The following is a 133,055-nucleotide window of genomic DNA, read 5'->3' on the forward strand; positions in this document are numbered from 1 at the left end:
CACAGACCTGCATGATATGACTGACAGACAAGAACGGTTTGACCTAAAAATATCAAAATTGAAACTTCTGCGGAAAAAAAGACACCTACATCTTGGATGCCCTTGAGGTAAGCTAAAACATACCAAAATTTTATTTCAAAGTGAACTATCCCTTTAACTCACAGCGCTTGCATTCTCGGCGTTCATTAGTTTACGACCTGTCTAACGCGATATTAGATCAAATTGTTATACCTGGAAAGTAGACAGTATATGAAAAGGTATTAGCGTATGCCGTGTGTTTGATGTCCAGTGTTGCTAGCTGAACAGAAATGCAAAATCGTGTTTCGCTTGGTCCCCTCAAAGTTGCGTTGGATTTTCTCCTTAGCGTAAAGGTTGAGATCTATCACTGTTTTCCATGTTCGTAGAGTTAGTTTCTGGGGTAAATATGTAGGCTATACTCCATTTGTTCAAAATGGCGGGTGCTGGTGTTTCGCGTACGTTCGGCCAATCAGCGAACACTAATGTCACTGGTAGTTCCTATAGTGCTGGTTTAGACCCTACTCTGAAGTAGGAGCTAAATTAGTTCCTCCAAAAGGCGTTCCCAGAACTAAAATCATTCCTAGTTCCTGTGGAACGAATACGCCAAAAAACGGGTACTTCCGCCATTAGTCCTGGGAACTATGAAAAGGTTCCTCCGGTGCGAAAGCCCCTAAGCATTGACTAGAGTGACTGCGATCAGCTCTGGGGGCCGTGTCGGAGCCGTAATGCGCCGCAGATGTAATAAGGGGTAAAGTACAGTATATTTGAGACTATAGACTATATAGTTCTGCCTATGTGAGACTATTGTTTGATTAATTATTTTCTTTGCATTACAGTACAGAATGGCTCTTTTGTCATTATCCTGAACATTGTATAAGCATTCATTTCATGTGTCATAGAACATAAGACAGGGGAGCGCGCTTAAAAGTCACATCCTTTTGATTTTCCCCGCAAAAATGTCCTGAGTCCTTCACATAGAAATCAGTGGACAGGCTTTCAGAGATAATCTGCGAAGTCGTGGAAGGGGAAGGTCGGGGAAGGTATCGTTTTTTAAAGTTTCGTTTCAAGCTGTTCACACTTTGGCAATTAAAAAAAGCGATTAATACATGAAAAATCTTACATATAGCCCCGTTAAACATTTAAAATTTGTATCTCATGGCTTATGGATAAATATTCTGTAAAATGTTAGTTAAAAACATTTTTGTAAGTTTGAGTTGGAGTGGATAGTAAAGGAGATTCAGAATATAGACAAGGAAGCACAAATCTAAATTTGGGTTAGGAAATAATTCAAATTATATTTGGTCAGTACATAATTCCATTTGTTATTTCATAGTGGTAATGATTATTATCATCCACATTTTAGAATAATTGAAAAGAACAGGTGTGTCCAAACTTTTCACCGGTAGTGTCCACATACACTGTACATTAAAACACTGACTCTTTGTCCCTCTGCATGTATACCTCTGTAAATACTGTGAAAAGAAAATATCATTCTCATTTCAAGCGTCTGACCTTGTGTATTCAACTAGCTCATCTAAGTCTTATTTGTATATGATCATAGGACTATGAAAAGACATTTTCTACCTGTGTTCAGGTGTCTCTGGACTTTCAGCTCAGGGTTGAGTCATATTAATCGATGGGTTCATGAAATAGACCATAATATAAATACAACATTAATGCTTTGTTCTGATGCTGCTGTGAAAGTTGTAGTTCTCATTGTAATAAAAAACATACAGTATGTGGAATATGTACATAATAGATAGTCATGCTTTGTGCTTTAATGCAGTGGTTTTCAAACTGTGGGTCGCGACCCACTTGTGGGTCACGCAGTGAGAGAAGGTGGGTCGCGCAAAGGCACTTAGCTGCAGCTAAATTTGTTACGATGAGTGGAACAAAACCAGTCCGATTAATGACCAAACGACTTTTATGTGAGTTTTAGCGCCCGCCAAAGTGAATTTTTGTCCCGCCAAAGTCTTATTTGATCGGTGAGTAGCCTAGATGAACTGCTGCGCGTGTGACAGAGTCACACAGTGCATGTTTAACTGAAAGAACGAGCAGAGAGAGAGAGGTCGCGCGCGCTCTCTCTCTCGGAGCCAGGCGAAAAAGTAAACAAGACTTCACCATCTCCAAACTAGGCGCTGTCTTCCTCTCTCTCCCTCGCACATATTAATCAAAATAAATTGACACGGTGGTAAAAAGTCGGAAATGTTTTCTGTGTTGACACAAATCTTGGATGTCCATGTCCTAACTGCTGGGATAATCACACAACGCGCACACGTCCAATTCGCGAACTAATGACTCCTTTGAACGATTCATTTTAATGAATGGTTAAAACAACTGATCTTTCCAACAGTGAACTCAGGAGACGTCTGAATCGGTGTATAACTAATCAGTAACACTTTACAATAAGGCTCTATTTATTACATAAATTACATAAAAGTACAGTTTGCTTACTCAAGCTTTAAAATATTATTATTTTTTTTATTTTTTTTGAAAAGCATATGACCACATTTTTCCACACAGTGCTATTAAGAATCGATAAGAGAATCGTTAAAGAATCGGATCGATAAGCAGAATCGTCAGTGGCATTTTTATTATTGATAAAATCTTATCATTTCCCATCCCTATGTGAAGACGGTAAAATTATAATCAAACATTAAAGAACATACATGTTTTTTTTTTTTTTTAAGAGTTAACAGTTAAAAATATTTTGCTAACATGAAGTCTTGTCACTGTCAGTCTTTTTACATCAGTGAAAAACTAGGGTATGCAGATTAAGACCATCAGCATGCATTGATTAATCCCATGGCATGTAGCAAAAAAAAAAAAAAAAGGTGCGACCAAATCATGCTGGTGCGACCAACTGAGAAAGTTGGTAGCACCAGTGCAAGTGGGTCTTGAGATTGATTATACTTGTCTAGGTGGGTCCTAGAATGAAAAAGTTTGGGAACCCCTGCTTTAATGTGTGTTATCATGACCAGAGAACCAGTGGCCACGTTCAGTCAAACTGCTAGACAAAGCCAGTGATCACCAACTCCATTAGTTTTAAGGCAGGCAATAGCAGGTTGACTGAATTTGCCTATTATCCTGAACATCTCCTATCGTATATTGTAGTGTGGCAAAATATGGATGTCCAAACTCATTTTAATTGGCCAGAGGGTTGAACCTACTCAATACAGCATTCAGAAATGTCATGCACTGGAATTTGCTGTTTATCGTTTTTGTAGCCTTGCTATTCTGTTGCATGATGGGACACCAAGATTTCAAGGGAACCCTTCGTTTCGTCATGTTTGATGATAGTGACTTTATTTGCCAGTGGACAATACTGTCCACAACACTGAACATTGATAGGAATGGAAATTCAAAATGCAAAATATCGCAATTTCCATGTTTTCAAATATTCAGCTTAGTTAATTGCGTTTGTTAAATGTTATGTTTTTGGATCATTTTTACAAAGCCTGTCAATAACATCATATCAGGGTCATAATTTACCCCCAAATCAAAAGATTTAAAAAATATATATATATATTAAGAAAGTATTAAGAAAATTACGTGTATTAAACATTGTGAAAAGAAAAATGAAATTGTATAGTATTTCTACATCATGGCAGTGTTTGATCAAACAACAAAAATATTGTCTTTCATTGCTCTCATTACAGTAATGAGAATCATCATTGAGAATAATGAGGATCACAAACAATCTCAAATTAAATCATCCGGATGCATTACCGTAATGAGGATTTGGAAGGGAAATGTCCTTAATTATGAGCATAATGTCACAATGCGAAACATCTTAATGGTCCTTTAAATAGACTATGTAAAATATATATCTTTTTCATATGTTTTTAGGATGAAATATGATCTGAAAAAAGTGAAATTCACCCCTTTGGATGACAGTATAGAGTTGACTGGCCTGGTTATTTCTTTACACTGATTTAAAAAAAAAAAAAAAAACCCAGATGATTCTTACTGTACATAACATGGCTTGACATAAAACCAACCCATTGCCCTTTAAAAAAAACAAACATGATAATTATACATCAAAACAAGAAAATATGCAAATGACCTGAACATCTGGAAAACGCGTGTTCAACTTTTTTCTTTAGAGGTTTGAAATCTTTTCAGTGTTTGGTGATTTCATAGCGTATGTGAAATGTGTTTTGTTTGCATGTTTAGCAGCATTATTATAAATGTTTCAGTTTAAAACAGTCTGTCACTTAATTCCAAAAATACAACTCTGGGAGTATATATAAAAAAAAGAAGAAATCAGTTCCCAGATTCACTGGGAATCGCCTTATTAAATTTGTAAAGTGATTTTTGATTGTTTATATGTTCAAAAAAATTGAATTGTTTTATATGTTAGTACTGCCACAATAAAACTGGAGTGAAAACATTGTAGTCTTTATTTTTGCTTATTAAGATTTCAAATTTAAACCAACATTCACTCAATTATAAATGCAAATTGAAATAAGCATGAAATAAGAATTACAGATAAAACATTAGCATGTCATTCATATAATTGTGAATACATTTAACATATAATAAATGTTTTCCTGCAAGAAAATGTTTTTTTTTTTTTTTTAAGTGTGCACTGTTTATTACACAATATAATGTTACATATATGAGAAATTCATAAAGCAATGATAGTATAAAGATAAAAGCTTTCACAAAAGCTTGTCAATCTGTTCAGCAAAGTAAGTAAAGGAAGAAAAAATTTTTTTTTTTATAATTTAAAGCTACAAGCCAAAAATGAAGGCTTTGGATCAGGCATCAACTTCCAGTTCTGTTAAAAAAACTTCTGTCATTTTTCATACACTTCTTAGAACTTAAACAGAACTTTTCACATTATTTCAACTTTCACATATTACCACACACACACTTACAGATCTATTATGATATAATCCTTCTCTCTTAGCTAAAGGAAGTTTCCATGAAATAAATAAAGGCAAAGTGCAGCGTACTAAACTCCTGACTGAGTGTATGTTAACTTCATAAGCTACTAATAATCGTCTGTAATATAAAAGCTGTGAAACGCAGGGCTGTTAAAGGCAACCCATGACTCAAAGCTATGAGACAGACTGAGGACAATACTTGAACACATTTAGCACAGTGAAAACAACTTGGACAATCGCAAACCGGCATCTCCCATGTAATGTGATTTGAATAAATAGTTGAATGATTAAATATTTGATTAGCTCTATGTCGAAGCCTCGCGTCGTACCTGCACACGGGCTGTCGCCGGGTCATGTGACGCGCATCAGCCCATGCAGCAGTTCGGGCTTGGCATCTTTTTGTTATGGTTTCCAGACAGTTTGGCCACTGACACCGGCTTCTTGAACTCATCAGCATGCTTGGTCACCTCTCTAAAGTGCAGGAAAGAGAAAACATTTAGCCTTTTAAGACTTGACTTTTAAATGTAATATTAGGCTAATATGCAAGTATAATGCTGGGAAGTGAATTTGGTAACAGTAGAGCTGGGCGATTAGTCAAATATGATTTTGGCTTCCAATGATTATGAAAGCAAAGCAATGGCGTTAAAAAAATTATATATATATAGGCCTACATATACATACAGTATATACAGGCACACACACACACATTATAGCATTTTTTTTTTACTTGTTTTCATTTCAATTCTTTTTAAAGTTCAATGAAATCCACTGTTCAGTAAATGCATGATGCTTGCAAAGTCTATGAGTAACTGTGTTAAATAATCATGATTTCAAGAATGAGCAAAACAATCATGTTTATGATTTCTGCCATAATCGGGCAGCCCTAGATTCTCATTTTCGGATGTGAACTGAATACTGAAATTTGCTGCAAAACATTACGCAAGAAGGCTTGACTGTCAGAATAATGCGTTTTTATTCACTTCACAAGGGTTCATCAATGCTTTATGCTCAGATTATTAAACTCAAAAAAACCTCAATCTGCTGCCCTCTTGTGTTTTGTGTTAATATTACAAATGTTACTGTATGCAATGTACACGTTTTTCCTGCATTTTATTATATGAATTGTATTACTGCTTTACACATTTATTTTTTCAGTTGAATAAAATTAAATTACTGTCATGAAAATACAAAAACTAATAATCAGTTTAAAAAATAAACTTTTTTTATCTTTGGGGGAAAATATGTATGTATTTGTATTTTGGTCTTTTGAATTCAGGGAGAAATGTGATTTGGACATGTTTTTGTAAAAATGGACCTTTCAACTTTTTCTATTTAGACAGACATTTCAGACAGAAGTATTGTATTTACATTTGAATCGTGGACTGGGCTTACCGGGCTAAATGAAGAACAGCCTCAATGATGTTGGATCCATCCTTTGCACTCGTCTCGCAGAATAAGGCACTGTATGTCTGAACGGAGAGAGCAGCCACAGTTACACTTACAGTAATAAAAACTGCACAGAAGGCCAAGGTCAGGATTTACGTTAAATTAAACATAAAATTTCAGTGTTTATTTTTTCCCCCCAAACCCTATTGTTTACCCCCAGAACACTTGGAATATATGATACGTCACATTGGATAATTCTGTGATACTTTTGTCTTTTTGATGCTGGTCGGCATTCACTGCCATTATATGGACGAGTTTGAGTGGGACTTTTTTTTTTTTTATTCACCTTTTATGGTCCATTAAAGAAATAAGGGTACACGGCATTAGAACAACACCAGGGTGAGTAAATGACAACTTCATTTTCATTTTAGGGTGAACTATCCCTTTAAGTCCAGTCTTTTGAAGCCTATGATAGTTTATTGCCTATGATAGACTATGTTTATGGTGTGTTCATGGTGTTTTGTGTCCATTTTGCCACTTGAAAAGAGCAGCCAGCTGTGTGTTTTTCTTTTGTGTTTCAGGGGAGAATCAAAGTCAAACGGTTTGTATGAGGGTGAGTAAATAATGATCATTTTCATTTTTGGGTGAACAATCCCTGTAAAAAAACAGAAAGCAATGGTAAATCATAGTGAATAATGTCCGGGTACGAACCATGGCCAGTTTCTCTCCGTAGCTGGTTGGAATACAGGTGACTCCATCCAGAAGAGCATCGTTTCTCAGGTCTGTCTTATTCCCAACAAGCATGATGGGAATGTCATCCTGGGACACATCCTGCATCAGAAATGAATATCAATCAGTATCTTATTCAATCTAACCCAGCAACATTCCATATATCAGTATCTTTTAACTTGGTGTATATTTAAAATGTCAAATCATCGAAAACTTCAGGGTACATTCAACTTTAGAACCAAAAGATCAAGAAAAATCGATTTAGACATGTTCAGAAGATTCCTCTTAAGTTCACCAAGAACATTTATGGAAACAAAGCTATAAAAACGCTTCATTCAGAAATCACATGAATGCATTACTATCATGTAATATCATTACAACATATACTATCATGTAATTCTAAAACCATAAGACTTTTGTTCATATTCAGAACAGCATGATGAGGCTCATTCTCTTGTGTTACGCAGCATTCTGTGCTTCGGCAAGAACCAATGAGGTTTGTTTTCATATAAAGTAATCGAGTCTCTTCAGAAGACTTGGATTAAACTGCTTGATTCATAAGATAAGATTTCATTTAAAATATCTTTGTGTTTTGAAGATAAATGAAAGTCTTATGGGTTTGGAACAGAGAGAATACAAATTTTACAGTCGCGCCATGTACAAACAGTGCATTTAATTCCTAGAGAGTTTGGAAAGTGGTCAAGTCAACTAAATTATGACTGTTTTGTATGAAACCTTAACTAACATTATAAGTTTACAATTACTGTAGTAAAAAAAAAGATGCAAAACAGGACAGCGTCGAGAAAATACCTCAATGATGTCGACCCATTCGCGCACATTTAGAAAGCTCTTCTCGCAAGTGACGTCATACAGTAGAAGGACCCCATCGGCTCTCCTGAAGTAAGACTTAGCAATGCTCCGAAACCTGTGAAAGGGACACCAGAATAATTCACCTTTAGCCCAAATTATATTTCAGTTTTTACATGTACGTGAAACCGGTCCTACTCGACCTGTTCTGAGTGGGATTCGAACCGGGGTCTCAGGCGTGGGGGACGGGTGTGCTAACAAGGACGCTAAAGACCACAGTCTCTAGCATTAGTCGCTAACACGCCTCTTGAGGCCAGGGGAGTGAGGCTTACATGCACAGCTCTTACTGGCCTACGTCCATTACATATGCTAGGGTATGCATATCGTAATATCATATATTACAGTTTTTCTCGATTGTTTACACACATTTTCTGGTACTTGAGACACAATGACCACAACATGTAACTCATTCACCAACCCCCTGAACCAATTCTGCTAAACTACAAGCACAATTCCTGCTTTACACTCAAATTGCAGTTCTAAAACACACTTTTTTCAAAACACTACACACAATTCTCTGCTTTTGGCACAATTTTCATGCAGAAAATCTCTTGTTTTCACAAGGAACACACTGCCATTCAAATATGCACACTGACTCATCACATGGGCAAACACCCGTCACACAGTTTTACAATTAGCAATCAGAGCTTTAGCATAAAAGAGCAACAGGTGAGCTCTTCAATGGAGCAATGGATGCCAACATTGGATTTTTTATTTTTTACTGTAACTGTATACAGTAAATTCTTCTGTTGTTTTGTATGTAGACCACTGTATATGTACAACTTTGTGTTGGTTGGGATGTACACTGTGTACATTGTTTTTGTGGGAAAAATAAAATATATTTGTTACCGTGTATTTGTGTGTTCTGAGTATAAAAACAATATTCTCAAATATTTTACAACACACTTATGTATGTACTGTCTGTAGTAAGTGTAACACTGAACAAAAAAAGGCCTAAGTCATTATGATGAATGGAGAAGAAGTGTTTTCCATTCATCATAGTGTTTTACATTGAGCACATCAGTGTTCAACTGGTTCTTATAAATGTCTATTCATATGATGGTTTGTGTGTGTCATTTGAAAACAAAATACCATTTTGAGAAGAAATAACATTGTTTTGAACGTAAAGTTTCATTTTGCAGGAGAATTGAAGGGTTTTGCCCATTGTGTGTGTGTTTTTGGATTTGTGTGTAGAGTTCTGAGAATATGAGGCATGCTTTCAGAAAATGTGTGTAAACAATCGAGAAAAACTGTAATAAATGTATTTATTGAAAAACTAGAAATCTCAGGAGGTTATTCAAGTAAGAAGAATCCTGGGTCTAGAAGAACAGGTCGATTAGTTTAGAGTTTAAACATAGACAGTAAAAGAAATGGACACAGCGACCCCATTGGATTCAACGGAGAAAAGTGAAGTCAATTAGAAGCTCTCACTTCCTGATGGCTGAGCGTACTGCGCAGACTCAAACTGAGCTTGACGACGTAGATGTGACGTGAGCAACCCGTCTGTCTTCTAGTAGCTGTGCCAAGAGAAATCTGAATCATTCCCTTCCGAAACTTGCAGAGACGGAGAGTGTGAGTAGGAGGTGTCCATGAGCTAGGAGCAGGAGCAACTTTTGCTACGTATTCTGATTAATTACTTTGTCATTTTGCCTCCACGTCCCCCCGATTGCCCGCGAGCTTCTCCTCCTGTCCATACGGTAATCTCTCTACTGTGCGACAGAGAGTCGCGTGGTTATGACGCAATCGTTAGCCTAATTTTACAAAAACTGCTTCTACGGGGCCATAACGTAAGCTACAAGGTAATGGAGCCTTTTATACATTTTCGTGTTTCTTTAGAAATAAATAATGGACAAATGGAGTCTTTAAACGCCTCAGATGTAAAGTTATTCGCTGTCAAAGTGACGCCAAAATGAATGGGAGTCAATGGGATGCTAATCTGCTAATCAATGGCGGCCCCCGGGGAAGCTTCAGTTTCCGGCTGAAAGATTACCCCCTTGGTTTAAAGCCGTGACACACCAAGTCAACTGTCGGTTTTTGTGATGTGTCCCACACCCTTGCAACAAGCTTATTGAGTATATTGAATTGCCAATGGGCAGTCGGTGAGAAAGATCACTCTGATTGGCAGTTCAGCTTAGATGTGCACAAAAAGAATAACCAGTGGATGAAAAAAAAGGAACAGTCAAGAGTGCAGACAGAGTCTATTCATCATCTTACCTGAGCATTCCAATAACCAAAAATTTCTTCATAACAACATGGTCATCTGGAATGAAGAAAGTGAAGGCCAGCTGACAACATGATTCATATTCAAAATGGTAAGCAAGCACTGCCTTGTTTACGGTTTGTATATCTGCAGTCCTTGTTTTGGTTACCCATTTTGAATCACAGACAGGGCTTGACATTAACTTTTTTTTCTCATCTGCCACTGTGGCTTGTGGTTTTCCAAAGTTACTAGCCACAATTCTGACATCGATACCATGGGCAAAAACTGCCATATAGATATTTTCAATATTATCTCATAATTTGGCAGATGGAATATTAGGCTGCTGTCACTTTAAGACCTGACGCATTATGGGTTTTCTTAACTGTTTTTTCACTGAAAACATAACTGACTGTGTTTACGTGAATACTCACCGGCATTTTTAATTATTTTGTGTGTATTTGACTTTTTAAGCGCAATAAGCGATAAAAAACCAACTTTGGGTGTGGGCACAAAATCTGTGGAAATGAGTACAATTATGTGCAATCTCATGCTGAAATTCAAGCCCTGTAACACCAACAATATTCATCCAAAGCAAATGAAACAAGTGAACGAGGAGAGACGGGTTTGTGTGTCACTTGCTGTCGGAGAGATGAGAGAGCAAGAACGTGCAGCTGATATAGTCTATCTATTCTGTGGAAAATTAATGTTGGAAGCGCTCCAGATATTTCAGTATCAAAAATATTTTTGACGACACTACATTGCACTTAGTTTAATATTTCAGATCCCACTGCTGAAATACACCTGCATTTGGCGAGTTGGCGGGTGTTAATGTCAAACCCTGGTCACGAATTACTACTGCCACCTGCTGGTATAGATAGTTATTTCCTCTCACACAGGTGAAGAATGTGCGTTCTAGTTGGCTGTAGTCTTTGCAGTGTGTTCAAGCACAGAACCAGACACAGGTGACGCGAAATGGCATCACAGTCGGCTTGTGTCACCGCTAGCTCTATGATGTCGGTTTGGTGTGTCACAACCTTTAGAGTTTATACGAAGGGGTATAGATATGTTTTGAGCCTCAACTTGATTTTGGGCACTGGGATCTCACCTTTCCTGTCCAGCTGTGTCCCATAACTGCAGCACTGTTGGAACACCGTCCACCACCAAAGTTTTCATCTGGAAATCAACCCCTGCAGGAAAAAGACACATCGTTTCACAATATTTGTGACAGTTAAAGATTAAATTTAAGTGCAGTTAAGCGTTAGAAAGCCTTACCCAGTGTGGCACTAGTGTTGCCTCTGAACTCGTTCTTACAGAGACGAAGGAGGAAACTAGACTTTCCCACAGCGGCGTCTCCTGCCAGCACAATCCTGTAAGCCTTCTCGGATGGAGGCTGAGTCACTGCCAAATCATCCTGCTCTCTCTGCACAGATGCACACACATTTGGGCTTTAGACTTTGAGTCTCAGGACTGGGATTTGTTTGAGTTCAGGATTTAGAATGCCGTGGGTCAAATTTAAGCCTTTATGATACTTCTGGCAGGTGAATCCAGTACCTCGGTGAAGATGGCAGAGAGGCATTTCTTCCCTGAAGCAGTAACTTCATCTTTCTGAGCAGGCTTTGACAGAGTCCAGCTCAGAACGGATTCGCTGTCCGACCCAATCGCAGCCTCTTCTTGCACTTCCACAACCTGAGCGAACAGCATATTTTAAAACAGGAATCTGACTGATCCAGAAATGAAATTAAGAACACACAGGGAGAAGCCTTTGATTTATTCATTATCTGTTCATACTTAGTATGCTTGGTTGACATTTTTATTCTCAAAAAGTTTGTATTATTTTAATTATATAAAAAAAAAAAAAAAAAAAGTATTACGTAAAAATTGGATCATATAATCAGAATCCTACAGAACAATTACCTGAAGAATGAATCTGACTGTTGAAAAATGAAGATTTATAGCCACAACAGCGTGTGGGAGTGTTTCTATTTATTTCATCAGATTAAGAATAAAAACCATTATAACAACAGCTGCCTGAGCAGATTTTGCAAATAAACAAGCAAATATTGCTTGTCAGGGATCATTTTTGAGTTGATTGGACTGTGGTTTTGTATGAATATGCACCAGTGAATCAGTCACAATAAGACCTGGAACGTCTATTAGAGAATAGAAAGTCTCTAGCTTTTTGAGTGGTCTTAAAATACTATTATTCTCCTTCACTACGACATTCATGACATTCTGCACTTGTAAAAAAGAAGCGTGCTTAATAATATTCACTATTTATTAACATGCCACTGATGTAATTTTCCGGCTTTCCGTGTTTTCAATGTTATGGGGCGGTCTCTTCTGAAAGAGTACTGAATCTCCTGATCAAAACACAGGAGGAAAAAAGCATACAAGCGATCGCATATGTAAGCAGACGCATATGTAAAATAACGCGATCATCAACATTAAACAGCATATAAATCAAAACTGCCTAATGTTAATGAATGAAATGTCGTCCCAGGACGAGCTATAGGACTGTGAAGCTTTGGGGGGTGTTGATGGACTAGATCTACTCCATCTATGTTTTGATCATCATTCTGAATCCCATCCAGACGTAGTCTATGACAAAAACTTTTAGCTCAAAATGTTGCTTTTTTTAAATGTGCACTTTATTGTACTTCAAATCTTAAAAGAATTTTTTCAAAAAACAACTTGCAAATATTATATTAAAGTTACAAAAAAACTAAATTTTCACCGCTAGAAGTCGCTAACCTCTTATAAAGGCGTAGATTGATGACGCAGTGAATAAGCGGAATCATGGAACTTGTCGTCATGCCGATGGATCTAATCATGTTTATGGGAAATAATGGTTATGGATGAGTGAATACATTCATGTTTTTTAACATGACTGTGGTAAAAAGCAGAGTGCGATTGCTAATGAGAGACAGATATCAGTGTCACACGCGAGTACCGGGGGATATAAAGGAATGAGGACATTTCATTCTACCGAACTAATAATTCGTAGTAATTATAATAATAATAATAATAATAATAGCCGAATTAATACTCAAACTGGTCAGTTTATGTAACAAATTAAACTTGTGAGGTAACGCAGCGCTGGTTCACCTGGTCTACACTATCACACTAAACTGCATTTGAGTGTGTTGAAAGTTATAATGCTATTCTATGTGTTTGTTTGTCTGTATGAGATTAGCAGTAAGCTAGATCAACATTAGAATAACATACTGATCATATTCTAACATTTCATCAAGTTGAGCTATATAACATTAGTTTTATGTACATTTGCTCACCTGTCTAATAAAGTACATGCAAGAGCGGCGTCTCTGTCAAGTCCATTTTTGTCGCGGACGCAGAGATCTCGGCATCTTGAACACGCCACGCCGTTATTGATCCTCGTTTTAGTTCTCCTTTTGTCCCAAAGTCTGCTTGCCATGGTCCATAATGTACAACATAACAACAGCGTGGCACTAGACGTTACGCAGTTGTCGACGTCTGTAACCATGGTTACTATGGCAGTACTAGCAGAAGTCAGGGATAACGCGGATATTACGTCATTGACAGGCGACAAGTGCACTATTTTTATTAAATTGTGAATTTTACTTAATTTGCAAATTCTTGGAAACATTTAGGATAATGTAAGTACACAATTGAAAGAAATATAGGTAACACTTTATTTTACAGTGTCCTTGTTACATATTTAACATGTACTTACCATAGTAATAACAGTAAATGATGCATAATTACATGCAACTAACCCTAAATCCTAATCCTACCCTAACCCTATAGTAGGTACATGTAGTTGCTTAATATTACTCAGTACTTAAATATATTACACTGTAACAATGACACAAAATAAAGTGTAACCGAAATAGATAACACAGTGCAAGTGGTTTTTGGATATTTTGATACAAAATTCGTACATATTGTACCTTAAATGAAATAAAAGGCCACTTAAGTGTACTTAAAGAGAGTACATATTCATGACTGTTTCTTAACGCATTTAAGTACACTTAAATTGAAAGTTTTACATTTATCTACATTTTAAAAGCCTAAATTCAATCTGTTCATCATATAAAGCGATCAAATCTCTTCAGAAAATTTGGACTAAGTCCACTCAATTCATATAGAACTTTTTGAAGCGTCAAAGTGGTAGTTGCGTAGCTGTCAATGGAGGGACAGAAATCTCTCAGATTTCATTAAAAAGATTTTCATTTGTGTTCTGAAGATGAATGAAAGTCTTACAGATTTGGAATGACATAGGGGGAGTCCATTTTTTTGGTGAACTAACCCGCTAAAGTGAAGGCCAGATTGTTTCAGGGACTCTTTTTGAGTTTTTTTTTTTACTTTTGCTATATTTCCACACTTAAAACATTGCTTTAGTAATCCTCTTGTGCCATTGTCGTCTTTTGTGCAAAGAAATAAGTCTCCTGACAATTCTCTCCCAAGTGCTTCCACTGCTGTCAGTATTAAGTCTGAGAATGATTCAAGGGCATACTGTATATACAGTAACGCTTGTAATGGTCAAGAAATTACACCTCTTAAAATGTTTTGGTTCAGCCTACTTATCTATTGTAAAAAAATAATAATATATATATATCTTTTAAAAGTGCTAAATTGCAAATTCATCATTACAGATATGTAATTATAAATAAATACATTTAAATACATGACATACAAATGTCAATAGACATCAAAGTATATTTTAGTTTACCATAAATTCTTGTCATTACATTTAGCAGTACACTTTAACTATGTCAGAGACAACAGTATTATAAAGTACATTATAAAATTACATCAAAATATGTATTTAAGCAAAAATCAATGTACAGCTAATTGCATTTAATATAAGTTAATATGTATATGCAGTTAACATGTAACTAAGTATCTGAAACCATTACATTCAGTTCATACTTAAGTATATTCTTTTAAAGTATATTATTTCCGTAATCTCTTTTTAAAAGTATGTACTTCTAATAGTGCATGATGGAGAACATAGTGTTTGAATGGTTGGTTGATACCACCATACCTCTGTATCTGATGTGTCTCCAGACACAGTGGTGAGACATTCCAAGGAAGATCTCTCATGCTCATAATCGTAGCCCATATTTGAGCGCAGGGTAGACATGCCGCTGTCCACACAGCTGTCGGGGAGGCTGTCTTCCTCAAAGCTGCGTCTGCGCATGGGGTCGCACAGCGCCAGGGCCAGAGACTCACAGCTCAGCCTGCGACCCTCCATCAGCCGAAAATGAGGACTATAGTCCTCGTCCGCACATGTGTTACAGCATCTAAGCAAGTTTTCATTGTGACAACATCACAGTTATAAGAATGTATATTTGCATTTCCTAAATGCACAAAACAAAGTATGTTTGTGCTGAATTAATGCAGTGGTTTAATACTAAGGTTTAGGGTTTAGATTGTGTGATCAATATCAATACATTGCACTAGAGTTCCACATATTACAGCATGTAGTAAAAAACTCTAATGTTATCTGCAAATATCTATGCAAATATCTTACCGATCAAAATGAGAGGAATTCTTTCTGTAAACTCCAGGTGAGAGTCCACTAACACGCTGTAAGAGAAAAAAAAAAATCCTTCTGTCCTAGTAGATAAGCAGAAATGTAAATACAGTTGACTTGAACCCTAATCCATGCCTCTTAACAAAACACACACAGCCATCAAAGCATTACCCTGTTCAGCAAGCATTGTTCTCAAATAGCTTAATCCATTTTACAACATCATTTACATTAAAGAAAGGCTCTGGAAACAAGGGGTTTAGGAGACTTTCTTACCTGAGTCTTGCTCTTACTCTGACTGTTCTCCAAGGTCGTACGTAAACTGTCATTACTGTCATGGAGCTTTCTGTTTGCAGCCCTGGATATGGAAAACAATAACAACAAAAACAATAAAGCAACAAACCAAAACTAAACAAAATATACTCGACCAAGAACTAACTTCACTTAAATCAAGTCCCGCCCCACATTTTTTCTCGTTCAAGAAGCTGTTTCACTCGAATATACATCACAATAGGGAAGAAAAGACTATCACAAATACATAGTTCTGTCATGAAACTCTAGATGGTGCAGATGATAGGTCCTTAACACATCATTCTCTATAGGGCACAGCTGATTGGTTGGAGTGGAGCCAATGAGCTCACATGCCCAACCTTCATATATTTAGTCAGCATTTGCCTTAGAGTTGTAATGACAGACCTTCCGTTTCATGCAGACTTTAAAGATGTTTGGGAGAGCAATTAAAAGATTAAAGGCACGTAAATATTACATTCATTTGACTAATTTAACTTTTTTACTAGCTGAACTGCATCTCCACTTTGAATTTACAGTGTTTGGGCTTGTTTTCTATTGTCACAAAGAACCTGCAAGTGAATCCCAAAAGTGGCTTAGAAACAGCTTTCAATTTTTACCAGCTTCTGCTGTTAGCCTGACATGTTTCTAGCTGTGCTGCAGTGTCATTGATAGCAGTTTCATGTAGTGCTGTGTGTGTTCAACTCACTGAAGCACCTCGATCTGTCTCTCCAGGTTATCTCTCTCCTCAGAAAAGCACTTCATAAGAGCCTCATCTCTGCACACAAATCAACAAACTTTAATACTTATTACATAGAGACGTTGGAACATTTCTTTTATTTATGCAAATTCTCAAAAGAATTCTGGGATGACCTTGATGTTTGGTTAAGTTTGAAATATGTAATACCTGACTTTGATTTTAAAACTATAAATGATAATATTATGATCATGAATTTTTGGTGAACAATATTGTGCTGTTGGCCAATTACTTCATACACAAATGCAGATTAGTTAAGAACCCTCCCACTTTCTTACTTTTCCATAAAGATTTAATGATCTTCTTCAAATCTTTAAGACTCGTGTGTAACAAAAAAGCCCTTAAATGATATAATCTTCTGAATGTATTTTTTGATGATAACCCCCTTGTGTAATATTTTATTTATTATTTAATTTCCGTTTTGTTCTTTACGTTTCTTTAGGTTTATGGTGTTTATCTATACTGTTTGCTGCTATTTGGACTTTTTTGAGGTTTGTTTGGTATTTTGTATGTTTCTTTAAGTAATAAAAAAAAAGAAGAAACTTTAATACTTATGAGGTTATTTATGTTACTTATTTGAGGTTTGTTCAAATTCATGTGTACACAGTAAGCACAAACAAAAGAAATGGAAATGGCTGCCTTAGCAAACACCTCTTCTTAATTTTATACTGTAAAACAAATTGCAACTGTTATCTTAAGGAGCTTTTTCGTTGGTTTAACCTAATGTAGTCAGGTTGATTCAGTCATTCAATATTTGGGTTACCTGACAAAGTTTTTTACACTGTAATACTCCTTATACTAATGCTGGGACACTCACACACAAGTAAACTGCGCTCTGTTTTGTCGTTACTAGGTGACAAGGTTCAGACATTCCTGTGCAGTGTAATGTGTGACACCAGGATATCCTGCTCTGACGATTTCAGCACTGCAAACAGTCACAAAACCAGTTTACAGCTGCTCATGCGGGGGAATGATTATGTTCTTTCATTATTGACACTGACGTATCCAATAGGGAGAGTCTGATAGTCTGGGTTACTTCAGAATACATATTTGATGGGGTTCTTAAAAATTCCTGGTCTGAAGTTCAGAATCCAAAGGGTTCAATGCATATACATCAATAACTAAGTCAAATGTGAATGCTGAGATGCCGCCACCACACACACAGAGAGAGAGAGAGAGAGAGAGAGAGAGAGAGAGAGAGAGAGAGAGAGAGAGAGAGAGAGAGAGAGAGAGAGAGAGAGAGAGAGAGAGATGCTCAGTACCGTTCAAAGTTGATGCTTTGGTCTGTGAGATCACTCTTCAGAGAGTCCAGCTCACTCTGCAAGAATGCAACATTAGTGTGGGACTCCAAAAGCTCCTGTTTCAACTTCTGGTTTTGCTGAAAAACAGAAACAAGACAAAAACACATTATATAATATCATACATCATTTTTATTAAGATTCGAATAAGTAGGAAAGCTGAATGTCTGTAATGTCTGAAAAAAGTCTGAAATGCGAGATATAAACCAGCAATTGTGAGAAATAAAGTCTGAATTATGAGATTTTTTCTCGCAATTGCCATATCTCGCAATTCTGACTTAAAGTCCAATTCTGAGGAAAACTTGCAATTGCGACTTTATATCACGCAATTCTGACTTTATAACTCCCAATTGTGAGTTTATATCACGCAATTCTGACTTTATAACTCGCAATTGCAAGTTTATATCACGCAATTCTGAATTGTGAGATGTAATCTCGCAATTGCAAGAAAGTAAGTCAGAATTGTGAGACAAAAAGTCGCAATTTCCTTTTTTATGTTTTATTCTGTGGTGGAAACAAGCTTTGATCAATAGGAGCCATACCAGAATTAGCTCATTGTTCTGTCGTTTCAGTGCTGAGGTTTCCTCTTTGAGGCTGGTACTCCTGTTCTGGTTTTCGATCTAAAAAAATCAAAAATCAAAAATAAATCTTGTCTACAGATTGTTTCAAAGCAACATCACAGTAATTAACAGGAAAATAACAGTGTTAATGCTGCAATTTCATCAAATTCATTTTCAGCTATAAGCAGCTCTACAGAAGACAATGGAGTCATTTCCCAGCTTTCCTCAGTCTTCAGTTCTCATCTGATAGTGTCAGTGCAGTTAAATCGATAATATAACTCAATATTAATTGTCTATTAAACCCCAACTTTTTTGAAACCAACTTTTATACAGCTAAAACTATATAAGCCTGTTGTTAGTAGGAGTCAGTCACCATCTGCAGAGTCTGTATCTTCTGCTGGAGTTCACATATCTGAGACTCGTACTGGTGTTTCATGCTGCTCAGAGTCGTCTCTGCTTTTCTAGACTCCTGAGGGAAAATGACAGAAACCATATGCTGGGGTTAAAAATAATACAATGTTATAACATTATAAGGACAAAAAAAATATACACAGAGTAAAATGTGTTGGATTGAAAAAAAACTAAAGACATTACTAAAGTAAAACATTAAATCAAGACAATTAAGGGAACAAAAGGCTGCAGAATGCATTCATAGGTACAAATGCTTGTCTCTTTTTACAGGAACTTGAACAGGTGCAGTTGAACAAACAGTCAGTTCATTTTACATTACATAACGTGAGAAGTCGCGGAATACGGCTCTAAGATAAGGAACAAGAACAAACACGGGACTGTCGAAGATTGTCTGCACTAAAATGTGACGTTGTGGATAAATTAAGCCTTGAAAGTGATCCAAGACACTCACATGATTTGGCTGGAACCCAGATCACAGCAAACACCTGTACCAATTCCTTTTGAGTTGTGTATGTCAACTCCTAACTCACAATAAACAGAGTGCTGTATCCATAGAAATAATACAAATACCAACACTAAAATTGTAATTGATTACATATTACTTCAATGCTTGATTACAGCGACGATGGAAAAGAAAATGCAGAATATTTCTGGACTATAGATAAGGGTTGCTTGCAAAAAACATTCAAATGTTTGGTAACATACCAGCCTAATCAGTTCCTATAAGATAAGCGATCATTACAAATCAACATTTAAAAATGAAAAGGAAACATTATTTTGATCATTTTAAGTTATATATTATATTATAATTACTGCTGTCAATTAGTGCATCTAACATAAAAGTTTGTGTTTATATAATAAATGTGTGTGTATATATATATATATATATATATATATAATGTATCTGTGTGTGTGTGTGTGTGTGTGTGTGTGTGTATTTATATATACATACACACTTCAATATATCCTTATTTTCATATATCAAATATCAATATTTCTTTTCTCAGGCGGTCTGTTCTGGGTTTGTTGGGGTGGGATTGAAAATGTAAAAAGAGAAAAGGCCGGTGGCGCCAACGGAGGAGCTTCGGGAGCATAAAAGGAGGAGCGACGACAGAGAAGGACGAGAGAGGACCAGGCCTGGATTTTACATTGCGTTTTGTTTATGTGTGTGCGGCAGTCGTCCGTGCGGGGCTGCCTCTTTACTTTCATTTTGTGGTTGTTTATTTATCAAAGTGTAATTGAAACGTTTGCCGGTTCCCACCTTCTTCTTCCCTGATCCCTTAACTTCTCAACAATCACAGTTGCTCTTGAAAATAAAACTAATTACGGCAAAAATTTCACTGATTAAATTAAGAATTTTGAATTTTGATATGGCCGACACACGAGCAAAGAGACAACGTTCCGATGAACAAATGACAAAGAAGAGGGAAAAGTAGAAGGAACGCGCTAAGTCCCGAGTTTACATCGGAAAAGCGTTCAAAAGGTGGAGAGAACTCCGCCGGCAGAGGGCTTCCAATCCGAAATTCAGGTGGCTCTGTTTTTGCTGGACAGGTGGGTAAATCTAGTTTGGGTTTTTCTAAATAGTTCATGACTGTTTCAGGAAGCACGGAGGGGAGGGGGAGGGGACGGGACGGGATGAGGAGGAGGGAGGGTCGAGCTAGCCTCCGTTTGTTTGACAATACTTTGAACGTCAACAAGAAGTGACTTCACCCAACATCGCTTAGAGCACCTTTAATGTTCTATATAGAACCTTTTCCTTTAAAAGTATATATTACTCCTGAGGTTGGATCAGCCAGGTCTTGTGTTTGTCTCCTCACCTGTAGACGTGTGTTTCTCTCTGCAGTTTGGATGCGGTGATCCATCTCTTCCTCCATCTCACTCAACTGTATAGCCGACTGATCCTGAGCTCTGAACAAACACCCACATAACAAACATTAGTCATCACATATGTAACAATATACAATACTCTTAATAAAATAGTTCACCCAAACTTTCTTTCTTCTGTGGAACACATAAGAAGATTATTTTTTTGAAGAATGTTGTTAACCAAAAAGGTTTGGTTATCACAGACCTCCATTGTATGGACAAAACAATTGCTCCACAGAGCACAGAAGAAATACAGTTACACAGTTTTGGAATGACATGAGGGTCAGCAAATGATGACAGAATAGTAACTACATGTAACGTGTAACAAGGACACTTTAAAATAGAGTGTTATTAAATTTTCTTTTTTTAAAGTGCCCCTATTATCATGCCATATTGAAGGCTCCTAATATTGTTTTAGAGGTTTACATGCATCAAAGGTCAAAAAAATGTTTATTTTACACCACATTTTTTCAATGATTCTCAAATAACTCGACAGATGAATCAGTCTCTCTAAATCCCTCTTTCTGCCAGTCTACTCTGCTCTGATTGGCCAGATGGCCCAGTCTGTTGTGATTGGTCTACCGTTTACATTATCATGATTTTGCCATATCAGTCCGAGCGCAAGTCCGATGATGAAACATTGGAAGAACTAGTTATTGAACCCGAACCTCACAAGGACGACTTGAGCAGGACGTTTCTCAGTGGTACGCTACTCAGTTTGACGTTCATCATGAGATGTTGCACCTGTAATTCCTCTAAATCAGCATTAACAAGCGTATGTCCATCAACAAACTGTATATTTCTAATTTATTGTGGTACACATGTGGGAACTGTATCAATAACAGCATTTGTTGGCCGAGCACTAACGTGAATAACTGATGTAACAAACGTTTCTAAAACAAATCTTGCTCCATCCTTTATCTTTACTCAAAGCTGATTAGCTGTGCTGATTAGAAGAAGTATTTCAGTAAGTGTTAGATAAAATTGGATATCAGAACTGCAATGATCAATGCAGAGCAGAGTAGAACACCAGATCTGGGGATCAAGAATGACACAACACAGAAGTGCAGGTCACTCAAAGTCAGCTTTATTGTGCTCATGCCATAGTTTAGGCTATATAGCAAGTCTGGGGTATAGGGTGAAACCAACAAATAGAAAAACAAGTCCATACAGAAAAGAAAGGAGACTGTCAGCTTCGCTGACAAACAACTTCATGATTATACCATATGCAAAATTGATCCTTATGAATAATAACTAGCACATGCCTTACGAGCGTGTGACTAAACAAGTAATGTACACAGTAATAACGTGAGTTAGCTGGTTAGCCGGAAACTTACACAATATAAAACACAAAACTACTTATTTTGAACACCCGGTAGAAAATATATAATTAAACATATAATATAATCAATAATGAACCATACTTACAGGTTGTGATTCTGAGGAGCAAGTTGGTCCAAATAAACTGAGTACTGACCCATCTTTCAAGAGAAAGCCTTTCGACTTTATAACTTTGCAGAATGTTTACATTCACAAACAACTATATTAAACACAGGATGAAAGGGAATATTCGAAAAACCATAATTAGGGGCACTTCTGGGTACCTCTTCTAAATTTACACATGATAGTCACTCCCAAAACTCTGGGGCCAGCTGTTTGCCAGTGCGTCTTAGCCGGGGGTCCCCTTGGTCAGGGAGTAAACAGCTGGCAGTGCGACGTGTCCGGGGTGGCAAACAGATCTACCTGTGCAGTCCCGAAGTGCCTCCAAATCAGCTGGACCACCTGGGGGTGGAGTCGCCATTCTCCCGGCAGCACTTCTGCGTCTAAGCGAGCTCACACTGTTCAACACTGACTGGACACGCTGTCATGTTGATCGAGTCCAACTCCATACCGAGAAAAGAGATCCTTTGCCCGGGGGTGAGTTTGCTCTTTTCCCAGTTGACCCGAAGCCCTAGGTGGCTGAGGTGACTTCCGTGGTTGACTTCCTGCGGCTTGCTCCACGCTAAGGCCTGGATGATGGCTGCTGCTGAGGCTTCGCGGGAGTGGAGGACGTCGCAAGAGGACGACCTCGGCGACGAGCGGACGGAGGGTCTGCAGCCAGCGGACGGGTAGAGGCCGGATGGCCGGATGGCCTCCGTCTGCTTCTGGGCGGCCGAGAACTGCTGGGCAAAGCACTCGACAGCATCGCCGAATAACCCAACCTGGGTAAGAGGGGCATCCAGGAACCGATATTGGACGAAAATTTACAAGCCTTGGATGGGAGGCGTGGATTACCCCGCCAGAAAGAAGTGGACGCTGGACACAGTTGCATCGCAACGGGACATCAACATACCCCTTAGCTGCTCCGCCATCGAGGGTGGTGAGGAGGAAGGAGCTAATAGGACGGCTTCTGGCACTATACGGCGCCGTCCACGTCCTAGTGAGCTCCTCATGCACTTCTGGAAAGAAAGGTACGCGCTGAGAACCAGCACAGCCCGCCCCGAGAAACCAATCGTCCAACTGAGAAGGTTCAGGACGTGGTGGAGGGTTCCACACAAGCCCGACGGCTCGGGAAAGCATAGTCGCCCATTCTGGATCGGACTCGGGCAAAGCTACACTCCCCGAAGGTGGTAACGTAGCCGAATACTCATCTCCAGAGGACTGAAGCTACCCCTCCGATGCTGCAAATGACATCTGTTCGTCAGGTGGAGCTCCAAAGGACACGACTGGTCGTCTATGAGAAGGACCAGTACGCTCCTTTGGAGGCTCCAACGGCGGCAGCATTTGTGAGGCGTGAGGGACCCACGGAGATTGCCTCGGCGGGGAAGCCCTCACGGTAATCCTCAGATCACCCTGGCTAAGCGCCGAAGTAGGCCTATTCTGAGGTCCAGAATAGGCACTAGATCGGGGCATAGGCTAGGGGACTGCACCTCCCTTGAGTTAAGCGAGTCTCGATCTCAACGCTGCCATAGTCATATTCCCGCAATGGGAACATGAACTATTCACAATGGCTGCCTCAACGTGCTGAATGCCCAAACACGAGAGGCAGCAATTGTGGCCGTCTGCTGGTGCCAGGGAACGACCGCATCCAGAAACGCACAGGCGGAATGACATCCTGAAAAGGACGCAGTGTCATGCCAGTGTTGCTCTTTATAAGAAGAAAGTACTCTTTTAATCTCTCTCAGCAGTGCTGAGGCACCCAAGGAATGGCCACGATACACAGCAGAGAGATCTGCTGTGCACTCTCAGGGAATGCCCACCGAAATCGACACAGAAATTTGTGCTGTGAAAACAGCAGTTTGTTTGAGGTGTAATTCAGCCCGCGGCCACTCGCTGAACGCACCGTCACACCAACACTGTAGGGAGAGGAGAGAACAAAGAGATCTTCAACATGCAGAGTCTTGTTGCTGGAGACAAACAGGAAGCTTGGCTCCGAAGTGAAAGACAATATGTGTGTGCGCCCGTTTCCTGTTTATACCCGCGCTGTGGAGCGGGGCGCGTGACGCAATTCACGCACGCCAACGTTCATTGGCTCATTCTGTAGACACTCGAAGATGATAGGGCTCCCTGAAGTGATCCCAATTACGTTGTCACGTCGAACGTGAGCGACTGATAGGGAACACTGATCTTAAGAAAAAGGGTGTTTTCACACTTGACAGGTTTGGATTTGATTGAACGAACTCTGGTACGATTGCTCTGTTAGTGCGGTTCATTTGAATAAGTGTAAACGCTGCCACCCGAACCCTGGTGAGCACCAAACACTGAAAAAGTGGGTCTCGATCTGCTTTCAAACGAACTCTGGTGCGGTTCGACCGAAATATCAATGCAGCACGGACCAAAGACATCCAAACAAACCAAAAACAGGATGTAATGTCACAAGATGCCACCCTAAAAAGGACAGAATTATACCTCTAGAAGTTACGTAGCCCATTACAGTTTGGTACAGGTGTTGGAAACGTTGTCTTCCTGCAGCAGATCTTGGTTTGTGTGTGACAGAGGAATTTTTGGCATTGTTTGGCTTTTTGTGAGTTCTCAGCTGGTAAAAATACCACCTATTGAACCCAGCACACAACATTGTGTTTGGGATGTTTGGTAAGTTCCGTCACAAAATATATGCCATAAAAACCTTTTTTCGTTGTTTTTGTCTTCAGGGTTGGTCATACAAATGACAGTGTGCACACTAAGTGAAACAGGACTAAATGTATCATTTTCTTTTTTGGTCCGGACCAAAAGAACCAGGCGAACCAAAGTACAAGTCTGAACAAACCCTAAAAGTAACATCACATTTAGGGCCAGATTTACTAAACAGGGCAAATTAGCGTGAGAGCGCAATCCCATAACAGCGCCGATGGGAGTGGAAGGTTCAGCGCATGATTTACTGACGTTGCGCAGATTAAAGAACACAGACGCAGCCGGATCATTTGGATAATGACCAACTCAATCTACCAAGAGCAGTGCAAATTAGTGTCTGGTTAAAGATATGCTTTTTTTGGGAGTTAAATAATGACGCAAATACCAGTAACTTGACTAGAGCAACCCTTAGTAAATAACCTTGTATGATTCATTTGAATACGCTCCGCCCATAAATTTTGCATCTGAAAGGGAAACTCCTACAAATGCATATGCAATAAGGTCAGCCACAAGAATTACTTTCCATGCCTTTTCAGCTCAAATTTTTCACTGCGTGTTTTTAGTAAACCCTGACAGTAGATTTTTAACGCCAAAAGAGGGTTTGCATTGGCGCAAGCTGTTAGTAAATGTGGCCCTTGATCTGCATGGAACTATTAAGCAACTCAAGAACCATAAACATGCAAAAATGCTGCAAAGAATTTCTGAAGAGCTCTGAAGGTTTCAACTGCACCCAGTTTCTATTAAAAACAAGGTGAAGAAAACTGGCCACAAGAGTATGTAGCCTATGTGCATGAGAGTGTGTACCTCTTTACAGCAAGTGCCAGATGTTCCATTTCAGTGTTCAGTATTCGGATCTCTTTGATAAAACTGAGGAGAACTCTTTCATACTGAGGGACCATTCTGGGCTCCGTCATACTGATGTTCTGGAACAGAGTTGATACCGGCTCAATCCTACACACATAAAAACAACACCAAGCCATTAAAACTTACATAAATGTAAATTGGAAAAGAAAGAATCATCTGTAGTATTTATTCACAGAATGTAAAACTCCTTGTTGGGGATTACCCAACGAAATATGACAAGCATTAAAACTATTGTGACATAATGAAAGATCTCTGCAAGCACATTTATGGAAAACATCTATGCATCTTGTTGAGTTATTGAGGTTAAAGCTAAAGGTTAAACTTAAGGACAATCATGTGTTTTTCAGGCAATATTCAACCCAATGAAGTCTAATAAATTGGTGCCAGGTTGTTCATAACTGCATGTTTTTGAGCCTCATGACTTTGCTGTTCTCTTTTATGAAGTAGCACTTGTAGTGTCAGATGCTATGGCTGATGAGTGAAATAAGAGAGGTATTGATAGTCCACAACTAATCGATGTTCTGTCGACATTAGCGTGGCATGACGGTGATGTGTCTCATGTCAAGCCTCTGGCTTCAACTCCACCGTCCTGACATGAACCGACATCAACCAAACAAAAGCTCAAATTCTCATGGCTTGAACAATTAAAGTGGTGCAATTAATAGACTTGGAAAGATTTAATGATTTAGAACAGCTTTCACCACAAATATGAAACAAATAAAATCTCCCTCAAAAAGTTAGAATAAAACAAGGATGTTTTCAACATTTTATCAGGGGAATTTTTAATATAGGGGAATAATTTCACATATTTCTACATACATATGGAGACCTGTACATTGTGGTAAATGGGTGGCAGTGTACCTGTTTGGATATTTGCACAGGCTGATAACCAAAACTAGGTCAGATATATTTAGTTATTGTAGTGTATATTGTGTAATTGTCCCTTTCATTTTGATATGTGATACTTTTAAAATTTTAACATTTCAGCCCAGAATAAAGATAAAGATAAATTTAACAGTGTTTGGCAAAAGCAGTGTAGCTGCATCGCCGATTACAAACTTTTAAAAATTAAGGTTATTTATTGGCATATGGTTCTATGAAGAAACTTTAACATCAAAACTCTTAAACATATATATATATATATATATTTTTTTTTTTTTTTTTTTGGGGGGGGGCATTGATGGTTCAGTGAAGAACCTTTAACATCCATGAAACCTTTCCATTGCACAAAAAATTCTTTATAGTAGAACAAATGTTCTTTGTGTTATTAAAATGTTCATTACACTACATAAAAAAAGATTATTTTAGGTCTTTTAGGTTCTTTTAGGATCTTATGTCATCGCAGCGAAAACCCCCTTTTGGAACCTTTGGAACCAGGTAGAATACAAACCAAACAGAGCTCTCAGATCGGAAAGATCAAGCCAGTTTCACCTAGGGTAAATTTAAAACATGCTGAGATGGCGTTTAGCTATTATACCACCCGCAGCTGGAACCAGCTTCTAGAGGATGTCAGATATGTCCCATCAGTAGCTTCCTTTAAGTCCAGATTAAAACACATCTGTTAAAACACATCACACTGTTTCTGCGCTGTACTGATCGCACTGAACAGTTCTTTTATTTTTTTAATCCTCTTTTCCTTTAATGTCCCTCATATTCCTTTCAATATAATCTTACTTCATTTTAAATGATTTATTTTCTTTTTACTTTAATTGTAGCCTAATATTTTATATTTTTTAAGAAAGTTTTTATGATTGCTATTTTTTTTAAATAATAATCTTTCTGTAAAGCACTTTGAATTACACTTTGTATGAAATGTGAAAAACGTAAGGATTTCCTTTAAGAAAATTTCCATTAGGATATTTTAAGACTCCAATTACAAAATCCTTTAGCAAGCAAGCAATAGCCGTCATTTCACTGTCTAGGTTACCTACCCAATATAGTCCGGCTATGAGTAATCCACTTCTAGCCAAAATCACCTTGAATTTGGTTACATGTTGTTTTTGCCTAAATAACTTTTCCCATTGATATCCCATTGAGTAAGCATAGTCAGCAGTGATTACAAGGTGTTTGGTTTAATTTCTTCACTCATTTCTATCTTTGTTATCTAATTGATGACTAGTCTATTCTTGGGCTATGGTAAACATCTATTCAATTTTCACTGACAGCCCAAATTTTGCCTTGTTTTAGCCTAGACGTCTGGGTTGTGTTTGGACGGCTATTAGACGTCTTTTAAACGCAAAATTGCTTGCAGGGAGGAATCCCACTGAAATGTCTTATTCCTTTATACTAATATCATTAAAAGGAAGGAAGAAAAGAAGAAAAAACACAGCTGAAGGCAATAATAACCCTAAATATGTTCTTTAAACTTCTTTTGTTAAACTCATATGGGAAAATAATCAGAAATATTATGGAAAGTCATATTACCATAAGAAAAACATTTAGCTTTGTTAACTTGGTTTTGTGTTATGTTGTAGTCCTATTAAATGATGTCCATATAGGATCAATTTTAATTATAGACTTTTTTATAGGCCTATATGAATAGCCTACTGTATAATTTTTTTTAACGCATTCTTTAGTATTTTGGTTGACTGAGGTAATTTGACAGCTTTATGGCACAGCCTGCCAGGTGTTTTACCTGGGGATGAATTTGAGCTGATCCCCCAGACGGGATTTAAAATCCTCCAAGGCGGCAGAGGAACTTTCCCCAGCGGGTTCGCTGCTCATCTTCTCGTCTTTCAACAAGTGTGACTCTAGAAACCCGTCCATAAATTCCTCCAGATTGATCGTGCCGTCTTTGTCGGTGTCAAGTCTGGAGAAAATGTCATCTGTCTCGGTGGGTCGAACCTTCAGCTCGGAACATATTTTCACAAACTCCCATTTCTCAATGCGTCCGGAGTGATCCACATCACATGCGTGGAAGAGCTCGAGGAGTCTCTCCTTTTGCGCGTCAGACCCCATGGCTGCTCTAGAGAGATGTTATTTAGCAAACATTATGAGTGACTTTTCAAAGTGAGTAGACCTTGTGGTATCGTGCTTGTACATTGGCAATTTCTTGAGTTTGGTAAGTGGTGTAAACGCCCCTTACACAAACTGCGCTGAGTAAACAAACTCTCTCAACTTTGAGGCGTTTAGTTTGCCGCGGCTCGTCACGAGGAATTTATAAAACAGGCTTACTTAACAAATACCAGATAATAGAATATTGTTTACAGTACTTGACACTCACGTTTAGCATTTTACTCCTGGATGTCACACTAATTGCCCGATGTATTCCACAACAACGGAATATAGTAGGCCTACCTGTCCCTTTTTTACACTTTACACGAAAAGGGTTGGAAACAAAAAAACAATCACGAAAACTTGAAGAATTAAGTATTTTTCCCCCTCTGTTTGAACGAAGTATAAGTAAAATTAGGTTAACATAACAGTTAACTTTAGGCCTAACCCTGTTACCAATATTTTCGACATGTAGAAACTAGAAATAACCTACAGTTTAAAAAATGTTTTAGTTTTATTATTTTATTATGGCAATAAGCAAAACATTATATAAGTCTATTATAATCATTGTAGTCTTTTTAATTGATGCTTTTGTCTCAGAATAAGGATTTAAAGATGACAGAAACATCATGTGCAGCTGCTTAAATGAAGAAGTGCTCAGAGAGATTCTTAAGGTTAGTTCACCCAAAAATTTTTAAATTATCCCATAATTTACTCACCTTATATAAGACTTTCTTCTTTCAGCCAAACACAATCAGAGTTATAATATAAAAAAATATATCCTGGCTCTTCCAAGCTTTATAATGGGAGTGATTAGTAACTATTCAGAGATTTTGAAGCCCAAAAAAGCACATCCATCCATCATAAAAGTAATCCATATAGCTCCAGGGGATCAATAAAGGCCTTCTGAAGCGATGTGTTTTTGTAAGAAAAATATCCAAAATTATAACTTTATAAACTATAATCACTGGCTTCCAGTAACGGCCGTACGCCAGTCTAGTTCCCGTGGAAGAGTGACCTCTGACCCGGTGCATGATGTAGGAGTAGTGTAAGCTTAGGTGAGAGAGTAGACACTTCTCACGGCTCAAACAAATAGAGCTGAGAAACAAACTCAAGCTCCTCCATCATTTCTCTTTTTAGGCTTCTAATTCGTGACTGGTGTTTTGTTTTGCTCTATCCTCTGCACTTCCGCATTCATCAATAATATGTTATACGTCGGGTCAGAGGTCACTCTTCTGCCGGAACAAGACTCGGGTACGGCCGTTTCTGGAAGCCAGTTATCATAGTTTATAAACTTATAAATGCTATTTTTCTTACAAAAACGCATGGCTTCATCTCAGAAGGCCTTTAGGAGTAATATGGATTATTTTTATGATGGATGGATGCACTTTTTTGGGGTTAAAAAAAAATGGTACCATTATAAAGCTGGGAAGAGCTAGGATTTATATATATATATATATATATATCCTGGCTCTTCTTATATATATATATATATATATACACTACCGGTGAAAAGTTTTAGATCGGTAAGATTTTTAATGTTTTTAAAATAAGTATCTTCTGCTCACCAAGGCTGCATTTATTTGATTAAAAATACAATCAAAAACAGTCATATTGTGAAATATTATTACAATTTAAAACAGCTGTTTTCTATGTGAATATATAAAGTGTAATTTATTCCTGTGATCAAAGCTAAATTTTCAGCATCATTACTCCAGTCTTCAGTGTCACATGATCCTTCAGAAATCATTCTAATATGATGATTTGATGCTCAAGAAACATTTATGATTATTATCAATGTTGAAAACAGTTTTTTACATTTTTATTTCATGATGCTATGATGAATAGAAAGTTCAAAAGAACAGCATGTGTCAACAGGTGCAGTTAATACAGGTAATGAGTGGAGAACAGGAGGGCTTCTTAAAGAAAAACTAACAGGTCTGTGAGAGCCGGAATTCTTACTGGTTGGTAGGTGATCAAATACTTATGTCATGCAATAAAATGCAAATTAATTATTTAAAAATCATACAATGTGATTTTCTGGATTTTTGTTTTAGATTCCGTCTCTCACAGTTGAAGTGTACCTATGATAAAAATTACAGACCTCTATATGCTTTGTAAGTAGGAAAACCTATATAATATAAGATTCAGATTGTGTTTGGCTGAAATAAGAAAGTAATTTAGTTTCATTAAAAAGTTTCTTATTTCAGCTAAACACAATCTGAATTATATATATATATATATATATATATATATATATATATATATATATATATATATATATTTATATATAAATAAATAAATCCTATGATGGCTTCAGGGTTGAGTACATTATGGGAACATTTTAATTTTTGGGTGAACTAACTCTTTAAATTCATCTCTGTTTTCAGCAATAACATGTAACATCTTCACAGTGTTCGCAGAACTACACCAGCCAGCTCTTTATGCAAGGTAAAACCCTAGCAATGTACTGTGAAAACTGCCTATTCAGTTTAAAGCCTGAAACACTAGATGGAGACAAAATATTTAGGACAAACAACAGCCATCAACGTTGCTGCCTGCCAAACTTAGCTACATGTAAGAATTGATTAAGCACATGTATGTGGGTATCTGGTCAAATCATTCTACAAAATAATAACAATATGAGTGCACAGTTGATGGCAAGAATAAAATGGACAGCTTAGATCTGACAGTGTTCTGATGTAGGAAAATGAAGCTGTCTTATTTAATGCATCATTCCTGCAGAAATGCATATTGAATGCAGTATCATTGAGGGTTATAAATTAGAGCATGTCATTGGTCATGTGAAACATGTCTGGTTCTGTCCACCTTTGCACATTTTAATGCTTATATTGATATTTTAAGATTTATACTAATAAATCATCCTAATATTTTGACCATTATCTAAGAGCATTCTGGGATGAAGTTGAAGCCAGGGCATCATGTTCAGTTTAGCATTACATCAGAGATGGGTGAATCTCACCAAAACGGTCAAAAACATGTCCGCATTATATTGGAAAATCCTAAAAGTCAAAAGAATTAATAGTAGTCTGCAGTAATGCAAAAAAAAAAAAAAAAAAAAAAAAATTGAATTACTCTATTGTAAATAAAACAATTATATATTATTTAAATTATAAATCAATTTGTAAAATTGTAGTAATGATGGTATCTGGTTAATTTATGCTAATTTTATTTGCAAAAATTATTGTGGTTAATTGTCATTAAATGTCACAAAATAAAAGATTAAAATTAATATATTGATATATACATAAAAGTGTGGGGTCAGTACCAATTTCTTTTTTGACACTGAAGACTGGATAATGATATTGAAAATACAGTAATAATAATTTAATAATTTTTCTCAATATTTTGCTGTATTTTTGATCAAGTAAATGCAGACTTGGTGAGACTTTTAAAACATTTAAAAATCTTAACAACCCCCAACTTTTAAGTGGGAGTGTACTGCACTTTATTTTGTGATCTTTCTTTTTTTATTATTATTATAGAATAGATTTTATTGTCCCATTTGTGGGAAATTTGTCTTGGACAACCATGACACGGCCAGTGCACAACATTGGACTTGTATAACATGACATATAATACATACAATAACACACAATAACTGAAGAAAATACTGCAACAATCCAATCCAGTTTTGGAATTGTCTATTTAATAATTTAACTGCAGTTGGCACCAAATAATTTTTATAGTGATCTGATTTACACATCAACAACATGTTTATATATGGAATATGTTCATATGTTTAGATCCCATACTCATGTTAAACATAGTGTGGCAGCAAAGATTGTCAAAAAGAATTGTGCTAAGTTCAGGGAAAGTGTCTCTAAACCCAGTAGAAAGAGAGCGAATCAGAGAGACAGGAGGCAAAGGAAAGACATATAAAAGCAGAACGGTAGGAAAAAAAAAGGGGAGGACCCGGTGGAGAGACATGTATATATCTAGGGTGAACAGATACCGAGGGGGAGGGAAATAAGTGAGCGAGAGAGTAAGATTGAAAGTGAGAGACACCATGCTGTTTAGGTATACAACCTCAGTCTCAGTGTCTTTCTTGCCATGCTTGGACTGTCAGCGTTCTGGACTGAGCCACTCTTCATACCATACGGGGAAAACATTTGAGAGAGAGAGTGTTTGTGTGTGCAGCCTGAATAAGTGAGTCAAGCCCAATTCTCATCACATCTCTGCAACTGTCTGTCCGAACTGTCCTTACTCCTGTGTGGATGTGTGTGTGAGTGAGTGTGGACCCACATTTCTCCATCAGTGTGTCTGTATGCGTGTCAGACGCTGGCTTGCTCTGCGCAGTCTCTCCGAGCTCCAGTCTTGCGCTCTTTCTGCCTCAGTCTGAGGACCGACACATCCTCTCACCTCTCGCTGCTGCTTTGCCCTGGATCACCTTTGGCCTCCATGAGTGCAACTGAGGGAATCCAGCCTCTCCCTGGAAGGTAAGCCAAACCTGGAGTGTCAGAAGAGCTGGCATGTGGGAATGTTTTATTGTAGCTTGTTTTATTGGAATCAGAGGCTTTTCAACTCAGAGTTCCTCTGGGACCAATTTTGGGATGCATTGGAGGGCCGGACACTTCAACGACCTTCCAGAGTTGCCCTGATACAATTTGTCTGCTTTATTTGTTTTATGTGCAAAGCAAAAATAACCCAACATGTAAGAGCTTGAATTATTGCATTGAAAATACATCAAAAATACAATAAAACAGTAATATTATTACAATTTAAAATAAGAAAAATATTTTTAAAAATGTTAAAATGCCATTATTCCTGTTATGGCAAGGCTGAATGTTCAGTGTTTTCAGTGTTATTCTAGTGTGTGCAAGTGATTTATAACATACATGAATAATTCTAAATGAATTGCTACTGTGTGAAGCCTAATCATTATGGCGTTGTTCGGAGCTTTAAAAATCCACTAAAAAATAATTTTAGTGTGGAAAGTTGTTGATAAAAAGGCATCACAAAACATCTAGATTGTGCTGAATTCCCTAGACAAATGTTGCAGCTTGTCTCGCCATTTTAATTTCTTTTTTTTTTTTTGTGCAATGACTTCCACATGACATGCTCCTTCAGATGAATGGACATTTTGGCATCTAGCCTGGACGTTGTGACAAACAATGATAGCAAACTGCTTCTTGACTGCTGACGTGTGTGCATCACCATCTCCTATCCCAATATACTTTCAGGGATTTATATTTAGCCAACAGTTGTTCAGAGCTCAAAACCCTACTTATATCCTGATCTAAATGTTATTGAGTGTGAAGATGGCGGTTATAGGCAAAGCAAATCTCTCTTGTCAAAAGACAGAAGAGAGTAATTAGCTCTTCCATTCAGTAATAGATAGGCAATGTTGCAACAGACTTGTTTTGAAATGCAAGCAACATGTGAATGTTCATACGAGTATACAAGTAATATAAGCTTTTAAATAATAAAATTTTACTTAAATACATATACTACATTTAAAATGTAATCTGTTATAGATACAAATTTTTAAAGCACCTAATCTCCAAATTAATTACTGTAATATGATATGTTGTTACAAAATATTTTAACAACTATTTTCAAAATGTATAAATATGCAGTTTGAAAAAGCTAAAGTAATTATTTTTACATTAATTATCAAACGTAGCGTCAGGTCTGGCAGTGGCGTGGCGTTAGTCAAGCTCACATCAGCTGACTCAGCTGATACACGTCTACCTATAGGAATACGACGCCTATCACTGTATACGTATATAAGCTCCTTCAGTATTATCAGCAGCTATCGCGTTTCTAAGGAGCTAATTCCCTCCTCCATTCCCAGCTCCTCCTCTCGCCCAGTCAGGTTTTGACGTTCTGATTCCCCTTGAATCAGAATAAATTCTCGAATTATGTTGTACTTAAAATCTCGAATTAATGATATCAGCAATACATTCATGTTTGTTCAGAAATGTAAATATGCTGTTTGCTTTTGTGATACATTTGTGGGTAACTGACAAGTAAAATAGACACTAACAGAAAATGCTTTTCAGCATCAAGACTGTGAATGAATATTCATGTATTTTAGGTGCTATACAGTCTTAGAAGAAAAGGTTCTATATAGAACCTTAAAAGGTTCTATCAGGCGCTATGTATTTGGAACCCCTAAAAGGTTCTATACAGAACCCTTTTTAAGGGTTCAATCAAAAGAACCCTTTAGGGTTCTTTGTAACCAGGAAAAAGGTTCTATATGGAACCTTTTAGGGGTTCATTCATTATCATTTGTTTTGTCCTTTCCGGATTAAATATTTCATATTATTGACAATCATCAAGACCCTAAAATGTAATTCACATAAAAAAAGTCACCCATGAATACTGAAAAAAAGCACACCCAAAGTGCATAGAACTACTAATTTATTTATATTAACAAAAATAATTACTATTACTGAAAGAATGCTACTGTAATTTCAAGTATTCAAGGCTTTAAATGTACAAATCACCATTAAAACATCAACCATTTAAAAAATACCTCATAAATAATGAAAATAGAGTTTCACCTACATCTACATATTAGAAAATAAGTCCATAAAATGTACAAAATTACATTAATCTATCACTAATAAATAATGCAAATATACAGATTTATCTAAATTCCCATCAGTGTTAGAACAACATCAAGTCCCTCAAAACTACAAATCCATATTAATATAACTCACAATGGAAATATACAGATGTAGAAGTACTTAAAATCTACAAATTCATATTAATATCACTCATAAAGAATGTGAATCCACAGATTAAAATTCAGATCAGCATTTCAGAACATCAAGTACTTCAAATCTACAAATTTACATTAATATCACTCATAAAGAGTTGTAATTACAGATTCAAATTCAGATCAGCATTTCAGAATAACATCAATCGCCTCATATTTACAAATTTACATTAGCACTATTCATGACATATGATAATTGATTATACATTTTGAGCACTGGGACAGACCGTTTTTTTTTTTGGCTGCTGGAGAGTTTAAACAGGTAGTGCTCAACAAAAGTCATCGTGTGAGTGATGTGCTTGGGGTATTCCACACTGAATACGAAATAAGTAACAAAGAGGCACTCCATTGCCTCCATCACATCCATTTCTGCGCTCACAATGTTGACACCCTCCATATTGATGCTGGCTCTTTCTGCATGGAGGGGGTTTGAAGCTTCATGAAAAACTATAGTCGGAGTTGGCTTTACTGATTCCTGCAAGTTTATTATTTGACATTAGACATTATTTGTGAAATAACTTAGAATACAGTAGTCCCAAAAGTTAAAATTCCATCAAAAATGATCATTTAGTCAACCCCATTTTGCCCAAAATTTGAATGACTTTTCTGTGGTGAAAAACAAAATGCAGAATGATAGCCTTAGTCATGTTTAACTGCCTTTGCATACTTTCTTCCAAACAATTAGGGATGTGACTGACCATTTTTTACCACAGTGGTAAGGGCCAATTCACTGGCTAGGTTGCACACGCAACTCACAAACAATCATGAGCACAGAAACTTCTTTTCAAGATCAATGCAATATTCATTAATAAAATAGCTTGGATAGCATACTGAAAAACTAAAAAGCAACAATGTATCTGTTTTTGATTTAACTAAACTTGCAGCTTGATTATTGAAGAGACACTACACAAACATTATTCACACATGCAGTTTCTCACTTTCTCTCTGTTGTTAATTTAAATAAATGCAATCCGTTCAAGCTACATCATTTCTGTATCTGATTTAAAGCATGCAGAATGCTAGATCTAAAGGCCTGTTGCCAAAAAAAAATGCATCAGTGTTTTTTTGCCTCCACGTCTAAATTGTATTCATTTAAATTGTGCAAATGTTTTTGTGAGAAACTGAGCAGCCCTCTCTCATTTTTAACATCTTTGTATTTCTCCTGATATTACAAAGCAACTGTCAATAAGAGTAAAACATTCTTTATTAGAACAAACTGTTCAGCACATCCCTCTGACTTCCATGTCTAGCCACATTTAGGATGTTTGGGGCCAGAACTTGAAGAGCAGTCTCTAGATTAAGATGAAGGTCCTTCCCAACCCGCATCTTCACTTCATGCAGCAGCTACTAAAAAAAGAAAGAAAGAAAAATTCATTAAAACAATTTTGACTGTTTTTATTCATACAAAAAAAATTGAAAATGCAGTGGAAATACTAAACTCAAAGGAAACAACACTAAAAGCAAATACTCACAAGTTGTGGAACCCGAAGAAATGGGAACATGTCCATGACCTCTCGTGTTGATTTTGTCATTAAATCGACTCTTTTAAAAAGAGTGCATCTCATTCGATTTTTTTATGTTGGTGTAGTTGGGTTGTCTTTTACGTAGTTCAGCATTTATCACGGTAATGTGCTCCTGAAAACTTAATTGATCTTCTCCAAAAATTTTCCAGGTTTAATATAATCTGAAAAAAGTAGTAAATAACAAAATTCCTATTGTATATCTACCATCTCCTAGCATTACTGGTCAATAACCAAGCAATTTTAAGACATTTTAGTGAAGAAAGATGAAACAGACAAACCTCCTGGGACTGGGTGGAAACCGGATTATCAGTACACTGGAGTACTGGAAAGTTTGCAGTCTTGCATCTTTTTGCATCTTTTTGTTTGCTGAAATGAGCAAAAGACCTTATTATATAAGGAAAAATATTTAGAAGTGACATAGCACAAATAACTGAAGATCAATAATCAGTAGAATTAAAGCAGAAAAAATTCTGTCACCCATTTGCCTTTGTTGTTCCAAACCCACATGACTTTTATTCAAGGATGTCAAGAATAAAAAAAACTTGATTTGGCCGTATGTCTCATACTGCAGATTGTATGGCTTGGAATATAATGCAAGAGTTGTGTGGACTACTTTTACTTTACTATAACAATTTTTTACATGGTGCTTTTGCATAGCTTTTGAAGGTAGAAAATGCCACCACTCATTGAGAACAACTAGTACATTCCCAAAATCTGACCCTTACAGGCCAGGGGGCAAAGGGGGTTTGGCAGACATGGGCTGCTGTAAAAGGTTGTCATATAAAAATGAAATCTATGATGTCTGAGGATCACAACCTGGGTTGACAACCCGGGTGGATAACCTGCTGGAAACTTGTAATTAGGGTCTAAACAATGCTACCTCAAATTCTGCTTTAACTCCCTGGAATCACCCAAACATGCTAAAAAGGTTGATTCATGAATCCTGAGCCATATCTCCCTGATACTTTATGCTAGAAACAAACTGAGCACACCTTTCAAAAGAGTGGAGGAATGCCTTGATTGTACATGTAATTAGAATGTAAGAGTTAACAATGCCTCTTAATTCATAGGTAGGCAAAAAAAAGAAAAAAAATATTGAACATTCCATTTGTATTTGGTAGCATTCTTTTCCCTTTGTTGTTGTTAAAATAAACAAATTACCATGCGAAGTTAACTTTTACTAGATGAAATTATATTTTGACCATTTTCACTAACCAGACAGTCCGTAGGCCCATAACACATTTAGAGGGAATTCAATTTCAAGCCTATAATAGCCTGTCAATTCAAACAAGATCCAAGAAAGCAGTATTAATTGTATACTGCTCTGTTTCTGTATGTACAGTATATTTGCATATATGTTTGCATATTTATGCAATATCTATTATTTGTATTGCAATGTCTAGTATTTCTAATATTCTTTCACAAGTGGGATAGCTTTATTTATTCTATCAAAAAAAAAAAAAAAAAAAAGGATTTGAGAATTTTGTGTTAGGCTGGTTATTGTTCAATCCAGGTGTTTAGAGTGTGAGACAAAGGTACTGACAACTAAATGTTGAAAGACTAAAACACACAGGAGTCATGTGTGGAGTAGGTTTAAAAGTATTTTAAAAAAGTATTTACTGATTAAAACTGTTACATTAAGTAGCAATTTGTACAAAAAAAAACAGGTGTTTTGCCCCCTGGGTACCTTTTGTGTTGCATAAAGATTAGGAACCAAGTGAGAGTGAGTAAATAACAACAGAATTATTATTTTTTTTTTTTGGTAAACTAATCCTTTAATTGTAAAGTGAAAGTTTAATGTATGCTTATTGACTGGTGTATACCTCCTCTTCAGAGACGAGGCCATCAGAGACTGAGAGATCCAGTGCATTCCTTTTAACACCAAATTTCTTCTTCATCTCTTGAACTGCTGATGAATGCACTAAAGGAATTCTCTCTTTTTTAAATTTGTTACGCAGACAATGCAGAAGGGTATCCTGCAGACACATGCAAAAAAATTCAATTTATACCACAGTTCTGGTCCTCAAATATGTAATTCTAAAATGACATGTATACTTAATAGATTTATTGCTGTCAATCTATTAAAAAATTAACTAATTAAATCACATTTTTCCATAATTAAAACAAGTCACATCAATATATTTATATTGTCATAATTACCCATTATTTTCTAAATTAATGTAGAAAGATTATTAAGATGTTATGAATTATATTTGTTTTATCAAGCCAATTATTCACGATTACTACATTTATCTATATATTTATTTTTAATTACCTTTTGTTTGGGCTACCATAGAAAAGCATTATTACCATGTTTCAGAAATTAACTTGCTCACTAATGAGGTGGAAATATGACAGAATCACAATGTAATGAAATTATCTCGCAGATATGAAATGAGGGCAAGCAAGATTTGAGGTTGAGTTTGAAACCTGTGGACTTAAGCTTGAGAAATGTAACATTGTACGTTCATGACCAGAGGGGCTAGTATCCTTCAGGAAAGGAAATCTTGTGATCAGACTTCCAAGAACATCCGTGTATATCTTGTGGCTTGGATAAGAAAAAGGCATATATCAGTTAAAATTAACTATTTTGCTTATGCTTTTTAGGCAGTTTTTTTATATATATAATTTGTATACCATGTGTACTTTGTGATGCTATCAAACAACACTTGAATTAGCAGTGATCGCAGATGTGATTTTTCCTTTTTCTTGAAAGATGGATCCTTCCTCTGTAATGATTCACTAGGTTCTGGTGGAAAATCAGGGAGGCTAAAAACTGCAGGCCACGGCTCACAGCACTTTTGCCTATACAAAAAGTAAGTGTTAATTTTTCACCTAGGCCAAATGCATAAACTAATTTCAGTTCAAGCCATTCTACTAACTGAGTGTGATGCATTTGAATCTCCGAAGAGGTTTCCACACCAGTTTCTTGTCTGTAAAAAAAAAAAGTTTTAAAGTTCCTTTAAAAAGGTCACTTGCTGTTTCATTGTGGGGAATAGTTTCTGCACCATCCTTTCTGTAAAGCCCAACAGGGTTTCTCCATCAATCTCTTGCTCTATTTAAAATAATCAGTACTGTTTTCAAACTTTGGTAATTCTGTCAGGAAATAAGGACATTACAAAGAAAAGTACCTTTATAAATTAACACTGTGATGGAGGGTGATAAATACGTCGTCATCATCATGCTTGTAGGTGTCAAGGGCATGATAGTCCTTTTCTTCCCCAGGGTGAATGACAACCCACTTTCTCTCCTCTTGTACAAGGAAGGCGTGATTATGATAATCAAACTTTTGGGGTATTAGCAGCTTTCCAAAAATCAACCAAATAGCCCTGAATTGGACAATTTTAGACACTTTCATGAAGACTGGAATGCCATCCTCAGCCACATCAATCACGAAGCTGTCTCCAATTTTGTATTTTGTATTGTTTGTCAAAAGAGAATTGACAACAGCCAGTGTCTCCTCGCTGGGGATGTCCTTAGTTCTACTTTTCTTCCTGATGCCCTCTTTTACCCCTTTTCCACCAAGACAGTGCTGGTTCCGGTTCGGAGCCGGTGCCTACTCGCGAACCAGTTCTTTGTGTTTCGACAGCCAAAGAACCGGTTGTCGGCCAGGAAAATTGGTTCCAAAGCGGCACCAAATCTTTGCTGGACTAGAACCGTTCTTTTACCACGTCATGCTTACGTCGAGGGCTGGGGGCGGGGTTATTGTCGAACTTCTTCTCGAATGTAACCTCCGTCTATAGTAATCCAGACGAGCAGCACAAATGTGTTCTAAACGTCTTCTTCTGACCCCAATAAAGGATCGCAAAGCAAGGAGAAACATTTGCAGAAAGACGATGTAGTCCGCCATTGAAACTGTTATGCTTGAATTTGGCGTTTCTAGCAAAGCTAAGACGTAGCCTATGGCAACGTGCACAGTGACGTAACGACGTCGAGGTTCTGAGAAGGTTCGCAAGTTGAACCAACTTTGAACCAGCACCAGTTCCGAACCAGTTCTTTTTTGGTGGAAAATGGGTATTTGAGATCACAAGGAAAGGACCTGAATGGAACTGAGTGTTCACCTTCAGTGTATTTCTTTTGTGGAAGTGCATCCAATGATGTTAACTCCCAACACTGCCTCAGCTGGTGTCTTTTTAGAGAGGGTGTAACACAGGTTTCTAAAATTGCAAGTGTTGCGGGCTAGTCTTTTGAAATATTGGCGCTTGCCTTCAAACCTCATGCACCACAGGGAGGTCCAAAGTCTGAAATGAGGCGAGGATAGTGTGTGAGAAAGTGCAGTTTTGGTGGGAAAGTGTCTGGAAACAGGGCTTGGAAAATCTGAGAGGAATTCTCCAATTAGAAGGCTGAGAAAAGGTATGCGGGAGGACAAAATGATCTCACCAATTTCTCTGCACTTCAGATACACAGCCCAGTGTGCTTCGCCTTGTGGGATGTAATGTCCAATAAGGAATGGTAATATTCTGAAAAGGCACCAGTTTTGAGCTGCTGTTCCCAACAATCTGGTCTGTTTCAGAACACTTTGTGGTAACTTCTGTGGAATATTACGTTTGTCGTTCTTTCCAATCTGAAATGCTTCCAATTCAGCATTTATGTTACTGAGTGAAACTATTTCAGAAAAATGCAATGCTTTGATGACTTTGGTGATCACAATGGGCACAATGCCCTCCAAGAAATCGTGCATTAAGTCTGGAGGAAACGATTTGGTGACGTCAAAGTACTCCAAGTCATTAAAGGGGCATTCATTTACTACACCGTATGTCTGTTTTGAAATCTCTCCAATCTCCCTGAGAGCACTTAGATGGTACTTGTGAACCTCTGAAGATCGAATGATGACGTTGTCTTCATTAACATGAGATTTTAAATCTTGGTAAGTGATCATACAAAATCTGCAAACTCGTCCACTGCTGACACAGCAAGTAAATCCAGCCAAGTTGTGAGCAGACAAATTATCAGCGGAGATCGTAGCCAAAGCGCACACTAAGTTGATTTCTTGTCCATTCACACTGACCAAAATTCCTTCTTTGAAGAGTTTTCTCAGATCCTGAATGAGAGGATGCAGAATGTCCTTAAAACGATATCGTTGAAGAAGCTGATGTCTCACTAGTATACATAAATGTATGTGTCTCAATTGAGATTTGTAAGTTGGTTCAAGATTTCCAATAGTGAAATAGAATGCTGTGAGTTTATGCAAAGTCCGTTTGGAACCTAAAGGGTTAACCACTTCGAATTCGTCTGTGTAGAGATGTAACCTCACAACATTTGGATCGCCAAAAAAGGGTTGTCCTTGGAAAATCCGTCCGTCTGAAAAATCTTGGAAAAATTCACTTGAAGCCTTTTCACTGCTTCTTTGAAAAGATTCAAAAATGTCTTGTTTCTCTAGCTGGACCTTCAATACATCAGAAATGGGTATATACAAAAATGTGTCCTCTTTCCCGTTACTATTAACACCGAGCACATGTTGAACAGGCTCAACAAGATGCAGATGCTCTTTGCAGTATTGGGTTAGCTGATATTCTGTACAGACTCAAATACAGAGTCAAATAGGACCTCACTAGACAGCAAATTATTTAAATCCTCATTGTCTTCTAACCTAAATCCAGACTGGTCTAGATGGAATTGAATTATTTCAGCATACTCCTCTCGGACGAAATTAAGAATGAACTGAAGGCTGGCAATGACTGTGTCATGGGTAACTTTAGGGATGAGATGATTATCCTGAAGATTCAAAGTAAAAAGAGCAATATGATGTTTTAGACCACTCAATAGTGTATTCAGGTCAAAATGAGGGATGCAGTTATCATCGATGTGTGGCAAGCTCTCTGTCTCTGTGAGGTCGGGATCATTTATTTCAGATTCATGAGATCATCTTCCTGGATGGAGGGCAGTTGAATGTTTTCGGTAGATGTGGTTTCTAAAACTGGAGACATTCTTGTAGCTCCTCTTACATATTGCCCTCCAATATTACATATTATTTTGAAGTCTCGCTGGTGTTGGTGAAGTAGTTGCAAATGTTTAAGGTACTTGTGTATTGTACACTTAATGGCATCACAGAATGGGCATTTGTAGAACTCCATTAAATACCTCTGAAGACTTCTTTGGAATCAATCAGGTTGATGGTTTGGAGCCATTTGCAGACATCATCTGTTGTCCATTTGTCTACCATTATGTAATCTTGAAAAGGAAACCAGAAAGTTACTATTCATTTCACATCATGTACATGTCACTACTTTATTAACCTCTTAGTCTACCATGAAAAAAAGTAAAGTATTCTGTAAATGTAAATATTAATGTAAATATTAGTGGAATTTCTAAATAATTTGTTGATTTTTCATATAAAATCGCCTAAAACTTTAAAATGAACAATCATGATGCGTATGTAAATTTCTCAAAAACAAATCTTCTACAAAAAGCATTAAACAAATTTGTATTTGAACAGGCAATTTAAAAATGTTGCTGAGGGAAAAAGGCTCCAGCCTCCCCACAACCCTAAAGAGGAAAAGTGATTTAGGGAATTAATGGATGAAGGGCGATAAGAACATGTGAATAGACCCTAATTGTACAGTCTACAAGTAAGTGCATTCCAAGTAAAGATACAGTGTCAATTTAATACACTTGTTATCAAGGCTGATTGTAGTTAAAGGGATACTTCACTTTAAAATGCAAATTCTGTCATCATGTACTCACCCTCAAGTTGTTTCAAACCTGTATGAATTTCTTTCTTCTGCTGAACACAAGGGAAGATATTTTGAAGAATGTCAGTAACCAAACAGTTAACTGGAAGTCAATGGTTCCAGTTAACAGTTTGGTTACTGACATTCTTCAAAACATTCTTCAAAATACTTTTTTTGCCAGCCCACATTACCTCACAGACACGCGCATTCAAATGTGAGGTAGTTACGGGGGTTCGGGGGTATGCTCCCCCGTGAAAATTTGGATTTCTCAGACCTACATATGTGCATTTTAAGGTGTTTGAAGGCCAAAAAATTGGATAACAATAGCTTTAAAAGCATGTCAGTGGGCAGTAGCATACATTATTTGTCAAGCAGATGACAGGTGAAATATTCAAACACATTCGAGGACCATACAAATATTATAAATTCATCAACTCATTAACTTTATACTTATGAATTTTGCTTATAGTTTCTGTAATTAGCTCAGAACATTTGTGTTAAATAGGAATACATTGTAATAATGTTAATCAAGCTGACTAAATCACACGACTGCGCAGCAGTTCACATGCACTCACAATAAAAATACAATATAATTTAAAACAAAGACAAGCTCATTATACAAAGGAAATAATATTACAGATCTAGACAAATTGGGTTGCTTATAGTTAAAAGAATGTCATGACGATCATTTAGGCTAGATGTATTGATTGCATTAGTGCGTGATATTGAAGAGTGCGTGGTCACTCGAGCACACGGCTGACACAACAGGAAAGTTAGTTTTTCTGAGTTTTATATTCGGACATATACCGTGACAACATCTTATCTGACAGAGGACTGTGCGGCGCTGCTGACTGCGTTATTTATAAAAAAAATGTAATTGCTGTGAGATTGTTTGCTGTTGCGCGCAAATCCTGGAGATATTCTAGGATAGGCTGAAATCACTCACGTGGTGCGTCTCTGTGTGAGACAGATTTCAACAATCACCAGTCAGAGACAGCAGCAAAGCCAAAGCACAGTGAAATAAGGCAACTTATGATTTACATGGTTTACGTAGGCTATTGTTCGGTTTCATATTTGTCAGTCAACTTTTCAAAATACATTCGGGGCTACACTCAAAACATTGGGGGCTGAAGCCCAGGCAAAATCGGCTGGTGCCGCCTCTGGCTCTAAGTCCATGTGATGTATTCTCCACATACTACCTAGGGAGGAAGAACGCTTCCTCAATGTTATGGTGTGCATCAGCTGTAGACCCCCCCCCCCCCCCCCCCCCGCCCAGAAAGGGTCAAGGAAGTTTGGCTAAAACCCATTCCAATTGTAAGTACTGTCCTACAGTCCCCGAATGGTACAAAGGACTACACGGCTTACGTAGGGCGCTGGGTAGGTTACGATGTGCACTTGTTACCCGGCACACAGTGGTTTGCCAACATATGCATTGCCAGAACCTCGTAACTCAGTTCAACAGTTCTGCCATTTTCCCAAAGGAACCCCTGATGTCAGCATTGAACACAGAAGTGGCTGACAGATGACGCAGTCGCGTTTACTATTGTAACCTCCATTCCTTGATGGAGGGAATGAGACGTGATGTCCCTCCTGCCACTACCTGCTGGATGGCCAGGACACACTCTCGCTCCTCAGCACAAACCTGAATGAATGGATGCACGCTAGCTCCTTTTATAGCTGTATGTCTGGAGGAGTGACGCATGCAAATTCCACTCGCCAATTCTCGTTGGCTTTTTCTGAAGTATTAGAGGTGTTCGATGCTCCCAGGTGCGACCCTTAATGTCAGTATTTGACACCACGTCTCATTCCCTCCATCAGGGAATGGAGGTTACAATAGTAACTGACGTTTTCCTGCTTCATATTTTTTGTGGAAAACATGATACTTATTTGTCCAGGAATATTTCAAAAGAACGTTTATTTAAAATAGAATCTTTTAAAAAATATTTTAGTGTCCTTACTGTCACTTTGGATCAATTGAATGCATCCTTGCTGATTTAAAGTATTTCTTTCTTTCTTTCTTTCTTTTTTTTACTTTCTTACTTACTGACCCCAAACTTTTAAATATATAAATTAAATGTACACTTTTGTAATAATATAATGCATTTCCACACGACCAGGGCTGCTTTTGTTTCGGCTGTTTCATGTGATGTCATCACAGAATGATGCCTTGAGCCTATTACAAGGACAGTTCCCCTGGAATAACCGGGGTTTGAGTTCCCTGCTCAAGGGCACAATGGTGTTGACTTATGGCTCACCTCTTGGGGGCATCGATCCAAAGATCTTCCAGTTTCCAGCCCTGAGCGTTAACCACTGAAACACACCACCCCATTAGACACCCCAATTGTAGTGGGATCAGGATTCATTTAGCCTGGACCACTGACCACAGTTGATAAAAACCAGATGTAGATTTTCACCACACATTGCTTTAAATTTGTGTTTAAAACCACTTTGCCTCATATAACCACACAGTCCTTTCCTAAATAGGTAATAATAAGTCTTTTTGGCAAACGCCAGATGTGTTTTTGCATGATTATTTTTGAATGATATCCATCCGTGCGATCCTCTCTGACTACTGGTGCGTCTTTATTCTGTTATCTGCTACTGAGCTCTGTGCACTTAAAAAAAAATTATGCAATGCAAAAACGATTCAACAGAAGATCCATTTTAAGTTTCCACAAAAGCATTCATTAAAGAGTTCTTAAAATAACAATTTTCGGATCCATGGATGTTAAAGGTTCTTCATTGAGCCAATGATGCCAGTAAAGAACCTTTATTTTTAAAGTGATTGTCTGTCTCTCTGTGGTTTCTCTCAGAAGACTTCCTCTTGGTTGTGTCAAAGTCTGAAGGACAACCTCTTTAGGCAGTATAGATGATGTAGCTTCCAATTAAATTTGAACCAATGAACACTTTCTGTGAACTGAACTGTACGTTATTTATGGAAAATCACTGACTGAACACCAATGCAAACAGAAATTCACGTTTTAAGTCAATTTTCTGCACTGAAACCAAAATATACAACTACATTTCAGTGTATGATTTGAAATAATAAGAAACGACACTTTTAGTTAGAGATCATATTAAAAAAGACTGAGGGCATGGTAGAAAGAAGAAAAAAAAGAAAAAGCTGAATAGATCTCCAACCAGTCAAATGAAAGTTTCGGTTCAGTGGCGTGTGGAGACAAGGAGAACTCACTGTCCACTGACAAACACACAAACACATGCTGGGGTACCTCTGGGTATTTATGGATGAAAAATGATCTGTTCTTACAGGCAGTGTGTGGGAGAAATATTTGTTGTAATGGGCTTTCATTTGCAGTAAGTGCTACTGATTATATACATTAGGCTACATTGATGTTACTGATTTAAAACCATTATGGCCTTCTGGGTAGAACTTACTAAGAGTCTGGCTATGTTTTGAATGGGATACTAAAATGCCTACTGCACAGTATAAACAGTATACTCCCTAGAGTGTTTTTTTTTTCTCTTTTTTTCTTGTGAAGCAGAGCCCAATATGCTACAATTCAGAAATGCAAAATATCAGAAAATTGCACAAACAAATTATATAAAGCAGGGTTTCCATCCCATGTGTTCAAGAGAACCGTGCATAGGAGCAAAATTGAAATCGAAACGGAAGATGCTTTTATTAAATGTGGTAAATTACAGGTGTAGACTGCAAAACAAAACACTCTGACGAACTTCTTGTTTGCTTGCAAATGTCAGTGGGTGCTTTATGACTGAAGTGACAGTGAGTCAGACAGTTCTGGGACAGGCTTTGGCTCCGGCATGTCACAGTGTCCAGAGAAACTTGAGATGCTTTGTGATGAAACATGGTCCAACAATATTTTTCACAAATTTACAAAAAAACACTCTGCATACAGCAAAAATAGCATGATGGTAGTGTGCTATTTCGATATAGCCTTTGAGTCTAACAGTTATGGAGTTTCTGTGTATGAACTCTAAAAATACAGCTCCATGAGGCCAGCTAACACCTTCAATTATACCGTATCTTGATTTTAACTACTGTTAATGTCATATGATTATGATTCACTGCAACCATGCATGTTCCCTTCAGAAACTCCAATAAAGATAAAAAAGACAATGAACAAAGATAGTATTCACTGGGAAGGCCCCCGGGCCGAACAGTTCTGGTTGAGTGTGCTCATCTTTGACACCTCCAGGATTGATTTGTTGAGATCAGGCTCGAGTTAAAAACAAAAAAATCTGTATATCCACCATCCCCCATTACCATCCCCATTAGATTAATAGTATTGAGTATCTATTATATAAAACTTAATAAACTATAACGAACAGTAATTCGACCAATCAGAACTCAATATTGTAATGCGCTGCGCACAGTCAAGCATGTTTTCGTCGTTAACAGATATCTAAAGTGAGTTGATTGGAAGGGGTCTTTGCTAAAGTTGCATTCAGTTATTGAAAATGAATGCAATCACCTAGAGGTGATGACACACACATATTCTAGCTAAATGTAGGCTACGTGTGTTTATTTGTTTATGCGTTTATTTAAATCTGCACAAGAACCATTCAAGCCACAGCTAACAAAGACCGCTAACCACCTAAAAGCTGCATTTTTGATGGAGTTTCTGGCTGTTTCTATCCAGATATTTAGAATAAAAGGATGTGTGCTGTATATGCGTCAGTGAGGGATGAGAGGCGATACAGAGAGAGAGAGAGAGTTCCATTCAGAAATGATCACCCTATTCTTTTCGTTATCGAAGATTTTGTTAGAGCCCTGAAAAATGTGGGGTCTGTTGACAATAATTCGACTATAAACACTTCAGTGAAGACACTCCCTCTGAAGGCATAATTTAAGTAGTTTAGAGAGAGAGAGTCTGTGCTTAGTTATACAAAACTACAGTCATATAAAAGATTTCATGAATACTGCCTGCCTATGTAGATTTTTATTCTTTATATATATATATATTTTTATTTTATTTTTATATATATATATATATATATATATATATATATATATATACAGTATATATATATATATATATATATATATATATATATAATAATTGTGTATATAAACAGATATTTCCACAGTCTACATCAGTATTTTTTTATATATATTTTTTTAGATTCTGTCTGTTTGGTCAGCCAGTGGCCTTTTGGGATTATTTACAGGGATTTTGAACACTCTCTCACACACACACATACACACACACACACACACACACATTAGTCATAACTTTGCTTTAATGCCAACCTCAAATTTGACCTTCTCAACATTAACACTGTCAGGCACAAATATGACACCAAGAAAAGAGCAAAAACAAGAAAAAAAAAATTGTCAATACCTTCCCATAATTTCACTCAGGGTCTTCTTGGGATTAACTAGAGCCCATTTTGAAAACAAATTAAATCTGTTAGTCTCTCTTAATCTTGACCATGACAGTCACCGAGTGTCAGGATTCAGATTATTTATTTATTTTTCACGAGTCATCAAGTTTCTGTGCTTGATCGGCTTTAGTAAACTTCATTTTCAGAAGTGTAGAGGCGGCTGACATGATTCTGATGTTTCATGCGGCCTAGGTGCATAATTGCATGGTTATGTAACTCAAGAGTGTCTCATTGAGAAGCCTAAAGCATGGTGCTTTGAGAGCAAAAGAGAAAGTCCATAGCAAAGATTCAAAGGCTTAGAAATCAAACAGAAGGGCCTGTTATCTGGAGAGGATGTCTGGGAATGTTGAAATTCTCGTTTCTATCATTTGTGATATTCTTTTTGAAATGCATGCTTTCTTTTCAATAGCTGTCTGTGTGGTGCACCTACCACAATAACATAAATGTGACTCATGTCTTCTGTAACTGGTAATCATCCCATAAGCACTTTGATGCCCAGCACACAGCAATGATAATTACCTGATTTTTGAAATAAACTTGATGGCTAATTTGTCAGAATTGGAGAGTTTAGATTTGACAGAGTAGAACTTTGGCTAATTAGCTTATATTGTTTTGAATAAGCATGTTGTGCTTTGGTGTTATGACAGCTGTGTTAGTGTTAGTTGACAGCATCTGCCATTGCAGCTAAATGTCAAGGGTATTTCCAAGAGAGAGCTTCATGCATGCAAGATGAAGATTTTTTTCCTTATGACTTAATGGTGAACGAAATTTAACACAAAATCAGTACAAATATAAATTGTGCAGTACATACTTATAACCCTGTAAAGCCTACTGGATCCTTTTTAATACACAACATTTTTAGGCCTCTACATTTTTAACATAATCAAAACTTTGCAGAAAAACCTGTTGTACACAATCTACTACATGCCTTCTGTCATCTGATTGATAGTTTAGCTAGTAAAAGTCTTTTTAAAATTATTGTAAAAAAAAAAGTCCCCCTTCAGGTCGTGGTTCACGTTGCTTCGAAAACTAATTTTTTATAAAGTAAATGTAAGAATAATTTTTATATTATTAGTAATGAGTTGAACATTTACTGGACTGAAGCAACTGATATTTACTTGATTATCCATACTTTCTCATTCATATTTTAGAAAAATCATGTTTAAGGGTATACGTTTACACGACAACAATGTTTAAAACGGAGAAGTTTTTCCTTTGAGTTTCCGCGTACAGACGACACCATTATCAAAACGATCCCCGTTCACACGGATCCGCGAAAACAACAAAAAAAACACTGTATTCTGCTGCCAGGCCATTAGATGGCGATGAAACACTATAGACTGAACACATAATACACATGTGCATGAAGCAGGCGGGTAATCTATCGACCGCGTGCTGCCATCTTGTAGCAGAACTTCACTTACGTTAGCATTCCATTGACTCCCATTCATTTTGGCGTCACTTTGACAGCAAATAACTTTACATCTGAGGCGTTTAAAGACTCCATTTGTCCATTATTTATTTCTAAAGAAACACGACAATGTATAAAGGGCTCCATTACCTTCTATGTTACATTATGGCCCTGTAAAAATAGTTTTTGTAAAAATAGGCTAACGATTGCGTCATAACCACTCGACTCTCTGTCGCACAGTAGAGAAATTACCGCACAGACAGGAGGAGAAGCTCGCAGGCAATCAGGGGGACGTCAAGGGTGAAGCCCATAGATATATTATACTGTCAAAATAATTAATCACAATACTTACTCCTGCTCACTCACGGCAAAGAACTCTTTGCTCAAGCTCGCCGTCTCTGCAAGATTAACGTTGGCAGTTTGCACGCACAGCTACTAGAAGATTTACATCTGTCAGACAGGTTGCTCACGTCATCAAGCTTAGTTTGAGTCGGTTTGAGTCTGCGCGTCAGGAACGGAAGTGCTAAAAAATCGCTAAAAATGGGCTTCACTTGTCTCAATTGAGTTCCAATGAGATGGCTCTGTCCACTTCTTATACTGTCTATGGCATGAAGTCATCGTCTTCAGAGATTCACGTTTTTGTTGTTTACACTGAGACCGTTTTCGAAAACTTGCACTTTGAAACCCGTTTTCACAAAACGCATAAAAAGTTGTACGTTTTTAGTTGAAAACGGTGTCGTGTAAACATCCCCTTAATCTGAGCAATGCACAGAAATGTGCACAAAACATAAACTGAGATGAGACCGCCCATACATTTCCATAAATCTGAATACATTCTGAACATTTTGATTGCATGGAACATTGGGATTTGATGTTATCATACATGCCCTAATAATGGTCAAATCCTCAGCAATTAGCAATGCTGATATGGCCATCTTAAGCAATTACAGGCCAACCTTGATAAAGTCACGATTTCATAATTAATGGCTTCCCTTCTCTAATGTCTTCCTACATCGACTCCCTTCTCCCTGACCACGTGAGGCTGTGGAGAGTTTCTGAAAATCATTGCAAGATACTGCTGTTTATAAGCACTATAATGTGTTCCCTGAGAGTTTATATGGGAATAATGAAGAGATTCTATAAAGATTAACTGAGTTAGGAAGGATTATAGAGAAAGGTCGGAGGATATTATCTCTGGAACTCTTGAAACAAATCATGCGTCCATTTGAAAGTAGCTCATAATTTAATACAAACGACCTTCATATAAAGACAATGATGACCTTTCAAAAGATTAAATAACATGCAGACAGACAATGACATGAAAGATTATTAAATACAGATGAAGAGATATTAAAAAAAATGGGTGGTGGAAAAACAAGAGGGATGCAGAAAGAGGGGAAGAAAGATGAATTAGGATATTTAAAGTATAGATTTTACTTTTCGTACTTCCAGGGGTTGCTGAACCATTTATAGATATGGGATTCAGGTGTGCATTTGCATTTGCACAGTCTTCCAAACCCTGCTGTGGCTTCAACGTGTCTTATGTTTCCTCTAGACAGCAATGAGATTAAGACACTATGCGGGAAGGATACAAAATAGGACTTTAAACTGAATTAGTTTTTTTATCTCATTTAACAAAGTGTCAGGGAAACAGACCTGGTTAACTTTCAGTTTATTTTGAATATAGAGCTAGTTATGTGATGCAAACGTCAAAATGTATTAGTATATAAATCATGCACTATAGTAAATGTAACATAGCATAGTATTGTGGAAGAAATTGCTTAAAATACTTCTTTATTTATTGATAATTTGCCCTTTAAGTTTTCTTGTAAGGCCCGCCCAATCGGTCCGACGACAGTTTCCGATAAGCGGGTGAAGGTTTACTGCGTGTTACTGTCTTTTCAGTGTTACAAAGTAATTTAATTCCAATTAAGCATTTATCTGACTCCATTTTATCATGACCTCGAATTTAGGTTGGAATGCCAATTGGTTATTGGTCATTTATAGTTTAGCAGCACCTTTGATTATTCTATTTAACTCTTTACTCTTATTATCCTCGTTCACTCGGGTGCCAAAGTCACGCAGGGTCCTCTCACCGGCCGTTTAATGCGGGACCACGATCACAAACTCGCCAGTCTGATCAATAACCAGAGGCTATGGCTAAAGCAATTTTACAATGCCGCCAAAGCTTGCTATTGTGAAAAGGTACCTATGTAGCCCCCTACAGTCGCCTCTATTAGTTAAAGCCCAAAGAATAACCAGAGGTTATGGCTATACATTAAGATAATGCCGCTCCAATGCTTGCTATTACTTCAATTGTATTTTTATCTAGCCCCCTATAGTAATGCGCCTGCATAACAATTTAGTTAAAGTCAAGCTGTTAGTCAGGAATCTCACCAGATGTGCCTCACGCTCTATCTAACCTGAGATCTAGTACACTCAAAATTATATGTTGGCTTTAATTAACTTTTTTATGTCAACAGGTGGGTTACGTTGGATTTATGTAACATTATTTCAATAAACTTAAGTTAATTACATAAGGTTAATCCAATGCCGTTTAGTTGAATAATGTTGACAGTCTTAATTTTGTCCAAAACAATTAAGTTAATTAAGTTCAGTTATCCTCAAATTAATATTTTTTACATTCAACCAAAACAAATAATCCAGTTATTCAATGAATACACTTTTTCTTTTTTACAATTTTCCAAACATGTACAAAATATTTACTCTGTAAAGACTGCCTTCACTTTTTCAAGAAAAATAATTAATTAAATAATAAATAATTAAAAATAAAAGCATGTTGCCTTTAAGTGAAATAATTTATCAAAAACTTATAAATGTGTTCTGCAAAAAAAAGCAGCAAACAATTTATCAGTTGTTAAAAACAAGACTTTTATTCAAAGGAATGTATCATGGTTGATATTGAAACAAAAGTACTGTAACAGTCAACAGTGCAACATTATAGAAAGAGCAGAAATGGTCCTGACCTCAGATTACAGGAGTTTATTTTTCAGCCGTAAATAAGACCAAGCGTCGAAGAACACACATCTGCACATTGTTCAGGTTATGTATTTAGATGCCTTGAATCATGATGCCAACATCTTTGTAAGGATCTGTAGCCTCTGCTCCTTCATGTCTGATCACATAGATTCCTAGGGTGGTCTTGCGTATCGAGGTTAGGGCTTCATCATGTTCAACATCCCCAAAAAAGTCAAATACAAAAAGAAACAATTAACAACAGATGAGGAGTGAAAGGGGGAGTTGGTTTTAGAGAAACATACAATAAAAAATAAAACAAAATTAAATAATTTACCATGCACTCCTTCACAAGGTTTGAGGGTCCCTCATCCAGGTAAACAGCAAGTGCTTTCAGGATGCATTCACCTTTTTCCATAGGTGTCATTCTGAACAATGAGACAAATAAGCAGTGTTCAGAAGAATTAACACAAATTATCCCAAAGTTAAACCCCTCTACAAGAGCCAAAAAAATATTATCTGCAACTGCATGTGTGAGGGCCTCAAAATTCAGAGAACCAGTACAAGAAAAGTTATAAGTGGTTCTATACCAAAAGCGTTGCTACAGAAAAGCTATTAAATAATCTTGGATGTCAGAGCTGTTCCAATTGTAGGTGCATAAATCACAAATCTGATGCTGTAGAGAAATTGGGTAAATCGACGAACAAGCTCTGAAATTAAAACAGAATTAATCATGTACATATTAACATTCAAGAGCTTGTAAACCAAGCTTCAAGGGATACTTCAGTATTTTATTTTACTGACACTTATGTCATTCAAACTCCCACTCTTTTTTTCTTCCTAGGAAATTGAATTTTGAGCTGTTTTTCCTGCTCATTTCTGTCATTACAATGACAGTCAATGGTGAGTTCTTCTTCCGAAGGTTCAATAGCATCAAACAGTTCCATGTGACTTTTGAAGCTTCAGAACAGGAACTCACTTTTGACTTTTATTGTATGGACAGAAATGAGCAGGACATAACTGGCCATAATTCACCTTTTTAGTTTGAAAAGCAAAAAACAAAAGGGATTCGGTGACATGAAGCTGAGTAAACAATGACTGAACTTTCATCTTTGGGTATACTATTTGAATCTATAGTGAATTATTGTCAGATTTAAAATGATGATGAATTTAGCAGAACATACCAGATCCATAACTGATAGGATGCTTATGATCTTCTGTGCCGCTTTTCCTCCTGTCTTTTTGACATTTTTGAGGAGCTGGGTTCAGAAATGATCAAAAAGGACAAATCAGGTTGCTGATAAATTTGTGAGTCTTTACAATATTATCATACACCGACACTTACAGTATTTCTTTAACAGCATTTACCTGAATTACATCTAAAGGCCTTCAATTTATAATTTGGAATTGCATATAATAACCATCCAAGTAATTCATCACAGCTGACATTACATTATAAAGACTTCCCTCTAAAGAGTGCTGGCTATCTGTTATTAAATTCAGCGATGAAACGCAAACCTTCGAACATCTCATGCCTCCTGTGCATAAATGTTCTGTCCATCAGCACCTTGATAACCTGCATAAGTATCGAGCATAAGTGGGACCACAGCGAATTCCATGTTTTAAAACTGTGTACCAACCTGAAGTGTTTTTAAAGCTTCGATCTGGATGTACTTAACCCTGGACACAACGTAATCTATTAAAGTTAATCATTTCAGAGTAAATCCAAATGTAACAATTTATTATGTCAGGTACATATATCATGCCAATTACATAATCAATTCAAAGATAATCAATGCAAAACATCAAATGAATCAAAAAACATTTAATGATCTTTACGCAGTTATTGAATGGAAGTGAATCAACACTTATTTAGTTTTTTTAAAGCTGCTTTACAGCAGAATTGAACTCCTGTTTATCGCTGTAAACATGCTTTGAAACAATCTGTATTGTATAAAGCATCATATAAATAAAGGTAAAAGAGAAGGTCCACTGAGACAGGACAGGTCTAAACCTGCCATATAAAGGGGCACTAAAATAAAATATAGACTCCCACTCAATCATTACTCATGATCCAATAGAAGTGTGTGGTGGTGTTTGTGTCTACAGAGACATTGTCCTCTGCCTGTGTTTTCTTATTTTATTCTTCTGTTGCTGTGGGACATTTGTGTGTGTCGTCTGTGTCTGAAGATTGGGAAGCTCCGCTAAGTTGTCGCCCTGATAGCTCTACACAAATACAATTTGCTAATGTTGCTAGTGCCTTATTAACTGCTATCTGTAACTCGACAGATTAGTTTTTATGATGACACGTATAATTATTGTTCATAGAGAGCTAGACTGAAGATGGATAAAGTCGCTCGCAAATTACAGCCAGTCATGATTATTATTTCATATTTATTATTTCAAATAAATGCTTTCTATTCATCAAAGAATCCTGGAAATAAATTGTACACAGCTGTTTTCAACATTCGTAATAGTAATTGTTTTTTGAGCAACAAATCCGCATATTAGAATGATATCTGAAGGATACTTAAGACTGGAGTAATGATGCTGAAAATTCAGCTTTGATCACAGGAATAAATTACATCCTAAAATATATTAAAATAGAAAAGTCTTTTTAAATTGTCATACTGTAATTGTCACCAATTTGTAGGAAGCGACTCCTGCTTTCCAGACTCATGCATCTCCACTAGAGTTTCAGAAAATATCTCAACAATGTCTCAAACTGCTCAGATTTGCTGAGATACAAAGTTTGCAATGAAATGTCAGAGATCTTAAAGGAAAGTTCACTTAAAAATGAAAATGCTGTCATCATTTACTCACCTTCAAGTTTCAAACCTGTATGAATTTCTTTCTCACAAAAGAAGAGTTGATGAGTACCCCATTGACTTTCATAGTATTTTTTTTTTCCTAATATGGAAATAGAAATTCATTGGTTTGAACCAACTTCAGGCTGAAAAAAATGACAGAATTTTCATTTTTAAGTGAACTATTCCTTTAATAAGAACTGAAGCATATTGTAAATGAACTAAACTGCTATCCAGATTCCTTACAGTTCAACATTCTTACAGTAAATGACAACTGTCTCCTTTGTTTTTACCTTACCTCTGAGGCAAAGTTAATAACGATTAAATAAAGTAGAGATCTTTAAGTTTTTTGAGTTGTGAAGGAGCATCCTCTGAGCAATAAAATCCTCCTCCGTAAGGCTGGTATTTAAGTCTAACCCAGTAGGCATTAGAGCTGATATAAATGCACTCTAAAACACTGTAGAGCTTTGCACAGTAGCATTTATACATTTGCCCTTAGAAAGATGCCTCGAATGCAATTACTGGAAATTACAGAGCCACTATAACAGCTTGAAAACCAAATGATCACTCCCAGGGAGGCAGTGATTGCAAGAAGCCCCCCAAACAGCCTTCATGGGAGCCAATGGAAACGAGACAAAGATGCAGAGATGGTTAATTACACTCCTGAGAGTTTATGGATTAGCTCTCCGAGAAAAAAATGGTGACACCATATTGGTAATTCTCTAATCCACATTTAAAAAAAAAGCTAATTACTCATCACAACAGAAAACAACCTCAATTACTCAAGCTCAAAGGAAATTTAGCAGTGTGCAAGCAGACAGTCAGTGTCAATAATCATCTCTATTTTGGCACACTTTTTATATTAAAGTTGTAATTTTCTTTAGATTATAAAAACTTTCCTCCTCTTCCAGTTTAATATTCAAAGTCATTTGATAGCTCTATCAAATCATCTATCACATCTAACACTCTATCAAAACATCGCTCCATTTCTTTAAGTCAAGGAGGTCTATAATACCTGGAGAGAGCTTATCATTATCATTCCCATTCATCTCAATGGCAGCTGCTCGGCGGGGGCTGGTCCCACTGGAATTACACAATTTGAATCCTGCCATTTTTGTGTCACGATTATGTTCAGGTAGTTTCACTTTTTATTGACTTTTAGTTTGTTTATCGTCTGTTTCCTTTGTTTTAGTTTTCATGCAGCCAGTCATCTGGTACCATGGATATTCATTTAATTATCGCAGCTGATCATTATTGGGTTCGTTATCATTGAGTATTTAAAGGGATAGTTCACCCAAAAAATGAAAATTCTGACATTGTTTATATACACACCCTCAAGTTTTTCCAAAGCTGTATTTCTTTCCTCTGTTGAACACAAAAGAAGATATTTTGAAGAATATCGGTAACCAAACAGTTGATGGACCCCATTGACTATCATTGTATGGGAAAAACTACCATGGAAGTCAATGGGGTCCATCAACTGTTTGGTTACCGAATTTCTTAAAAATATCTTCTTTTGTGTTCAACAGAGCAAAGAAATTTTTACAGGTTTGAAACAACTCGAGGGTGAGTAAATGATGACAGCTTTTTCATTTTTCGTTTAACTATCTTTTTAAGTTCCTTAATTCCTTTCTGTCTTTGTCCGGTATTGCTGGTGTTTGCTATGCACTCTGTCTCGAGTTGTTTATAAAGTTAGAGTTGCTTCCGTTAATAAACCCTGTTGCTATGTTGAATTGTAGTAGTAGATTGTTCAACTACCATCATGGTATAGACCCTGGACTAGCCTACAGCAAACACTAAAACAGACTATTTGAATGTTGAGCAAGCAATCTCATTGGCTGCAGGATCAGCAGAGGCCAATCAGCTTGCACCATGCGGTAGTGATTTGATTGCTTGCAGATTGCATATAAAGGACCAATCAGCTGACTGAACAAGATATATATTCTAAAGTTTTTATTTATTTCTATATTTAATTTAAATTTAAACAAAAAGTTTATATTAATTGTCAAAATATAATTGCTTACATGTATATAATATATATATATATATATATATATATATATATATATATATATATATATATATATATAAAAATAGGGATATAATATAAATAACAATTCATATAAATAATATATGCCTAATATAAATAATAATTCATATAAATATTATAAATAATTAGAAGCAAAAAAGGACCAGTATTACTACTTTCCTGGGTAGCTGTTACAAATTGACAAGCATTTAAAGTTACCTGGGAAATCATGTGACTTATGATTTAAAAAAAAAATAACTGTACACTGAAAAATGCTGGGTTATTTTTTCAGCCTAAACGCTGGGTTGAGACTGTTAGGTACGGAAGCTGTGTTGATTTGACCCACTTTGGGTTGATAATTGTTCATAATCAGTAACCCAACAGTGCTGGGTTGTGAATTGAGATGTAAAAGAGAGCAGGCACGTCACACAAGTTCAAATCATTCTCTAAGTGAATTTTCACTGCATGGCATGAATATGTGTGGAAAATACAAGAAAACGAATCAAAGCAGAGAGAGAACTTTGAAACTGACTGCAGCGAGGAACATATTCTTTAAAAACAGTTTTTTGTTTTCTCTCACAACAAAATCGAATGGTGACTAATTACAGAAAAATTCAGAATGGCACTTGAGAGGAGTGATTAAAAACACTTCAACCTTGTTGATTCGATATAATACACGGTTTATTCACGACTTTCAGTGCTTATCACAGGCTTTGAGTCCATGTGTTTCTTGGTGGCACTCAAAGCTTGGGCTTTGGCTGTAGTGGAACTATTTTCAAAAAATTAATTGGTCTTAAACATAAGTTATTCAATATTAATTCAACAATGTTCAGTGAACTTTTAAAGCAACTTTGTTTAACTATTAGCTTTATAACGGCGGATGTGCCTTTTTTTATGCACATTTTCTCATTCATACACATGTACACATTGTTTTTACTTTTGCTTATATATTTTTCATGCTTATCAATAAATGTCACCTTTGATTATTATTGTAGCCAGTGTTGTTAATGTAGTCATTCTTTGTGCGTTGAAGTGATTTTATTTTAGTAACTCATTTTGGGTTCATTTTAGAGTTTTAAACCTTTCTATAAAATAAACGTCTTAATGTAAGTATCCAAAATACCATTGAGACCAGTGTACCGAAACAACCTACAGTAAATTGAATCAAGCTTTCATCTGTGGCATTTGCTGCTGTAGTGGTGTCCACAGGCTGTTGACTGCGTAAGTGATTCTGATATTGCACAGGGAGCCAGTTGGAGATTAAATCTACTGACGTTCAAACAACTGCCCCCTCTGAGAGCAAAAATCTACATGCAAATTATAAACATGCCAAAGCTTATTTTTCCAAGCTTCCACCTCCAGCAGTGCAGGCACTGTTATTTTCTTCAAAGAGAAAACATCAATGGTCAACAACACCATGCTGACCAATGCCTGCTTGTTGTTCTCACACTAACAATCTAAGCAAGCTCAGATGCATCATCCCCAAGCCATTAGCGAGCCTGCTTCTCGGGCTAGCAAGCATTATAGCTCACTTTTTTCGGACGAGGAGTGGGCCCAACCTCAGTTTAGCCACAAGACTGAGGTTTTCCTAATAGCCACAAGAGCCAGGCTCCCAACCCATACTTTAAATTCCCTCTGAAAAAAAAAAAACATAAACGTGAGACTAGACTAGATGAAAGGAAGAAGAAAGAAAAGCATGAAAAGGGGGCAGAGAAGACGCATCCCTGCTCAATCACTCTCTTCTATTTTTCAGCATCCAGATCTGTGTGTTACTTGATTCGCTTCACCCTCGGTTCCTCAGAAGGAGAGCTAGCTTAAGCCACACTCGCCTTTTGCTTTTCTCCCCAGGAACTCGTTCCTGGAAAGGGCACAGATGATCTAAGAGCGGAAAGGAATGAAAAGGGGGGCGAGTTTTAAAAAAATATGTATACATAGCACCCAAATGTGTGTGTGTTTTTTTTTTTAAATACAGTTTTGTTTAACCACACTCACTTTTTGCTCTTCTCCCAAGTAACTCGTTCCTAGAAAGGGCACAGAAGATTTATGAGGAACTTAAGGGAATGTAAAAGGGGGGCGAGAGCTTGGGCCTCAGCCCTGCTTATCCATTCTCCTCTTTCTCACAACCACAGCTCACCAATCTGTGTACAGCTTTTTCTTATTGCGCTGCCTTTGCCCCCCACTCCTCGGAGGCAGGGGCGGATTTAGTGATTTGGGGGCCCCAGGCAAAATATAGGAATGGGGCCCTTTACCAACACATTTACCTGTTGTGATGCTTGCTGCTGCACAGCGGTGTCCCATAGTTGTCAATTTTTCTACATTTTTCATGTAGTCTACATGTTATAAAGGCTTTTATTCTTGTTTTAGACCCCGAAATAGCAACAGTAGGCTATATGGTGAAATCACACGTGGAACTGTCCGAGCGGTGTGGCTTAGAATTGTCAAATTATAATTTTCACCCCAGTGCAGTTACAGTATTCAAGTTTAAACAGATTATAACAGTATTAGCGTAGGTTGGACACTAGGTGGTGCTTTGGGGTAATTTTCACTGCGCAACTCCCTACACACAATAACGCAAATATGTAATTCTATCATTTTTATTTTATTTAACAAATTTAAATGAAAATTTAAAACAATGAAAATGAACTATAATTTAACACACTTAAATGATTATTTCAACCAAAAAAGAAGTACAAATTTGCTGCGCACCCGTCCTCTACTTGGGTCCTTCACAGAACACGAGTGAATGCCAAGTGAATTAAGTTATAGCTTGAGATGCATGATATTTTCATTTGCTACCAGCAGGATACACAAGAAGCACGTCCAACATGGACGCACAGATGGTTGTCATGGTAACGAACACCACATCAACCGCGTGCTGAACGCGCATCCTGTATATATATAAAGCATTTTTAGGGGGCCCAAGGCGGTCACCTACCTTTGCCTAATGGTAAGTCCGCCTCTGCTCGGAGGGGAAGGCCTGGTAGCCGCACTCGTCTTTTGCTCTTCTCCCGGGTTGAGGGAAAGGGTGCAGACGACTTAGGGGGGCCTGAACCCAGCGAGGGATATACTTCCTGAAGGCAGCCGACTGCGTTCTCGCTTCTATGCACCTGTCCAGAACCGTCTCAGTGGCCGTGCCAAACAGTCCCAAAGGCGAGACAGGATCATCAAGAAGGACAGTTGTATCTGACTCCTTCATCCCTGACTAATTATCGCCACCATAGCAGCCATGGACTGGCCAATAGAGCGGGGGCATTTTTGGTGGCACGAAGAGCTAGGCCATACCATAGACTGTAAAAAAAGATGAACGACGCATTTTCACTCTCTTCCATTGTAGAAGAGTGAAGCCACCAATGTCCCAATATGGCGCTGACATCTTGTGATGTGGAGCCGCGTTATCAAGACCCACACTCTCGCAGAGACGTTTAGTACAGCAGAACAACTCATTATGCCGGTGTGAAATAAACAGTCATGGAAATGTGGAAATTAAGGCTATGTTTACACGGAAACGATCTGAAGAGAAAACGCAAAAGTGGCGTTGTGTTATCACTTTTTATTCTGCGTTTAGATGAGCGTTATGGGGGGGAAATCTGCGTGCATATGGTGACGCAAAAGTGTGTGAAATTCGATGTAGTATGCACTCCAGGCGGCTAGGTGGCAATGTGAGAAAGCCACCGTGAGCAAATCGGTGCCTTCACTGTCTAGCAGACTTTTGCGTTTTTACCCTTTAGACGGGAACGCGACGGTGGAGCGTTTTTAAGATTTTCACTCTGGAGGGTGGTTTCACTTTTTTGCGTTTTTAAGCCCCAAAAACGCTGTTGCCGTCTAAACGAAAGGCACATCTGATTAAATATTTTTACGTTTTCACCCGCGAGCGTTCTCCAACGTTCTCCAAGCGAAGCTCCAATCTCCTCCCGAAAATCCCCAAAAAGTCTGTTGGTGCCTCAGTGACTACTTCTCTGAGAAGCTGTCAATCACAGCTGTCAATCATAACGTCACACTCCCATTTTTATAGCAATTGTTTAGTTTGCCTCACTTCCCATTAGACTACATGGAGAGGGCAGGGTTTATGACCTATACTGGGGCCAACCTCCTAGGGGGCGATCGAGACACTTTGGCTTCACTTTTCAGGACTTGTGCGGCACGCTTGGGCCATACACAGTTCAGAGACTGCCTCAGGAGATAAACCCTTCCCCTGATCAAGGTCTTTGAGCAGATCTGCTTGGTAAGCTTGCAGTACTGCCATAATGTGCAGAGCTCCACCAGTCTGCCCAGCAGCAGCATTTGCTCTGCCCACTATCCTTGATGTTGTGTGAACCATGGTTTAGAGGGCAATACGGGAGCCTTTAGAATGAGTTTGTCCCTGGTGAAAAGGTAATTCCCTAAATTCCTTTCCACCGAGACATCCACCCATAACCCTGCTCTCTACATTCGAATAACTCGTATTCAGCGGTTTTCTGCATCGAGCTGGAAAACAGATCTATTAAATATATCCATTTCTACTGACACCACATCTATTATATCAGAATCACAGCAATGATTTCTCTCGCTTTCAAGTTCAAGTTTACTTGAAAGGGAACAAAGAGTCTGGGCTTGTCCAAACTCAACTGTGCTGACAATAATTGGAAGACATTACAATATTCAGTTTCAAATTCGGCAGAGGGCTCCGTCTGCGTGGGGTTGAATGATTGCATTCACTTTGCCATTCATGAATATGTCATCAAAATAAGCATGGAGAACTCTGAGCAATTGTGAAGTAAAGCAATACGTTTCAGAGAAATAGCAGAGGTCTGTGGAGTTGGAAAAATCAGGCTGACAGAGCAATTTAATTTTCTGTGAATCACAAACGATGAACATATAAAAATGTTTACACACTCCTTTCCTTACTTTAACACCATAAATGTGATATATTAAAAAGTCATGTAATTTGTGTGAGGAACAGACTTAAAAAGTCGTTAGTACAAATATTTTTATAATTTCTTCTGTTTTTATGGCAAGCAGGTATATATGCAATTCAAAGTCACTAAGGAATAAACGAGTTAAGGTTTTAATCTTACAAATTGTATGATAATGTTCTTAATCAGCATCTTGTTGTCTATGCCAGAAAAGGTTCTAAATTGAACTATAAAGGGTTCCCAAGGTATGTGAATTTATTTTTAATTAATATTATAAAATGTTATGAACTAAAAAGCTTGTAAACATACTTTATCACAATAATTTATTTTTAAATAATCCATTAAACATGAAAGTATTATGCAATAATTTAAGACGTTTCTCCTTATATAGAACATTTTTGGTATAAATGTTCTTAAAATTGAGTCAAGAACCCTATGGATTCATTCCATGTAGAATTATTTTGAAGTAAATGTCACTCCTTGTGATAATTACATTTACAAAATATCATGTTTGCAACATTTCTCAATGGCGGGTGAGGTGATGATGTTAAGATGTTATAAGGATGTTTAGATATTTCTACTGAAATACAAGAGAAAGATAGAGCTTAAGAATATTTTAATATATTAAGAATTATTATAATCAAAGAAAACCAAAGAAAGCATAAAAAGACTATAAAAGAGTGTCCTTAATCAGTGTAATGAGTGAAAAGTTGTACTTAAAAAAAAATATATATATATATATTTGGGGGAATTTTAAAGCCACAGTCTTAGTTTGAACTAGTGAAGCCTCAAGCCTCAGTGAAGAAGCAATAGGATTATGTCATTTGCGTCTCAATTTGTGCACTTGGTATAGGTGCAAAACAGTACAAAACGAATTGATGAACCTCTCGACCTCAGTGTGGTGGTAAGATGCTGACTTGTGCGCTTTTACAGAGTCAATGGATCATATCAGTTCATTTAAGAGGTTTACGTAGCAGCATTCATTACAGTACATATTCGCCATGCTTGCAAAGCAGCTCAAGAGTACCACAGACACTTTTCTTATTTAAGAATAATTTGCCTTCGCTTCCCTCTGCGGATAAGAGCACATCAAAGCATCCCATTCATTCGATATGCGTTTTGCAACAGTGAGGCTGTTGACCGTTAAGTTCAAATGCTAATGGCTCAAAAGCCGATTATAGTGGAAAATTTTGATTAAAGTGCTAAGGAAAGTCTTTAATGTTTAAGCATGAGATATATAATGGCAGTTTACTATGTGCCATTGTGGTTTCTTTTAGCATTCAGACTGGAAAGGGGTGGTAGGGTTAAGTAAATTTAATCAAGCTGCAAAGATGTTGGATTTGAAATTACATAACCATGCTGATTGAGCATATTAAATGGAGAAGTGCAAGGAGAGAAGTGCATGAAGGAAAAACTGCAAGAAAAAAATGTGAAACTAAACACAAAAATATGTATATATTTATATCTAAGTTTAATGTTTATGTAATTTGATTTTATAAAAATTCCATCCATTTGTGTTACTGTTTTAACATAAACAACTGCATAAAATGAATGTGATGCATATTTGTCAGTCATATATAAATGAAAGAAGATTGAGATTTATGTATTAGTACTAATAAACTGAATGAGTTTTAAATGCAAAATAACCAGGTTTATATATTTATCATCATTAAAAACAACTAATTGAATCTATAGCTTGCGCGAAAGCTAGCCAAATTTAAACCATTATCATACTTTTAAAATAATTAAATGTAATCTTTTTTTATTTCTCACAATTAACAGATCTGAATAAATGCATTTTGAACATATTATTGCACCATTATCAAAAGCTCATGTCGTCTTAACTAAATCTATTTGCGATTAAATGAAAATGTATTATTAAACTTTATATTAAATGAAGTTTAGTTGAATTCAAGAGGGTTTTTTTTTTTACCTTAAGTAAGACTTAAGTAAATATTTAAATGTAATTTAATACTTCTATTGTCTTTGAAATATGATTAAAGTGTATTGTACTGACAAGCATTTATGATAAACTAAAATATACTTTATTGTCATTTCTATTGAAACTTATGGCCTGCAGCATGACAACGATAGAGTTCACAAACAAAGTCTTTATTTAGATAAACAAACACTATCTTAGGAAACGTAGGAGAAAATGCAAACCATATAAACTGAAAGAAGAACCGATGAGGAACTGAACCAAACGGAGTTTATATACAAGACGAACATAATGACTTACAAGTGATAATTATACATAACCATAGAAACTAAAGAGGAGATGAAAAGTGCAGAGAAACAGAAAAAAAAAAAGAAAAAAACAGAATATGAAACTCCATAACTGTGACAGTATGTCATGTATTCAAATATACATGTAATTACACATTTGTAATGATGAAGTTGCAATTTAGTACATTTAAAATATATTATTCCACAGCTCTGTGGAATACCTGATTCTGATTGGTCAATAGCGCCGTCCAGCGGTGTGTTATTCCCAGATAACAACCTCTGAAAACGGATAACACAGGCTCGGATAAGTCAGCGGCGCTATACGCTTGCTAGAAACCTTTTTTCTTCGTGGAAGTTTTGCTTTTGGTGAGCTAATAAAATATTAAAACTCAGTCGAATCAATATTTTGTATACAGTTATTTAATTATGCCATCGTTGACTCGCTCTCTCGTTTCAAACACAGCTGCTGCCATTTTGTGACTATTGTTTTGTACACTGTTGGATTATAGGATAACAAACAGGTACGATTTTAAAACAGTTTAATCTGAAATCAATATCTCTTATCACCATAATTATTTATGTAACGAAATACTGTGTAATAAGTGGATTGACTGTACTGTATCCCTTAAATGTCTGTATAGTTTGAACTTGCCACGCTAGCAACTGCTCTCTCCGCGGAAGCTTTGCGTTTAAAGAGCTAATAAAATATTTAGACGCAGATCAATATTTTGTGTCTAATTATTTACTTATGTAGCAAGCAGCCGTGTAATAAGCGGGATGATAAAATTCCGCTTCGCGTCGGGGTCGACATCACCCTGTCGGGGGTTTATTCTCCGATAACAACCGGCTGGATGTACATTATCCCTTACTTAAAGTCCTCTTGTGGTGAAAATCAAGCTTTTAATGTTGTATATATGTCTATGTGGTGTTTTTGATATGCTTTAACATTTATAAGTCAACACCATTGCTGAGTATTTTCTCTTTAAAACTGCAGTGAACCAAAGACAAAAGTCTCAAAAACGCAGTTTGAAATCGCTGGTGTTTCTGACGTCACAAACTACCTTGTAACCAATCAGATCAACGAGTGGATCTCTGAGCTGGTGTGAGTGAGTGAGTGGAGGCGGGGGTCATTTGCAAATTCAAAGAACCGTATAGTAAATGAGGCAAGGGTGTAGAGTTACATTCAAGCTATTTTAAGGCATGAAGAATTTGTTCCTTTTCGTACGGTCACTTCTGCGGCGTGGTCGAGGACTTCGCCCAACAGTTCTCGACCGCCCAGAAGCAGACTGAGGCTATTAAGCATATTCTGCCCCGATGGCCTGCTGCTGCCTCCACCCAGCCGTCGGCACAGAATCCTCAGTCTGCTCACCGCCGAGGGCGCCCTCCTGCAGCTCGTCGAAAGTCGTCGAGGCAGCCCTTGTGCCACTCCGGCAACACGGGGTTCGCATTTTGAACTATCTTGACGACTGGCTGATCCTAGCTCACTCTCGAGACCAGGTTTGCAAACACATGGACTTTGCCCGTCTGGGCCTTCGGGTCAACTGGGAAAAGAGCTAACTCTCCCCAGTGCAGAGGATCTCTTTTCGATTGGAAATCGACTCGGTTGCCATGTGCACGCAATTGCCTCGAGTTGCTGGTGGTACGTTTGGCTCTGCACCGCTTCCGTGCGTTGCTCAAGGACCAAGACGTACTAGTCCGCTCAGACAACACCGCGACAGTAGCGTACATCAACCGACAAGGTGGTCTATGCTCTCGCTGTATGTCGCAACTTGCCCGCCACCTCCTATGGAGTCAGAAGCATCTGAGGTCGCTTCGAGCCATTCACATCTCGGGAGAGTTGAACCGTGCAGCGGACGAGCTCTTTTGGTTGTGCCTCATTGGCCCACCCGGACCTGGTTCTCCGAACTAGTACTCCTCGCGACAGCACCTCCGTGGCCAATTCCTCTGAGGAAGGACCTCCTTTCCCAGAGACGGGGCACCCTCTGACACCTTCGTCCCGATCTATGGAACCTACATGTGTGGCTTCTGGACGGGACGAGGCAGGTTTGAGTACCCTACCACCTCCGGTGGTGGCTACCATCACTTCCGCTAGAGCCTTATCCACGAGACACCTATGCGGTGAAGTGGAACCTCTTTGTCACCTGGTGTTCTTATCGCAGAGAATTTCGCTATCTAGCTCATTTTTGATTCTATAGTAGTCTACTCTCCGCTCGTCTTCACGTATAAATGTAGTAAAACTTTTTTTAGGGCTAAAGAAGTCCTGAAACCCTGTATATCTGTATATCTATATTATCTATATTATTATTATTATGGTTGTTATTAATAGTGAATAAATCTAAAGCTTTTGAGACTATTATTTTGTGTTATTGAATTTGTCATAAAGATGTGACCATTTCCTCCTTTTATGTAGGCTTACTAAATAATCTTAATAAAAAAAAATTTCAGTTTCAACACATGCCCCTCAAAAGGTCTGTGCACGGCCCTGCACGAATGGGCCAATCAGCATTGTCAGGACAGCTCTTTCCAGTCATGCAAGGACAGCTCCTATGTACTTGAATGGTGAAAGAAAAACTGTTTTGTCAGTGTCACATTTGAATAACATTTCAAATCAGCCAAGAAATCTGACAAAAAGGTCTAAACAAGATACTGTAGTAACAGTACAAATGAAAGACAAATCCATTAGGTTATCTGTGCTGACAGTGAACGGTCAGGATCAACTGCACATGTGTGTTTACAGACGGGCACAGTTCCCTATTTGCAGCCCACCTCCTAACATCAGCACCTGTCCAGACATCTGCCTCCTCTTCTCCTTTACTGCGTCCCAATCCTCCTCGATACACATCTTCTGCTGTCTCAGAGCATTGCTGACTACACTGATACACTCCAACTTATTCTGTCTCTCCTTTTAAATCTCAGAATATGGCACTGCTGCTTTTAACAGTTCAATAGGTTTCAACAAGCTGTTGTCGAATTGAACAGTACAGTTTTTATAAACCCCTGAGGAATATTGTATTGCTCAATGGCTCTTTCACAAAATAGTTGTTACAAAAGAGTTTTTAGTTCGGTTTAATTATGTTTGTATGTATTATTTCACTATTTTTATATTGCTCATACTTATGTGATTTGTTGTGCTATGCTTTTAAGCAACTGTCCATTGTTGTGATTTTTGTCTGGAAGGTGGTGAAAAAAACCCATAAACCTGATGAAGAGATTTAATATCTATATGAGACTTGGGCCATTTAACAACCACCTACTGTAGACACCACGCTATAAACTCAGCAGTTTTGGAAGGAGCAGAAAATATAAATATTTAAAGTAATAATCCTGTCATTTGGAATTTTTGTTGAAAAATGTAATGGAACAGTTTATTGAACTTTTAGGCATCTAAAAACAATTGCACGTGTGATTTTGTAGAGTATCATATTTGATAATTCAGGCTTCTGGCTCATATATTAGTGAGAATATGTAGCTCACATGCGAGGAGGAAAAAAAAAACACCTCAATTTTATTCAGAGGCCCAAACTGAGCTAAATATGCAATTTCGAGCAGTTGCCCCAAAAGTAAGATGAAATTGTGATTATGTAAATCAGTGAGATCTTTATAACAGTTTAGCAGACTACTCGCATAGAATGCATATAAATATCAGCTGTCATTCGAAATCTTTCATTAATATGTCTTGGTAAGATGATGTTTAAATGCTTAGTTTTATGGTCAAAGCTCTGTAGTTTTTATTGAGAGGGCAAAGCATATAATGCAATGCAATACAATGGGGATTGAGAGATGAACAAATGTATCATATTTGAGATTTTTCTAAGAAATTATGTATGAATAATTAAGTAAATCTAAGTTGCTTCAGTCCAGTAAATGTTCATCTTGAAATATTGCTAACAATAAAAATTAGTCTAATGATTATTTTACAAAAATCTTTAAAGATTTCACAGCAAAATAAGTGAACCACGACCTGAAGTGGGACGTTTTTACAATTATTGGAAAAGTATAAACCATCAATCAGACGACGGAAGGCTTGGATTGTGTGCGACAGGTTATTTAGCGATCATGTTCATAATTTTGAGGCCTTCAGTGGCATATATCAAATATAATACAGAAGGCTTTATAGGGTTAACTTTGACTCTGATGTTTCTACTACAATTTACTACAAAAGTAAAACAGCTCAGATAATTAGACAGTTCATGAGCCCTATTTTAACGATCTGAAACACAAGTATCAAGCGTGAAACGCAAGTAACTTTGTGGGCGGGTCTCTAATCTAAAATGGGTTGGTCTGAAGTAGCTTCATTATTCATTGGTGTGGTTTGGGCGTAATGTGAAATAAACCAATCAGAGCGACATCTCACATTCCCTTTAAGAGCAGGCGCGCTTGTTCCATGGCGGATTGCTATTATAACGGCGGATTTGCCAGGCGCACACCAGGAGCGGTTCACAGCCGAGGAGACCGGTGTTCCCGTCAGGGCCGTAAAAGACAGAGAAGTGAAATTTTATGGGGAATTGGGAGAAACCCACCCAAATTAGCTTCGGTTAAACAGGCGTATAAAAATTTGGGTAAATGTGTAAGCTAGATTTATGCCTATTTTTTCACATCTTCATGGACACAACAATGATTTCCCTCGTGTGTTAATATTTTTCCTTGTAATAATGTATGGTTTTCTAAAAATGAGAACTGCTGTGTCTGTGTGTAGATGAGAGAATCAAAGTGCATGCGCGTTGTGCACACGCTACATTGATTATGGCCAAGCATGCGCCCTTAAAATAGCATATGAATAACATGGAATTGTTTTCTAAACCTGCAAAATAGCACCAGGGAACGTTTGCGCAGGAACACGCCTCCTCTTTTCACTGAACCGCCCCCGGGAGCGCAAGTTAATTTCCTAATTTACCGACGTGCGTCTGTGGAGGGAAAAGTCCGCTGTGCGTGGGTGCAAAATAGGAATGATACATGCGTCGGTGTACAAAGTCAATTGCGCTGATAGGATAGGGTAGATAGGGCAAGATAGGGCCCCGTATTTGACAGACACACCAGTAATCCTCAAACTTAAATGAGATATTTAGTAACATAACGTATTGTAAATTGGAACCTCTCCACAGATATGAAAAAAAAAAAAAAAAAACTGCACAGCTCCATCTACATCTACAATAGCCATAACTTCACACTTGAGTAAGTCATGGCATGGCCAACCGAGCCTGAATATCCCTCCCTCCAGCCTGCTGATTGGCCAGTGGTGTGTGAAAGATCACACAGTGTATGGTACATGTGTCATGCTGCATGTGGCACAAACCCAATGCATGTCACTGCAGTTACGCAAGATTTTTAGAAACGTAGATTCCAGCGGCAGTGGGTTTTGGCTAAAGCTATCAGGCAAATAATAATAATAGTTATGAAGCAGGGGTGGAACATGGCTTTCAAAGCAACCATTTACTGTATATAAAAAACTGTTTTTGCATAATTGCAGCTTTGTTGAAATGATTCTGCTCACAAGTGATATTTACCTCGTTTGTTTTAGTTTTAACACATCATGTCTTATATTCATCTCAAACATGCTCTTCATTGACAATGTTGTCTGCTCTGTAACAAAGAACAACAATTTTGTGTACAAATTATGGGTTATAGTGGAAATGATGCCACATCTGATTTGTGCAAAAAAATATTTATTTCTCTCTGTGGTTTCATATTCATCATAGTTGAAAGTGTAATATTTCATATTTTAAGCAATAAAATTTATTTCTACATAAAATGTGATTGATAAGCCACAATGACATCATGCTACTTTTATTTAAAAAAACAACAACCTCTGATACATAAAATTGCCTGTACTACTGAAACAGCTGCAATGTGCAGTGATGACAACAGAAGTGGGACGTCTGAAATTTGAGTATGAAATGTTCTGGACTCTAACGCAATGACTTCCATGTCATGCATCAACAAATCTTCCCATAAGGCACAGACGCTAAACATCCACAATAATACACGACACTTCACATTCCCATCCAGATCAAAACAAACACTTGGCCAGGCGGTTGAGTATAGCCTTCCTGATGTTATCGCTACTATTAACATGTTGTCCTTCTGATGCCTTAGCCAGCGGATTAGTGAAGGACAGGCGGAGTGGCCGCCCTTGGCTGAAATGAAGCCAGGCTGGGCTATGCTATAGCTGCCCGCTTTGACACACACACCCGCATAAAAGACCACTAATCGGATGAGCAATGAATGTCGAGTTGAGCTTTTGGACAGTTTGTCCACTCTTCTTGTCCCACATTTTCATGGCTACCATCTATCTGATGATGTTTAAGATGCTACATTCCAGTACAGCTCTGCTCTTGTACCTAAAATAAACAAGATTATTTGTGTTTTGAGGGGTTTTTGAGAAGCATTTAGATAAAGAAAATAGCCTTTTGACCGGTCAATACTTCAATACTTTCAGAACTAGAAACCTAGGATGCACCTCATGAATACTCAGATTAATACTCACTGTAATTCCCGCAATTTGTGTTATTTCATGGTTGGTTGGTTGTACTTGAATTTATTGCTATATCAGCTTTCACAGGCGATTCCATTGCAGATACAGATTCAACATTCAGCAAACAATTCAATAAGTACACTAAAGAAAAAAAGGTTGTATATACAATAGTTGTATATAAAAGATTCTTTAAATGTGCTTCTGATAAATATTTTCTGGGTAATCTCGCAATTGCGTACTGATCACTTAGAAATAGCCTATTATATCACACTTCTACTCAACAAGCTGCATGAGTTGAGGAATCATTAATGGCTTCAGCAGAATCAACATGGGACGAGTTATGTGCCGAAGATTAATACTTAGGGATGGGGTTTGTTCAAATCCCTAATCCTATCAGAGATAATAGTAGTGATGCCTGCCTTAGCATCTGTTTTTATGTCTCCGCCTATTATGATGCAGTCAGCCACAGCAGGAAGAAATATTACAATGACCAAAATGTCCTTAACATAACTGTCCAGCGCTAGCATTTCATTAGAGATAATAACTCTCCTGAAAGCTCATGTAAATGGCCTAAAAGACTACATTAATCATTTCAACATGGAAATGGACCAAAAGAACAAAAGACATGACAAATGCCGCAAACACTCAACGCACAGTTCAAGGACACCCATGTTATGTTCACTTGCATATTAACAGCAATTCTAGCCAGTGTGTAGAAATGTGAAATCATTATGTAAAAAGCTAGGTGATTTGTTCCAGAACATTTTTTTGTTATGCTGGTTGAAAGTCTCTTCACATCCTGACATCAATTACTAAGTTAAGTGGTCTAAATGTATAATACATGTACAGCGGGGGAAATAAGTATTGAACACGTCATCATTTTTCTCAGTAAATATATTTCCAAAGGTGCTATTGACGTGAAATTTTCACCAGATGTTGGTAACAACCCAAGTAAGCCATACATAAGTAAGGCAAAAATAAGTTCAGATCTTCTGATTATCAGACTCTTCTGATTATTCTTTTCACTCCTCTATCAGAAATCTTGCGAGGAGCACTGGTCGAGGCAAATTTATGGTGAAATTATTGTCTTTCCACTTCCGTATTATGGCCCCAACAGTGCTCACTGGACCATTCAGAAGCTTAGAATGGCGCCTATAACCAATGCCATCATTATGTTTTGCAACAATTAGGTTGCGAAGGTCTTGAGACAGCTCTTTGCTTTTACCCATCATGAGATGTGTCTTGTGTGACACCTTGGCAATGAGACCTTTTTGTAGGCCATCATTTGGGACTGAACCAGCTGTTATTAATTTCCACGGACAGGGGGCTGGATTGCTTTTTAATTACTGTAAGTTTTCAGCAGTTGTCTTGGCTTTCCATGCCTTTTTGCGCCTCCCTTTCTTCATGTGTTCAATACTTTTTCCCTGTGTCATTTCACATTATTACACATAACTTAATTTCTGAACTTATTTTTGTTTGTTTCTTTGTATGTATGGCTTACTTGGGTTGTTACCAACATCTGGTGAAAATTTCATGTCAATAGCACCTTTGGAAATACTTATAATACTTTCAATACTTATTTCCCACGCTGTATGTATTTCTATTGCACCTTGAACAAAAGTTCAGATGGCACACAAGAGCTTGCTAGTAGCCTATACACTGAGTTTCCATTCATTTTTGTGACGAGCTCCACAAATTCAAGCTGACTTTCTCAGCCTCTTTCACTGCATGGAAAACAGTAGCTGGGTCAGTCCATGTCAAGTGTTTCAAAAATGTTGATGCAAGTACATCATGTCCTATCTAGACTACAGATGTTGAGATGCTAATTAAATTATCACTCAAACGCTAAACACAAACAGATGTTTGTTTCATATGTTTTCATGTTTCTCTAGCAAAATATCAAAACATGTTTCTGAATAGTTTTAATGCCTAGTTGTGTTCTTTCTAACCCATCTGTGTGGACTCATGCCAAGGCTCATCTGTTTCTTTGGCTTATTAGGCTAGTACTCATTACATTCTATTCAGGTCTTGAGCAGGAAACTGTTTTTGGCATTATGACAGCTTTTTGATGGAATTACTGAATACAGGTGGAGAGGCATGCTTGGTGTGAGCTGGTAATGAGTCTTCTCGCTGCCACAGAGGGGGAATCATATGAGATGAGCATGCTGAAGTTCTGTCATTTCATTGCATAAAGCAAACAGCGGTGTGACGGTCAGTGTTCCTTGACAGACCATATACGGACAAAGCATCACTGTGCAAAAGAAAATACATTTTATCCAGCACATGGGTTTGTTGCAACCCAGGCTCATTGGAAATACATGACAAAACTGCAAAAATCTACCTGTACATACATTTCACTATAGTTTCCATTTGAAATGAACACTAGAAGCAGTAAAATGCAATAATTTCTATTACTTTTCGATAAATAAAGAGTTATTTTTGCATAGTTCCTTGCACAATGCTATGCTATGACCTCAAAACTTTTGATTTGCATGATTTGTAAACTAATACATTTTGACGTTTACATCACAGCTCCATATATATGGCTTTTCTGACATAGTAAACTTGCTTGGTAGCTCACCTGGTACAGCGTTACACTTGTGAAATGGAGAGCTCGGATATGAGTATTGTGAAACATGAGTCACGACACCGCATAAAAGAGCTTGAAGACTTGTTGTAGTAGAAGCAAGCTAAAATGGCATGGTTGGTTCAGCAAATGTGCTTTTATCTTAGATCAGCTTTTGTTTACAGTATTGGATAGGTTTAAAGCAAGGTTAAGTGTAAGTGGTACGATAATTTCAAATGCATTAGAGCATTAACCTTTTAGCGCCATTCCCAATACATTTAAATTCTTAACCACCATGATAAGTATAACAACCAATGCAATAAACATTCTGAAACATTATACAAGGAATGCAATATCATTCAGCAAATGTGTTCCCACAGGCTTAGGAGTATTTCAAGTAAATATATTTATGTAAAATGGTTAATTTTGAACTAAATAAAAGTTACATAGTGTACCTTTAAGACAGTTATTCTAAAACCTCAATGCATCATGTTGCCTTTTTTTTTATTTTTTTTTTACTTTTTTTAGTTCTTCCCTCTTTAAAGCTTTGATACTTGGTACTGAAATATGGGCCTCATATCTTCTAATAGGAACATTCTCAGCAAAGTTATATCAGAATATTCTAAATGGGCCATTTTTTCTTAAAGCAACACTATGTAACATTTTTAACCTTAAAATAATGTTTCCAACATCCTGATGGTTTCACACTTAAAGGGTTAGTTCACCCAAAAATGAAAATTATGTCATTAATGACTCACCCTCATGTCGTTCCAAGCCCGTAAGACCTCCGTTCATCTTCAGAACACAGTTTAAGATATTTTAGATTTAGTCCGAGAGCTTTCTGTCCCTCCATTGAAAATGTATGTACGGTATACTGTCCATGTCCAGAAAGGTAATACAGACATCATCAAAGTAGTCCATGTGACTACAGTGGCTCAATCTTAATTTTATCAAGCGACGAGAATACTTTTTGTGCGCAAAAACAAACAAAAATAACGACTCTGGGCCTCGAGTGAGTTCACGTGGTGTAATAGCGCAGCGCTTCTGTGTTGTACGTCACACGTAGGCTCACTATTGGCCGACGCTGGTCATGTGTGTGATGCGTGTGACGTACAATACAGAAGCGCTACGCTATTACACTACGTGAACTCACTCGAGGCCCAGAGAGAAGGAAATGAATAGTGGAATAAAGTCGTTATTTTTGTTTGTTTTTGCGCACAAAAAGTATTCTCGTCGCTTGATAAACTTAAGATTGAGCCACTGTAGTCACATGGACTACTTTGATGATGTCTTTATTACCTTTCTGGACATGGACAGTATACCGTACATACATTTTCAATGGAGGGACAGAAAGCTCTCGGACTAAATCTAAAATATCTTAAACTGTGTTCTGAAGATGAACGGAGGTCTTACGGGCTTGGAACGACATGAGGGTGAGTCATTAATGACATAATTTTCATAACCCTTTAAGTGTGAAACCATCAGGAACCTTTTAATCTCCAGCGCCAACATTTTCCAGAAATGCAACTAACCTGGAGTCTCCAGAAGTGCAAGGTGTCAGGATCTCAGAGACTTGAGAAAAATGAACCCCCTCTTAATAAGAATCACAAGCTGAAGTGTAGTAAAAAACATAAAGACTGTTTTTTTTATAGGCTTTATAGACAGACAGACTGAGAGTGACTCTTGAAGGACCAGCAGCACATCCTCTTCTACCACTATTTGAAGAATTCAGCTTCCAGAATCTGACAGTATGTTTTGGGAGTTTATTTTTAGTCCATCTCTGCAAAACGGACTTCAGGGTAGGAGATGGACTAAAAATGAACTCCCAAAAGAATCTTTCTTTTATCTGTAAAAGAAAACGTGCCTAATAATTATGCACACCTGAAAATAGGGCGTTTTTCATTTCCAGCCTTCATGAACAATTATATATCACTTATAAATGATTAAATACAAAATTAATTGTAGTTATTACGATTAATGTGGTTTGGAATTGGTCAAATGTGCCTGGAAAAAATATATAATACATGTACCCTTGTGCAGCCAACCTTTAAACCAAATAAAATACATAATAAGAAACAAAATAGAAAAGCAATCTGTGGCCGGACACAGTGATTTCAGAATGAATGGAAAACAGACTGAGTCAACATGAACTGAAACATGGTTTTAATAGTGTGAGTTTTCGCTGGATTGGACTGTGAGCACATTACTGACGCACCTATCAGAAACAAGTATTAAAGAGAGCTGTGTAACAAAACAATATGTATTATAGTAATCTTTCACGCTGATTACACAGTGCTTGTTCTTTGTATCTGCTTGACTCATACAGACAGAGAAGACAAGCTGTGTTCCTAAACCTCAGGCAGAGGCTGAAGCATCACTCCTCTGTTTCATTACAGCTGAGTTGACATCTATCAGCCTCCAGAAAGTAGGCCATTTGCACAATTTGGTCATTGGCTCCTCCAGTTGTGTATAGATAATAAGAGGATTTACAGGGAAATCAGTGTACGAACATCTTTATGTCTCTAACCTCAATAAACTATTCACACACACATGGTCTGTATGTGTGTGTTTTCAGGAGAATTTGAGGACAGGAAACAAAGAAATGTTTGAGAGCTTTTAGTGGAAAAAGGACAGCAGAAGCGAAACTATGTGTTATCTTCTGAGAAGCAAAAGGCTGCTCTCAAGGATACTTGATTCTGATTGGACAGTCGTGGCATTCTGTGGTCAAATGTTTGGTTTAATAACCACTGAACGGTATTAACTATTACCCCAGACAAACAGTTTCCTACTTTGCGGATTTTAGTTTCATGCTTTTCCCTATTTCAGTATTTATCTACTGGTATTTATGTCTCAGGGGTTGATTTTTAATCTGTTGATGAACTAACAGATTAAATATTAACTAACAAAACATTCGTTTCTTTTGGTTACACGAAAGTCACACTGACTTTCATATAATAAACTGACTTGCCAACTTTTTACCATACCTTCATAATGTGTACCTTTTGCAAGGCAGTGGTTGTCAAATTATAATTTTTTGCCCATAACTGCCTCAAAATAAAAATCTACTCACTCATGTCTCTCCAAACATATATGACTTTTTCATCCATGAAGCTGAAGGTTGAGAGTATGGTAATTGTAACTCAAGCTATCAAATAGTCCATATGTTTCGTGTGCATTATTCCAAGTCTCCTGAATGCTTTATGAGGAAAAACAGACTGTAATTTAAAACGTATTCACTTAAAATCTTGACCTACCCCAGTTTTTATTCTTTTTACATAAGCGCAGAATAACGTTACACAAAGCTCATTGGTTCTTGCATCTATCGCCAACGCAGTACAGTAAATTTCTATTTTCAAAGTATGTTAATTATGTTAAACAATACATAATGTGATGGAAATGATATTTGTTGGTTAAATTAGAATGATATTTCAGAAACAAATTACCAAAATGATTCTTTTTACTGGACAAATTTAACTGGAGTTTATTTTAGGCCATAACCCCCCCCAAAAAAACCCCAAAAACCCCAGGAGATTTCCTTTCCTTCCTTTACATGTTCCATAAAACAAAAGGACTGGACATTCTTGTGTTGGCATTAGCTGTGAATGGGAATCTGGATCTTTTCATAGAGAGATGAGCTGCTAATCTCAATTGTAATGGTCTCACCAAAGAGCTCATAGATCCACAAAGTCCCCTGATTCAGCCCTGAAAACCATCAGCTCGCTCATGAATGCTTTATACTTGTTCTTGTTTTACCACGGTTTCAGCTTCATCCTTTTTCCACTGTTCATCTGATGTCTTGTCTTGTCTTTCATCTTCTCTGCAGATGGGAAATACCTCGGAAACTTCCCTTTTTGTTTCCAGGATCCCAAAGGAACACGATGTCTTCATGGGTTCCATATACACAACCTTCTGTGAGTCCACTTGCTTACAAGTGATACTGTTTATATATTATTCATTACATTTTTAGCCTTTATTTATTGAGCAGTCAGGAGAGACAGAAAAGTTGAGGGAGAGAGAGGAGAAATGGGATGAGGATTTCTTCTATGTTTTTGAAAAACTTTTATACCATTTTCAGTAAAGGATTACATTTAATGACTCTAAATGGTGTTGCCATAAAGTAAAAAGTATGTTTTCCCTTACACTTTAAAAACACGTGGAACCATCCTACTGATTATTCTAAAAATAAATATTCTAAAAAAATTACAATTTTTTTTTTACAAAAATAAGGAATTATTATTATTAACACCATTTGATTTTCCCCCATCTGTATGTTGGTTGAAACACATGACTGGCAAAATGATGCCAAACTACAAATACTAATACAAACTAAGAAAGTTTTCTTTTCAAGAATTGTATCCTTTTAATGAGTCTTATGTCCAATTATGATACCAGGACAGTTTTTAAATCAGAAACTTTCTCATTACAGAAGAGGTGTATTCAAGATATTGTATGATTTTTTATTGTATGAATTAATAGATACCCATAAAGCAAAATGTACTTCATGTTAGAATAAGAGTACTCAGCTTTGAAAGTATATCCTTGCTCTACTGGTCCCTCATATTTCTGCTAAACTGCTAATTCCTTGAATGGTTAGCTGTGGTTTGCACTTGGGGATGACCTTGAATTGTCTAAATCATTACACGAAACATCCCAAGGTATTGATAGAGGTTTATTCACATTACAGCATAGCTTAATAAGCATTACAGCTACCAAGGATGTGAGGTTACATGCTTGATGAACTGAACACTGATAAATCCAAATAATAAAACCTAAACCCACATGGAATTTCTGAGGGAAACCATGGCAAATTTGCCTTTGACAGCTGGCTTACAAATTGACTTCAAAACGAAACAGTTGTGTTTCATTCCACTTCCTTAAATTCAACTTTAAAGTACAATTCTGCTTGCTAATTAAACTGCAATTGCAGGTAACACTTTATTTTGATAGTCCACTTTAGACAGTCTACTAACTGTAAGTAAATTTGCAACTAAATGTCAACTAGCATCATTAGAGTATTAGTAGTGTCTGCTTAATATCTGCTAACACTTTATTTTGATGCTCCCCAACAGACAATCTACTGACTAAAAGTAACTTTGTAAGTACGTCAACTTATTCTACCAACCTGTTTGACCCTAACCTAACAGTCTACTAATACTCTTGTCACATTATGATAAAGAAGATGACGAGGTGAGGCGTAGCAGGTCTTTAGCAACATAAACATTATTAAATTAAACAAAAGAATGAAATCCAATATAAAAACATACAAAACAGTGTGTGTAAAACACACCCAACAGTAGACAAAGAACTGAAAGAACCGAGGGCAATATATGACATAATTAACTGAATACGAAACAGGTGTGAGATAATCAATGAATAAATGAATAACCATGACAACACTGGGTACAAACAATAAATATTTGATAAACAAGGCAAATTAGCGTGAGAGTAAAATTTTGAGAAAAGTACCGGTGGGAGTGAGAAGATCTGCAAGTGATCTACTGATCACAAATTAAAAAACATCGACGCAGCCGGATCATTTCCATAATGACTAACACAATCTACTTAGAGCAACACGAGTTAGCATCTGGTTTGAGACATGCTTTTTTTGGGCGGCAAATAATGGCGCAAATACCGAGATGGTCCTCAATGCAGAACACGAAATCCAGGGGAAACGAAAACACGAAAACCTTACATATACCTAAACCCATAGATATCATATATAAAGGCTAGATGTCTCGTGCGCACTGCTGGCCAATGGAGGTCGACGTCCGCACGTGGCGGCCATCTTGCCACAGTGTACTCGCTCACTACTTCAATGGTGCATGTACTTTTAAATAACCATAACTTGCTCATTTTTCTACCGATTTTCAAACGGTTTGGTTTGTTATAAACGTCAGAGATGTAGTTATGACACTGCATACATACACTGCATACATATGAAAAATTATAACATACATGTTCAAGCATTCGGAATTATAGCCACGTTAATAATGTTTGTAAGAAACCAAACCGTTTGTAAATCCGTCAAGATTTCAGCGAGATAAGAGGATTTGTGTGCGTGCTGATCATTCACCTTAATGCACAGAGCACTGTCACAAGATGGCCGAACGATGATGCCGGAAGTGACTGCGCCATAAGACATCTAGCGTTTATATATGATATCTATGCCTAAACCTACCCATCTCCACCCCCTGATCCCTAAACCCACCCCTAAACCTACCAATCTCCACCCCTTAGATCTGGATCCAACTCCGCCCCCCTGGATCTCGTGTACTGCAGTGAGGTGCTACTGCAAATACCAGTAAATTGACTAGAGCAAACCTTAGTAAATCACCTTGCATGGTTCATTTAAATACTCTCCTCCCATAAATTTTGCATCTGAAAGGGAAACTCCTACAAATGCATAAGCAATAAGGTCAGCCGCAAAAATAACCCTGTCCATGCTTTTTGGCGCAAATATTTCACTGTATGTCTTTAGTAAATCCTGACAGTAGTTTTTTGACGCCAAAAGAGGGTTTGTGCTGGCACAAGCTGTTTGTCAATGTGGCCCTAAGTCATTTTATCGTTAGTTCCTTTGTTTTCTTTCATTGCTATGGTTATTCATTGTTTCATTTATTGTTTCATTGATTCACATGCACCTGTTCCTCATTTCCTCATTAGTCCTCTGTGTATTTAATGCCTTCAGTTCAGTCACACTTTGTCTGGTGATGTTTGTTTTCTTTTTCTTTTTTCTTTTTTTTTTTACCTTTCCGCTTATTTGGATTATCTTGTTGATTTATGCTCTTTTATTTTCGACTTTTAGATCATCTACATCTTCAGCCTTTTGTGACAACTCTAATGAGAGTTAGTTGACTTATAGTTGCAAGGTTACTTATAGTTAGTAGAATGTCTAAAGTGGATTATCTAAATAAATTGTATCCAAATTTTACAGAGTCATTGTTACAGTGTAATTATATATTTAAGTACTGAGTAATATTAAGCAACTACATGTACTTACTTTAGGGTTAGGTTAGGATTAGGATTTGGTTGAGGGTTAGTTGCATGTAATTATGCATAATTTACTGTTATTACTATGGTAAGTGCATGTAACATATGTAACAAGGACACTGTAAAATAAAGTGTTACCAACATTACATTAAAAACATTTAAAAAAAAAAAAATCTGAATGAGACACAATTCTGGTGTGTTATTTACGTCTATGCATTTGGTAGGAGTTTTCATCCAAAGCAACATACACTACTTTCAACATATAATTTTTTTTATTTCTTGCATTTCAAACCCACAACCTTGGTGTTGCTAGAGCCTTGCTCTCATGTTTGAGCTACAGCTATTCTGTATTGTGAACATTAAATTATCAAGGGATGTTAGATCAGAACTTCAGAGGTCACTGGCGAACGGAGTAAGAGGACATACGGCAGGTCAAATTGCGGCTTCAAATCGTAAAGTGCCAGAATAAATCATTGCAGTTTTACTTCTAGCCGAGCTGTCAGAGCAATAACAAAACAGTAAAATAAGGGTTGCAGGGAGTTAGAACAAGGAAAAACAGACCGCTTGTGGTGGTGACTATTCACTTAATGCATTTCTTTTTTCTTTTTAGGTATTCTGTCACTCCTGGGAAATGGCATCCTGCTCCTTGTTGCGTATCGAAAGAGATCATCTCTGAAGCCGGCAGAATTCTTCATCATAAATTTATCTATTAGTGACCTTGGAATGACAGTTACACTCTTTCCCTTGGCGATTCCATCAGCCTTTGCTCACAAGTAGGCAGATACCACAAGAAATCTGTGCTAAAATATGACCACCCCATTGTATCAGAGACAAAGCCTAAGGCAGCTCTGATGTGCCATTTCACTGACACAGGACCAGTGCTGCCACAGAACTGCCTAACACTGTGCCACAACGTGACAAACTTTATACAGTTGGATACGGCAGTTGAGCAGGAACGTCTACTGCAATAACCAACAGTACAGTGACTCGCTTGTCATTTTATCGTGTTGCGGAGGGTTGTGACACAGTGTCAGACTAGCTGTTTTCATGACAATTAGAATACGTCTTGTTTTTTTGTGCTAGTACTGGAATCAGCAATATCTGGAAACCTTTTTTCCATCTCAAAAATAAACAAATATATCAGGTAATTGTGAAATAAAATAAGAAATAGTCTCATTATGATATATATTTTTAAAAAAAGTAATAAAGCAATTACAAGTTATAACATTGTAATTATTATATTAAAATGTAAAATCGCAATAGCAAGAATTATAGAAAAATAAAGTGGTAATTAAAAGAAAAAATTTAATTGTGAGATATAAAATCATAATTACGAGAAATAAAGTTGCAATTCTGAGAAATAAAGTAACAATTGTGAGACGAAATCCCATTGGGAGATATACATTTCTAGAAATAAATTTGTAATTGTGAGATACACAATTTAAAAAAAATCAATTTGTTATTACAAGAAAATATTATTAATAATAATAATAGTATTCAATTGTAAATTATTCAGTTATTGAAAAAACTGTCCCACATTTGAATTGTTGAGATGGCTATAGTGAAAACTACAGAGGGACATGGTGATGGAAAAAATATGAGAAATATTTCAATTCCTATGTGTTCTTTTGCAAAAGTTTTGCATTCCCCTGAAAAACGTTGCGTTCCCTTCACAAAAACATTTCGCTCTCAAAGAACTCAAAAGGTTTGCGAGCGAATGTAAAGTTTAAAAACATTTGACAAATAATTTTTCCTCTCATCTCATATTTTTTTCCATCATGTCTCTTTGTAGCTTTGTAGAAAACACAAAAGTACCTTGATGTTCTTTACTTGCCTCTCTCAGTCTGCCAAATGCATAACTGTAACTGTAAATGTCTCTCATTCTCTCAGGTGGTTGTTTGGAGAGCTGACATGTTTATGCTATGCTGTATGTGGCGTCCTCTTCGGCTTATCCAGCCTGACAAATCTCACCGCTCTGTCATCCGTCTGCTGCCTCAAAGTCTGCTTCCCAAACTACGGTATTCTTCCTCGACGGCTTTCACACCACAATACATTTAGCTTCCTCCCAAGCCCCCCTGCCTCCTTATCTTAATTAAGAATCGAATGCAACTGCACCGTAAAGGGAAATTCATTACCTTATGGCTTTCTCCATTGTGTTCATTAGATATTCTCCTTTTCGTCAGAGTCTCGATGCCCAGTGTCTGTTCCGCTTCTGGTCAATACTCCTATGTATGGACAGGAGCAGTTGGCCTCATTAGAGTTCATTAGTTTTGTTGGTTTCAACTTTTGATTGACTTGAAAAGATGAAGGTGTGCGTGGGAGAGAGGAGATAATTAAAACGGGATAGTTTATCAGCATGTGGGTGAGCTTGATAACAGAGATAACGATGGCAAAAAGGACAGCAGGTGAACAGATGGATTCTGTAGGTGGAAGAGAAGCAAACACATTTGGGATGCAGTGAAAGTTTTAGAGGCCACAGTGCCAGATAAGATATGGTTCTTAAACTCTGCACCTGAGAGAGTAATATACAGTATAGTTTGTATTATAAGCAGTATTGAGGGTAACCAAGTGCACAGAAGTACTCTTTGCTTTGCTTATGGAAGGATCTCATAAGCAGAAACAGTATTTTTATATTCTTTACAAATTTACATTCTGGCTACGGTGTCATAAATAATTGGGTCCGGCCCATCAATTGGGTTTGTGTAAAGCAGAGTAGGGTAGAGTATCCAAAAACTGTACTCAAGTAAAAGTCCAAGTACTTATAGAAATATTTACTCAAAGTAAATGTCGTAATCGTAATTATTACTTGAGTAGGAGTAAATCCAGTATAGTTGATAACATCCAGACTTGACTATTGTAATGCGTTGTATACAGGAATTAGTCAGTCATCTATTCCAAAATTCAGCTGCTAGACTTTTAATGGAGATAAAAAACCGTGAACACATTAATCCTACCCTGATCTCCTTGCACTGGCTTCCAGTTTACTATAGGATTGGTTTTAAACTTCTGTTATTGGTGTATAAATCCTTGCATGGACTCGCACTCTCTATCTCACTCACTCTCGGACTATCTCTCAGATCTTTTAACTGAATATCAGACTGGACGAAGTTTGAGATCAGCGACTCAGAAGCAACTCAAAATACCCAGGACACATCGAAATCTAAAAGGAGATTGCGCTTTTGCTGTAGCAGCGCCTAAACTTTGGAATAGTTTGCCTAAACACAATAGAGACGCTGCTACTGTGCAGGATTTTAAAGGACAACTCAAAACACATCTGTTTTCAATAGCTTTTAATCAGTGACAATTTTATTATATGTGTTTCTTTTTCAGATTAGATCTTTTTCTCTTTTTGTGGTCTGTGTTACATTGTAAAGCACTTTGGTCAACTTGTGTTGTTTTAACTGTGCTATATAAATAAAGTTGCTATTGCTATTGCTAAAAAAATTCAATGAAAAAACTACTCAAGTAGCTAGTTAGCCGCTTCAAGAACCGCTTCAGATGATTCAGTGCGTGCAGGGAACTGAACAAATAATTCAAACAGATTCGCGAACCAATTTAGACAGTTTTGCCAACTTGTTTGATCAAGTCTTTCAACAGAATTGGCTCAAAAGAGTGATTCGTTTGTGACCTGAGCATCGTTCATGCCCCAGAAAAAAGAGACCGTGTGCTTGTAATAAACTGTGCATTTCTTAACATGTATTGCATTAAAATAAAGTAACAAGAGGAACGTCGCCCAGCGTAACGAAGTAAAAGAAATTAGAAATGGACTTGAGTTAAAGTAAAAGTACCCACATTTAAATCTACTCTTAAAAGTGCAAATTTCCCCCAAAAAACACTAAAGTAAATGTAATGAAGTAAATGTACTTCGTTACTACCCACCTCTGGTGTAAAGATAGATGTCTATAATGTCTGAGCAAATGCATTAATGATTTGCGAATACGTGTAGAGTAAATGGCTTGTGTAGAGTATAGGCCAAGCTAGCAGACCGTTTGTACCAGCCGCAAACCCTCTTTTGCTGTTATAAAAATACTGTCAGGATTTACCAAAGACAGTGAAAAATTAGCGCTGAAATGCATGGACAGGATTATTTTTGCAGATGACCTTATTGCATATGCATTTGTAGGAGTTTCCCTTTCAGATGTAAAATTTATGGGAGGAGAGCGTATTTAAATGAACCATGCAAGGTGATTTACTAAGGTTTGCTCTAGTCAATTTACCTGTATTTGCACCATTATTTACCGTCCAAAAAAAAGCATGTCTTAAACCAGATGCTAATTTGCGCTGCTCTAAGTAGATTGAGTTGGTCATTATGGAAATGATCCGGCTGCGTCGGTGTAGTTTAATTTGCTCGTCGTCAGTAGATCACGTGCAGAACTTCCCACTCCCATCTGTGCTTTTTTTGTTTTTGTGCTCTTAGCATTTTATAATTAACAATTATTATTATAAATCAAAGTTTTGGGTTTTCTAATCAAACACAGAACAAGTTTCCCATTAAAAGTAGGCCTACAGAGCTGCTTTAGGGTCCTGCTTGGACCCATTTGGCAAGGGCAGATCCTATGAAGTGCTGTAGTGATAACATATTTTTGTAGGTCAGCCCAGAAATCCCCCTGGTTTCCTTGACAAAAGCCCAATTGTTTTTTAGTTTTTTTTAGGATTTTTCCATTGGCCTTTGGATTTTTGTAGAAAATAATATCTGTGACCAACAAAATATTATTATTCTTACACCTTTTATTCATCATGATAATATTCACAAATAAACACCATTTATGAATTTTAATGCCTAAATACAAGTACTAATGCATTTTATGTTGTAGAATAAAACATGAAAATATCTTGAGTTTGTCATAAAGTCGGCTTGAAACAGAAGTTGCCATGCTCGTTTATTCCTTATTATGATATACATCTGAGTGAAACTGCTTCTCAAACAAGAAAAATTAAGGGTGGGACTTGATTTTGTCCATCGGGAATTGATTGGATCGTTGGTTAGCTGTCATTTGCTATTGGTGGATCTCATGTGAGTGACAGCTTGTCCCGCCCTTGTGTCAGTAAACACGTCATCAGAAAAGAGATGTCACTGCAAGAACGAGGGGAAGTTATTTTGAATTAAAAATTATGAGGAAACATGAATGAAAACATAAAAAAATAAATAAAAAAAAACATTGAATTCAGGACAATGCAACCAGATGTGCTAAAATGTTAACTTGTTTCTGGGGTTTGGCCTACAACAAATACATCATCCCTGCAACACTATTGTTTATGACTTTGATGTTCAATGGTGTCTTTTCCAAAAGTTAAGCATTTAAAATAAAATAAAATGTGTACTATTTGTGTACTTTGGACAACATTGGGTCTTACCCAAGAGCATGTGGGAAATAAATGGATTAGAGCAACAGGAAGTGGTGTGATTCTAAAGGTTTATTGTTAAGAAATCTTAAAAAAAAAGGCTTTGGTTTCAAAATGCATTCATTTTCAGTTTTCAATTTATATTTATAATCTCTAGTTTTAAAGTACTGTAACATTCTCCAGCACCGTATTAAAACATTTGAAAGTGATCAATATTTTGTGCTAAATTAATCATTTTATGTGTTTGCTTTCCTTTAACAGGAAACAAATTCTCCTACTCTCATGCCTGGCTGATGATTGTGGGGGTGTGGTGCTATGCCATGGTGTTTGCTATTGGTCCCTTGGCAAATTGGGGCCAGTATGGCCCTGAACCCTATGGGACAGCATGCTGCATAGACTGGTAAGTGCCTGGGAGGATGTTAATGGAAACACTAAAGGATTCTCAGAGAACCAGCCATAGCAAGCCAGATGTGTGCAATTTATACAACATTAGTGCCACAATGCTAGGGTGTTCAGTGTGATTGCCTGGGCAAAGGGCATTGTAATCGTTTAGGTGTTCTGAGAAGTGTGTGTGTTCTGGGTGGTTGCTTACTGACCTAAATCGAAAGAGCCCTATTCTTATCTAGAGACTGATATCCTGGTCTGAAAATCATATTTATTAAAGTATATTGGATTATTTCCCCGTTTTATCATCTGCCAAGGGAAAATTGTTAATGTGATCACTTTGATCGTTTTTATAGCACAACAGAACTGCATTGTACTTTTCACTCTTTGGGAAGTCATCCTATAAATGGCTTATTTATAGCTGCAAATTTAACTGGGATAGGATAAAATGTTTGAACATCAAAAAATGACACACTTTTTAAAGTAATCTAATGCACTGCATGTTCTATTGAGCTCACATGGCTGCACTCTAACAAAATAACTACATTCTTTTATTTTATTTTTAGATTTTGTTGTCTTTGTTTATTGGATAGTGGAGTGGCTGTCTTATTTGTACCCAATAATCATAAGTTTCAGTCAGGCAGCTCAGTGACAAATGCTGTGCATTTGAACAAGGCCAACAAACACAGTCATCTGGGTGAATGAATAGTTCAACATCTGTATGCAGGGGTGCCCAATGCTGTGAACAGTGTGAAAGTGAATAGCACATAACAGGCACAATACTAATATAGACATGAATATCTATTGGTACAATATGTGCCACATGACTAAACGCATGTCATCGTTTTTAAGTCCACACTACGAAAACGGCGTTTTCAAATTTATCCACTTGGGAGAGCGTTTTCAAAAAGCTTAAATTTCATTAATAAAAATGCTGTCTCAGTGTGGACGGAAGGCCAAGATGTGTTTTTAAACGAAAATGTATTAGTGTGGACAAGGCCTAAGATGTTCAGGAACACTTGATAATTACAGACAGGAGTGTTGGAACTGAACTCCCGCAGGAAGGTAGCTATAGCAGGGGTGTCCAAACCTCCTCCTGGATAACCACTATCCTGCAGAGTTTATTTTGGTTTGGGCACTTTTATAAGGAAGATGAGTTGTAGCCGAGGATGGTTTCAATCCAGGATCTGGGTATCTACATAAGTAAATTATACTAGCAGAAGACAGTTCTGCATCAGCCTCTTGCCCCAGCACATTTCCACCCACCCCAAATGGGACTCAAACACACAATCCCTGGCTTGGGAGGCCAGTGCCTTCTCCGTTTATGCCATAGGGGCTGTTGCTCACTTGCTCCCAATAATTCCCAATATCTGTCAGATGACTCAGTGAAACAAATAAGCTTGACATACTGCACTATCAAGGCAAACAAACACTGTAATCTAGGTAAATGGCTACTTCAACAGCTTCTCAGAACATTCACTCAGTATTGCTATACTTCCAGGACTAAGAGTCTTTGGCCAGGTTTCACAAACAGGGCTTAGATTAAGCCAGGATGAGGCCTTAGTTCAATTAGGGCATTTAAGTAGCTTTTATAAATATGACTTAGAATAAAACATTACTGTTGTGCATCTTGAGACAAAACAATGGCACTGACATATTTTAAGATATGTTAGTGCAGGTTACTTTAAGTTAAAACAGTTCAAACATGCATTTTAGTCTGGGACTAGTCTTAAGTCTTTGAAACCGGGGTTTGCGTTTTACATTTAAACATTTGAATAGAGTGCTACAGGAATTAATCCTAAATCCTGGAGTGTGTAAGCATTTTTTCACTTCTGGTTCCATCATCCCAATGTCAGTGGGTTTGTATTCATGGGTTTTGGTTAAATGCCTGAAATAAGGTGTGTGGTTAACACAAACTCAATGTATTAAGTTTTGTTCTACAACAAAATACATCAGTAATACCCCAGTCAGGATTTTTTAAGCTTTTACATGTCTTGAAAAAGGTGGCTGCTTACAAGTGGCTAAATGGCACTACAAAGGGTGAATGGGACATTAAATGTTATTAAACTGAACGAGTTTGTAGAAATAAAGATTTAAATAAAGATTAAAAGGTATGTCGTAATTTGTGGTGGTGACGCTTAAGTTGTGCAAAAGTGGTGTAGTCAGTTTATAGCCTACCTTTAGCTTTTTTACTTCTGGTGATTGGATTGAAAAAATTTGTTCATTTGTGAAGAATATTCTAATGAAATTTATAAGGATCATAAACTTTTGTTGGGTCACAGAGCTTATTGTTGTGCAATAATCCAAAAGCCAGCTGAAAAAATCCCATTAGTTTTTTGTCAAGGGAACCAGGGTAATGCTAACTTAAGGGATGGCCTACAAATTTATGTAATCGCTGCCACACTCTATAGTTCCACAGCTCCATAGTTCCACAGCTTCCACAGTAGAACAGCTCCCATTCCCAGGTGTCTTCAAAACAACTTCAGAGCCCACATTCACTGCATAGATTAGGCCACAACACTGCTTAAACTCATCCCAGATAAGAATTGAACCCACACACCCTGGTTTAGGAGGCCAGTGCCTTATCCGTTAGGCCACTAAGACTAATGCTTATTTCTCCCCAATAATTCTCAGTCTCATTCAGGTGGTCTAGTGATACCAACATCCTAGAACAAATTCAACAAACATAGACTGCATCCGAAAGCTTATAAATGCTGCCTTCGGAGGACGCATGGTAGGAAGGCATCAAGGCACATCCGAATCCAATGTTAGCTTCACTTGATGTCTCCTGAGATACCTTCATCTGATCGATTTTTGAAGGCAGAATAGATAAGGCAAGTCAGCTGCCTAGGTTTTTGGATGCAGACAGCGTCATCCATATGAATATGACCAAGAGGTTTTGGAGCCTGGATGGAATTCACTCCATATTTAGGGTTTGGGCCTTTTTATAAGAAAAAGGATTCAAAGCAGATGATGCTTTCGACCCATCGGCCTCTGGGCTATGGGCCTTGCACACTTTTTCTGTGCCACTCTGCTCACATTGATCTCGTAAAGATCATATTTACGAGTTGAACGCACATGAACGCCACCACAATGTCGTAAATACGAGTGGGAAGCCCCGATCTTTACGAGTTGGGACGTGTCAGTGAGAAACATGGTGGAATACCACAATACTTAAAGGTATTTAGCAGTTATATTGTAAGGCTTTTCTATTTACAGCGAAGTAATCTAATTGCCTGCACAGAATATGATAGCATTATAATATAACAATATAATATGTAACGATAGAGTGGCTTCATAAATTAATTAACAATATAAAAAGCTAAGCACACCTGATGCACATTTCTTTGTTCTTCATTTTCTAGATATAGAGTTTAAGAACCTTGCTGTATTTTTGTGTAATTTATGAAGAGAAAGTACACCGCCATCTTACTCCGTTCAAAGTGACTTGAACGCACTTGCCGTCATAAACACGACTTCCCACCTTGTAAATACGAACTTCCCAGGAGGACTTGAATGCACCATAATACCCAGCTGTCTTCAAAACAGCTTGTGTTTAGGCCCTCATTAACTGACAAGGTTTGGCAAAAACAATGACCCATTTAGCAAAGCTCTGTGGTAGCTTGTCTTTGAGTAAGAGCTGGGTATCTATCTAAGTAAAGAAGGCTTAGTAGAGAATGGTTTTGATTAATCAACCTCTGCATTATGGGCCTAGCATGCTTCTGTTGCACAAGTCTACTTAAACCCACCCCAGATGGGACTCAAACTCACAATCCCCCGGCTTAGGAGATGAGTTCCTTATCCATTAGGCCGCTGGGCCTATGGCTCATTTGTCTCCAATAATTCTCAGTCTTAATTAACTGGGCATTTGAACAAGGCCAACAAACATAGTCATTTAGATCAGTGTTTCTCCACTCCAGTCCTCAGGACCCTTCCCCAGAATGTTTTAGATGTCTCACGAATTGAAACGCCTAATTCAACTCATCAGCTTGTTAAATAGGAAAACATCTAAAACATTCTGGAAGGTGGGTCCCGACTCCCGAGGAATGGAGTTGATCTAGAATCTAGATGAACGGCTCCTTCTACAGCTTCTCAGAACATTAATACAGTATTGCATCAGTTCCAGGACTGAAAGGTTTTGTGTTTTACACCTGTACAGTGGAATTCAATCCTTAATTAGGGTCTGGGCATCTTTATAAGTTAACAATGCCATACAAGGCCAGAGCAGATTATGGTTTTGATCCATCGACCTCTGGGTTATGGGCCTAGCATGTTCCCAGTGTACCATTCTGCTTGCCTAAGAAGAGAACCCATACAGACTTTAGGCCCGCATTAACTGCTCCTTTTTTATATATAATGTTTGGTTAAACAATGGCCGATATAGCATAGCGCTGTGGGAGCTTTGCTTCAAGTATAAGACCTGAGTATCTAAGTAAAAAAATCTTAACAAAGACTCAAACCCACAATCTCTGGTTTAGGGTGCAAGTGCCTTATTCATTAAGCTACTGGGCCAGTAGTTAATTTGCCTCAAATAAATGTCAGTCTCAGTCAGGTGGCCCAGTGACACTAACAAATTGGACATGTGAACAAGGGCAGGGGCACTGTAATGTAGAGAAAGGTTGGGATGATTCTAAGGACCCTGGTCAGATGATCAGCATTCAGTGATCAGTAATTACAGCCAGAGGCAATAAACTGTACAGGGGGGTCAGAATATCTAGTGGTGTACCTGATTACCATCACTATGTCCTGTTCTCTATTCAACTTTCAGGTATGCACCAAGCCAGGACGCTCTATCCATGTCCTATATTATCTGCCTCTTCCTCTTCTGCTATGCGCTGCCTCTTACCATCATCCTACTCTCCTACATCCTGATCCTCATCACCGTACAAGGGTCACGGCAGGCAGTACAGCAACACGTGTCGCCACAGACCAAGACAACAAATGCACACATCCTCATTGTGAAGGTGAGATGATAAAACATCAGAGTCAGTGCTAAAAGACCGAGACACACCAAGCCGATGGTCGGCCGTCAGGCAATGTTTGAGAGTTAGCTGGCTTAGTTAACAGTGGATTCGGGTGACATTAGAGCTGATCTGTGCATCTCTAATCCACAGTTCTGGCTCTTCTACTCTCCCTTTGCGAATGCTGAATATAGACTACTGCCACCTGCTGGTATGGTGGCAGTAGTCACCATACTTTCACGCAGCCGCAGAACGTATGTGCTAGCTGGCCGTCGGCTGTACTGTGCAGTGTGTTCAAGCGCAACGTTTTCTGCCCCTTACACAGGCAACGTGAGGGGATGCCACAGTCACTTTCATCAGTGCAAGGTTTTTGGCGTTGTTCCCTACCTTAAGGGACTTGATGTAATGACATGCAGAGTCAGTGAAAATCTTTAATCTGTGTGTATATTGAGTCATTCTCTATTTGGAGTGACAAATGAGAGATAGAAATTAGTCAAAATGTTTATCATTCTTTATAATAATATACTTTATTTATATGCTTTTTAAAATAGATTTCATATGCTAGATCTAAAATGAAAGCTTAGTGACAATTCAAGTTCCAAGTAATTTCAATGAAATCCTCTTGACAAATCCTGTTTTTATCTGTGGTGTTAGTCTTTCGAGGTAAATAAAATAGAGGCTACCATTGTGCTAGTAACCACTAGGCAGTCATGGCCTAATGGCTAGAGAGTGAGACTGGTATCCCAAAGGTTGCGGGTTCAATCCTCAATACCGGCAGGAAATGACTGAGATGCCCTTGAGCAAGGCACCTAACCCCCAATCGCTCCCTTATTTCTAAGAAATATTCATTTCCGGGGAGCGAAATGTCTTTCTTACTGTACAGTACTACTAAGAGCCTGTAGTCAAAATCTAAATCATAAAATGAACTTTGCTGCAAGTAGAGAATCAGAACCAAATGCGTATTGTGCACAAGTTTTATTAACTAAATCACAAACATAACTAATCTAAACACACATACATACATATATGCATAGGTAAAATGGTGAGTGACAGAATGAAACCGGAAGCAGGAGATGGAACTATGGAAAAGATCCATTTAACTATGAAAAGAACCATCAGCTTATCATATTCAGAGCACCTCATTAAATGTATACTTGAATGGCCTTTGCAGTGGAAACATTTCGTGAAGTTCCTGAAGAAGGATTTTGATGGTTCCATGAGTCTCAATCGATTTCTTCGCCGTTGAATGAAGTGAGGAAGTCGGAAGAGTTGATGGTTACCCATTTAGTGATCCAGTTGCAGTTTTCTTCTGAGTTGGATTGAAGAAAATACAGTCTGACTCTGTTGGGGGAGTGAAGGCATAGCAGGCTGTGGTCACGGTGGGGGGGTCCCCACAGACATCAACCCGAAGAAGCCGCAGTAGAGGCCAGAAGAAAAAAAGGGAGGGTCACTGTGAATTTGTCTCTAATAACACCTGAGAAAAGTCCCACCTCTCCGGGTTTGCTTGACCAATGAGAAAGGTGGAATTTCCAAGCCGGAAAATTCCTCTGTTGGCGATTTATGGATCTTTTATTTCAAGCGTGCTCATTTGCAACGCGCAGCTGGATTGGTTGCTGATGAAGAAACTATGAAAGATTATTGTAATACTAATATGTTGCGAAGCTATCAACATATCATATACACGATCATTTCGATCTTCAAAGTACCAATTTATAGAGACCAAACATGGGATAGGTGAGGCTACATTGACCATTGATTCTATTGTAACATACACAGTATCAAAAAATAATAGTATTAAAAGACATTACACAAGACTTTCATTCATTCACAAAATTTCCCGGGATGCATGTTAATTTATAGATCAGTTTGTCGATAAATGACCACATTTTTCACAGCAATAAAGACATCTTATCTGATTGTCGCCCCGGAGACTGAAACCTTTCCTGCTCTCTTGTCTCTTTTGGGGGGATGTTGGGGGGAACTCAGTCGTTACACTAACTTGGATGGGTTAAATGCAGAGGACAAATTCGTAGTATGGGTTACCATACTTGGCCTTCACGTGTCACTAAAGATTTTTTTTTAATCTAAATATTTCAAATATGCAAGCACCACAGACTAATAAAGAGTGACACATGATATTGTCAAAAAACAAGCAAAATATATGGAAATCAAATAATTATAACCAATAAGAACTTCAAATATATTTCCCTGTTTACTTAAAGTATCAATTTCCATTACACTACGCTACACGTTAAAATATATGTTTTCGTGTTTTATTGACAATTCAAGTTTATTTTTAGTGTAGCAAAGATAAGGCACACCATCTGTCACCAAAAATGAAGAATGACCCTTCTAGACGTTTTCTCCAGAACATGTGGAAATGTTCTCATGAGTTATGTTTCTGTTTTTCTTCTAGCTCTCTGTGGCGGTATGCATTGGTTTTCTGATCGCCTGGAGCCCTTATGCTGTTGTGGCAATGTGGGCTGCATTTGGAGAATATGATACTGTCCCACCTGTAGCCTTTGCTTTGGCAGCTATCTTTGCCAAATCCTCCACAATCTACAACCCTGTGGTGTACCTAGTATTTAAGCCCAACTTTCGTAAATCTCTGAGCAGGGACACAGCTCAGATTCGCAGACGAATATGTTCCAGCCCATGTAAGGGAAGCCCTGTGCCTGGACTAAAGGATCTTCAACGGCAAACATCTCTACGCTGCAACAAGGATGCTAGCAACTCCACTCGCCTCTCCAATGGCCTGGCAGACAGCCACGGGGCTTGTCTTCATTGCACCGAGGCGGACCTTCGATGTCAACAGACCACGCCTCAAAGGACTGCCTGTGTGCTGATTGGTACATCCTACAGCGAGGTGACTGTGAGTCAGATGCCGGAGAAGATGCAAGCTGACCTTCTGTGAAGGCCCTGTAGGCTCTCTTCATGCCAGCATGAGGACGAATGTGAGGAAAAGATGGATGGGCAGCCTCAAAATGAAACTTCTGCCCACTAGAGATAAGTTTGTCAGACAATCTGTGGTCAGGAAACACTTCAGATACTGATGTCATGTATAAGAAAAGCAAAAGAATTGACCCTGCACAAAGTCCCGCCTTAAAAAGGTTACTAACCAATCCTAGCGTAGCAGCTGTTGCTGTCTGCTATTTTGTCAGACCAGCTTGTGCTCTTTAACTGAATATCTGTTCACAGAATCTGCAATACATTCGCTGTAAAAAAAAAAAGAAAAAGAAAAAGTTTCATAAAAGATTAGTTAAAAAAGGTAATCAGCTGCAAAGCATTTTTTAGTTTTCTCAACATCTGAAGTTAGTTGAGCCAACTAATTTTTGAAAGGTAGACTCAAACTTTGATTTTAAGTTAAATCAACTGTACTCAATAGCAAATAGTAATAGTAATTAATAAGAATATGTTAAAAAGTTAAGTATGCGGTTGAATAAACTATTAGTTAAACTTTAAAGTTGATATAAAATAAAAATACATTTATTTATTTTATATATTCTAAATGCATGTTATTGTGAATAATTCATCCATGCATATGTTTCATTTTGTAAACGTTCTATTTTTTTATTTTTTTATTTTTACCTTAAATTTTCATAACTTGATCTTCCAGTAAAACAGACTATGCCGGACTAGTGATGGGCACTTTCGAAACACTGCTTCGTGAAACCTCATACTTTTGTGAATCATTTGTTTCGAATGGGGATTTGGAGCTGTAGTCGAACTGCCAAAGTCACGTGATTTCAGTAAACATTTAGAAATTTCAATGGTCTGTCTAATGGGAGCAATCTCTGGAACACATGAATGTGTCTAAAGACTAAACTGCTTGTTTGAGCTGTTTTTGACATGACGTGCCACAACTGTTTGAGGCTGTCTACAGTAGACACATCAAAGTAAACTGAATAAACGGGTACATTTGTCTTTCTGAACAGGTGCATGATGATGATGATGTATGGTATTGAAGCGTTCTTTGTAGCACGTAGTATTACAATGCCCCGTTAGCAGGGCCGTCGCTAGTGGGGTGAAAGGTGGTGACAATTACAGGGGCCCCCGCTGCCCAGGGTTATACTATATAGGCCCCTGCTGTATGAATAATTCTAATATTTATATTAGTTGTATGCCTGAGATTGAAATGAAAACCACAAAAACATGCAATTTGGTTAAATATTTTTTCCAAATATCTGCTTCTCTTACCTCCCTAAAAACAGTTTAGTCCGATCTAAAGTATTTATTAATTATTCAGTCCGTGACAAACATCAGAAGGACCCATTAAAATGGTAAGTCCCACCCCAGCTCGGGAACAGAACCAATCAGAGGTGAGACGGCAGTGGCTGAAGTTAACGATGAACTTGGTTGAAGAGCAGGAGACTGACTGACTGACTGACAAAATGTCAGGGAAAAGAAAACATAAAGCAGGGAACCAGAAACGCCATGAAAAGAATGAGAGGGAGGCCAGGAGAGTTGTTGTATCCCAGTCGATCAAGACGTTCTTAAAGACAGGCTATATTGTTATTTCGCTGGGAATAAGAAACACGAATACAACACACTGCACTTGGATGAATAAATGATAGCGTTATTTAATAATATTACCAGTTCCATATTATCTTTATTAAAAAAAAATAAGACAATCAATTATTTATTTATTTTTAATTTGATTGCATTCTTGTCAATTTCTAAATGTTTACTTTTTGATTTATGAATTATAACATTATTTTGCTGTTACTTTTTTAAAATTTGATTTATTATTATTTAACAATTTCTTGCTTTTTGTTTGTTTTTATTAGTTGTAATTTTTCTATAAACATTTTACTTTTAAAATAAAGATTTTACAACAACATCACCTTCTTCTGTTATATGTGGGCCTCCATGCATCTATTGTACAGTATATGATATTGGTGGAGGGTGGTGGGGGCCCACATCAATATTTTTTTCAGTGGGCCCCGAATCCTCTAGCTACGGCCCTGCCGTTAGCTTCGACATCCGCACTGATCCTCAACAAACCCGTCTCCATCCCGGTGTGATGACTCTGATCTATAACCAGATGGAACTGGATAATATTCTGATTGTTCCAAACCAATCTGACTTCTGACCTGTTCGTTCATTGGCCAGAGGAGAACTGCAGTAGCCACGCCCCAAACTCTCGCTATAGGTTGAGCTGGAAAGAAAATGATGAATCTGAGCAGACCACTCTCAAAATTTTTATGGTGCGCTGGAGACCAATTAATTTGGCGCCACGTGTGAGAACCACTAACAGCATGTATCGCTGACAAAAAGTATCCATGTATTCTAACCAAACAAATTTTTTGCAAGCAACATTGTACGTTTAATAGAGTTATAGTCAATATTTTACCAGTGCCTGGTTTTTTTTTTACTTATTTTTTTAAATAACTTCAAGTACTTAATAACTTGAAACTGATTTTAGAAGAAAAATTCCCAGGACTGCTGCCTTTAATGTTACCGCTTAAAGGGTTTAGGACAGTGCACATTCCCAGCCATTTCATTGTGGGGCCAATTTAGGCACGATATGGGCTTAAGGTATGGGTTTCATGTCAGCTCTCTGAATTAGCCCAATGTAGGGACTATACCTCAAGCCCATATCATGCCTACATTGGCCCTACCCTGAAATTTTGGCTGGGGTTCTTGTGAAGTCATCAGCCAACCAGCGTTATCATGATGGCATCTTCCTGCTGCTCCAGAGTGTTTAGTCACATGGCTTTTATGGCTCAGTACCCACAACTGAGTGCCTCTAAGCAGTGTTGGTTGATTTGAAATCGCATACTTGCGCAGCTGAGCAACATTGAGATGAATGGGAATGCTAATGATTAGCTTTCTCCAGATATTCAACATAGGGGGCGGAGCTTAGTGAAGGGTCAATTCAGGAGATTCTGAAGCTCATAAGAGTATTTTTAAGGTTCATAGGTCCACTGGTGGTGGTCCCCCTTCCATATGTGAAGCGCTTTGAGGACCCAGAAAAGCGCTATATAAATGTAACGAATTATTAATATTATTATTATTATTATTTATTATTTTCAGAGAAGTAGCCTACGGGAACTGGAAAATCTGTGAAATCAACTACTCCATTTTACTATCCACTGAAAACCATCATAGATCATACAATTTTGTGTGAAAATCTCTCCTTAGCTCATTGCGGTGACCCATGGCTTTGCCACAATCACCAACATAACAAGAAACAGTGACTGACTTTGTTTAACTAGCACAGCTGTTGCCTGATCAGATCTTGTGACATTAATCATTAATCTTTCAATGAAGCAGTGACAAAGAAGAAGAGGAGATTCTTGTTTGCTATTACTTTATAACATTTTACAGAACACCAACTTCTCTATGGAGAAAGAAAGAGCGGATGAAAGCAAGACAAAGGTCAGCTAGAGGAGTAAAGCCCTGGGGAGGACATGGGTTTCAGCAACCCATCTATATGCCGTACTGACATCAACATCCTCATGAAATGGTCTTTGCATTATACAAAAGTATCTGTGAGTTCCCAAATTCCCAGTTGTTTATATATATATACTCTATGTATATTGTTGTTAAACATCACTAACAGTTATGCAAAAAAAACATTGCATGCAGTTTAAAAAAATAAAATAATCAGATGATCATTACATGAACTAAAAGACATTTCTGGATGTGGGAATATGATATCACATGACATTCTGTAACAATGCAGCATTTATCACTGTTTTCATCAGTAAACCACAGTGAGCTATGATAGACTACAGTGAGACAACTGACTGATTCTAATCTGCCATTAGTTTTGAAAAAAGAACAAATAAAATTAATCGGAGATGGTCAATAGAATGCTCTTATGAATTTCTATTTCATTTAATTTTCTCTTTATTTTATCAAATAAAAAAAAATGATATTAGATTATTACTCACTTCCCATAAAACACTGTGTCCTTAGAGAATTCCTCAATATAGTTAACGTTATGCAGATTATATATATATTCATCTGCATAACAAATAACATTATCTATATTGAGGAATGCTCTAAGGATGCGCAACACACACACACACACACATTTATATATATATTAGATAACAACAAACATAGGCTAAATATATATCTTTAGAAAATTTGTTACATGTTCTGACAAACTGGAGAGGTTCATTTCCACAAATTGTAAAAAAAAACTTTTTCAAGTTATTTCTCTCATTTTGAGAATGTCCTATTAGTAATAAGCTACATCAAATAAATTGATTTTTTTTTAAGAAAATGCAAAATATGTGATTCATTTGTCAACATTATCAGATTTTTTTCATTAGATGGAGCTGACAGCGTTTGAAAAGCATTTCAAATTTTATTCTTAAAGTTGAATGCTTGGTTTGTTATTTATATTTGAGATTTGTAAATATTTGACATTATATACACCATCTGATGGTGTTGTGAAAAACACATTTATTGAGAAAATGGAAGAAGCATGAGGTTGCACTAAAACCTAAGATAATCCAAGTCCCATACTTTGCATATCTACAGTTAAAGCCCAGTATAGTATACATGTAATACAGTAATCATGTATTCCTTCTTATTTATAGAAAGACACTGTGTGATAATAAGACAATCATATGATAAAATGACATCAAATGGTAAATAGATTTCTCTCACAATTAGCCATCTAGATCTCATTTCACACCCAAATTATATATGCGTGTGTTTAAATGCCCAAAAAAAGGAAACTATTTTTGACCTGAAGAAAATGAAGCTAAATTTAGGAGCTTGTGACATTAGTTTCATAACAGATTCTTCCCACTTTCTTCCCCTATCTTGTCATTACTTTAGCGTTTGAAATTGTTTTTGCAATGGTGATTGCAGGAATCTAGGTGATTAGATACAAAAATTATGTATAAATACTTAATTTAATAATATTGATATTTTTTTTATTGCAGTACAGGGTTAAAATTGTTATCAATGTTTGTTGATAAGGGAAGGAGGCGGGAAACGGCGAACGTTAAACAACTTTAATGATAAATTTAACGTAAACTCGCTCCGTTCCCACAGCTCTCGGCCCCGCCCTGCTTGTCACATTCATTTTTTTTTTTTTAAACAAAATATAATTGATTAATTATTTCACTTGATTTTTGGGTGAAACGTGACCTGGAAACGTGACCGATTTCATGAGATTTCACCCATGTGATTCCCTCAAGCTTGGAGGGTATCTGGGAAAATGAGAGTGACCTTGCCGTGTATCCGAAATGACTCCTTGTTTATTTCAGTATGGACTAATCCTTAGCCTGAGTTCCGGTTTAAAACAGCTACAGCCCGCGGGATCTGTGAAAATCCTCCTTCAGCAGTTGCACTGAATTTTGCCCCTTGATTTTAAAACCTGTATATTTTCAGGCTGTGAGCTTTCATTTCTGACTAATGTCACACTGGCACTATGTGTGGAGTCATCTTTACTCAGAGGGCAGATTTACAAAAGACTAAGCCTGTCCCTGAACCTAGCCTTAACCCATCACTCATTCCATCTGGATGGCTAATCTGCTCCTAATATCATTTATCTCTCACAGTACTGATCAACAGTTTCTGGGACAAGAGTGGTATATATGGAGTTAATATTGTGCCATAATTAAACAAACAAATCCAGCATTTTGCAAACAAACTCGATCTGCTTTGCAAAGGAAAACTCAACTCGCAAACAAACAGAAAGTAATGTGCAAGTAGGTCAATTTGAGCGAAAATGCAGTGGAGTAACAAATATGTATTGTGTTTTACAAATATAAATAAATGAGCCTAGATAATATTTCACAAATAAATACAAACCATCCTACAAATTGCATGTAACCTTTGAACAAATACCAAATCTAGTGCATACAAATGCATATCTGTCTGTTATGATTGTGCGACACTTGGCTTTTTATGAGATCTCTCGGCTCGATTTTCTCACAAATGTGTCCTGGAAGATTTTCTCACAAATGCAGTTGAGCAACTTCCTCTTCTAAAACAATAGATGGCGCTAAACTAGGGGATTAATTTAGCACTAGTCTCCCGGGAGAAGCACTGATTTGAAACTTGCCTTTGCCTACAGATGAGGAAAATGACCGGTGAACAGGCGTTTTTCTGTCTTACTTGATCTATAATTAACCTTTTTAAGGTTTCTTTTGCAAAATGTTTATTATGCTACATATCTAGACAGTTTAGCCCTTAGTAGCAATTCAGTCTCTCTAGGATAGGGGAATCTATAAGCTGAAAGCTCTGCCATCATATGTTGCTTTTTTACATTTAAAAACGTTACATTTACTGAATGAGTCTATTTCTTTCGTTCTCCATAAATGAATGAGAACATTTCATTTAATTGAAAGGAGGGTCCCACTTATTTATTTATTTTATTTGGAAATCAGTCATCTTAACTTTTAATGTAATAAAATATTAATGAACAAAACAAACAATATACAATTGTTTCTTAACTTGCCTGTGACGTATGCAGTGCCCAAATTGTTATTTTGGACAGACAAATGAAACCCTCCTTTTTCAATTAAATGAAATGTTCTCATTAATTTATGGAGAACGAAAGAAATAAGATTCATTTAGTGAAGACATAATCACTAATTTAGTCATTTCGTACATGTCCGATGTAGAAAAAATAAAAAAAGGAACATATGATGGCAGAGCTTTCAGCTTATAGATTAGATAGTGCTAATGTGGATTTCTGTCTAGATATGCAATAAACATTTTACAAAAGAAAACCTTAAAAATATTAATTATAAATAAATTAAGACAGAAACAAGCCTGTTCACTGGTCATTTTCCTCATCTGTGGGCAAAGGCAAGTTTCAAATCAGTGCTTCTCCCGGGAGACTAGTGCTAAATTAATCCCCTAGTTTAGCGCCATCTACTGTTTTAGAAGAGGAAGTTGCTCAACTGCATTTGTGAGAAAATCTGCCAGGACACATTTGTGAGAAAATCGAGCCGAGAGATCTCATAAAAAGCCAAGTGTCTCACGATCATAACAGACAGATATGCATTTGTATGCACTAGATTTGTTATTTGTTCAAAGGTAACATGCAAAATATTATCTAGGCTCATTTATTTACATTTGTAAAACACAATACATATTTGTTACTCCACTGCATTTTCGCTCAAATTGACCTTTGTACTTGCACATTGCTTTCTGCTTGTTTGCGAGTCGAGTTTTCCTTTGCAAAGCAGATCGAGTTTGTTTGCAAAATGCTGGATTTGTTTGTTTAATTATGGCACAAAATTAACTCCATAGGTATATTTCTCACCTCTAAATGTCTCCACTGCTGTAATGATATCATGTTTAAACAAAAACTTTTAGTCAGGTTTAGCTTTTCTTGTTTCCTGTTAGGTCTTTCTGTTAAAGGCACAGTTCACCCAAATTTTAGAGTTCTGTCATCATTTACTCACGCCTAAAGATATTATTCAATGACAGTCTTCTCCTGTGCCGCAACAAGACAATTTGATGTTGATGATTGTAAACACAAGAAAATAGGGGTGCAACGGATCAAAAAACTCACATTTCGGATCGTTTCTCGGATCAGAGTCACGGATCGGATCATTTTTCGGATCAGCAAAAAAAAAAAAAAAAAAAGACAAGACAAATAAACACAAGTTTTGTTAAATTAAAATATATAAAATCAACAGTGGGAGCGCGACGGGTTCATTCCATGAAGCGTGACTATAAACAGACTGATAGCGTTTGTGATGGTTTTAGCCCGGTCTGTGCAATGTTGAGCAGCCTTCGTTTTCACTCCTGTCAGCGAAACACCGGGGTGATGTCGCTTCAAATGCGTGGCCATGCTTGATGTGTTTCCACGGATGTCCCAATACCACTTTTTCACTTCCGATACGATACCGATGCCGCAGCTTTGGCTATTTGCCGATACCGATATCAATCCGATATTTTTATTTTATTCTTGAACTAATACTACTAATAATAAAATATATGGAAGCACTTTGCTCAATTAGCCACATAAAAACATCTCACTCAAATGGAGAACAAATACTTCTCCAGTATATAGTCCACAACAACAGTTGATAATGAAAGACTGTCACCCTTTATTCAAAAGACCTTGAGATATGTTTGGTAATTGTAGGCTACCTGAATGAATTTAAAATTAATTTGCTATATTTCAGATCAATATATTTGTTTCCTTAAAATTTTAATTAACTTTAACGTTATTCTCATCTGAATTAGAAATCATTTATTTCTGTATAAAATGATACTACCATTAAAAACACATTTGATTTTCTTTTTTAATCAATGTAGAATGTGTAACTTCAAAATAAACAGATTACTCTGTTTGAGGACAAGAAATGAAAACCAATGCAATATGATGAATGTCCAAAAGATGAGATAATTTTTGCTTTTAAACAGCATGTGTGTGTGTGTGATTGTTCGATCGCGCCCGTGCCTCTCTCTCTCTCTCTCTCTCTGACACACACATTCCAGCATACATCGCAGCCTGTTCATTTTGCTGCGTTCACACCATACGCGAATAGAGCGTCAAATTCGCGTCTAGTTCGATGCTTGAACAGTTTGAATCCTTTCGCGCGCCCAAAGCGAATAGGACGCGCCGCGCGCGTATAATGATAAAGCGAGCGTTTGAAGCGAAATAGACGCGTGTTCCAGGGAAGTCAAAATGCTCCCATACAGGGGATTTAAATGACGCGGGGCGTTCAAGCTCCTCCGTTCCTCCGCTCGCCATGACCACGCTGTGTGTGGACTGAACATGCGCACAACTTTTTTTTTTTTTCATAAATTAATCCGCGGATCACGTGTGTGCCGAACCGAAGATATTGATCCGAACGGATCACGGATCAATGATGATCCGTTGCACCACTACAAGAAAAACTGAAAGACAGTCATACTTTTTGGAGCGATATGAGAGGGAGTAAATGTAGACCATTTTCATTTTGGGGTGAACTATCTCTTTAATTTCTGTGATGTATTGTGTGTTTTCTGTAAATATGATTGCAATAAAGATCATAATACTGGCTATTATCATGATTAAACTTTGGAATGCACTGTGCAAAGAAATTTTTACACATTATGCAATAGTCAATTTGTAAATAAAAGTTCATTATACCTAAATATAGCTGTATCTTGCATTTCCTGAAACATCTAGAAACCCTTAGTCAGCAATATGCTAGTAAATATGTTAGTTTCAGTAATTTTGTAGTGTTTTGTCTTTTGTATAAAAAAAAATGTCTATACAGTTTTTTTTTTGTTATAAAATTTTATTTTAGATTTAGTTTGTTATTTTAGTACATCAAGTTAAATTGAATGAAAACAAGAAATGTTTTATTTTATTTTATTTCAGTTAACGTTTATTATATATATATATATATATATATATATATATATATATATATATATACATATATATATATATATATATATATATACATACATATATATATATATATATATATATATACACATTATATATATATATATATATATATATATATATATATATATATATATATATACATATATACACATATATATACATATATATACATTATATATATATATATATATATATATATATATATATATATATATATATATATATATTATTTATTTATTTATTTTTATTTATTTTTTTCACTACATTAATCCTGGTACACAATAAAAAAATATCAATGTCCTTCATGTATCAAATCAAATAAAACTGTTAATGGCAAATATCAAACTGACCCACTAAAAAACTTTCATGCAAAAATATTGCACATGCAAGACTTGAACTTGATCGCATTTATACTTAATCTAAGAATTATGAACTATTCTCTTTCCGGGGTTTATTCAAGTTGTTTCCACTTGAGTTTTCTGAGAAACGCACCTGCTTGGACTCCAGCAGCGTCTGCTTGTGAAATAAATTCGGAATTGAATGGACTTTCTGTAAAGCTCTTATAAAGAGATATTTCTCTACATGCAATACATTCAATTATCAACAGGCTATTTATTTATAAATCCATGTCTTAATGCTTCTTTTATGAGGTAATAAATCTAATCCAAAAGGTCATAATAACAAAGTACCCTTTGAAGTGTAAGATATGAGCTCTATTTAGAGAAAGATGAGAAACAGAACATATGACTAGAGAAAATATGAATCCTTAAACAAAGGCTCTTCTAAAAGCAATGCAGTGAGAAACTCATAACTCACCTGTTAGTTAAGGCTGTTCGGAATGACCTTTTTTACAGTATAATCGCAGGTTTAACATTATTTACTAGTTGTTGTTTTTTTCTTTTTCATCGAAGGGCACTAAAGCAAAGGTCTCACACTTTTAAAACATACACACTTTCACTTTTTTAACATGGACATGCATCACAGGTGGATTGTTTTTTTTTTTTTTTTTTTTTTCTTATATAATTGGCTTTTTTAATTGTTTTCATGGATCCGTGTATGTGAACAGGGATCTTTTTGACTACATTGTCATATATGTGAAAAACGCGAAGGAAAACGTTTCCATTTTTGTGCATCATTGTCATGTAAACGTACATTAAAAGTAATGAAAATGTTATTTCCACAATATCAAGTGATGTATTGTGTTTAATAGGATTTTGTTCTGGAAGGGATTGAGTTAAGAATCCTGTAGAATACATATGTTCGCTATCGGTCAGGTTTGAGGTGATTACGTTTTTTTTTTTTTTTTCACAAAATGGATGCTTTTATTTCAGCAGGGATGCATTTAATTAATCAAAAGTGTCATTAAAGACATTTATAATGTTGCAAAATATTTATATTTCAAATAAATCCTTTCCAAGGAACTCGCGCTGCGTCGATGACGCTTTGGGAACGCCCCTGCGTGATTGCGACTGAAGCACGTATGTCAACCTGTCCAATGGCGAGAGTGAGCATCACGGGCGGGTGATGTCACGACCAGAAAAAGGATAAAAGCACATCCGGTCTGACCAGCGTCAGCTTCTGTGCCTCAGCAAGAGCTCTATGTCAAAACTGTCTGTCTATTTATTTTTGTCTTATCACAAGCATTTCTATCTATATCATGGCAAAAGAATTATACAAGTTGTGTGCTTCTCCCTGCCAGCGCTATTTAACAGGTGGGGATACACACGATCTATGTGTAATGTGTTTGGGAGCGGAGCATGCCATGTCAGCCTTCGAGGGGGTTAGGGTTAGGATTTGGATAAGAGCGAGGGGATAGGACCCGATGAAGTGCGGGAACTGCGTCGGGCCACAAATCTGTCTCTCAGGGCCACCAAGGAGACCGCCAGAGCAATAGTGCGGTCTATGACAGGCCTGGTGGCTACTGAGAGGCACCTTTGGCTAAACATGGCCAAAATAAAGGACAAAGACAGAGCCTTTTTATTATGCCCCGTTAACGCCTCCTGGTCTCTTCGGCGACTCTGTGAATACGGTCGTCGAGAGGATTCAGGAGGCCAAAAGACAATCTGAGGCATTTAAAAAATATCTCCCCCAAAGAATACCAATATCGGGTTCTTCCATTCAGTCTAGCTCTATCACCCCACACGTTCATGAAGTGTGTAGAGGCAGCTCTGGCCCCGCTCAGGCTGCATGGCATACGCATTCTGAACTATATCGACGACTGGCTGATTCTAGCGGAGTCAGAGCAGTTGGCGGTTCAGCATCAAGATGTCGTCCTCACACACATGCAAAAGTTGGGTAACCCTAGTTCCCTGAGAAGGGAACGAGACGCTGCGTCGCCCTGCCATACTTCCTGCAGTCCTGTGATCGACTTGCTTCGGCTAAATCGAAGCTAACGCCGGTCAGACCGGATGTGCTTTTATCCTTTCCTGGTCGTGACGTCACCCGCTTCAGACGCAGGGGCGTTCCCAAAGCGTCATCGACGCAGCGTCTCGTTCCCTTCTCAGGGAACTAGGGTTACAGTCATAACCTGAGACGTTCTTTTGAGCTTTCTTTACCATAGAATCCCCCCAAAAAATTGTTTCCACAAAAATATGCAGCAGCACAACTGTTTTCAACATTGATAATAATCATAAATGTTTCTTAAGCAGCAAATAATCATATTAGAATGATTTCTGAAGGATCATGTGACACTAAAGACTGGAGTAATGATGCTGAAAACCCAGCTTTGAGCACAGGAATAAATTACATTATATTTCAATAGAAAACAGGTATGCAGGTTTGAGGTGATTACGCTTTGTTTTTTTACAAAATGGATACCTTTATTTCAGCAGGGATGCATTTAATTAATCAAAAGTGTCATTAAAGACATCTATAATGGTATAACAGGTATAACAGAACTGCCGTTTAAGCAGAAAGCTTTATTGTTTGAACTGAAATACAAGATAATTTAGCGCTGAGAGGTTAATGCATTACACAGATCTGCTAACATAGTGCAAAAGAATAGACGCAGGCACAAAACAGAGCAAGAGAACAACAGAGAGACAGAAAGCAAGCGTTTGAGGGGGTTGTGTGAGTAGGATGCCTTTTGCAGCCTTCAGTGATGCAGATGTCTTAAGGGCCACACACAATACACACACAATGACTTTATGTGGCTTGACAGGCTAGCTAAATAAGCGGGCAGCACTTTGTGCATAGTCATCTAAATTAGGTTACATAACCAAACAGATGTAGCAATTTCGCATGCTTTGCTGCTCCGACATCGACTGACCCTGCCATCCTAAAAGCCGATAGTAGAACACCTTGTCTGAGATTCTGTTGTACTGATAATTACCTACAGATGAGGTCTTCCTCTCTCTTCTTACATGGCTTCATTGTGGTAAAGCGTTGCAAATGGTTGCTAAGCTGTTTTAGTGTGTTGCTATGTGGGTATTTTACTGGTTGCTAGGGCATTATTAGGGTGTTCTAGCTTGTTTCTTATTGGGCCCAAATCAAGGTTATTAAAAAAAAAAAAAAAGAAGAAAGAAAGAAAGAAAGAACCACTTATGTTACTTGAAATAAAATAAACTTTAACTGAAATAAAAATTGTAACAATTATTTAACATTAAAAAAAATATTCTTTCAGCTAGATACCAAAGCAACATTTCTCATTTTTATTTAGTTTAACTTGATGTACTAAACTAACGAACACTTAAATAATAAAAAATGGCAAAAAATGTACAACAAAATTACAAAATTACTAAAAGGTGCATCCTATACAGTAGTCGTGTGTGTTAAACCACCTGACATACTTACACGACTTTTCAAACAATGATGCATCTACCTTATTATTTCTTATTTGTGTTTGATTTACTGTTACTGGCTGCAATAAAATACATTAAAGGTACAATATGCAAGAATTTTGCATTAAAATATCCCATAATCTCAAGGCCAGTGTTATATATTTTGTTAAGTTGATTACTTACAATATCCCAAATGTTTCCAACTATTTTTAAATCGTGAGAAAATTGCGATTTTAACCAAGGAAACGGGGCGTTAGAGCAGGGGGGAGCTGGGAGTCGCCAGTCAATTGCGTCATATCCGCGTTACCCTCGGTTTCCGCTCTGCGTGGAGTCCTGGACAAATGCGAAAGTTGTAGTTGTAGCGTCTATCAAGCAACAAACGTTAGCTTGTTTCGTGCAGTCGTTATGGAACACAATTATTCTTTACCGATTGCAGCTGGTTCTGTCGACAAAGCATGCTTAATTTTATATTTTCCAAATGTAGCATTCGGTAATAGTTATGTTTATGTAAGGGAAGTATTATTGCTTTAGATTTGTGTTTAGTTTATTGACATTATTTATCACGTCTGTGTTTATGGCCATGTAAATAAATATAGCATGTGTTATACATAAAGATTAATCAGTATTTTGGCAAATGATGTGGGTATGTTCGAATGTACTTTTACAACAATAGTTTAGAACACGTAAAACTGCGCCGCGTTATCACAACAATGAATTCGACATACAGTAACATCTATGATAACCAATTTAGTATTAAACCTTACTTTTCTTGCGGTTAATTCATTTTAATGAAATAAAAGTGTGATGAGGTTCAAGAGTCAGGAAGGAAGAAGACGGGTCGGCGTGACTGGGACTCGTACTTTATTAAAATAAAGCAAAACAAACAAAAGTTGCGCACAACGCGCATTCACCGTGGCAACCGTGACGGCACAAAACAGTAAAAAAATGAGAGCTCGGATCCACCGGTTTTCTTTCTCTGCGTCCAATTTTCTCTTCAGTCTCTCTCTCTCTCTCGTTCCAGTGCGCGGCTTAAGCGGTCTCTCCACGCGGATCACAGCAATAAGACACAGGTGTTCGTCATTTGCACTTGACCTACTTGCTCGTCTCTTCTCTCTCCCGTTACAGACCGCGCTGAACCACGCCCTCCTCGCCACAAAAAGCATGTCATTATAAAAAACGAACTTAGCCTCATCCATCAATATGATTTTTCAATTCCCATCTGACTGATTTACATCCACGGTGGAGTTTAATACGACAGTTCCCATCCCAGCTGGCACCGGACGTCAGTTCAACATCATTTTGACGTTGGACTCCAACGTTGGACAGACGTTTGATTTTAGTTGGATATGAAAATCGGGTTGACGTCAAGACCCAACGTCAGTCTAAAGTCAATATCCAACATCTGTCCAACGTTGGAAGTTGACGTCATTCTGACGTTTGGTTACGACGTCAACCCGATTTTCATATCCAACTAAAATGCAACGTCTTTCCTACGTTGGATATTGACGTCATTCTGACGTTTGGTTACGACGTCAACCCGATTTTCATATCCAACTAAAATGCAACGTCTATCCTATATTGGATATTGACGTCATTCTGACGTTTGGTTATGACGTCAACCCGATTTTCATATCCAACTAAAATGCAACGTCTTTCCTACGTTGGATATTGACGTCATTCTGACGTTTGGTTATGACGTCAACCCGATTTTCATATCCAACTAAAATGCAACGTCTTTCCTACGTTGGATATTGACGTCATTCTGACGTTTGGTTACGACGTCAACCCGATTTTCATATCCAACTAAAATGCAACGTCTATCCTATATTGGATATTGACGTCATTCTGACGTTTGGTTATGACGTCAACCCGATTTTCATATCCAACTAAAATGCAACGTCTTTCCTACGTTGGATATTGACGTCATTCTGACTTTTGGTTATGACGTCAACCCAATTTTCATATCCGACTAAAATGCAACGTCTTTCCTACGTTGGATATTGACGTCATTCTGACTTTTGGTTATGACGTCAACCCGATTTTCATTTTCAACCAAAATGCAACGTCTGTCCAACGTTTGATTTAGACGTCAATCTAACGTTGGGTTATGATGTCAAGCCGATTATCATTTTCAACCAAAATGCAACGTCTATCCAACGTTTGATGTAGACGTCAATCTAACGTTGGGTTATGATGTCAAGCCGATTATCATTTTCAACCAAAATGCAATGTCTGTCCAACATTGAAAGTAAACGTCAGTCTGACGTTGGATTATAACGTCAACTCAATGTTGGGTAAACCTCCCATGTTGGATGTTGCATTTTGGTTGAAAATGGAAATCAGTTTGACGTCAGAACCCAATGTTAAGCTAGACATCCAAACTCACATGTTGGGCCAGATATCATTCAAAACACAACATCAGCTGTCAAATTCCAACTTAAAGAAATATATGGTTATTTTGTTGGCATGACATCGAACTTTTAGCAAAGCCAGGTTTTCGTTGTAAAATAAAAATCAACATACAAAGAAACTTCGATGTAACAACAAGATCGAACAGAGGTCAAGATTTTTAAGGTCAAGACAACCCAAAAGTATTTATCTTAAGACAAGAGCAAACAGAAAAGTAACTTAAAAATCGTAGTGAAACTGGAATCCACAAATGTTGTTTATTAGATAAATGACAAAGAAATTAAATGGATTATAAAATAACCTTTTATTTTATTTTATTTACATTATTTTAACAGGATTTCAACAATAACCATTTATATTTAACATTATCCTTATTCTAAAATCGTCCAATTATTTTTCCTGCCTCCTCCGCCCACCCTGTCTGGGGCATATTTTAAACATAAGGCGACAACCGCTCCAATGTTTGCCTCCATCTCCTTTGAAGTCCTCTGGACACTCTCTGTAAGAAATATTAGAAAAATAAAATGTATGGGGAATATAGGATATGATGCACTACAGTAAGCATTAAAACAATAAATATTGCAAACAGTCTTAAAGCTAGGGTGGGAAATTTCACAGAGGCTAGCAATAGCAAGCTAGCTTTGAAAGCATACGATCCCACCCTCCCTTCAGAGTGTCTCCAAAGCCATGCCTCCTCTGCAAAGAGCCAGGAGGAGAGACAGAGTTGGTGGAGGAATAAACCCTTTTAGATTACCTCATGTCTTATTCACTGGTGAGACATAACAATAATAATGAATGTGAATAATGAAAATGAATTTGGCATCTATTCTCACTTTCTCTGCACAATGAACACGCTGATGACATGTTTGTTTTTGCAAACAAGTTACGTAGAGGTATGCAAATGTATATATTGACAAACGGTAGGACATCCTATATATATATACCCTAGCTTTAAGGGCCATACACATGTAACATTCTTGCATTCATGCTGTAACTCATCAAAAGAGAGAAATTTTAACTTTTGATGCTGTTCACAGAAAGATGTGAATGCACAGGTGCAAAGCCTAAGTGTTTTTGCAGAGTGTCTTAAGCTGAATGAACATCAGAAGGAAAGTAAAAACAGCAGTTAGAGTAGGGGTGGGGGATCTTACAAAAATTTCATATCACGATCTTATAAGAAACAATCACGATCCATGATCATAATAATCATAATCAATGATCATAATTCTTGATTCTGTAATTATAGGCTATTACCGAATTTTTCACATATAAAAGAAATTGCTTTAAAAAAATGTGAATAAAGAGTGTAATTAAAGGACAAGTTCTGTTTTCAGATCGTTTCTGATGAAATAGAACGACTAAGATTGAAATTTGGACACATGCTGCTGGCCCAAGAATTTTCGGTTTCTGTGGTAGCCCCCCCCCCCCCCCCCCCCAAGGATTGTTCCAGTGCACCTATGCAGCCATTGTGGAGGTGGGGGTGTGCTACCACAGACACCGAAAATTCTCGGGCCAGCAGTATGTGTCCAAATTTCAATCCTAACCGTTCTATTTCATCAGAAACGATCTGAAAACAGGGCTTTAAGTGTAAAATACCGAACTTGTCCTTTAACTGGGCACTCAAGTAAGTTTGTGCGCACTAGGAATCATATTTTTTCAAATAAAGACATGGTGACACTCATTTTATATTTAGCACACAGTGTAAATGACATGAATATGACAGAGGGAAACTGAATATAGCCCCAGCATAGTTTGAAATCAAGGGTTTAAAGTTTGTCGATCATGAGTCCCCAGTGAAGCTGAACTAATTCACACGGACTGACCGTCTATGCACACTTCAGAATATTTGACAGCTGGATTCGACTAAGTCTGCAAGGATTGTGAAATTAAATGTTTTTTAAATATTCAAAGATTTGTTTAAATGATATAAATGCGTATATTTGCTGAATGCTCATGGTAAATGAGAAAGTATTAATAGTGTTTGCATTTCTGTTACAAATAATATAAAAGCATACACTATAATACTTTTTCGTATACAGTTTACTTTTTGTTCTATCCAACAACAGGTTCTATCCAGTAACGCTTATTTGTTTATTTAAAAGGATCCCCATTAGCTGACGCCGAGACGACAGCTAGTCTTCCTGGGGTCCAAGTATTAGACAAAACTGTTAAACAGAGACCATAAACTAATGAAGACGAAGAATAGGAGCGCTGTGTGCTCAGGGTTGCCCGTAAAAATAAATGTCAGCTTCACTGGGGACACATTATCGTCAAAATAAAAGTCCTGCTGTTATGAGGACAAGTTTGCGATCTCTAAGACTCGCTTGAAAAGTAGAACGTGGACGACTTCAAGATCGATCACGATATAAAATTGTCAGATTGCCCACCCCTACATTAGAGTTCTGAAAAATTAAACATATCAAACATAAAGGTACTATGAGGTTACTGTTTTTGTTTTTTTTTACCTGTGATAACATTGTAAAGATGGAGCTTGGTGAAGGCAAGCTTCCCCTTCCCACACTTCATATTGAAACTGGCCATTACCTCATTTGTCATCATCCTGTGGATACAAAAGAAAGAGGATTTAAATGTCCAAATAATTAATTATATACAACACATTATGAAGCGGTTGTTATAGTTTAGTAGGTTTGTCATATCTTGATGTCACACTGGTTTTATAACATGTTAAAATTGACACTTTCGGGGGTGAGCAAAAACACAACGTTTTAGAGTGGGTCCTAAAAGGTTGAAAAAGTTAGAGAACAGACGCTACACTTAAAACCTGAAATTGTCTGCTCAATGCAGCGTTAGTGAGGAGCTGACTGACGAGATGATGGCGGTAGATCTAGGTTTGAAAACGAAATGTAAAAGTGCCTATTTAAGCAAGTTTTTCATTGTACTGTATTGTTTTGTTTTACATTAAGATCAATAATGAACCCACCATTCAAGCAATTGCTGCCAATTTGAAAGCAAAAGTAAAATGCACAAATCATATTTTTCCCTTATTTTATAACTGAGGATGACATGGGCCCTTAAGTGGGTCTAAGTTTTTAACACTAACCCATTCAAATGATTTGACATTTCTACACACACACACACACACACACACACACACACACACACAACTACTACTATATACTTACTTGCTTCTGGGATTGGGTACGGGGAATGTTTCCCATGTGTTGGTTGACTTTGCGTAGATTGCTGATCAACAGGTGAACCTGATCTTCGACTTTGTTTTGTTTGGAGAGATGGTCCTCCCTGAGAAGGTGGTCTGGTCTGCTTTTCTGAGATGAGCTCCTGAATTTGCCGGGGGGCTACAAGAATCAGAGAGTAAATTTACAGCTTAAGACAAATGATTAACTAATTGTAATATGTCATTTTGGTTTTGACATCCACACTATGGATTTTACTATGCCATATTACTTAACAATTAGTTAATGGACACATAATGATATCTTTGCAAATCATTAGCTTTGACCTGTGGTAATGAACACATTAATTGACACTATTAGTTAATCAAATATATTATTATGGAATGAATACATTATGCCAGTTTTAATTAATTACTATTATATTAATTCATCTATTAATTATTTAGACTATTAGTTGCTGATGCACTAATAATTGTGTCATACATTAACTCATGATTATCTGTGCATTAGTTAAGAATGAATTAATGCCTCTTAGTGCACCCGTATTGTAAAGTGGTACTAGAACTTGTAAAAAAATAAATTATAAAACATGTTAAGGAAATAAAATAAGATTATCACGTTCGCACCACATGACATTTTTAAGGACCAATTCATCTATATGAATAAACACTCAGTATTTATATGTACACAACAGTCTTAATGTTAGAACAATTGTAATAGATATTATTATTTTTTGTATTTTAAAATTGGCATGTCGAAAATCTTTTGACCCTTTAAATTGACCCACTAGTGACTAGCACATTTTACACAATAAAGTGATCTAGAATCCACGGCAAAGGACACGTATGGCCACTATTATGCGTGTCATGTGGAGGGCTCCGTAAAATTGATATAAATGAATGCATTTATTTCACGTGCTAGTCACGTTTCCCCGACTCCCCCAACAACAGCGGCCTAACCGGACAGCCGGCGCACGTGCAGTTCAGTCAGAAAAAATGTGCGCTGAGGCGACATTCCTCACTACTTGTACTATATAGTTATTATATTTAAGTCACTTTTAACTACATTATTAAAGGTACTCTGGTAGTTAAATAGTAGGCTAGGTGGAAAATCGTGCCAGTTCACAAAAATCCATTGCTGCCCAACAGAAAGAAAGAAAAAAACGAGAAAAAAATCAACAAAAAACTAATAAACACCAATCTATTTATATTTTCCTTACCTGTGTTCACTCATCGTCCACAGAAGGTGTGTCAGGATGTTGAAATGTGTGCACTATGCAGTGCCCACTGCCCAGCCCGCGCAGTACAACAGCTGGAGAGGAAACGTGAGGTTTGATGCCTAACTGTGATTGGTTAGGAATTAATTTCAAATTGATGCCTATAACTGTGATTGGTTAGGAATTAATTTCAAATTGATGCCTAACTGTGATTGGTTAGGAATTCATTTCAAATTTCTTGGGTTGCCTGCAATTTTTTTTTACACAGGTCACTAGGCTAAATTGATTTTATTATTATTGTTGTTCATATTATCATCATTATTGTATACTAATAATAATTACTGCGTTTGTCTGACAGCTGCACTGTTATGAAGCATATACAATTCTAACATCAATGTGCTGATGTTGATTACTGTTATGCTGTCACTATTCATTAGTCGCTGACAAACTGCTGTATTGTGACTTAGGAGATTTTGATCATTACCCAAAGGCACAAGAGGTAGTTCACATTTCACCCACACAATGTTTTTGCTGTTCCATAATGTAGATCATCCCAATTTGAACCATAAAGTATTTTCTCTTGTGAGAACACCTTACTGGGAATGTGCTGCTCCAAAATGAATATACACCTGGAAACAACATAATTTTGAGCAGCAACCCAGCTGATATATTTATATTAAAAAAATGCAAAACAACCAAGGTGGTTTAGGATTCATTAAATAATTGTAGAAATAAGTATAAACCATTAATAAAACCCAAATGTGTGTTGTTGTGCGCACAACAGTCTTTTAGTTGCTTGCTTGCAGGTAGTTGATTCGTTTTAGATCAGCACACTCCTGGTGAAGTCGAGCTTGTTCTTCTGACAGGGAACACACTGGGTCAACTTGATCTATTACACTTGCATGGACCAGAAAATCTATGGATAATCTGAACTATCACCTTAAATAAAATAAAGAGCCATGCTTACAGGAAGTTTGACGTTTACTAGGTCACAAAGACTTCAGTCTGTATTATACATAAGTATGAGATTTATCTTACCCAACACCACAACTGAAATCATATCAAATATGTCTAATGTTGCCTGTATCCTATTTTAGATGTATATACATTAGCATGCTGACATTTTTGTTTTGGTTAGTAACCATGATGTGCAGTCAACAAAACAACAACATATAATAATGGAATGTTGTTTGTCTAGATGTTAACATTGTGACATAGCTGGGTTTAGACCACCACACCTCACAACAATTTAGAAGTGAGATTGTGACCCAACAACACATTCATTCACATTTAGTGTTTGACATAAATATGACGTTAGCTTGAGACGTTGGCACTGTGTTGTATTTTACAACACAACTTAAAACCAAGAAAATATCTAGGTGTATGTAGCAGATGTTGATGTTGGAAAGATGTTGAATATATGTTACTTTACAACACAACTTAAAAACCCCAAAAATATCAGTGTCTAATGATGTCAGAATTTCATGTTGTGTGGATGTTAACATTGTTGTTTAGGTGACGTTGGGTTTTGGTCACCATACCTCATGACGAAATTTCAGTGTTTGACGTGAATATGACGTTGGCTTGACGTTTGATTTTGGTAAGTTAATGTCACAAGTAAATTGTAAAATGTCACATCTAATAATGTTAGAATTTGATGCTGTGTGGATGTTACCATAATGACATCAAGAAGGCGTTGCGGTTTGGTCAACATACCTCACGACTAAATGTCAGTATTTGATGTCAATATGATGTTAAGGAGACCTTGGGTTTTGGTCATCATATACCTCATGACTAACTGTCAGTTTTTGACGTCAGTAGGACGTTATCTTGAGGATTTTGGATATCTGTTGGATTTTGATTAGTTAATATCACAACCTAAAACCAACAAAACTTCAACGTCTAATGATGTTCGAATTTGACCTTGTGTGGACATTACCATTACAACGTTAAGGAGACGTTGGGTTTTGGTTACCATGCTAGAGGTCTTCACGGGTGCACTTTGATTCGAAAACTCGAGTTTGGGTCTAAAACTTAAACGAGTGCCTTGGACACAGGTCGGGTTCGGTATTAGTGGCCTCGGGTCTCTGGCATCTAAATGTGCTTTTTCAATATGGACCTGAGAAGACCCGAATCCTTTTAAACTGTCAGGCATTTAACAAAACTTTATTAGCTATTTAAAACAATTCTATTACAGCGTTATTAAGTTCTGAATCCGCACTTCTACATGCAATGGACTCTACGTAAGGTTGCTTGCGCATTTAGACGTTGCTCCACTTTTTTGCCTACCGTTCCAACGATCATCATAAGGTCAGGTATAAGATACAATTAAGTTATAGGATGTACTGAAGTTACAGTGATGAATAATTGACATTTCAGCACTTTGCACGTACTTGTGCGTTCATGTCAAGTGCAATTTTGAGAAATGTGTATAGAAAAGGAACAAATGTTTGTAACCTTGAACACAGAAATCCATTGTAACTATGAGATCCATCAGGCAAAGGCACTCGCTTCATTACACTGCGTGTTCATGTAGGGATTCAAATAAATATATGAATAATGGAGCAGCGGCCAAATAAGTCAGCAAGACACTGGGATTCTTCTTGACAGACTTTGCTGTGTACACGTCAGTGCCATTTATGTTTGGGTCCAGTCAGGTTAGGAAAGAAATGCTGTCGGGTTGGGTCGGACTCGGATCTGACTCAGGTTGTGTTTTTCTTTAAATAATAATAATAATAATAATAATAATTCGTTACATTTTTATAGTGCTTTTTCTGAGACCTCAAAGCGCTTTACATAGAAGGGGGGAATCTCCTCAACCACCACCAATGTGCAGCATCCACTTGGATGATGCGACGGCAGCCATATTGCGCCAGAACGCCCACCACACACCAGCTTACTGGTGGAGAGGAGACAGTGATGAAGCCAATCAGTATATGGGGATGATTAGGAGGCCATGATGGACAGGGGCCAAGGGGCAAATTTGGCCAGGATGCTGGCCAAATAATAAATAAAATTATTTATGCACGTCAGGTTCGGGTAAGAAGTGATTTGGGTCGGGTACAGATTTTAGGATCCAAGAAGACCTCTACACCAAACCTCACAACTAAATTCCAGTGTTTTTTACGTCAATCTGACGTTGTCTTGGAACAATTGGCTTGACGTTGAATTTTGGTTAGAAAATCCCCCAACCTAAAATCAACAAAATATCAACGTCTATTGATGTTAGAATTTGACGTTGTGCGGACGTCAACATTATGACGTCAATGTGACGTTGGGGTTTGGTCACCATACCTCATGACTGAATGTCAGTGTTTGACGGAAATATGACGTTGTCAGGAGACGTTGGCTTGACGTTGTATTTTGGTTAGTTCATACCACAAACTAAAACCAACAAAATATCAACGTCTAATGATGTTAAAATTTGATGTTGTGTGGACGTTGCCATTACGACGTTAAGATGACGTTGGGGTTTGGTCACCATACCTCACGACTCAATGTCAGTGTTTGATGGAAATATGACGTTGTCAGGAGACGTTGGCTTGACGTTGTATTTTGGTTAGTTCATACCACAAACTAAAACCAACAAAATATCAACGTCTAATGATGTTAGAATTTAATGTTGTGTGGACGTTGCCATTACGACGTTAAGATGACGTTGGGGTTTGGTCACCATACCTCACGACTAAATGTCAGTGTTTGACGGAAATATGACGTTGTCAGGAGACGTTGGCTTGACGTTGAATTTTGGTTAGTTAATACCACAACCTAAAACCAACAAAATATTAACGTCTAATGATGTTAAAATTTGACGTTGTGTGGACATTAACATTATGATGTCAAGATGACGTTGGGGTTTGGTCACCATACCTCATGACTGAATGTCAGTGTTTGACGGAAATATGACATTGTCAGGAGACGTTGGCTTGACGTTGTATTTTGGTTAGTTAATACCACAACCTAAAACCAACAAAATATCAACGTCTAATGATGTTAGAATGTGATGTTGTCTGGACGTTGCCATTACGACGTTAAGATGACGTTGGGGTTTGGTCACCATACCTCATGACTGAATGTCAGTGTTTGACGGAAATATGACATTGTCAGGAGACGTTGGCTTGACGTTGTATTTTGGTTAGTTAATACCACAACCTAAAACCAACAAAATATCAATGTCTAATGATGTTAGAATGTGATGTTGTCTGGACGTTGCCATTACGACGTTAAGATGACGTTGGGGTTTGGTCACCATACCTCACGACTCAATGTCAGTGTTTGACGGAAATATGACGTTGTCAGGAGACGTTGGCTTGACGTTGTATTTTGGTTAGTTAATACCACAACCTAAAACCAACAAAATATCAACGTCTAATGATGTTAGAATGTGATGTTGTCTGGACGTTGCCATTACGACGTTAAGATGACGTTGGGGTTTGGTCACCATACCTCATGACTGAATGTCAGTGTTTGACGGAAATCTGACGTTGTCAGGAGACGTTGGCTTGACGTAGTATTTTGGTAAGTTAATACCACAACTTAAAACCAACAAAATATCAACGTCTAATGATGTTAGAATGTGATGTTGTCTGGACGTTGCCATTACGACGTTAAGATGACGTTGGGGTTTGGTCACCATACCTCACGACTCAATGTCAGTGTTTGACGGAAATATGACGTTGTCAGGAGACGTTGGCTTGACGTAGTATTTTGGTTAGTTAATACCACAACCTAAAACCAACAAAATATCAACGTCTAATGATGTTAGAATTTGATGTTGTCTGGACGTTGCCATTACGACGTTAAGATGACGTTGGGGTTTGGTCACCATACTTCACGACTCAATGTCAGTGTTTGACGGAAATATGACGTTGTCAGGAGACGTTGGCTTGACGTAGTATTTTGGTTAGTTAATACCACAACCTAAAACCAACAAAATATCAACGTCTAATGATGTTAGAATTTGATGTTGTCTGGACGTTGCCATTACGACGTTAAGATGACGTTGGGGTTTGGTCACCATACTTCACGACTCAATGTCAGTGTTTGACGGAAATATGACGTTGTCAGGAGACGTTGGCTTGACGTAGTATTTTGGTTAGTTAATACCACAACCTAAAACCAACAAAATATCAACGTCTAATGATGTTAGAATGTGATGTTGTGTGGACGTTGCCATTACGACGTTAAGATGACGTTGGGGTTTGGTCACCATACCTCAGACTGAATGTCAGTGTTTGACGCAAATCTGACGTTGTCAGGAGACGTTGGCTTGACGTAGTATTTTGGTTAGTTAATACCACAACCTAAAACCAACAAAATATCAACGTCTAATGATGTTAGAATTTGATGTTGTCTGGACGTTGCCATTACGACGTTAAGATGACGTTGGGGTTTGGTCACCATACCTCAGACTGAATGTCAGTGTTTGACGGAAATATGACGTTGTCAGGAGACGTTGGCTTGACGTTGTATTTTGGTTAGTTAATACCACAACCTAAAACCAACAAAATATCAACGTCTAATGGTGTTAGAATGTGATGTTGTGTGGACGTTGCCATTACGACGTTAAGATGACGTTGGGGTTTGGTCACCATACCTCAGACTAAATGTCAGTGTTTGACGCAAATCTGACGTTGTCAGGAGACGTTGGCTTGACGTTGTATTTTGGTTAGTTAATACCACAACCTAAAACCAACAAAATATCAACGTCTAATGGTGTTAGAATGTGATGTTGTGTGGACGTTGCCATTACGACGTTAAGATGACGTTGGGGTTTGGTCACCATACCTCAGACTAAATGTCAGTGTTTGACGCAAATCTGACGTTGTCAGGAGACGTTGGCTTGACGTTGTATTTTGGTTAGTTAATACCACAACCTAAAACCAACAAAATATCAACGTCTAATGGTGTTAGAATTTGATGTTGTGTGGACGTTGCCATTACGACGTTAAGATGACGTTGGGGTTTGGTCACCATACCTCAGACTAAATGTCAGTGTTTGACGCAAATCTGACGTTGTCAGGAGACGTTGGCTTGACGTTGTATTTTGGTTAGTAAATACCACAACCTAAAACCAACACAACTTCTACGTCTAATGATGTTAGACTTTGACGTTGTGTGGACGTTACCATTGTGACGTCATAGAGACGTTGGATTTTGGTAACTTTACAACACAACCTAAAAACAACAAAATATCAACTTCAGCTGACGTCGGTATTGGACGTCAGCTTAACGTTGACATTAGACGTTGAGGTGATGTTGGATTCTATTCATCCGACGTCGCAACCAAAATTCAACCGAATATCAACGTCATATGATGTTGTGTGCCAGCTGGGATCATTCCACGCTCCTTCACATCGTCATCAAGCTACGCCGTTGTTGTTGTTTGGAATGTAGCGCCCTCTAGAGGCAAAAAAATCCTGCATATTGTAGCTTTAATTTAAAAAGTTAATAAAGTGTTTGAATAAAGCATCCATTTTTCTACATTCTTAAAAAATGCATCTTGCTTTAGTAATGTTTATTAGACATTTCCTTATTAAAGTTCTAACATTTAACAGATTTCTTGAAGTGCAAGAGACATGAACATGAGCAAGAATGTCATACTATTAGCCCACGTATGCATGTATTATATATTGCATGTTGCGTGCATATATTGCAAATATTACTCAACGCTTGCAGAGCACCTTGCCTTCTTACCTTTAGTGAAGGCAGATGAGGATGGACAATTAAAAAATGAGCAGCACCCTCCTGATATTGGTGACATTGATACATTGAGTTGTAGTCAACAGCATAATCACCTGACCTGGGACTTGATGCTATCCTGTGCCTTATTTTCTGCTCCCTGATTACTATTCGTCAGGTAATCATTCATATTCCTGAATGTGATGAATGTAACTGATCTCCATTCAGTTCAGCATGTCCCTACTGAAACACAAGAAACTACACCTTGTGTTAAGAAAGTGACTGGCGTGGCTATTGTGACAAAGAGATTAAGGTCTACATACGGTGAATTTGCCGCTTTAAAGAAATTATCATTGGAAAAACCTAAGCTCTTTTATCCTCCAAGATAAACTTGTCGCTTGAATGCTGTGTAATTTCATGGAAAATGAACTACATATAGTTTATAGTAATGGCCATATATAGCTCAGAGGTGTTTATTCCTCTTCATGTTTAGCCCCAACACCCCTGCCTGGAAGTTTTCATTGATCCAATGATCTTGATTAGCTGCTTCCGGGCTGGAGGTAAGCTGGAAAGATTGGACACCTTGCCATAATGCTTCCAGTTGATAGTGGTGTTAATAGGTTTTTGATAAAAAGTTTATATACATCATTTAACAGTATTATAAATATAGTCAGATTATTGTCTGTTAAGCAATTTAAAAAAGTGAATCATATAGTAAGATTTTGAAAACTTGAACCGTTGCACTGCTTGCAGTTAGTTGCAGTTACACACTTTGTCTTCAATAACAAATGCACATTTATAGACAAATAATACTTAGCTATACTTTGTACAAAATACTATTGTATACTATAATGTATTTTGAAAGTATACTTTCAATGCATTGTTACAATGATCATTTCCAGCACACAGTTAAAATATACCTCAAATATATTTTTTAATAAAGTGCAAATAAATACGCTTTTAAAAAATAAACAGAATTTTCACTTCAAGTATATTTGTAGAAAATATACTGAAGTATAATTATTTTAAAGTGTATTAAAAGTTGTGTAGTGAAAATAGGTAAAAACATGATGCTAACATACTTTTACTATATTTAAAGTTTTTGTCAGTATATTTTCAATGTACTATGGAAAAGGGGAATATAATTCAAATACAATAAAGTATACTTTTTTTCTCATTTATATGTGAATAAAAGCCTAAATTCAATCTGTTCATCATATAAAGCGATCGTGTATTTTAAAAAGTTTGGACTAAACCGCCAAATTCATATGGATTAGTTTTATGATCTCTTTCTTAACTTTTTGAAGCATCAAAGTGGTAGTTGCGTAGCTGTCAATGGAGGGACAAAAATCTCTCTGATTTCATCAAAAAAGATCTTCATTTGTGTTCCGAAGATGAACGAAAGTCTTAAGGGTTTGGAACGACATGATGATAAGTAAATTATGACAGAATTTTGTAATTTTGGTGCTAACTAACACTTTAAATTCAACTAAATTGCATTAAAATAAATTGAAATTATAATCCATTTTCATTCAACTGCAATAACATGCAACATTGCATTCAGTTTGCATTTAAGTATATTATTTTCATAATAAAAGTATGCTAAAGTGTACTTAATTTTTTCACAAGTGAAGTACACTTGCCCCCTCTTAAATTCAAAGAGTCAAGATAGTCTATACGTGACTTTCACGTTTCCATGGTAATCAGTCACTCGTGCATCACGACAGGCCCATGCTCGCACCCGTGCTGTAGCCTATCCATCATTTTCATAGAGGTCGCAATGAGTTCAAAACGGCAAAAAACTCTTCACGACTTTTTCACGAAAAAGTCAAGCACTGTAAGTTGTCATGTGGTATCCGAAATGTGTTGCACGCTGATGAATAAGTCTGCCTATTTCTCAAGATGAATAATTAACAAGTTTTGTTGGAAATTGAAAATATTCCCTACCCGCACAAACGTGCGCTTATTTTCAGTCTTTTTTTATTCGTAATGTCTTTTATTTTCACAAATATGTTATCAAAGTCCTTCAAATTAGAATAAAGATGGTGACTGTTAATGCTAAATTTGGATTTTCATGCATTAACAGCCACTATATATCTGCTTGAATCATGCAGCGTTGTAACATGGGTAGCCTACATGATGTTTACCATAATTCGGTAACACTTTGCAATTAGATAAAAAAGTTTTTTTCTTTAAATTTTTATCTTGAAATTATTTTTTTATTTTTTTTTGTCTTGAAAATAATTTTAGTCTTGAAAAATCCTAACCAGAAAGTTTGAAGTAGGCTAGTTTTAAAAGCCTGAAGTTTGACATAGCCTGCACAAAAAAAAAATATATATATAGGCTATTCCTAACTGAGCATGCAACACAACTTCTCGTCCAGGCCCTGGTCATCTCTAGGTTTGATTACTGCAATGCTCTTCTGGCTGGACTTCCATCATGTTCAACTAAACCTCTACAAATGATTCAGAACGCTGCAGCTCGTCTTGTCTTCAACGAGCCAAAAAGGCCCCACGTCACTCCTCTGTCATCTCTCTGCACTGGCAACCACTCGCTGCTCGCATCAAGTTCAAGGCATTGACGCTTGCTTACAGATCTATCACAGGGTCAGCTCCCTCCTACTTTCACTCACTCCTACAAGTCTACATCCCTACCAGAAGCCTACGATCGGTCAACGAGCGACGGCTCGTGGTTCCATCACAGAGAGCCACAAAATCACTTTCCAGAACATTCTCATTCACGGTTCCATGATCTCCCCACCCTCATCCGGACTGCAGAATCCCTGACAACATTCAAAAGACCTATCTCTTCCGTGAGCACTTAACCTCATTAACCTCATATAAAAAAAAAAATTCCTTTTCCTTTAATCCTCCCTTATCGGGCTTATGCTACTCTGAACAATGCCTGAACTTCGTATTTTGAGCACTTCTTGTGTTGTTTTTGCCTCTTCACGGTGACTCGCTTAATTTAGTCCTAAATTGTAAGTCGCTTTGGACAAAAGCGGCTGCTAAATGACTAAATGTAAATGTAAAATGTAAACAATATAGTACAATATACAATACTATGTGCAATATAAAGTACAAAACATTTGCATTTCTTTCTTTCTTTCTTTCTTTCTTTCTTTCTTTCTTTCTTTCTTTCTTTCTTTCGTTTTATTGCTTTAAACATAAATAGCATATGAAGCCAATTAAGCAAAAACCTGTCAACAAAGGTCTGCAAAAACTTGTATAACGCTTGACATTCTGTCCCCCTCACTTTTGAAATGATGGCTACGCCCCTGGTTCTTATATATAGTTGAATTTGTTGAAATAATGCTAAGCAGCCGGAGTGTATTTGCGATATGATTTTAAAGCTCATGATTTGAAACAGCATGGGCTAGTTGTTGTTCTAGTTGTTGTTGAAGCCCTGAGGGCCGCTGTAGTGAGTGAGTTTGGGGCGTCTGCAGAGATTTGTCACACCAGCTGTTGTGGAGCTTCCCAGTGACTCCCAGCGACACTTTTGCACGATTTGCAAATCCATGTTGGCGTGTGTATCTCTCAGCTCAGCTGTCTTCGCTTCAGCACACACGCTTAGGCTCTTGAGCATGTATGTATTTGTGAGCTTTGTGGGAATGTATGTCCTTAATTTGTGTAAGAATGCAAGATTTTCTCTTTGCACAAGGGGCGGGGAGAGAAAGAGAGGAGAACAAATCATTTGTCCTCATCATCATCATCTCGTTACATCATAAATTTAAACGGACAGTTGTTTCGCATGATGAAGCGTGCCTCATGAGAATGCATGGGCTCATTTTGCCAACTGCTAACAAATTACTGACAAGCTGTAACCTTGGTTTAACCTAGGGTTATATACTGTAAAATCCCATTGTTCATCATATTGTCAAATAATTGCAATTTTAAGAATATGTTCTGTATAATCACAAGAAAGTAATGCGTGTTAATCTAATATCCATAACAAAAAAACGTAGCTTAAAGTTGCACGCATTATTTTGGTTACTTTGTTTCTATGGTCCACTTTAGACATTCTACTTGAAACTAACTACATGTCAACTCTGTAATAGACTGTTAGTAGACTGTTAGGTTAGGGTTATGGTTAGTAAAGTCTCATATATATTCAAACTCCCTGAGCAATAGTAAAACAGATGGTTGCCTTAGCAAGCATCACTAATTACCCACAGTACACTTTAGCTACTTGGAACACATTATTTCATGTTTTAAGCTTTAATTTGAAAATCCATCCTAAAAGTTACTTCTGACATCCAGTCATCCCTTTTCTGCGATAACCGTCAGCTAGCAGAATGCCTACACACTTCTTAAAGCAGCTGTTAAGGTGATTAAGTACTTACTCTGATCTACGTTCCACATTCCATCCACTCAAAGCGCATTAAGAATCATGTGAAGGCAATGTTGCATTAGATGAAGTATGACATGAGCTGAACATCTTGACGACAAAAGTATTCCCCGTTTAACGTCTGGTGAATTAAAGAGTGATGAAGCAGCCAGAACATGAAATAGGGATTTAAGATTGAATTTGCTGAATTATAGTGACATAGAACCATGAGTGTTTCATTGGCTATAGGTCAGACTGCTGTCATCTTCCCACATATCTAAAACTAAGGTGAATGAGTCAGACAGGCTTCATATTCCTCTCACGTTCACGTGTGAGGCATTGATTTATGGCCTGGGTCTTGGTGTGTGTGTATGTGTGTGTGAGTGAGAGAGAGACAGAGAGAGAGAGAGAGAGAGAGAGAGAGAGAGAGAGACATATGATTATGTGTGTGTGTGTGTGTGTGTGTGTGTGTGTGTGTGTGTGTGTGTGTGTGTGTGTGTGTGTGCGCGCTGCTTGTTTGAGTGACAGTCTCTATTAGCTGGCTGTAGAGAGATATTGGACTCAGGAGATTTTCAGTGTGTAGTAAAGTCAGTCAGCTGTGACCATCAGCACCCTGAAACTACATCTGAAGACATCACCCACAGGTCTGCTTATCTCTCCTTCTTGGCCTCTCGTTCACATATTCTCTTTCTCTGCCTCTACAATTCCCTCCTTCATTCATCCTTATTTTTCACTTTCTCATGTCTTTCAGTCTGTTGTACTCTCTTGTAATGTAATGTTTATAATGTTATGCTAGACCCAGAAATAATATATTTATATATTATTGTTATAATATATATATACATATATACATGTGTCCAATGGCGAGAATGAACGTCATGGGTGGGTGACGTCATGACCAGGAAAGGATAAAATCACATCCGGTTAGAACCACGCTAGCTTCGAAAAAGGCCAAAGCAAGTCGATCACAGGGATGTAGGAAGTATGGCAAAGTGACGCATCATCTCATTGCTCAGGGAATTATGGTTACAGTTGTAACCTGAGACATTCCCTTTCGAGGGAACTCGTGATGCGTCAATGATGCTTTGGGAACAAGAATGCCCGAACGCCATACGGCCAAGAACCTGTTGTGAAAACTGTCACGACATAAGAACTCTAGACCCAGGGGTATCCATGTCTAAGTCATAAAATCTGACAAACGTAAGTGGCGAAGACCAACCAGCTGCATTACAAACTTCTTGAAGGGACACCCCAGAAATTAGGGCCTTGGAGGCCGCCATACCCCTAGTAGAATGAGCTCTAGTGGCCAAAGGTGAAGGCTGGCCCATAACCTCATATGCAAGAAAGATAGCCTCGACTATCCACTTGCTAACCGTCTGCTTGGATGCCGGAAGGCCTTTTTTAGGAGGCCCAAAGCATACCAGTAACTGATCAGATTTCCTAAACTGGGCAGCTCTGTGGACGTAAGTGTCCAGTGCTCTGACTGGACAAATGAGGTTCAGTTTCTCCTGGTCTATATCATGAAATTGAAATTGAAAATTTCCTGAAACAGTATCAAGAGGCTCAAAGGGAGCGATAGATAAACCTTCTAAGACAAGAGCCAGATCCCAAGCTGGAACTCTGGTACAGGCCTCAGCCTCAGGGTTCCACGAAGAAAACGTAAAATAAGAGGATCTCTTCCAATAGACAAACCCCCAGAAGGGGCATGGTAGGCAGCAATAGCCGCAACATAGACCTTCAGTGTGGAAGGAGATAACCCTGAAGCAAAACGATCTTGCAGGAACTCAAGTATTGAGACAATAGTGCAATTAACTGGATCCCATTGTCATGAATTACACCAAGTAGTAAAAACTTTCCATTTCAGGGCATATAGCTTCCTCGTGGATGGAGCTCTGGAACTAAGTATGGTTACAACCTCGGTTGAGAGGCCAGAATCTATTAGTAGGGCCCCCTCAGAGGCCAGATCCAAAGGTTGAATGTATCTGGACGGGGATGGAGGATAGCTCCCCCCGCCTGAGATAGAAGGTCCCTCCTGGCTGGCAGCACCAGAGGAGGGCCGTCGAGAAGGGACATTAGGTTCGAAAACCAAGAACTCATGCCCAGCAGCCCCAGAGGCCTGTTGACGGCGAGGGAGATACCATTTGAACGCCTCCGCTTGCTTTTTCGCCTCCTGAAACCTGTCTACAACGATGTTGACTGCTTCACTGAAGAGACCATGAGGCAATAGCGGGGCGTCCAACAGAAAATATGTGTCCTCATCTTTTATATCTGACAAATTTAACCAAAGGTGCCTCTCCGAAGCCACATTAGCTGCCATTGACCGCCCAATAGCACGAGCGGTCTCTTTTGTGGCTCGGAGAGACGGAGAAACTTCTCGAACTACGTCAGGCCTCGCCCCCTCACCAGTCTCAAGGTCCCTCAGCAGGTCAGCCTGGTATGCTTGTAAAATAGCCATGGTGTGAAGGCATGCGCCGGCCTGACCTGCTGCCGTATATGCTTTACCCACTAACATTGATGATGTCTTAGGCTTAGTCGTCAGAATTGGGGACTTCAAGGACGATGCCGATGCTGGAGAAATATAGGAAGCAAGTGGTTGTTCTACTTTCGGCATCATCCTATAACCATATTCATTTAGCCCCTTAATATCGGAGTATACGTGAACCTGAGGGCTAAAAACTCTAGATGAATATGGCTTATTCCATGTTTTTTGGTGATTGAGAAAGGTTGAGAAAGGGCGGGGCACGTTTCAAACCCCGTCGTGAGATCCTTTTGCGATCCCCACGACAAGAGCTTCCGTGCTGCCTCAGCAGCAGCGGGGCCTGAGCCGCAGGGAACGCTCACTTGAACACCGTCCTCAAAGAGTGACAAGCGAGAGCGGAGCGTGCGAAACGGCAGCCTCTCACAAAGCTCACAATCAGCCCCCTCGAAGGCTGACAGAGCATGCTCCGCTCCCAAACACATCACACAAAGTTTGTGTGCATCCCTACTCGTAAGATAACGAGGGCAGGGAGAAGCACACAACTTGAATGATTGTTTGGATGCCATTTATATATAATATTGAGCTGTATGGTTTCGTGGCAGACAACAATAAACATGACAGACAGTTTCGACAGGAACGTCTCATATTTCATGAATACTGTTAATTTGTTTTTGCTCTATTGACCAGTGATGTCTTCCCTATACAGCACTCACATAAGTCCTGATGTCCCTTAAGCCTGGAACACACCAAGCCGACGCCGACGAACTAGTGGCAACGAAAGCAGACTGCAGAGTCGGCTCACGTCGGCAGCGTCTGGGTCCGAAGTTGCCCTGACACACCAAGCCGATTCTCGACACCCGACGGCCAAGTAGCACGTCCGTTCTGCGCCTGCGTAAGAGGAAATGCCTTTCCATACCAGCAGGTGGCAGTAGTCTGTTTTAGTTACTCAAAGCGGGAAACCGGAAGAGCTACAGGGATACAAAACATACACCGTCAACATTCAACATGTCGAATCGGCCGTTTCAAAGCCGACGAGGACCAAATTCAGCCGACGGTGTGAAACACACTGAGAAAACTTAGTCGGCCAACGGCTTGGTGTGTTCCAGGCTTTACAGAGGACATAAAAAAATGTGGGATCTCAAAATGAATGTCCTCTATAGTGGACAAAGGTGCATATGATCAGCAAAACAGTTCATTTCTAGTTTCCTTGCTCTTTATGGCCATTCCTTATTCCTCTTGAACCTAAAAATAGGTAAGCACATTGCATCCCTCCCCTACAAAGATCATATGCCAAAATTATATTAGATTGAAGATTATATTCTGATGCAATCAACCAGTGATGTAATGTATGTGATTTGTGTGTTGTGCAATAGTCTGGCAATCCTGCTCTTTACTTTGAAGTCAGTATGCATTCCCTTACTCACCTAAAAGTGTTCCAGCTCCTTTTGGCAGTGGTGAATTAATCACATAAATTATTTACTTGAAATAACACGCATACGGTTAGAATAGTACTGCACTACATCATAATATATTAACAATATTGTTAAAAGCGCTATATAAATGAAGGTCACTAAAAGTATGTTCTGCAGTATTTACTCTTAAGCTTAATCAAATATATGCCAAAAGAGATCAATTCGATTTACATTTGCTCTATTGCTGTCATACTCTATTAAAGTTTTAGCTTCCTATGTAATACAGTTTACATCTATGTTCTTTAACCTGTTGAAGTGAGTTAAAAGCTTCAAACTGGAATATTGTACTTGATTTTCCATTTCCTTCAAGTTTGTCATCAAATATAACAAGTGTGATAAATCTGTAAAATCCAGACATGAGAGTATGTGTGTGTTCACACAGATTTTTATGTGAACCAGTCTGGCCACCAGCTCCACAGAACAACTATTACTAACTGGGAAAGAAAAACACAATTTAGTGTCAGTCTATATCACAGGTTCTCAACTGGCTTTGCTTCAGGATCCAAGTCATTACAGAAATTGATATAATACAAAAGTAAACGAAAATGTTATTAAACTGCATGTGCCCTAATTTGACTGGGGCTGAATAAGAAAATGTATAGAATTTTGGAAATGCAAATAACAGCAATAACTGTTAAGATCAGCCAGGCTCTTGCACCAGCCAATCACAGCGCACTCAGTTCTAATCACACACACCTGCACCTCATCATCACTATCATCACCAGCACTATAAAGACACACTCTTCACCTCATTCGCTGTCTTGTTTAATCGAAGAGGTCAACTTACCTTGCTATCACGAACCTTGATTCTCCAGTATCTTGTCTTTCCAGTCATCACTTGCATTCCACTCTCCAAAGTATAATTGTTCACATCACTTTCCTGCATCCTGTCTCCGCTCAGTGTTATCAATAAACTCCTGTTATTCCTCCATTAACCATCTCTTGGGTCTGCTTCCATAACAATAACAGTAAAGAGAATTTTGCCAGCCTTTGTGAAATATTGCATTAGTATTAGTCATATTATCAAATGACAGGGGAAGTTGTGCAAAATACCAAGAGGTAAAGCCTTTGTTGTCAATAAAACTTCCTTTTTAAACATTAAGCCTTAGTTTTTTTGCTATTATAACAATGAATGATTATTTATTTATTTGCATTTTATTATTTGTATTAGAATAGTTTTTTCTCTGCCCTATCAGGACAGACCTGTAACCCACCTTTTGCCCACCCATAAGACTCTTCTTGAGGTAGATACAGCGCTCATCTTCCTGCTGTTTCTCCTCATCCTCTCCACTGGTTCCGTTCAGTTCATAGGACATTCCTGGCTCCATCCAGTCCCCTGGTCCTTCCTCCTCAACCAACTCTGCCAGATTTCCCCCTGACTTCCCCAATCCTCCTCCTTCACTAAGGGGGGTTGTCTATCATATATAATTCTCATCCTCTTCTCGGGTCATTTTGTTCATCGGAGTGGTATAAGACTTTGTGACTTTTGCCACACTTGAACTTGGGATATACAAAGAAAACAAGTTTTTTTGTGGTTGTAACAAAAATAGTAACCAATGTGAATGAGAGGAATTTTTTTATTTGTCAAAAACATAAAAAATCTGCCACAATCCAGAACAAACACACACTCGAATGAAGGCATGAGACTATAGAACTTCTCAAATGCAGAACACACTCATGCACACACACCTAGGAAATCCCATTAAAATGAATAGGAGGTCATTATAACGGAGGCAATGTTTTGTTTTTGTTTTTTTCAAATAAAAATCAGTCACAATGCAGACTGCACAAGATATGAAGTGGTTAAATTTGAACACATACAATGCAGAACACAGGGGAAAAGTTCATTTGCTCCATATATAGAGCTATCACCCAAGACAACCAATGTCTAGACTTTGAGCTGTTTTAACAAGTTTTTGTATGTAATGGAGTTATTTTGTATTTAAAGTCCCTGTAGTCAATTTTAACCCTTAAAACTCATATTTGACCACCCAAAATAACATATTTAAACGTTTTTTCCTGTGCATTTTTTTTTTTTTTTTTTTTATGCCTTAAAATAGCTTGAATGTAAATCTACACCCTTGCTTTATTTAGTATGCGGATGCATGAATATGCAAATCTTACTCACAGCAGCTCAGAGATCCACTCGGCTGGTCAACTTTACAGAAGTAAACACTTGCCGCACAATGGAATCGCTCTTTACAATGTCGGACTCATAGCAGTAATGAATAAGATGAGCCTTTTGCTTGACGTTATCAAACAGCTAATTATGTTCAAAACATGTTCCCGTTCGCATCTCAGAGTCAGACAGCTGCCTTCTAAAACTCAGCATCCTTAGAAACGCTTTGAACAACTCAGAACGTCAGTGGAGAAAGTCATGTAGTTCATCATAACATCGTAATTTACATCATATACTTTTGTATATATTGCTAAATGTAGATTTTTCATATCAACAGAAAAATATACCAGGATAACCTGGCTTCTCTTAAGCCTCTAACTGCTTCAATGAATATTAATGATATGCTAAAACACGCCGGCACTTTGAAGTGATTGGTTACAAGGTATTTGTGACGTCAGTGATTTCAAAATGTGTTTTTGAGACTGTCTTTGATTCACTGGAGTTTTAAAGAGAAGATACTCAGGTATCATAAGGTGTTGACTTATGAATTTGCACATGGCTTGTCTAAAAGCATATTAAAAACACCACATAAACATATAATCAACATTAAAAACTTGAGTTTCACCATGAAAACAACTTCTCCTTGGTCTTTAAAAATGTCTGACATTAATTTAGTGATCAAATGTAGGAAATATGATAATATATTGTAATTATAATTTAAATCGGACTACTTTTCAAATTGTATTTCATAAACCAACATCTCAGGAAAATGTTATGGGGTTTCAAATAAAAAAAAGTACTTTCTGACTGTTACAAAACAGGGCATTGATTTTATACAAGTCCACTGTAGAGGACATCAGGACTTAAATCATGTTTATCAGGCATTTTGGGAGACACAACAAGTTAATATGGAAATAAATTATACATCAATATTCCTTTGAAATATTATGTATTATTATTAAAATGT

The 133,055-nt window shown here is 37.5% G+C and overlaps 2 protein-coding genes and 1 long non-coding RNA gene across 5 annotated transcripts; 1 reads left to right on the top strand and 2 right to left on the bottom strand.

Moving 5' to 3' along the window:
- Positions 1-4,406: 4,406 nt before the first annotated feature.
- rasef (RAS and EF-hand domain containing) lies at positions 4,407-28,772 on the bottom strand. The gene is made up of 17 exons (XM_084389465.1): positions 28,397-28,772; positions 25,702-25,848; positions 20,739-20,829; positions 18,884-18,979; positions 18,493-18,570; positions 17,915-18,030; positions 16,605-16,673; positions 15,884-15,965; positions 15,608-15,663; positions 15,119-15,377; positions 11,644-11,778; positions 11,365-11,512; positions 11,198-11,279; positions 7,836-7,950; positions 7,008-7,127; positions 6,303-6,379; positions 4,407-5,381 (listed from the first exon to the last, which is right to left on the bottom strand). Exons 1-17 carry the CDS (start codon positions 28,717-28,719, stop codon positions 5,276-5,278), a joined length of 2,100 nt encoding a protein of 699 aa, XP_084245591.1. The 5' UTR covers positions 28,720-28,772; the 3' UTR covers positions 4,407-5,275.
- A 3,851-nt stretch (positions 28,773-32,623) lies between these two features.
- Positions 32,624-95,337, top strand: opn7d (opsin 7, group member d). Of its 3 annotated transcripts, none has more exons than XM_084388983.1 (8): positions 32,624-33,215; positions 39,743-39,842; positions 78,267-78,354; positions 82,041-82,203; positions 83,321-83,448; positions 87,035-87,173; positions 91,926-92,121; positions 94,535-95,337. In XM_084388983.1, the coding sequence occupies exons 3-8, from the start codon at positions 78,267-78,269 to the stop codon at positions 95,030-95,032; spliced, it is 1,212 nt and encodes a 403-aa protein (XP_084245109.1). In that variant the 5' UTR covers positions 32,624-33,215; positions 39,743-39,842; the 3' UTR covers positions 95,033-95,337. The 3 variants fall into 3 exon arrangements, with proteins under 3 accessions (XP_084245109.1, XP_084245108.1, XP_084245107.1); XM_084388982.1 differs by lacking the exon at positions 39,743-39,842 and having other exon boundaries at positions 32,735-32,925; positions 33,055-33,215; XM_084388981.1 differs by lacking the exon at positions 39,743-39,842 and having other exon boundaries at positions 32,738-32,925; positions 33,011-33,215.
- A 15,695-nt stretch (positions 95,338-111,032) lies between these two features.
- LOC311278724 lies at positions 111,033-115,206 on the bottom strand. Its single transcript, XR_014625465.1, has 4 exons — positions 115,015-115,206; positions 113,784-113,957; positions 113,106-113,200; positions 111,033-111,139 (listed from the first exon to the last, which is right to left on the bottom strand). It is a non-coding gene; the product is annotated as an uncharacterized lncRNA (long non-coding RNA).
- Between the last annotated feature and the right edge of the window lie 17,849 nt (positions 115,207-133,055).

The sequence above is a fragment of the Rutilus rutilus genome (genome assembly GCF_951802725.1).
Source record: "Rutilus rutilus genome assembly, chromosome: 19".
Lineage (NCBI taxonomy): Eukaryota > Metazoa > Chordata > Actinopteri > Cypriniformes > Leuciscidae > Rutilus > Rutilus rutilus.

Bases quoted from the DNA above. Each gene is read 5' to 3' on its own strand.
- rasef (XM_084389465.1), bottom strand. From the start codon at position 28,719: ATGGGGTCTGACGCGCAAAAGGAGAGACTCCTCGAGCTCTTCCACGCA. The intron at 11,779-15,118 runs GTATGGTGGTAT...CTGTTCGCTCAG, and splicing joins GAGACACATCAGATACAGAG to GTTGTGGAAGTGCAAGAAGA. The intron at 11,280-11,364 runs GTAAGGCTTTCT...TTTTTCCTGCAG, and splicing joins CAACACTAGTGCCACACTGG to GGGTTGATTTCCAGATGAAA.
- opn7d (XM_084388983.1), top strand. From the start codon at position 78,267: ATGGGAAATACCTCGGAAACTTCCCTTTTTGTTTCCAGGATCCCAAAG. The intron at 78,355-82,040 runs GTGAGTCCACTT...TTTTCTTTTTAG, and splicing joins TTCCATATACACAACCTTCT to GTATTCTGTCACTCCTGGGA. The intron at 83,449-87,034 runs GTATTCTTCCTC...TTCCTTTAACAG, and splicing joins AGTCTGCTTCCCAAACTACG to GAAACAAATTCTCCTACTCT.